Source organism: Petaurus breviceps, unplaced genomic scaffold (assembly GCF_028583685.1).
Source record: "Petaurus breviceps papuanus isolate PSGF00001 unplaced genomic scaffold, PetGlider_PUasm1.0 187, whole genome shotgun sequence".
Classification (NCBI taxonomy): Eukaryota; Metazoa; Chordata; class Mammalia; order Diprotodontia; family Petauridae; genus Petaurus; species Petaurus breviceps.
Window position 1 is genome coordinate 1,862,242 of NW_027185799.1, and position 122,335 is coordinate 1,984,576.

Sequence of the window (122,335 nt, forward strand, 5' to 3'; positions counted from 1 at the left end):
TATATATATATAATTTTTTTTAAAAGCAATTGGGGTTAAGTAACTTGCTCAAGGTTACACGGCCAGTTATTATTTCTGGGTGTGGTGCTGAGTATCTAAGCCCGGATTTGAGCCAGGTCGTCCCAACACTGGAACCGGTGCTCTTACTCGCTGAGCCACCTGGCCACCCCTAAGCAATTGGGGTTAAGTAACTTGCTCAAGGTTACACGGCCAGGTGTTTCTGGGTGGGTGCCAAGTGTCCGAGCCTGGGATTCGATCTCCAGGGCTTCTCAACACTGGAGCCGGTGCTCCCACTCGCTGTGCTACCTGGCCTCCCCTTGGAGAGAATATATTGAACCTATGGAAGCTGATGGTTATCATTGAGTGAAAGAGCAAAGAAGAAAAGGGGAAGCAGCAGGTTAGTTTCAGGTCAGTTATATGTCCTCAGTCTGAACTGCCATTTCAGACATGGGAGTGGGAACTAGACTAGAGAATGAGCTTTTTCCATATTTCTAGGCTACCTTGGTCATTGATGAGGTGGCTGGGCCTGTGTGCTCGGACCCTAATTTCAAAAGCATCTTTCTCTCTACCCTCAGAGCACAATCTCTACCCATCTCACCCCACCCACAACACTATGCCTAGCAATCATTTATGACTAGGCCCCAGACAAAAGCTTATCTCCCCTTGTTACAATAATAAGCTCCATCTTCGAAAACTTCACTAGATTATCTACAAGTAACTCCTTAGCTCATTATATACATCCCAAATCCCTCCCTATATGTGCCTTAGGCTTGGGATATATGTATACTCCCAACATCCATCTTGTCAAACATGACATTGATGGGTGGAAGGAAGCTTGGTCAGCCCTGACCTCTAACTGACTTAGTGATGTCTAAAACCACACCTCTATGTAGCCCTGCCTTGGGCTATTTCCCAGTGAATTCTGGTCAATATGCCTGGGCAGTAGATATTAAAAGTGCATGTTCCTTTAAGAACTGACCACTCCTTAACCACTCCCTAATCCCACCATGACTCACCTACTTAGCACATTTGGCACATGTTACACTATAGTTTACCCTACATAAATTTTAACTGTATCCCCTTTAAGGTTGAAGGTTCCCTAAGAACTCTTGCCCGCTGTATAGCCTAACAATAAATCTTTGTCACCTTGACTTAGAGAACACTTGAGTCCATGATTTCATTCCAGGTTGCTTTCCAGGGACTCTGGTTATTGGGGTTCCTGGACTCCCTGAACCCCACCGTCAGTAATAAGCTTCCACTGGAGCCTGGAAACTTTGTTTCTCAGTGTGACAAAGTAACCCAAGGGATCATTAACAGGAAAGTGACTGCTCTAGCTCCAGAATGGTTCATATCAGCCAAATATTTGGGACTTGGCTAAAAACAGGGTATGATCCAAAGAACGTCTCATGCTGAATCCTGATGACACTGAGAATATCATTACTCACCTATATGCTTGAAGAGAGAGATAAGCCCACCAAAAAGAGAAGAAATTAGATTGAGAATGAATGAACAAGAACGGCTCATTCAATACTCACCTGGTGGAAGAAAGAGAATTCCTCGAATTTGACCTTTCCTTATCGGGATTCGTTGTACTTCAGGTGCTGAGTACCATCGTTCCACAGTCTCACTGGCCTTAAGAGATTCAGGTGATTCACTGAAAACTATGTCTGAATCATGTACAGACAGTTGAACTAGAAAGGGACTGTTTATCACATCCCGTTTCAGTAGCCTAGATAAAATCTTCTTAGGTTTCAAGGACCAGAAGAGGCCCATGGGATGAATGCCCACATAGTCCCCTCCAAGTGCTGCTGCACGCTCCAGGTCTATCTCTCCACCTTTATCAGCCCTATAGAAAACTTGAGAAAAAAAGAGCTCTCCTTTTTCATCTGTCAGTTTTGCCTGCAGCGCTACCAGCTGGTAAGGGAGCAGGCCAGTTACTCGGATGGACAGCGGCTCATCAACAAGTGCTGTTTTCGGGTGGACTATTATCTGGATCATTGTTGGAATCACAAACTAGAGAAGTTCCTACTGGACAGTTTTTAATCAAAACTGAAGGTCTAAAAAAAGAAAAATAAATAAAGTGATTCAGCAAGAAAGACATTAGATCGGGACACAAGACCTGGCTATGAGTCTTTTTCCTTTTTTTCCAAATGCTTTATTAACTTCTGATTTACATCATTCATTTCCACCAGATTTTGAGTTATAAATTTTCCACTGGAAAAGTTGAAAGGTATATGGGAGAGAGCAGATTGGAGGAAGGGATATTCTGTGGGACTGCCATTTTGGGGGGGTGGGTAGGGGAAAAACAGGGAGAAAATGGATGGACTTGTTGATGTGAAAAGAGAGTCCTGAACTGGGAGGAGCTGGTGACGTAGATTTGGAGAGACTCAAGAGAGAGGCAGAAGAACTTTTTGGAAGCAGCATCTCGTGGAGGCAGAGAGAGAGACTGATAGAATTGCTGAGGGCCACTTTGAATTGCCCTGGACTTTTGAGACCTGCCCCCGGAGCTGCCAAGGACTGAGGAGACATGGCTGTTTTGCTGGTACTTTGTCTGTCTGTTTTGATGTTGTTTTGCCAGATTTGTCCACTGGTGAAAGACAGTCCTTTTGTTGAAGAAGTCCTGGAACTTGGCTTTTGGTTAAGAAGCCCTGAGACTGTCCTGCAGACAGAGAGTGAATACTGTCCACTGGTGAAGGACAGTGCTGTTGTTGCAGGGGTCTGGGAACCTTTCTGTTGGTTCAGAAGCCCTGAAGAAGGATTCTCTTGTTGTGTGTTTACAGAAATCCTGGGAGAGGGTTTTGCTAATGTTTTCAGGGGTTCTAGGACTGTTCTACAGACAGAGGATGAATTAATGAAGGGACTGGCAATGTATCTTGTGGCCTTGCTAAGCCTTGTCTCCCCAGGAACTAAGATTGCTGAGAACTTGCCTCCTGTCAAGATGAAGAAAAGACCTCCATTTGGGTATTAAGTGCTGTGTTTAAACTTGATGTAACTCTGGGGTAGATTCAATTGTGATCCAGGGGTGGGGAACTTTTGACCTTTCTGTGTTCTATGATTGACAAATGAATGTACTTTACTTAGATTGGAAACTAATCTCCATTTGAGAAGAGGGGCTTTGTGGTGGACTAAATGAAGGTACAGCTTAGGGGTAAAGTAGTATTTAGAACCAGGACTTTGTAATTGATTGAATGATTGGAAGGTCCTGGGGTGGGGTAGTACTTGGAGATTATTTAATCACCCTTAGTCAATGCTGTATTTTGAATGATGTCATGTTTTGACCTTCTCTGTTCTTGGTTTGTCACTGAATAAAATGGAGAGCACCTATGCTGGTATTTTGAACCTTGGGAAGTTGCCTTTCCTTGGCATTACATTACAATCACCCACATCCATATTAAATTATTTCCAGGTACCTAAGGTAGTACATGAAATGTCAACCCCTGTGGTCCCTACCTGTAGGGATTCACAATCTGAGAGAGAACTGGAGAAAACCATCACTGTCAATAATCATTTTCAAAGTTAAGCTCTAAAGACACAGATAAAACTTTGTGCCAGATTAGGAGGAGGAGGAGGTATGGAGTGATTGCCATCTACACTGGTGGAGGGGGGCCCAGTGAAACCATAGGTAGGCTCTATTAAAATGGTAGCAGATCCAGGGCAGGAATTCAAGTCTCCTTACCATTTCTGTTATAATGTGCATTAGATAGACAGATAGACAGACAGACAGAATTTCTAGGGAGGTTTGCAATTCATTTCATATGTGGAAGATTGAGGGACTCCAAGGGCTGCCACAGTGGAAACCGAGTCCTCAAACTATGCAAAAAGTGGTACCATCTCACTATGCTTTCCAGACTGCAGGAGGAAGCCACATAAAAGGTTGGAAACAGGGCGAGACACAGTGGGAGGTTCAGCTCTCTCCTGCACCCTTTATCTGTTTCTTGGATTCCTCCCTGGAGAGAGACTTTCATAATTTTTTCCATGCTGTTTGGAATAACTACGCTTTCTTTGTGGTTGAGGTAGCAGCCTGTAGTCTGTTTGTGGTTTTGGCCACAGCTGAGCCCCTGAGGCTACAACCCAGGTTGGGTGCCATTAACTAATTAGCTAGACAGATCCTGAACATCTGTGGTAGTCACAAAGGAAATCTGTAGTGGAAACAAAGTTCAAAGTATAGAGATACATGACAAAGTAATAAAAATGGAATGAGGCTGGACCAGCTAATGACACTCTTGCTGCAATGAAATAGACTAGTCTGTAAACCCCAGATTTTTCTCCTTTTCTCTGATTTCTTAATGAAATGATCTTGACAAAGTTTGAAATGCACAACTCCTTCCCTTAGTCTTTCCCACATCTAGGGTGAAAGGAGACAATGAGAAAGAGAGACACAAAGAAAGACAGATAGAAACAGAGACATGTTGCAACCTTCTGTGACTTCTCTGTGATTCTTTTCCATATGATCAAAAGGTACACTGGAAGTAGCGTCAACTGTTAAATTTTCAGTGTGAACATTTACACTTTGGATATCAAGCTACGAGCAGTGCTTGATAGAATGTTTTGTTGATTTCTAGACTTAAGAAAGTGATGAAGCGAATGTTAATAATGTTAATTAATAATAAGTGTATTATGAGGAATTTTTCTTTTTTGGAAGAGCCTGTTGTTAAACATTTATCAGCACACTAATTTATTCTTCCACAAACACTCTGCAGAGGATCTACCCAATGCATTCAAGGTCTTTAGAGTTTTGACGATTTCATGGATATCCATGCAGCACTTGGGCTGTCTGTCTAGTAAAGAATAGTTGAAAGAGTGATGAATTTAGAGAACAGAAGACCTAGGTTTGAATCCTGACTCTGCCTGTGTGACCACGGGTCAGTTATATACCCTATCTTATTTAAAGTTTCCTCATCTGTAAAATGAGGGAGATTGGCCTAGATAAATCCTAGCACACTTCATTTGGCCTTCAGCTAGACCTGTGTAATGCAACTCAAGTGAACTCAACAACTTTTTATTTAGTATCTGCTACCTACAAGGCACTATTCTAGGAAGCTGCAAGAAATAAATCTACTCGACCGCAAAGAGTTCACAGACTAATTGGTGGGCCTATAGATGCCAACCAGAGCAGAGCGAGATTTTTTTTCACATCATGTTAATTTCAAGTCAACTATCTGCAGACAGAGAAAGAACTGATCCAGGAATCAGGCTGGTCCTTCATCATTAGCTCTGGATTTTCTCAGTGTTATTGCCATTCCATATGGCCAGCACAGGTTTTCCCATTGAAGCCTGTCTGATATCCTGAGATCCAGGGCTGTGCCCTGTTCTGGGATTCTGGCCAGAAGATGTTAGCTGCCTTTCATGATTTTTATACATTCTTAGATGCTATTCATATGGCTTGGAAATCATCAAGGCCATGATTATCGTCAAGGCCTAACTTGACATTACCGTCTGGCATCTTGAAATTGAATAAAGCAGTATTAGAAAACTAAGAGACCTATAATTACCTTCTTTGTTTCATTACTCTTATAAAAATCTTGCTCATGGTATCAATAAACGGATTGCATTGATGATCTCACCTGGACCACGATTACACATCACACTTTCTCAGGCTAGTGTGTCAGTTTAGAGCTGGCTTAAGAAACCACTCAAGTTATCTCTACATAGAAATATGTATAGAACAATTTTACATAGATGTACACCAATTTGTGTCTAATGGTAACCATGGGGGAAGAGAGGGAGAGAAGGGAAAAAAAGAAGAAAAAAAAATTTACATGACAATTTTGTTACATATTTAAAAGGAATAGCAAGTTGTGCCCAATAGATTTGCAGTTTCATGCACAATCATCTTTTTTATGGTACTGTGTTATGGAAATGCTTGTTTTATTCCATAAATTAAAAACAATAAGTAAATAAATATTTCAATCCAGAAGCTGTGCAGATTATTATGTCTTCGGTCCTACCCATGAGGGCTGGCATCAATACTTACCTGGTCGCCTCTACCACCCTCCGGATGTTTCCGGGTTGGACAGAACAGTCAGACACCAAAGTAGAGTGCACAGCTACATTTATTCACCTCCTTCTCTCTCTCCCCTGGCCTCTCCTCCTCTGCCCTTTTTATCCTCCACCAGACCTGCTTCCTCCTGTGCCTCAGCAACAGGCTCATCATAGTCGGGGAGAACTATCCTGTTCATGGTGCTCACTCAATATCCCAGGCCCCAGTCTCCCAGTTCCTTATCTATAGTCACATCAGAGCCAAGAAAAAGAACATACAGGATGTGGCCTCTTACACCCAGGTGCCTTAAGCCACCAGAGTTGTGCTATCAGCAAAAGAAAACTCTGAGTGCGCAGCTCGGTCAAGATCTTAAAGGGCCCTTACAATTATCCACCTCCAGAATAAGGCTTTTTATAAAACAATCTTTAAAGAAAAAAAAATTAGCCTGGAAGTGTGAAACCCTCTTTTACTCTTCCCTTCAGTAATGGCTACCTTTCTCACTAAGTTATAAGAAAAAAAAATGTGTCATTCTCAATGAGAATATCATCACCTGCCTGAGCTGAAATAGTACCTTCACATTCTCTCCATAGATTATAAGACATATTTCCTCCCTCTGAACTTCCATAATTCAGATATATGTGACCATGCATTTTTGTATAGAAAATGCACTTAAATTAGGGCATGCCAGCAGAATAGGATGAATAAGTTCCTTTCAAAACAAAGTGGAAAGTGTTATGTAAATGCCTAAGTTCTAGGTAAACATGGACATTGAACTGAAAAATTGTTTTCAATTCCTAGCTGCTCCAGGACAGATTTTCAAGTCAGTTTAAAAGTACCTGGTCTGAAGCTCTCGAAACTCCAGTTGATTCCTGAAAAATCCAGTAGCTGGATTTTCCCACTGTCTCCTCTCCTGTAGCTGATGGGAAAATAAGGAAAAAAAATTGGTTCTCAGTCCTGACTTCAGACATTCAAAGGTGTGCTCTCCAGTACTAAAAAGAGAGAGCCTTCTCTCAAGTTGCCTTCCTTTACTGGAACCTCTTCTAGTTGACTGTCAACCATTCCTAATCTAGCTGTGACTTGGACTGTTCTCCTCCTTTCCCTTCAAAGTTTTAAATTCTGCTCCTTTTGTAACCCCAGTTCCAAAGAGGATTGGTACAGGACTCCCTTCTCATAGGTGGAGATGATTGTCCTTGCCCTTTGTGAAGGGTGTGGCAGAGTTGGCCTGAGGAAGAGAACTTCCCTCTCTTAAATTTTCTGGTGTTATTGTCCCTTAGGTGCTTCTGGCTTCCAGCTTCAAGAAGGAAGATAGAAGGGACTGACCTCAATTTCAAGTCCTGAGGAAAAAAGACTCCAGGAAAACAGGGTAAAACCAGACAGTTTCTATTTCCAGTGTTTCACTAGAAACTACAGAAACTCTCTCTTGGTTGAACTGAGTTACCTTTCCCCCAATGGGGGAACGCCTTCACTCTCTATTGTCTGGTATAGATTCTCCTATGTTTACTTTTTCTGATTTCTATCTTATAACCAATTTTGATAAATGGGTTTTCTGGCTGAGTATGTATGTTAATCATGGAACTGGCATTTTTGTGAGAAGGGAGTCATGTCTTGGGCATAGAGAGTTTACTGTCCTCCTTTCCCCCACTAATAAAAAAAAAACCCAGAAGTTAGCTCTATCCTGAAAATAACATTCCCTAGATTAATAATATTTAAGGGAAAATATACATATATGTCTATCTTGGTATCCTGTCCTTGGATGGAGAACAGAGTGGCCAAGTTTCTGTTGGCTCGAACCTCTTTTTATCTTTCAGGCAGGAATTAAAGTCTCCTTTGGAGACAGGGAGGAGGAAAAGAGGTTAGAGATGTCTATTCTGCCTCCCTTCAAGTCACCCAATGACACCCTCACCCCCCTCCTATAGGGGAGGAATAGCTCTAATCACACTTTATTTTCCTTTATTCCTCTCAGGCCAGACTATGTATGCGATTTGCCAATTTGGTTAAATTAACTAATCCAGTCTTATAAAGAAATTTTTTTAAGAAGTTTACCATTTGTAAGTTTACCTTTTTTCAAGTCAGAAAATTTTTACTTGACAAAAATGTTCAGATAGTCTCAAAGGGCCACAACTCAACCATGCCCTGCTTGGGATACTGTAATGCCAAGCAAAGGCAACTCCCCAAGGTTCAAAATACCAGCATAGGTGCTCTCCATTTTATTCAGTGACAAATTAAGAACAGAGGGAATCGACATTATTCAAAATGCAGCATTTACCAAGTATAATTCAATAATCTCCAAGTACTACCCCACCCCTGGACTTTACATTCATTTAATCAATCACAAAGTCCCTTTTCTAAATACTACTCCACCCCTAGGCTGCACATTCATTTAGTCCATCACAAAGCCCCTCTCCTCAAATGGAGATTAGTTTCCAATCATAAGTAAAGTACATTCATTTGTTTAATCACAGAGCACAAAAAAGTCAAAAGTTCCCCACCCTTGGATTACAATTGAATCTACCCCAGAGTTACAACAAGCTTAAGCACAGCATTTAATACCCAAAGAGAGGTCTTTTCTTCATCTTGACCCGAGGCAAGGTCTCAGCAATTTTTGTTCCTGAGACAAAGCTTAGCAAGGCCACAAGATACATTGCCAGTGTCTTCATTAATCATTCTGTCTGCAGAACAGGACCCCTGAAAACATTAGCAAAACCCCTTTCCAGGATTTCTGTAAACATACAACAAGAAAATCCTTCTTCGGGGCTTCTGAACCAACAGCAAGGTTCCAAGACCTCTGCAACAACAGGACTGTCCTTCACCAGTGGACAGATCTGGCAAAACAACATCAAAACAGACAGACAAAATACCAGCAAAACAGCCATGTCTCCTCAGTCCTTGGCAACTCTGGGTGGCAGCTCTCAAAAGTCCTGGGCAATTCAAACTGGCCCTCAGCAATACTCTCAGTCTCTCTCTGCCTCCAAGATGCTGCTTCTTTAAAAAGTTCTTCTGCCTCTCTCTTTTCTTGTGTCTCTCTAAATTTACGTCACCAGCTCCTCCCAGTTCAGCTCTCTCTTTTCATGTCAACAAGACCATTCCACAAGTGGGATTCACAAGCTCTGGGTTTTAGCACAATCAAACCAAAAACCAAGCCAATACAGAGGGATCTTTAAATTCAATTACTATTACAGATACTTCTCCAGCTGGGCTTTGAGATATTATAAAGGCTATAAGGTGGATTGGCCTTGCTCTGAATGCAAGAGGGTCAGTACAAACTATCTCCCACCCCATATAATGCATGGGACACACTAGAATGGCAGAATCACAGAATTTAAGAGTTTGGAGGGACCACAGCAGCCATCCTGTCCAATCCATACTCCAAAGGAATCTCCACTATATACCAGACAACTGGACATCCAATTTCTGATTGAAGACTTCCAAAGAAGAGGAGCCCACCATTTCTTGTAACAGGCCATTCAACTTTTAAACAACTCTAATTGTTAAAAAGTTTTCCTTGACATTAAGCCTAGATTGGTCTCTTGAGAACTTATACCCGTTTCTCCTAATTCTGCCCTTTGGGATGAAACAAATCATAGGACCATAGATTTAGAGCTGGAAGAGGTTTAGCGGACATCAAATCTAACTCCTTCTGTACATGAAGCCTTTCAGGTACTTTACCACATATATTAGGTGTCTCCACCATGAATTTTCTTTTCTCCAAGCCAAACATGCTCAGTTCCTTCAACAATACTCATATGTTTTAGACTTATAACACAATCAATGGAATCATCAATAGGTGTAGATATGCCACACCACAGTGTGTGGGATACAAGACTCTTAGCCAAATAAAAAAAACCAGAGATTTCTCAAGGCAAAAACAGAAGCTCTTTATTTCCCTAGTCAAGTCTCGAGAGAGTTGGGCATCACCTACCCCAGAGTAAGCTGGTATAGGGAGGCACTGCACAGAGATCAAGCAGATGGTTATATGCCCCTATGCAAACAATTCTAAGAAAAGCCTCAAATAATTCTATGAATACCCACAAACCCCTCCCCAACATCTGGACCTCCATTGCCATTGGTGGGATGTATGTCCTCATATTCTAAGTACCCAAAGCAAACACATATTTCAGCTACTCTGCTTATTCATCAAAGGCAGGTGGTTAAAAGAGCATCTAGGAGGGAGAAGGGGGGGGCACCATCTGTTCCCTGAAATCAGGTGATTTGCAGGAAAACTAAACTCAGGCCTAGAGGGGGTTAGGACATAGCTCAATTCTGGTGACTGTTGCTCCCATTTTATGAGAATACTTTCACCCATTTCACTCAACAGTGAACTTAAAATGTAATGGGAAGTGTGGTGGCAGTACAGGGTGAAGTGATATATATATATAATAGCTATCTATATTTTGTAAGAATATATATTTTAAGGGGCGGCCAAGTAGCACAGCGAGTAAGAGCACCAGCTCCAGTGTCAGGATGACCTGAGGATCGAATCTGGGCTCAGACACTTAGCACCCACCAAGAAACACCTGGCCGTGTAACCTTGAGCAAGTTACTTAACCCCAATTGCTCAGGGGTGGCCAGGTGGCTCAGCGAGTAAGAGCACCGGCTCCAGTGTTGAGATGACCTGGGGATCAAATCAGGGCTCAGATACTTAGCACCACACCCAGAAATAACTGGCCGTGTAACCTTGAGCAAGTTACTTAACCCCGATTCCTTAAAAAAATAAATTAATTAAATTAAATTTAAAAAAAATAAAAGAATATATATTTTACCCTTTGCATGGGGCATATTGACACCCATCCAATCTCTGGATCGTTTCATTCAATACAACCTGCCCTCACCATGGTAGGTCTAAATTTACAGAGATGGACTACCACTACATTATCCTCAAACTCTCTAAGAATCTTAGGAGTAACCCTTGAGTGTTGAACAGTTCCCCTAATCACTTCTCCTAACTCTGAAGATCCCATAAATCAGTTTTTTACCTACACAACCAGCCACTCACGAGGTAACACGTTGGATGATATTTATACAGTTAGTCTCTAACAATACTGTAAAACACCTCAAAATGTCTATATCTCTGGGCTACTTAGACTCGACTTGCCAGTTATTCCTTCACCCAAGTTTAGTGTTGACCATTCAAAACAGAGCTCCCAACAATATGTCTCAGTTTGATTCTTTAAAATAAGCAAACAAACCTAACCAGGATACAAAATCAGTTACCAAACCCCTTTTGGCTTTTTATCTTCAAGATAAAGGTGGAAACTAAGAGTAAAAACTGTGTCATTGAAAGGAAATAGTTGTCACTCAAGTTCATGGACAGTAGAGTCAGTTCTCTCTCCCACAAGTCAAGAATCACTCAGAAGAAGTTATCTCATAACTGATTGCTTCTAATTTCGATAGGTTCAACAGCTTTTCATTTCCCAATCGTGTCTTCAGTTCTTCTCCTCAAGTTCCTACATCAAGTTGTTCTCTCAAGCTGCTGTATTGGGGACCTATATCTGGTTTCTATATACTTCAATGGCTTAAATGGGAGCCTCCATAGAATATGACTCACTTTTCACATGAAAAGTCATTGTTCCTCAAATTGCCTCTATCAAATTGAGTCTTTTAAAAATCACATACCTGGGGCAGCTAGATGGTGCAGTGAATACAGCACTGGCCCTGGAGTCAGGAGGACCAAATCCAGCCTCAGACACTTAACATTTACTAGCCATGTGAACTTGGGCAAGTCACTTAACCCCAATTGACCTGCCTTCCCCTCTCCAAAAAAAGCAACAAAAAAAAAATCACACACCAGACCTCAAATGTTTATAGGAATCCTACTTTTTTTTTTTAGTTTTACCCCTCTTTAGTCACAACACAAATGAACTTAACTACCAGAAAGCTCTGCAGCATTGTCACCAACACAGTGCTTCAATTCCTTTGGTGTTTTTGATGTTCTGTTTCTTTACCATCATAATTCTCTAGTTTTTAAAATAAATAAAAGACATTTCTTGGTCTCTTTAAAATATGAAAGTATTCACACATAAGTAAGGCATTATTGTTCTTAGTTCACAAGGTGATTTGAGTCTTTCTATTTATAACACAATTCATTTTCTGTCCCAAACTGCTCAAATTCTATCTAAACACAATGTTTCTTCACACAGACACACCTTAACAGTTCATATAAATATTTTCTTTTGAACAAATAATTCTTTTGTCTCTTTTAACAACAAACTGCTCCGTTTGTCTTAATGGGACAGTGTACCTTATATATTCAAGTTCTTTCACCCTCTTGATGGCCATCCTCTAGACCAAGGGTGGAGAATCTGGCTTTGAGGTCACATTGTGGCCCTCTAGGTCCTCAAGTGTGGCCCTTTGACTGAATGCAAACTTTACAAAACAAATCTCCTTCATAAACAGATTTGTTCTGTCAAACTTGGACTCAGTCAAAAGGCTGTACCCAAGGACCTAGAAGGCCACATGTGGCCTCGAGGTTCTCCACCCTGCTCTAGACATTCTCCAGCTTATCAATATCCTTTCTAAATGAGAACTGAACACAATACTCCAAATGAAGTTCCTAGAACACACTGCTCCTCTGTTCCTAGAACCTATGCTTCTTTTAATGCAAACCATGATCACATTAGCTTTATTGAGCTTGCAGTTCACCCACCCTCCATGTCACACTTGTGATATTTTTTGTCTCCGAGTGTAAGACTTGACATTTATCACTACTGAATTTCATCTTGCTTCCATCTTGAGTTGGTGACTTCATGATAAACACTATTCATATCTAGGATACATCCAGGTGAGCTTAAAATACCCATGAAAATTGTTGGTGTTGTTGTACCGTAAACAGACAAGACCTAAGTAACCAATTTAGAAGTGGACTCTTTATTGGCTCCACGTGACTACTCAGGGCCAGACCCCAAATCAAAAAGCAGCCAGCAAGGGCAAAAGCATCAGCATATGTAGGCAAGCCATGCACTCAATGGTCAGGGATTGCATAAGCAGGAACTTACAGAAGCCAAAATCAACAATTGGTCAGTACACACTTTGATTTTCGCTGCCAGTGAGTTTCCCTAGGCAGGGCTAAGCCTGGAAGTTTGCTTACTTACATGAAGGAGAGAAAGGATGCTGGTTAGGGGAGGGGGAAAGGATCAGGGGAGCTAGAATGAGGCCATGTACAACAGTGTCAATAGAAAAGAGGACACTCTTGTCTGCATTGTCTGGTCCCTTCAATACTCACTGGAGTGTCAGTACTAACTGTAACTAATTCTAGTCATTTCAAAATTCTAGTAGGATACTGAAAGCAATAAGCTAGGACCCAATATCTTCCTACTTTGACCATCCATTTGCCTTCACAACAGACGTTTATGGAAAGATAGAAGCAAGAGATTCCAGTAAACATCACAGGAATCCCAACTGTTCATCCTTTATGCCAAATCCTGAAGTATTTTTAATTTGGGGGCTTCCTAATACTACAAGAGTGTATCAGCTAGATGGAACCAGCCTTTAATCTGTGGATGGTCAGAGACAGGAAAGTCAGGAATCAAACAGAAGTTTAATTTCAAAGTGAGGGAAATGGCTTGCAAACAATGAGCCATATTAGACACATATGCCAGGGCCCCACTCCTTGTTAGGGAGAACTTGTGCCAGTGGAGCTGAACCTTGATTTATTTAATTGTGGGTAGACAGAGAATAAAACAGTGTAGTGTAGCAATAGTGAGGCAAGGTTGTCTACTGACAAAAAGCCTGTTTATAGCAGGGCTTCATGTCTGGGTCTGTTGGTGTTTGCCTGAGCTCAGGGACCATCAGTTCCAGAAGGTGAGCACAAATGACTGTTGATAAGCCAAGCCCAGCTTGCTTGCTGGGCCTTAGCTCTGGAAAATAGCACGTCTCCTAATATCTTGATAAGTGGGAGGATTTGCATGAGTGGGATGTGGAACATCCTCAAGCTGCATTTCATCAGCTCACCAATTCCAGTCCATGCAGAGAAAGATCTAAGAGTATTCCTTTGTTTGTGATGGAAGATCTCAGAAACCATCTCAAAAGAAATGCTGGTTGAAGAGGAGCCAACTAAGGTAATAGGATCAGGATCTCACGTGAACTCTCCCCAATTCCCCTCCAAACAACTTTCAAATAGCACCTCAAATCAAATTAGGAGCAGTGGAACCAACAAGAGGTCAGGAAAAACTGATTTCCAGACCAAGACAGTTGTGGAGATCTGCTAGAAAGATCTGTCTCACCCGGTGCTGGTTGGCTTGGAGTACAATGCAGGCTCCCCCCCTCCATGGGCACCAGGAGCAGGCCTTGGAGGTGCCTGCAATAGTTTTGGGAGCTCTCAGCCCACAGAAGGTAAGGGAATCCTCTCATTACAGGGGACTTTTTGATTCCAGGTTCAGGAGTCTATTGTGTTGCCCACGTGCAGTTTTGGATTGAAGTCCCAGGGTGAAAAGGAGTTCTAGAGCTTGCAGCAGCAGAGGAACAGGAGCCATGGTCACAGTTCCAGGGTGGAGAAGAACGTTTGTAGTCATTTCATGAGGTAGATGAGGTTCGGAGTCAAGTTGTCCAGGAAGAATTCAGGAGGCAGATGTTCTCCTAGTCAAGAGGGTTTTATTGAGGCAAAAGTGGTGGGCTTGTCCTGAGGGATACTAGCAGTTTGGGAAAGGACAGGGACTTGCTTTTATACACAAATCTTGAGCACTCAGCCAGGAGTGGAGGTATGCTCCTACCCCACAGGGAAGGGGAGGCAGGAAAGGGGAGCATGTGTGTTGGTACATTTCCAAACAGTTCAAGGCTGTGATCACAAAACAGGGAACTTAGCTTGCAACATTCAAGGATAAGATTACAAACCACAGGGGTTAGTCCTATACGCAGAGTGTTGGCTAAAATAAGTTATCAAGTAGAAGTCCTGTTCCTGGGCAGATTTTGATTGAGGCAAGCTCTCATTGTTGCTGGGCAGAAGTCAGCCTCATCACACTCACTTAATAAAAATAAGTTTTCTTAATAAAAAGGAGATTTGTTAAGGATAGAGTACTTATAAAAGTAGATGCAAGTTCCCTCTGCCTTTACATTTGTCATTGTAACAATGTGAACAGAAGATATATTAACTTTGAAAGAAATTAATATTATATTATTATATTAATAACTAGGGTTAGTGCTGGAATTAGGGTTAGTTCTGGAACTTTAAAATTCCTGTCAACAACTGCAACCTTCTACCTACTGTTCCCATTTTTCTGATCAATAGATCTTTGCTAATCTTTGCTCTTAGAGTGACCTTCAGTCTTTTGACACCAATGTATTTACCTAGGTTTCCTATTTTTCTGGGCTTCAGTTGTCCAGGTCTGACCCTTCTTTCCTCCTCTCCCTTTTCCTCTTTAACGTTTCACTAGTACTGTATATTGTATTTCTTCTACCTTTACCTTCTGATAAGGTTGGCTTCTATCATTCTACAGTTCCTCTATAAGATCCTATAATGGGAGTGGGAATTTGAAGATCTTCCCTGCCCCTTAACAGACCTAGAGGGGGAGTTTGAAGACCTTGCCTGCTTTGAAAGTAAACTCTTCCCCCTAATAGGCTGAATGTAGTCACATGGAGCCAGTGGTGGGAAGAGTTTGCTGAAGGGAAGCAGAGACCACAGGGAGCTGGTAGTCAGAGCTAGTGAGATGGTGGGAGAGATGGTCAGATAAGGAGTCAGATAGGCTCATGAGTAGATATTGATCTTGTTTTGGTTTGTGGGAAGGCTGAAGGATGCTGTGGCTCTCAGCATTATTATGGCTTCTGAATATCTTTGGTGCTATGATGGAATTGGCTTACTGGTTTTGGGATTCAGTTTTCTGGTATCTAAATAGATGCTTCAGTTCTGTCCTCTACCTGGTGAATCTGGTATATTTTGCAATTGAATATCATACAATATTTATAATCACGGTCTTTATTGTGATCATAGGTGCTGTCTACATTGCATTGGCACTACAGATCCCAGTGACACCATTAACTGCCTCTTCCTACGCCATCATCTTCTGAAACATTTTACTCTTGTTTCTGAAATTCCAAGTCATTCTCAGTAGGGTCAACACTAAGTGGTTTCTTGTGCTAGCTGTAGTATGACAAACACAACCGAGAAAGTGACTTGAATGACATAGGCCAGGTGAGATTGATCATTGCAATCCATTTATTGATACCATGAGCAAGGTTTTTATAGAGTAATGAAACAAACAGGGGAATTATAGGTCACTTAGTTTTCTAATACTGCTTTGTTTAATTTCAAGATGTCAAAAAGTGATATCAATTTAGGCCTTGAATTCCAATACCCAAAGAATAGCATCTAAAAATATATGGGAGAGCTAACACCTTCTGGCTAGAATCCCAGAACAGGGCACAGCCCTGGATCTCAGGATATCAGGCAGGCTCTAATTTACAGCTGTTTCAACAGGAAAACCAGGACTGGACACTTAGGACTGGCCTCTGGAAAGCCCAGAGCTAACTTGTCTAGGACCAGCCTGATTCCTGGATCAGATGTTTTGACTCACTTCAATTCTCCATCACCTCCCTTTGCTTCTCATTCTTGTTACATATCTCTCTAGGTAGGCATTTCACAAGGTGTTTTGGTCCTCTTTTTCTCTTTAGCATGACACTCTTCCTTTTTAATCTTAGTTACTCCTACAGCTGAAGGTGAGATAAGAATAATAGCTAGCATTTAAGCAATGCTTTAAAGTCTTCAAAATCTTTATGCATATTTCATTCAGTCCCCACAACAACCCTGTAAGGTGGCATTATCCCCATTTTACACATTAGAAAACTGTGGCTGAGAACTGTAATGAATGGTAATGAAATTTGAAGGTCCCTTTGTATTGCTAAGTTGATAGGCACTTAGCACCTAGTTTCAAATTAAGCCTCTGTTAAAGAAACAGAAGGTATGAACTCCTGTTGCTGATGTAACAGGAAGGGGATGAACAGGGAGGAGCAATACCATATATAAGGAAAAACCCCAGCTAGGAAAGTCAGAATTTCCTGGGAACTTGTGGTGGTAGAGATTCTTCTGAGGGCCAGCCAAGCTGCTGAGGACTTCTGAAGGCCAGTGGGAGCTGCTTTATTTGTGGCTTTGTTAAGCCTTGACTTCCCTGGAATAGAGGCTGTGAAGGATTTAAGGTGGACTGGACACTGTGAGCTTCAGTGTGGAACAGGAACTACATGGAGAGCTGGACAAGGAGATGGGAGCTGTCTGCCTTTGAATCCAGGTGACAGTTTGGTGAATTCAGGTAGGAGATGGGACCATGGAAGGGAACCAGGGAAGCTAAGAGCCAGCCTCGAATCAAGTTGAAAGAAGACTTTACTCGGATACTGTGTACTGACTGAAAAAATTACGATTTACTGTGACTTACGGGTGAAGAACTTTGACTTTTGTACTTTGTGATTGAATTAAGGATTTTGTTATTGACTAAATGAATATGCTTTGTTTATGATTGGAAACTAATCTCCAATTGAGACTACTCCAGGGGTGGAGTACTTTGACTTTTGTATTTTGTGTCCCTTACCTCCTTAAGGACGATTGAATGATTGAGTTACTAAATGATTGTACTTTGTTGAAAATTGTTGTGACTACTTTGGTGAAAAATATGTGGCCATTTTAGTGATAAGTCATTGTGAATGCTGTATTTTGTTTTTCTGTGATAAGTTGTAACATTGTGAATGCTGTACCTTGGTTTTCTGTGAATAGTTTTGCTCTGTTATTGAATCAATAGAGTTCGATATACTATGTAATCAGAACCTTGAAAGCTATTCACAGGAGCATTCTTCTGGAAAGCTGCTTGTGTGTGGCTTTACAAGAACTTGGGTGACTTCCCCAGTGTCATTTGTTATTTATCCTTCATTTTCACAGGACCAATGATGTCATGGGATGATGTCTTAACTTACCTGTGAATTGGATTTGAGTGAGGCAGAGTTTGCACAAAGTCATCAGCCTCACTTTTCCAGAGCCATCAAAATCCAGTGGCAAGACAAAAGTCAGGATGACTGACAATGGCCCAGGTTGCCGCAGATGACCTTGATGTCTTTGATGCCTGACTAAGTTCTCAGCACTCTATAGAGCCTGCTTCAGTCACCTTCATGGCCACTGAAATTAATTGTTCTCATTTGTTCATTCCACCAGGAATGAGCATGTCTTCATGAAGCAGGTCTTTAAAGCATGTCTTCATATGCTTTGGTAGACACCTAACTCTAATGGGTTTGAGGCCTTTTGGTTACTTTCAACCTGGTTTAGCCAATCTGCCAAGATGGTTTTACCAAGGATGCTACAGGCTCTTAAAGCCACAGGTGAGAGAATTAGGTGACAGGTATACATCAAAGGTATATGAGTAGCCCTACAAAGGGCTTGACAAGCCCTCACACCAAAGGTGCTAGTCTCCCTGAACACTCTATATACCCCCCAGGGTCACAAAGCTAGTAAGTGTCTGAATCAAAATTTGAAATCAGGTCTTCCTGAATACAAGTCCAGTACTCTGTAACTAATGAGTGTCTGAGTCCAGATTTGAACTCAGGTCTTCCTAAGTTCAGTATTCTGTCTTCTGTGCCACCTAGCTGACTGTCACAATATAGCTAGTGCGTGAGGCTAGATTTTAACTCAAGTCTGACTTCACATTCGATGTTTTACCCACTGTACTGCCTAGCTGCCTCCATTCCAGCAAGTTCAGATCTGAATCAAGGTTAAAAGAAAATTTCCCCAAAGCAGTAGACTCCAAACTGGTCTGCACTGCTCTCTAGAATGACAATACCAAGTTGGTCAGCTATCTAACTGCGACTTCTGCAACTTAATGGAAGGCTTCTAGGTCCTGTCTAAAGCAGATGCTATGCTGCAAAATACCCCAGTGTATGCAGGAATCTGGGGAGCAGAAGTGACTACAGGTTCAGCACACGTGTTCTGTTATATAGCCTTGTCCATGAGAGGCTTTGATTACCTAAGTGGTGAATATGAATTCCTTCTTTGGCTTAAAACCCAGAAAAGGGGGGAGGGAGGGGAGAGAGAAAGAGAACTTATTTTTTCCAAATTTTCCCAACACATCCCCTCTAAACAACTTTTAAAAAATGAGTCAAATGGAATTCTGAACAGGATTACCAACAAAAAGTCAGTGAGTCATTTTTTTTCCCCAGTCCAGGGAAGATTAGGAAAATAGAAAGAGTAGTATGTAGACACCGGGCAGGTGGGAGGTGGGGTGGGTGGAGATTGAGAGGGGAAGGGACTGGTTGCTTTGACGAAGCAGCACTGGTTGTAAGTCTTGAAGGCAGTGACAGGAGTACCAGTTACAGTGGCACTAGTAACACCTAGTGCATAGGGACGTTAAAGGGAACACCCAATCAGAAAGAGATTCTAGGCACCCTTGTGCTAGTACTGAGCACAAGATTGGGTACTATTTGTCAGCTCTTATAGCCCATTATCCAGTTCTAGGCCACAATTCCAGGAGGAGAAGAGCAGCTATAATCACAAGGAAACTGAGACCCTACCTGTATGTGGACCAGAACACAGACCAAGAGGGTAGTGAACAGACCTCTCCCTGACCACACCACTTTGGAGGCACTAAAAACTTATAGGTGTTTATATATATATAAACTTATACTGAGCTTCAAAAGCAGCAGAATCTCATAAAAGACGGAAACTCAAGTCATACATCCTTCTACCACCAGAAGTGAGCAGAGTTCAAAGTCTAAAGTCAAGGATCAGGTTGTAAAAATGAGCAAACAAGAACCTGACCATAAAAAGTTACGGTGGTGACAGGGGTGCTCAAGACACAAACTCAAAAGAAAATATGACTTGAAAACATCTGCAAGTAAAGCATCGAAGAAAAAGTGCAAATTGGAAGAATTCTTGGGAAAACTAAAGAGAAAAAAAAATTGAAAAATCAAGTAAGAACAGTGAATGACAGCTTTTCTTAGCAATACAATGATCCAAGACAATCCTAAAGGACTTGTGATGAAAAACGTTATTTGCTTTCAGAGAAAGAGCTGATGTTATCTGAATATAGACTGAGTATACTATTTTTTTCTTTCTTTTCTTCCTTCCTTTCCTTTTTCTCTGTCTTCTTGTACAAAATGACTACTATGGAAAGGTTTTACCTATATCAGATTGCTTTCCATCAAAGAAAGTGGGAAGGGAAGGGAGGGAGAAAGAGAATTTGGAACTCAAAACTTAAAAAAAAAGTTAAAAATTGATTTTTATATATAATTGGGGAGAAAAATAAAATATTATTTTAAACATTAAGTAAGAGCAAAGAAGTAAAATTGGAAAAAGAATCAAGAGCAAAATTATGAAAAGACAGTTAACAGCTTGGTAAAAGAGGCGCCAAAAATATCAGAGAAAATAATTCCATAAAAATGAGATATGGTCACATGGTAAAAGCGGTTCAAAACTTCACTGAAGAAAAGAACTTTTTAAAAAGTATAATTGGTTAAATAGAAGTTGAACTCAATGAAACATCAAGAAAAATAAAGTCAAAATACTGAAAAAATTGGGGAAAAAAAGTGAAATAGGAAAAACAACAGACCTGGAAAATAGATCAAGGAGAGATTATTTAAGAATTATTGAACTACCTGAAAGCCATGATCCAAAAAAGAGTCCAGATACCATATTTCAAGAAATTATAAAGGAAAATTGCCCAGGTATCTTTAAAGAAGAGGCCAACATAGAAATGGAAAGAATTGACTGTTAACCAGAAAATCACAAGTTCATGAAACATGCACTGAATATGGTTTTATTACAAGAGAAATGAACATTCATGTGAAACTCCTATACCAAGTGTGAAGGAGTTCACAATCCGGGCAGAAGCTTGAATATTTATGAGTTTTAAAGGGGGGGGGAGGGAAGTTTCATGGGAGGAATGGAGGGCAATCCCTTCCCAAATGGGAGCAGCAGGGGAGGAGAAAGGGAGCCATAGGAAAAAGAGAGGGAGCAGGAGGGCTTGGAAATGTTGTATCATCAAAGGAGAATATTCTGCTTATCTGAAAGGGTCCCCGATGCACATACAGATAATCAGCTTGATGCAGACTTAACTGGCATTTATGTTGTAACTGATTCAACTCTGAAAGACTCTCTGAGAGTCCAGGTCCATAAAATATAATAACTCAAGAAGAAAGGTTAAATTGGTTTCAGGGCAACACTACTGATCACTTCATCAAAAAAAGGGAATAGAGATGGGGGAAGGACCTATTTGTACAAAAGTATTTCTAGCAGCTCTTTTTGTGGTGGCAAAGAACTAGAAATCTAAGGGATGCCCACCAATTGGGAACAATCTGTGGTATATGATTGTGATTGAATATTTTTGTGCTATAAGAAATGACAAGTGGGATGATTTCAGAAAAACCTGGAAAGACTTGCATGAACTGATGCAAAGTAAAGTAAGCATAACCAGGGGAACATTGTACACAGTAACAGTAATACTGTTATATGATGAAGAACTGTGAATGACTTAGCTATTCCCAGCAATACAATGATCCAAGACAATCCCAAAGGACTCATGATAAAGCATTCTATCTCCCTTTAGAGAAAAACTTACACTGTCTGAATACAGACTGAAGCATGATGCTTTTCACTTTCTTTTCTCTCTTTCTCCCTTCCTTCCTTCCTTTCTTCCTTCAATTCTAATATGGAAATGTTTTACATTTGCACATGTATAACCTATATCTGATTGTTTAACATCTCAGGGAGGGTAGAGGAGAGGAGGGAAGGAGGGACAGATTTCGGAATTCAAAACTTTAAAAAAATGTTGAAAAATTGTTTTAACATATAATTGGGGGAAAATAAAATATTATTTAAAAAAATGCTACTGATCACTTCCCAAAAGAAATTCCAAAATAAAAACTACCAGGAATATTAGAGCCAAATTCTAAAGATCCCAGTTCAAGGAGAAAATACTGCACCAGTCAGAGAAGACAGAAATAATTAAAATACTATGGAGGTACAATCAGGATCATTACAGCAGCTACCACTACAAAAGAATGGAAGGCTTGAAATATCATATTCCAGAAGGCAAAAGAGCTAGGATTATGACCAAGAATAATCTACCCAGTAAAACTGAGCATAATCCTACAGGAGGAAAAAAGTGGATATTTAATGAAATAAAGGATCTTTAAGTATTTCCAGTAAAAAGACCAGAGCTGAACAGAAAATTTAACATTCAAGCTCAAGACTCAAGAGAAGCATAAAAAGCTAAACATGAGTGAGAAATCATAATTAATAAGGTTTAACTGTTTACTTTCCTATATAAGAAGATGATACATATGGGGCAGCCAGGCAGCTCATCCAGTAAGAGCACTGGTCCCAGTGTCGGGATGACCTGGGGATCGAATCCTGGGCTCAGATACTTAGCACCACACCCAGAAATAACTGGCTGTGTAACCTTGAGCAAGTTACTTAACCCCAATTGCTTTTTTTAAAAAAAAAGATGATACATATAACCCCCAAGAACTTTATTATCATTGTGGAAGACATGAAGGCATGAGTAGGTCCATTATGTTGAGATGATTTTGAAAGAATGGAAGGCTGAGAAGAGGGATATACTGGGGAAAGAGGGTAGGGAGGAGGATGGGGAAAATTATCTCACATAAGAGAGGCAGAGAAAGAATTTTTGCATTGGAAGGGGAAGTGGGGGGGCAGGGAGTGGGCAATGTTTGAACCTCGCTTTTATCTGAAGTACTTCAACAAGGATAGAAAAAAATATGTATGTATTTATGTATATATATAGTATATATGTGTGTATATACATTATATATATACATATATAGTACACTCTCATATAATTGGGTATAGAAATTCATCTTGCACAAGTAGAAGAAGGAGGAGCTAAAAGGAAAGGGAGAGGGGGAGGTGATAAGAGGGAGGGTAGGTTAAGGAAGGCAGCAGTCAGAAGCAAAACTGACTTTTAAGTAAGAGACAAGACAAAAAAGGATAGATAGGAGAGAATAGGGTGGAGGGAAATATACAGCAATCATAACTATGAATATGAATAACATGACTCATTCATATAACAGAAGAGGATAGCAAAATGGATTAGAAATGTTTACAAAATGTTTACAAAAGGCACACTTAAAACAGAAAAACACATAGAGTTAAAATGAAAGGTGGGAACAGAATACACTATGCTTCAGTTGAAATAAAATAGGTAGGGGTAGCCATGATGATCTCAGACAAAGCAAAAGTCAAAACAGACTCAATTGGAACTACATTTTGCTAAAAGCTACCATAGACAATGAATTAATATCAATACTGAACATATATGCACCAAAGATTATAGCATCCAAATTCTTGAGGGAAAAGTTAAATGAGTTACAGAAGGAAATAGTTGACAAACTACTAGTGCTGACCTTAATCTGTCCTTCTCAGACCTAGATAAGTCTAACAAGAAAATAAATATGAAAGAAGTTAAGGAGATGGATAGAATTTTGGAAAAGTTAGATATGACAGATCTCTGGAGAAGATTGAATGGGAATAGAAAGGACTATACCTATTTTTCAACTATGCAGGTCACCTTCAAAAACTGCCCATATATTAAGGTTTAAAAACCTGACAAAAATGCAGAAAAGCAGAAATATTAAATGCAATCTTTTCAGGCCATGATGCAATAAATATTATGTTCAACAAAGGGCCTTTGAAGCATAGATTAAAAATTAATTGAACACTAAATCATTTAATCCTAAAGAATGAGTGGGTCAAAGAACAAATCATAGAGATATTCAATAATTTCATTAAAGCTAATGACAACAATGAGAAAATATAATAAAATTTGAGTGTATTTAGGGGGCAGTATATCTCTAAAAACTTACATCAATAAAGGAGAAAAAGAAAAGATCAATTAATTAGGCAAGCAACTAAAAAGACCAGAAAAAGAACAAATTAAAAACTCCCAATTAAGCACCAATATGGAAATCCTTAAAATCAAAAGAGAGCTTAATAAGATTCAAAGTAAAAAGAATTAACCAATAAGTAAAACTTTTATCTAATTATGAAAAAAACAGTAAAATAGATAAATCATTGCTTAATTTGATTTAAAAAAAAGAAAGAAAATTAAATTACCAATATAAAAAATGAAGTGTGAATTCACACCCATGGAGATGAAATTAAAGCAATTATTAAAAGTTATTTTACCCAACTATGTGCCAAATAAGACTGACAATCTAAATGAAATGAATATTTATAAAAACATGAATTGCCCAGATTAACAGAAAAGAAATTGATTACTTAAATAATCATATCTTAGAAAAAGAACTTAAACAAACCATAAATGAGCTCCCTAAGAAAAAATTCCCAGGACTGGATGGATTTACAATCAAATTCTATCAAACATTTAAAGAAAAAAATAAGTCCAATATTATATAAACTTTGATAATAAAAAAGAAGGGGGTGGCTAGGTGGGTAAAGTGAGTAAAGCGACAGCCAGGAGTCAGGAGGCCCGGCGTCAGGAGGACCTGAGTTTGGTTCAGGCCTCAGACACTTAATACCCACTTAATACTAAAAAACACTAGCCATGTAACCTTGGTCAAGTTACTTAACCACAACTGCCCTCCAAAAGGCAAAAAATGAAATAAAATAAAAAAGAAGGAATTATGTCAAATTCCTTCTATTACACAAATATGGTTTTAATACCTAAATCAGGGAAAGAGAGAAAGAAAAAAGAATGAGAAATATAAGTCAATTTTCCTAATAAATACTGATGCAGGGGTGGCAAGGTGGCACCGTGAATAGAGCATTGGCCCTGGAGTCAGGAGGACCCAAGTTCAAATTCAGCCTCAGATGCCTAGCACACTTACTAGCCATGTGACCTTGGGCAAGTCACTTAACCCCAAATGCCCTCCAAAAAGCTAAATAAATAAATGAATGAATGAATAATAAATAAATAAATGATGATGATGATGCAAAAATTTTAAATAAAATACTAGCAAGAAGATCACAGCAATATATCACAAAGATCATACACTATAACCACACCAAATTTATGCAATATTAGCAAAACTATGAACATAACTGTCTATATCAACAACAAAAATTATGTGACTGTATCAATATATGCAGAAAAAATTTTGACAAAATACAACACCCATTCCTTTTAAAAACACTAGAAAGCATAGGAATAAATGAAGCTTTTTCTTAAAATGATAATATAGTATCTACCTAAAACCAAGAGCAAGCATTATCTGTAATGAGAATAAAATAGAAGTCTTTCCAGTAAAATTAGGGGTGACGCAAGGATTTCCATTCACACCATTAGTATTCAATATTGTACTGGAAATGCTAGCTATAGCAATAAGAGAAGAAAAAGAATTTGAAGAGATTAGCATAGACAATGAGGAAACAAACTATCACTTCTTACAGATGACAATGACAGAATACTTAGAGAACCCTAGAGAGTCAACTAAAAAACTAGTTCAAACAATTAAAATTTTAGTAAAGTTGCAAGATAAAACAAATCTGCACAAATCATCAGCATTTCTATATATTGCCGATAAAATCCAGCAAAAAAAAAAAAGCGAGAAAGAGAAATTCCATATAAAATAACTGCAGATAGTATAAAATGCTGAAGAACCTATTTGCCAAAAGACACAGGAACCATATGAACATGAAGTGCCCATCAGAAATTATACACCAAAACCCCCTAAAACCTGCCAGAAGGGGCCCCTACCAGGGTCCCTGGAAACCACCTGATAGGCCATAATAGTGAAGGAATGTTTCCCCTGTGTTGCTAGAAACATACCCCAGATACAAGTCTGTTCTTGTTAGTCCAGATACAAGTCTTTTCTTGTTAGGTACCCAAGACTTTACTAGAAATAGTATCCCGCCTTGGAACCACATTTTGTTGATTAGCAATATCTAGCTCTATAAAAGTATATCTTTCAGAAAACTTGATGCTGTCTTCCCTATTGGGGAGGCAGTCACCAGCTGGTTAATAAACACTCCTATCAAATTATAATTGGCCTTGCTGTCCTGTTTCTCGGATGTCCATTACAAACACAATTACAAAACACTCTAAACAAACACCCTAAAACAGATCTAAACAAATGAAGAAATGCTAACTGCTCATGGCTAGGCTGAGCTAAAATAATAAAAATTACAATGCTACCTAAATTAATTTACTTATTCAGTGCCTTATAACACTACCCAAAAAATTACCTTATAGAACTAGAAAAAAATACTAAAATTCATCTGAAGAAACAAAAGGTCAAAACTCTCAAAGGAATCATTAATTTTAAAAAGGTGGGGGAGTAAGGAAAAGGGACCTAGCAGTACCAAATTTCAAACTATATAACAAAGCAAGTGGATAAGAAATGAGAGCAGTTGATCTATGGAATAGAGTATACAACATACAAAAGCCAATGAGCACAGTAGTCTAGTGCTACATAAACCCAAAGATCCCAGCAATTGGGGCAAGAACTCAGTATTTGACAAAAATTGCTCAGAAAACTGGAAAGCAGGCTGGCAGAAACTAAGAATAAACTAACATCTCTGATTGTATACCAAGATAATCTCAAAATGGGCACATGACTTATACACAAAGAGTGATATCATGAGTAAATTAGGTGAGCATGGAAGAAATTACCAGTCAGATCTTTGGTTAAGGGAAGAGTTCATGACCAAAGAGACAGGGCTAAAAATGGATTTTGATTACATAAAATTAAAGTTTTTACACAAACAAAACCAAAGAAGCCAAAATTAGAAGGAAAAAAAGGAGGAAATGTGAGGAGGGAATTTTTGCAGTTTCTCTGATAAAGATCTAATTTCTCAAATATATAGGGAACTGAGCCAAATTTGTAAAAAACAAGAACAATTCCCCAATTTCAGAGGAAGAAATCAAAACTATTTAGACACATAAAAATGCTCTAAATTGCTAATAATTAGAGAAATGCAAATTAAAATAACTCTAATGTATCACCTTGTACCCATCAATCAGATTGGCTAAAAAAATGACAGAAGAAAATAACAAATGCTAGGATGGATATAAGAAAATAGGTACACTAATGTTGTGTAGTACATTAGTTGGTAGAGATATGAACTAGTCCAACCATTCTGGAAAATAATTCAGAACTCAAAGGACTATAAAATAGCAAATACCTTTTGACCCAGCTATACCGCTACTACTAGGTTTATACACCAAGGTATATCACCAATGTGATACCTATAGCAGCTGCTATGAATATGCATGTGTATTTCCAGGGTAAGCTTCCAAAATATAAATAACTCTCTTCCTCAAGTGTAAAAGCAAAATATTAAAATATTTATTCAGATACCAGAAATCCAATCCACCATGGTAACTATAAAACCAATCATGAGCAGCTCTCCTGAGGACTGCTACTTGTGAATAACTTTAAGGATCTAATCACATAGTATAGTGAATTGTCTATTTATTCAGCAATAAATTAAAGCAAAGCATTAAAGAAATTAAAGCACAACATTCACAATATAACATAACTTATTACTAAGGTGGCCACATAGTCTTAAACAAAACATTATCATTCAGCAAGTCACAATCTCCTCAATCAATATAAAGTACCCATCTAAAGTCCTTTTTCACCTTGACTTGGAGACTGATTTCCAATTATCCTTAAGCCAATCATCCTTAAGAGGTAAGCAGAAAGTACAAACACCATCCACCCTTAGGTCACAATAAGTTACAATACCATCAGTCAGCACTGAATATCCAAGTAAAGTAAATCCTCTTTCATCTTAAGGCTGACTTCCAAACCCCAGCTCTTCTTCCATAGGTTGACCACTCCCAGCTCTTACCTGGGCTCACAGGTAGGCAGCTCTCCACTCCTGTTTCACCCCTCAGCTTACAGGGACTGCTCTTCGAAGTTTCTGTTTCTAAGGAAGACAAAGCTTAACAGAACTACAATATTTATACATATTGCCAGCACTATCATCTCAATTCACTTTCTGTCTGACAAAAGTACAGGACTTGTGTAAACAGCAGTAAAGTGCTCTTCCAGGACTTGTCTAATAACAACAGACAAGGCTTTTGTCTGATAGGCCAACAGATAAGCGTGCTACAGAATGCCAAAATCACAAAGTTTCCCTCTCAGTTCTGCTTGGTCCCCACTCATTCTCCAGCTTTTATCTGCTCTGCTCCTTCCTGTTCCACTCTTTTGACAAGCTCCTTCTACCATGGGTTCCATGTGATGACATCAGGCCTATTAAGGGCAGGGAAGTTTTCCCAACTCCCTTAGGCCTAATAAAGGCAACACAAATGTATGCTGTTTCCAACAAAGATTTGACACAATCAAAGGAAAGGCTCAAAGGCACTTGAATAGCTGAAACAAGTAGCAAAGTACTACTTTGCTTGCCATTACAATAACAAAGAAGTTTATACACATCACTCAACCAGAGAGCACTGACATCCCCAAGCCTTCCCTCCATTAGGCCTCCCCACAAATAAGCTCCCCTAAGTAAAATTCCTCCCTCACTCATGTCAGCTGCTCTGCCCCAGCTCTGCTTTGCTATAGCACCAACACAATATTCACAGCACCAACTGCAACTATGAATATGCCAGCATAGTTCTGAATCATAAAATATAACAGACTTTCCATATATAAAACAGAAGAAAAACATTTATTCAGATACCAGAAAGCCAAATTCCAATACCAGAAAACTGAATCAATCATAGCAACAAAGAAGTTAATACATCATAACACAGCAGGGAGCCATACCATACCTAGTTATCTCCTTGCCTGCGTTCTCTCCTCCCTCCAGCTCTAACTACTCTGACTCCCAGCTTCCTCTGCGCTCTGTTTCAATTGTTCAGCAAACTCCTCCCACCAAGGGCTCCATGTGATTTAAACTCCTTGTGACTCAGGCTCCATCCATCACAGTAGTCAACTGGACCTAAGTTCAGGTCACATAGAATTAATGGGCAGGGAGATCTTCCTATTTCATTAACATTACAAGGAGACAAAAAAAGAGGGGGGGGGCTATGAGGGGTGGGGAAAGGACCCATATGTAGAAAAACATTCATAACAGCTCTTCTTATGGAGAAAGAATTGGAAACTGAGGTAATGCCCATCAACTGGAAAATGGGTGAACAAGTTGTGTCATATGATTGTGATGGAATACTATTGTGATATAAAAAATGATGAGAATGGTTTCAGAAAAACCTGAACTTATATGAACTGATGGAAGTAAAACCAGAACACTTCACACAGTAACAACAATATTGTAATAATAATCAACTGTGAAATATGCCAATTATGGAAAAAAAGCATACACAATTAAAAGGCTAGTCCAATAAATTAGTACATTGGGGTACGTGCACAATGAATTGGGTCTAGAATTAAAAGAAGAGAGTACTGAATTACACTGGGAAATTGTTCACTGCTTTCTGTAATTCCAAGTTATTTCACATTAAAAAACAAAATCTTTTTAATACCAGTGTTCTCCCAGCGACACTATATGGCTATGAATCCCAGAATACCACAATCTGTAAATAATCCAAGTTGCAATGAAGATAGACATGGTAAGTACAAGTAAGTTGCAAGGGTGACTTACATAAAGAGTAGTACAAGCAGTACAAATAAGGAAATTCTTCTCAGAAAACACAGGCTAATCATGTAACAAGAATACAGGTTGTCTCCTGCATGTTGCATAGATTTCCTTTAGATGATCTATGGAAGAACATGGATAAGTTACTTACACAAGATTGAGGGGATACAGATGAGTTGTAGTCTTCATCAAAGGAGGGAATACTCACATTGAGGAGATAACAGGTTCAATTAAGTACTGAAATACCAAATAGTGAAAGAAGTATTTGAAGCTTGTATGGATTGCAAGGTATTATAATTTCTATTCCTTTTACAAAAAAAATACTGAGCAAAGACAAATTTGCCTTACACTCCATAATAATAAGCTTAAAGTTTACAAAACGCTTTACAATTATCTCATTTTATCCTCACAATTCTGGGAGGTAGATACTCCCCCATTTTACAGATGAAAAAACTGAGGCAGACAGTGGTTAGGTAGTTTGTCGAGGGTCAAAACAGCTCATAGTGTATGAAGCCAGATTTTTTTTCTCTTTTTGATATTTATATAGCACTTACTACATGCCAGGTTCTATGTTAAATGCTTTACAATTATAGTCTAATTTACAACCTAGCACTGTTTTAGAGTTGAGTAGTTGGTTTTGCTCTAAATTGCACACTAATTTGGACTGCCCAATTAATATTTTCTTGTGCTCACAGAGATAAATAGAATATAATATATAAGAGAATCCAGAGAGAAAAATAGAACTGAAATTATTACTGTTTCAAGGCCAGACAACTTTCAAGTAAATACTATTCCTCTCTGAGAATAGAAAGACACCAACCAATTAAAATCAATTCAATTCAACAAGTATTTATTAAACAAACACATATACTGGGTAGAGCATAAATCATCTGATACTATAAAGAACAGGAGAGAAAATTCCAGGAGGAAAGAAAATACAAATCCCTGTCTTTCCCCTTTCTTAACACATGAGGTCACTAGTAAATCAAAAATACATTCTTCGTGGGAATAAGAGCTCTAGCAGAACAATTTTATAAGACATTAAGTTTTAAAAAGGTTGATGAGAAATTACTCTCCTTCAGGAGAAAAATAAAATTCAAGTTCAATTTGCCTCAGTAATCCCAGGTGATTTTCAAGTTGGAAGGCAGCTGCCTGGAGCTAATTTCATCAAATTTAGTTCCATCCTGCACAGGTATGCTATAGAAATGAACCACATCCCTGACACTGCGCATCTCATGAAGTCTAGAGTTGGGTACCACGTGGCCAAATTCTTCAGCCAGCTGTGCCAAGAGAAAAAACTTCAGCCGACTCTCTTCCAGGCTGGTTTCTTGCCAATTATTATTAGTGCATGTACCAAAAACTCCCTTGACATGGGATTCTACACGACTCTGGAGATCCTCAGGAGGAACGTACTTTCGACTTCGTGGTGGTGGACATTCCAGAATAGGCTCTTCTTTAATCTCTACTGCCCTCTCAGGCACCTTTACTTCTTCCTCCTTCTTTCTAAAATAAGAAATAAACAATGATATTAATTATTATCATTCCTACTAATAATAACTTTATGGTTACAAAGCACTTTTAATGCCTAGATCATGGCATTACTGAAATTAAGACACTCATGATTAAAAAAAAAAAACCCAACAACCTAACTCCATCTAGTCAGGAGGAAGCTGAGTGTTAGATCTGGTGAAATAAGATACTCTGAGAAAGCACAGTTGGGAGGAGTAACCTGAAGGGCCAGAACACCAAAGATTTATTCAGTCATTCATTTAACATAGAGCTGAGTACCTAAAACCAAATCCTTAGATTCTCATAGTGATTTGCAATTTTCAAGATGTTTTAGTCACTGTGTCATTTGGTCCGCCCAATAGCTGTCAGTGGGGCATGGTATTCTTCTGACTTTATAAGGGGAAAACTGATGTTTGGAAATATAGAAATTCAATTCAATAACAAATAAAAAATTTGTCAAACAACTCACTGTGCAAATTCATTGTGACAGGCACTGAAAATAAAGATAACAGGTATTAATCAAGAAGTATGGAGTCTAGTAAGGGAAGGAGACACATGCACACAACTATGAGTTTGCATATGATTAAGTGTATAAAAATCAGAGTAGCATGAGAGGTTCAAGAAGGAAGTGGTGAAAATTAAGTGGCAATGATAAGGGAAGGCTTTATAGAAGAGATGGAACCTGAGCTGAGCGTTGAAGAAAGAGAAGCTTGGTCTATCCCAGGCTGAGATGAGTGTGTGAAGATGCATTGTGGAACGAAGAGCTAGAAGAAAGAAGGGAACAAAGAACTGTCCAGTCTGGCTGGGGGAAATAAGAGTGTGAAAGGCAGGTTACAGCCAGAGAGTGGGGGCTCTAAGGTTATGACAAAGAAATGTCTGTTTTATTTGATAGGGAGGGGGGAGTCATCTAAACAGGGGAGGGCAAGTCAGAATTGTTCATTAAGAAGATTACATTTAGGGGCAGCTAGGTGGCACAGTGAATAGAGCACTGGTCCCAGAGTCAGGAGGACCTGGGTTCAAATCCAGCTCAAACACTTGTGTGATCATAGGCAAGTCACTTAACTCCAACTACCTTGCCTCCCCCCCCCCTAAAAAAAAAAGAGAGAGAAGATTACATTGGTAGCAATCAGAAGGATGGTATGGAGGCAAGAAGACCAGGTAGAAGGCTACTGCTGCTAAGTCTTAGTATAAGGAAGTCCCAAACTAGTGTGGGAGCAGCTGGAATGGAAAAAAAAAACAATCAGAAAGACAATTGTTCATCTAGAACTAATTATATCCTTCCTCTGCCAACATCCTCAATAGCTCCCTAATGCCTAAAGGGCATTATTATGAGATATCAATTCCTCAGCCTGGCATTTAGGGCCTTCACACTGTTTCTCCTCATTCCACTGCTCCCACCTCTTCACTCTCTATCCCAGAGAACCGAACTACCAGCTGTCTTGGAACTTAGTCCTGATCTTTCCTGTTTCTGCACATTTACCAGAGTGTCCTCCTTGTCTGAAATATGTTCTCCCCTCAGCTTCACCTGTTAAAATCCTTTTCTTCCTTCAAGCCCACCTCAGGTGCTTTCCCTTCCATTAAGCTTCCAGTTGCTCTCAGCTGAAAGCAACCTGTCTCCCTCCTCAAATTTTCCTTAGAGCTTTTTGTATGGTCCTCTCCTTTTCCTATCATATTTATTCTTGTATATGTGAGGATGTCTTGGACCATCTATAGACCATCAAACTTCTTGTGGACAAAGACTGTGCATTTTTTAAACCTTATATCCCCAGGGTTGGACACAATGCATCATATAGAAATGCTTTAAAAATCTTTGCTGAATTGAATATATCTAGCATTTTATAGCTTCTTCACAACTCCAGGAGATCATCGATTATGGATTCAGAGCTAGAGGGACTTTAGAGGTCCCTACAAATCTATACAAGCCCCTCATTTTACAGATAAGGAAATGAGGCCTAGAGAGGTGAAGTAAGAAAAGTAACACAAGTATTGCAAAATGACTTACCCAGGATAACAGAGTTAATGAGTAGTGAGCCAAGATACCTATTTCAACTATATCACAAGCAATTACTAAGTGGCAAGGCATTGTACTAGGCACAGTGGGGGGTGTATGAGAAACAGTCCCAGTCCTCTACAAAGCTTGCAATACAGTTGGGAAAATAAACACAAGAAAAGTTAACTATTGGTTTAAGACATCATAGGACAAAGATGGTACATGGTAACAAGTGATACTGAATCCTTTGGACCCTCAGTCCCAAAAGCAGCATGGTGGAAGCTGGGGAAAGAGGTAAGGCAAGTTTATGGAGACATACACATCTCACAATCTAATTGGAACTTAGGGGCTACGAACTCCTCAATGACAAATCTGCCTACTCAGCAACATTCACCCTGCCCATCAAAACACATAGGTCATCCCTCCCGACCCCCTGCAGCCTTCATCCTTGCTATCCTCACTTTAGGCATCTGCCCCTGTAACTCTTTTTCATAACCAAGCAGCCTAATCCTTCCCCACTGTACCCCTACCCGTGTCCCTTCCACTGGGGGCTGGCAGAGGCAAGATCCCCTGTATCTTCCACCTTTTGCACAATCCATCCTTTTACTTGCTGCTGGAGACCTTTCAGAAAATAATTTTCAGGTGAGGAACGCAGATAGAAGCCGGCATGAAAGGAGGCGTGGGTGGGTTAGACCGGAGGAGCTCACGGTTGTGGGAGGGCTGAGTATCCCTGAAGGCCCAGGTAGCTGAGAGAAGGAGCTGTCCTTGCCGAGGGGAACACCCCTAAATGACACCTCGTACAAGGCAACGGCTGTCTGTCTGATGACCCCGATCAGTCACCACCGAAGAGAAGGCATGAGGCAGCGGAAAGAGCCTTGGCTTGGCTGCGGGGGGGGACGGGGTGTCAAAAGACCTCGGCTCTAGTCCTGACTTTGTCAACGACTCTCCGGGTGACCCTGGATACGTGAATTCCCCTCTGTGCCTCAACTTCCTCGTCAGTAAAAATTAAATTGGGCTGGATGACGTCCAAGGACCCTTCTGACTGGGGCAATCCACGGGGTTTGCGATGTGGGCAGGGCGCACTTCACAGCTCGGCAGCCCGAGGCTGGGGAGGATGGGCAGGGGAAGGGGGGGAGGGGGTGTCGGCATGTCGGTGACAGCACTATTCCCTACAGAACCTAAGACTGTGGAGCTAGACATGACCTTGGGGAACCCCTAACCCCGGCCCTCATTAACGAATGGGGAAACCGAGGCCCAGAGACAGGGAGCGACTTGCCTAAGGTCACACAGCACGGATTCCGAACCCCGTCTCTCCCTCCCCCCCCCCCCCAACGTCCCTCTCGGCCAGCTCCGAGCTTCCGGTTCCCTCCAGTAGGAGGTCGGGGACCGCCCGGATGTGGCTTCTACCTGTTCTGGGACCACAGGGCCCGGCGTGGGGTCCTCAGGATTGTCCTCGCAAGCCATCCACAAGATGAGTGGAGTCCACTGAACGCCGCCATGACAGCCGAGACGCGCGAAGGCGAAGAGCGAGCTCCGCCCCCGCCGCGCACCGCCCCAGAGCCCAACTGCATGCCGGGAAGTGTAGTCTAAGACCCTGGTGGGCGGGGGGTGGGTGTGGAATGCCGGAGCATGATAGGAGTTGTAGTCCCAAACCAAGCAAGTCTACGGGGCCCTGGCCCGTAGTGCAGAATGGCCTATCACTGTTCCAGCGGCTGGGGCAGAATGCCCTGGGAGAAATCAGAGAGAAGTTCCGTAATGATCCTATTAAATTTATACTTATTCTGGAAGGAAGTAAAGCTTTCTCCCTTCTTCCCCATTCTGTTCTAGAGGTGGAGTCTGGAAAGGTCCCATTCCTCTTCCAAACTCCAGTTCGACAGAACCTGGTGTCCTGGTTTCAAGCTTTGACAGAACAGATGTGGTTTCAGAGTCCCCTGGATCTGGGAAGGGAGATAATGACGTTGGGAAAACGCTGGCAGATAGAGGACCCAGAAACCTCTATTAAGTCCTTATTCCAAGCTTGTTTTACTAGAGACACAGGGAATCTCCCTTTAGGGGAAATTTGAGACCTTGTGTTTTGGTTGCGCTGAGTTATCTCATTTATCTAGACAGACTCACAGAGACAGTAACCTTTGTAACCTACGGGCAAAACAGCATAGCATGCTCCCACGTATCTCTGCATCTCAGAGTTGTTTGTCTTTACATTTTATTATTACATTATTACAAAAATTACATTTCATTTTACATTACAATAATGTGCATTTTTCCTGGTTCTGATTACTTCATTTTGCATCAATCAATAAACATCATGTCAAGTTTTTCTGAAATTTTACTCTTCATCATTTCATATAGCACAATAGTATTCCATTACTTCATACATTATAAATTGTTCAGCCATTATCCATTTGAGGGGTAGTCTCTCTATTTATTATTCTTTGCCACCCCCCAAAAGAACTATTATAGATACTTTTGTTCATATCGTCCTTTTCCTCTTTTTTAAAATATCTTTTGGACACAGACCTAATATTGGCATTGCTGGGTTGAAGTTTAATAACTTTTAGAGCATAAATCCAAATTGTTTTCCAGAATGACTGGACCAGTTTGAAGTTCCACCAATAGTATATTAAGGTACTATACCTGTTTACCCATGGCTCTTCCAGCATTTGTCTTTTCCTTTCTGTTAACTTTGCCAATCTGTTGAGCATGAAATGGAATCTCAGAGTTTTAAAAACTTGCATTTCTCTAATTATTAGTGATTTAAAGCATTTTTCATATGGTTATTGATAGTTTGTATTTCTTCCTCTGAAAACTACCTTGTCATATCTTTCAACCACTTATCAGTTGGGGGGATGGTTCTTATTTCTGTAAATTTGAATCTTTCCTAATATAGCTTAGAAATGAGATGTATCAGAAAAACTCATGGCAAAGATTTTTTCCATTGTAGTAGATCTTAAAAAGTCCTTCCCTGAATCCCAAAGGCCTGAGATTGATTGGGAGCCAAGTTTTATCGTTTTTCCTCAGCTTAGTCTCTCCTCTCCAGAGGCACATTCTCAAAGCAGAATCCTAAAAATATTAGATGATGACAGCACTGGGTTTCAGGTCAGGATCCCAGGTAAGCCACATTGATTCACTAAGACTGGAGTGCTACTGCCTGATGTTAGCCCTATTTCATCCTCTCCTTTTCCAGCTTTGTCAGGAACCTCAGTCAACAAAATCTTATTTCCAGGTCCTAAAGGCCCAAAATGACTTATACTAGAGACTAATTGGGGCAGCTGGGTGGTTTAGTGGATAGACTGCCATATGCCTAGAGGCAGGAAGATTCATCTTTCTGAGTTCAAACCTGGCCTCAGACACTTACTAGCTGTGTGACCATGGGCAAGTCCCTTAATGCTGTTTGCCTCAGTTTCCTTATCTATAAAATGATTTGGAGAAGGAAAGGGCATGCTACTCCAATATCTCAGCCAAAAAAAACCCAACCCAAACGGGGTCACCAAGAGTCTAAAACAACTGAACAGCAATATAGACTAATGGGCTTCTGTCTTTTCTCTTTACTAATGACAGGACATATTTCTTCTACAGAGCTGTAAGATTTAAAAAGCTCTTTTGTTACTACTGTGTGAGAAAACAGGCTCAGAGAGGTGATTACTCCTATCACAAGTATCAGACTATCGGAACCCAGGTTTCCTAATCTGAAGTCTACTGCTGTTTTTTGAGTAGCAAGCCACAGTTGTTATTTTTCTATCTAATCAAAGATACCTTTGTTTTGTTTTATATTCTGCCCTAACATAACAATTTCTGCAACATTCAAGCAGCAGAACTGATGTGAGAACTGTTAAAATTAATTATCTGAAATTAGAAAGGAAACTGAGGACAAAGTTACTGAGTGGTCTATGATTTAATTCACAAAGCAAATATTTGCATATCAAATCAGGTCACCTCACTCCTCAGATGTAAGAGATCAGGAATGATTTACAGAGCTGATTTTTGTAACAGAAAAGAGGAATTTTTTAAATGATAGCAAATAATTCAATCAGACAAAGCAGGTGATCTGACTAATCAGCTTCTCCAAGGCTTTCTTAATCCCATCCAGAAATCCTTTCCTTACCTGTGGTGCCTTTTCTAACCAGAAAGCATACTGGGAAAGAGGAATTTGTGGTCAGTGGTTAGCAATCGCCCCTCCACAAAAGATTCCATTACTCCACTTAGACTCTAGTTCAAGAAAAAAAAGGAACTTATCCACTGGGGAAAAAGTAACTTATGCTCTGACAAATCTTTCTCCAGCTTCCAGAAAGGGGAGCTTAGACTCTGGTTTGGGCTTTATGCTAAAAAGGGAATCCTAGCCTTAAAAAAAATAATAATAATCTTATGATTAGCTTATTCTTCTAAATTACCTGCTACTAAATAATAAAGCCTTATCAATCTATCTATTTACGAAATCTATAGGTAACTTAGACTTAAGAGACTATGTATGTTAGTCTGGCTTAGATGTTAGGGTTAGCTTTTTCCCAAAGAAGGAAGTTCAATCCTATAATTAAACTAAAAATAAATCAAAGTAATCAAAACTAATTGATTTTCTTTTCATAAGAAGAAGTAATTTGTTCATCTCTTTCTGAAGATATTGAAATGTGAGGATATTGCCAGAGCTTTTACTCCAAGATAAGGTCTTTGACTCTGTCCAGAAACACAAAGTAGAAATGCCTTGCCCCAGAGCCCAAGAGATTCGTTGTTATTCTGATGTTTCAGTCATGCCCAACTCTTCTTGATATCATTTGGGGTTTTCTTTTACCCCTGGAAAATCCCAGAGGCACTGATGTCCTTAAACCCTGTACCTAAACTGAACCATGAACTTCAACAACTATGAACTTTAAAGCTGAGAAACAAGAGATTTTTTACTCTGTTGGCCCAGATTCCCATAATCCTTCTGCATAACATTTTTGTAAAATCTTTATTGATGCCATTTACTTTTTACATCAGTTGTTCCTGGTGGACCTTCTCTTCCCCTGCTCTCACCCCACCCCACCCCCAATCAAATGTTTGATTATAATAAAGAAAAGCAATTAAGCAAGAATTCTTTATACAGTGACGGAGTGTAAAAATGTAGACAACATTCTGCCTTCAGAGGCCCTTGCCTCTCTGCCATATGCTCTTCATGACCACTTTTGAATTTTGTGATTTCTCAGAGTTGGGCTTCCTTTCAGTAATCTTTTTATTTACAGTGTTTTGGTCATTTTGCACGTAACATGTATTGCTCTAGTCCATGCTCTAAGGACCAAGCCCACTATATTTTACCTGCCTCAGGCTTCCTTGGTACCCTTAAAATAGATATATTTTCACTGTCATCAGCTATCCACAGTATGTGTTCCTCCCCTTTTAGGAACCCCAGTGACTAGCACCCCATTGAATTTAACTATTTAACATCAAATTAGCTTTCACAAAACTTTTTTTTCTGGATCATAATCTAGTGCTTAACACAGTGCTTGACACATAGTAGGTGCTTAATAAATGTTTATTGATCGATTAACTATTAATAATCCCTCCCACACATACCACCTTGGTCTCTGGGGAGGGGAGGATTTAGCTCACAGTATAGCTCAATTCCTACATAGTATTATTCCCACCAATATCAAGTCTAAACCCCAACTGGTCTAGAGTCCCTGGATATTGCTCCTCAGGGGTTCAATGCTGTACTGGCTGACCTGGATTCTTGTATCCTGATAGCTCACTCTCCCAGGCCAGATCAGAGACTCCACTCCCTAGCCCTAGAATGGAAAAGAACAAACAAGTCAAAAACCCAGGTCCATTTCCTGAGGCCACATGACCTTAGGAAGACCTTAGGGGGATAGGAAGCAGCCCTTACACCCTCCCCATTTACTGTAGATGTTAGTGGAGCCCTTCACCCTCAAATGAAAAGGGAGCAAAAGCCATTAAAGCATTTTAAAAAATTCAGGCCCTTCAGGTTACACAACAAAGAAAAATGTTGCTTTTAATGATGTGATAGGCCACTACAGAAGTCCAGCTGTCCAGGCTGCTAGAAACATGTCTCTAGCATCTGCCCCATGTCTGACACCATCTTCAGTGGTCTAGGCATACACTAAGCCTTCATTATACATATATTGCTATTTAGATTCTGCAATTCAGACTATGACACAGAGAAACTTGTACATATATATGCATATGAATATATATATATTTTTATACCTATTATGCAGATATTTTATATATATATGGCATTAGCAAGAAGGTTCATATGGCATGAGCTGCAAATGAGAGGTTGCTGAGTAATGATGTTAGCAAAGATATACAATAGTTTGGAAGTAGGAGTGAGGAACAGGGAGAATGGTCCCCTGGCTAAGGTCAAGTGTAGGAGATAAGAAGCACTCAGGAGGGGTAGAAAGTGAAACTGTAAAATTCTAAACAAAGGGGGAAAAATCAGCCCCATTCTTTTATATTCTAGACTCCTTGGATATTCAAAACCTCCCTGTATATTTCTATATGTAAGTACTTTAGTTGTCATATGTCAGTAAAAGACCATGGGCCATGTAAATGGAAGATGGTATTGAAACCTGCCACAAAATTCTTTCTCCACAAAGTTAGATGCAAATTAAAATTTCAATATGTATTCAAACCAAACACTTTTTCTTTTGTTTTTACCTCTTTTGGACTTTTTTACCTTCTGGCCTAGCTTTTATTGTTAAATTCATCAGTTATTCCCAATTTGTTGTTGGTGCTTAATAATGACACTGACAATGAGTCATATCATCTCTGGGCTTCATTTCCCCAAAGACCTATTAAGCTTAGTGCCAAATTTAATATGTCACTGCTGAATAGTTCTGCACAACTGTGTCATTTCATCTAGTGGATATTTATTGAGCAACTTTTAATAATAATACTTGCATTTTTATAGCTTTATTGTTTACATTCATTACAACAGACTATAGTGGAAAAATCACTGAAACTAAAAATCAAGATACCCTAATTCTAACACTTCATATTTATATAATCCTTTATAATTTATAGTTGTTTTTTCCTCACCAAAACACACACACACACACATACACAATACATACAGGCATACAACCTGAAAGATAAATAGTGTGCAATATTCCATCCTGCCTCCACTGCTCATTAATTTTATTCCCTTGCTAAACTTAATCCTCTTTGGGTCTTAATTTTATTCTCTCTGGAAATAACAATTCATATAGAGCTTTAAGGTTTACAAAGCATTTTGCTGACAGCAACCTTGTGAAATAGCTTGAATGGTCTTATCCTCATTTTATAAATGAAGAAACTGAAGTTTAGCAAGATTAAGTGATTTTCCTCAAGTCATACTAGGATTCAATGCAGGCGTCTAGGTGCCATTTTCATCATTAGATTGTTTCAGAGGTCATGGCCTCCTCTAAGATTCTGTGGGTTCTCATGATATCCCTGAGGAATAAGCTGGGCAGATATTGTGACACCTATTTCGGAGTTGAAGAAACAGCTCAGAGAGATATATGAGGTTTGCCTAAGTTATGGTTAGTAAGTGAAACTTTGCTCACCTACATTTACCTTACTGAATTATAGAATCTTGGTGTTCTCAAAGGCATTCTCAGACTAATACATAAGTGGCCAAAGGATACGGACAATTCCTCCCCCCTCTCCCTCGCAGTGTTTTCGCTCTCCCTCGGGGGAGAGTCAGGCTCTGCCAGCTTTTTTGTGCTCTACAGTCAGGCCCGGGGCAGGAGGCAGTGCGCCTGCTGACAGCCTTTCTCCACAGCCAGGACCCAACGGCCAGCCTAGGGATGAGCCTGGAGGCTGCACCGGCTCTCAGGTGGCCCAAGAGGGAGGAGCAGGGCAGGAAGAGGAGGTGCCGGTTGGGGGAGGGGGGGAAGGGGGGGGAGAGGAAGAGGAGGGAGGGGGTCTGGAGGAAGAATAGAGGAAAGAGGACTGCATGGTCCATCCAAGGAGGCAGCTGTCCTTGCGGGTGACTCCGAATGTGAGCGGCCACTCTGGGGCAGCCAGCCTGGCACAGGGGGCAGTGGTAAGGGGCTGCGGCCGTATGTCCTTAGGTGCTTGGCCATGGTAGAGAAGTCCCAGGAATGCTGGGGGCAGAGGTGGCAAGAGAAAGGCTTTTCCCTGTGTGGACTCTGTAGTGAGTCTCCATCTGGTGCTTGAGGGAGAACTTCTTTCCGCAGGCTGGTCCGGCATAGCGCGGAGACCCTGAGGGCAGTGGTCAGGAGGGCCGACGGGGGCCACCAGCTCTGCTGAGGCAGTTTCCATAGGGTGAGGGATGGCCTCCTCTGCTTCTCAGCTCAGGGATGCTCTTCTCATAAGAACTGGGCTGAGCTGTCCTCAACTGGAGGGATCCTGGGCAGGGGATGGAAGATTGGTGGCATCCCAAATTATTCGGGCTATGGCCACAGAGAGCAGCTGAGCGACTGGGAGAAAGCTGGCCCTAGGCCCTTGTCCTCTGCAGTCCCGCTGGCCTGACCTCGGCCTAACTTAAGCCCTTTGTTAATAACAATTTTCAAAAGAGGAGTTGCAAACTATTAACAACTGCCTGAAAGAATGTTTCAGATCTTTAATAACAATAGAAATGCAAAACAACACAACCCTTAGGTTTCACTAATACTCAGCAAATTAGCAAAGATGGGAAATGTTAAAAGAGCTGTGTACGGTAAAGACAGGCGCACTAATGCATCACTGGTGGAAGTGTGAATTGGCACTACTATTCTGGAAAACAATTCTGAATCATGCAAATCAAATAGTTAAAATGTGTGTTCCCTCTCACCCAGAGATTCCCTTGTTAGACCCAAAGAGATTATTGATAAAAAGAGAGGTTTCATAGTGCAAAATATTTGTAGCAACATTCTCTGGCTACTTCTCCCTGTCAAGGTGCTAGGGGCAATTCTCACCCCACTCTGAAGATTTGCTTCCTTTCAACTCCATGCTGGATGCCTCTTCTGGGAAAAACTGATGGCTTCTATTTTCCTCACTGTCCTACTAGCTCAGTTTTGGATTCTCTGATGTCTCAGCCTCTTCTCCCCTCTGACTGGCGAGCTGGAGAATAGATGACTAAATTCTTCCCTAAGAGGGAGGGCAGAAATGGTCTGCCAGCTCACTCCACTCTCCAGCTACAGATCTATTTGGTTACACCTCCACCAAACAAGATGGAACAAGACATCCCTGCATCAGGCATCCTGGCCCCCCTCACATTTCAAGTTTCTTTTTATGTTTTGTCTTCCTCTATTAGATTGTAGACTCCTTAAGAGCAGGAACCGTCTTCTTTTTTCTTATTTGTAAATGCTTATCTTAGCACAGGGCCTGGCACATAGTGGGTACTTAAAGGTTTATTGTGTAGTAAATCTGAGGATCTTAAGTGTCTTTCTCTTATAATAATGGCTCAAATCTCCACTCTTGTGTGTGTCCCCGACTGTAAACTGCCAGCCCAGTTCCATCTAACTAGTAACAGCAATATTGTTTTTATAAAGTGATGTTTACTTTGAAGTTATAGCAAAAACAGAAGTACATTTTCCCCCAATGTTGGGGGGCACACTCTCCCTAAGACTACATAGGCCCCTGGCAGAGTGGGCTCATACAAAGTAGTTTCTAGTCCCAGCATGGCAAGTTCACTTACAAATGTGGTACGGTAAATGGATACCTTTATTTTTACATAGTGATTGTGCTCTTGGCTTCAAGCTGGCTCAAGGAGAGGGATGTGCAGGGTATTCAGGGAGACCTCTGGTGTGAGTCCTTTTTTTCAGGGTTGCTTTCCACTGGTGTCCATCAGTGAATTAGGGAGGTATCTACCCCAAGCATGTGAAAACTTCCCCAGCGGAATAGGCAGATGTTATTCCAAATGTGTCATGAAGGTGGCAGGAACAGGCACTGTGTAGCACTTAGAGCTTGGTTAGACATTGAAGATGGCAAGGCCACACGCGCTGCATTCCAGGCCATGGCCAGTCATTCTGACTCTTGTCTTGCTACTAGACTTCAATGACTCTAGAAGAAAGAGTGAGGCCGCCAACTTTGTGCAACTGCCTCAACTAAAGCTAATTTATAATATAAAAGTCCAAAGACATTACTCATACCATTTTACCACTTTACATTTTACTATTTTATTATTTTACTCTTACTCGAAGTCCAGTGGCAAATGACAAGTGGTGAAACTGCAGATATGAATATACTGGGAGCTATAGTCACAACCCCCAACACAGGCAGCCCAGGTATGCGGTCATCTTCTCACCACACCAAAGCAGCAGTGGAATTCAGCAGCCCCTTGGACGTCTGAGCAGCCTTTTGGAAGGACCACATTGCTCACTTCCTAGCATGAGGAAGGGGCTAGAAAAGGTGCCCCCCAAAATTGTCTGCTTCACCTAACCTAACCACCCCAGAAAGTGGGGATACTACCTTGAGGTCAAAACACCAAAAAAATGTACAAAAAATACAAAAAGTTTTATGAAGATGATTCCCCTCATCATTGGTACGTGGAATATGTGCATGCTTATGAACAACATGAAATCCTGTAGACCTGAAAGATAAACAACTCTTATTGGGAGAGAACTCAGAAGGTATTGTATTTAAGTAGTAGCACTGAGTGAAATATGACTGGTAAATGAAGACCAGCTTACTAAAGTCAGAGCTAGATACACTTATTTGTGGAGTGGTTGCTGTGATGAGGAGTGCTAAGAAACTGATGTAAGTTTTGTAATAAAACCTAATTTAGTCAACAAGCTTCTATGCCTCCACAAAGGAGTGAATGACAAGTTCATGACAATGTAATTGCCACTTTCGTGGAAGTGCCATGCCACCATCATCACTGTATATACTCCCATCATGACAAAACCTGATAAGGTCAAAGAAAAATTTTGTGAGACCCTCATTATCATTGTGCTGAAAGAGGACAAGCTTGTAATTCTGGGTGACTTTAATGTCACAGTAGGCACAGACTGCCAGGCATGGCAGGAAGTCCTTGGGAGGAACAGAGTTGGGAACAGTACCAGCAACAGTCACTTACTACTGAAGACTTATGTATCTTATGACCTCATCACCAACTGTTTTCTGCTTACCTAAATGCAATAAAACTTCATGAATGTACCTTCACAGCACACATTGGCATTTAATATACTATGTCATTGTAAGGAGAAGGGACAGGCAGGATGTGAGAGTGATGAAAGAGATGTGTGGCACAGAGTGCTAGACTGATCATAGACTCATCCTCTCCAAGCTGAAAATTCACATTCAACAAAATCAGAGGCCCTAAGGCAAGATGACTACCAGAAGAATTAATGACAATAGATAAAGAGTGCTTCTCCATGTGGAAACAGTTTGCTGCTGACTTGGAGGGAAAGCTGAACCAATACCCAACTGGCAACAGTGGGACAGAAAAGGAGTGGGAAGCTTTCAGAGATTTGGTGTACAGCACCATATTTACTCATCTCAGCCAGAACACTTGCAAACATCAGGATTGCTACTGAGTGAAAAATGAGAACTCCACAGGGGTAGCCAGCAGGATAGTTCATCTGTCTCTCTAAGAAGGCAACGCTTAACACCATTAAAAGTAAAGTTCAAACCAAACTTAGAAAGATGCAGTGCCGTGGGCTGCTCAATGTCCAGCACTAAGCATGATCAGAGACGTGAATAAGAAATGACCAGACCATATGGGTAGTTCAAGGAAGAACCATGAACTCCATTTATTGATTCTTAGGATAAGGTTTTTATAGAGCAATGAAACAAAAAAGACTCAAGTTTTCTTATCATTATCTTAGTCTGTTATATCCTGGAAGTAGCACAGAATAGGTAATTTGATAAGGCTTTGTTCTTTAGGTGCCAGAAAGTCTTAGGAAGAGACAGTTAACTCCTTTCATATGCAGTCACATTACAAAGGATGCTCTGGAGAGCTGGCTTCAAGGCTGGAAACCAAAGCTGCATCATCAAGTACATCTGCATAGGAACTGACCACCTAAGAATTGAAATATTTTGGTTTTGAACAACTAAAGTCTTGAGGCAGAGCCTATAGGTCTCAGAACTCAAACAACATCCTTTTAAGTATAATCCATAACAAAGTACTCAGGAGCTAACTTAAGAAAAAAGTCACATCTCAAAGAGCTCTCATATTAAAGTCCAATATTAGGATTTAATATCTGAGTCCTGAATCAGGCTTCCTTGGCTCCCCAAAATGCAGGATTCTTGTTTCAGTAAGAAGCAGTTGAAATTCAGTTTTATGCTGATAGCAATAACCCAAAGCACTTCTATGATTCCCTTAAGGCTATTTAAGGACCAAAGACCAATAGTGCATCTGAACTACTCAGAGTTGATGGAGACACATTGATCAGTGATAAGGACATGATCCTGAAAAGATGAACTGAACACTTCCATAGTGTTTTTGTTTTTTGTTTGTTTGTTTTTTGTCTTTTTGGAGGGGGGAAGGCAGGGTAATTGGGGTCAAGTGACTTGCCCAAGGTCACACAGCTAGTAAGTGTTAAGTGTCTGAGTCTGGATTTGAACTCATGTCCTCCTGACTCCATGGTTGTGCTGTACTCACTGCACCACCTAGCTGCCCCCTTCCATAGTGTTTTCAACAGACTAGTTTTCTCATCAATCAATCCTGAAGTCATTGACCTCTGGTTGAAGTAAAATCCCTCTGTAGCCAAATTCTAATAGCAGAAGAGGTTTTGAATGCTATTAGGCTCCTTTCATATGGAAAAACACCTGATGCTGATTCCATTACAGCAGAGATTTACAAGGCAGGGGGTTCACTGCTCATACAAAAGCTGACTGGAAGGATGCCTGCATTGTCCATCTCTATAAAGGAAAAGGAAATAGGTTATTCCATAACAATTGCAGTGGGTGTTTCTCTTTTAGTCTGTCAAGATTCTGATTAGAGTCCTCCTTAATAAGCTGATCCTTCATCTGGACCTCCAAGTTCATTTCCCTTCTGAGGAGGAACTTACAGGGTATTTGAGTGTTTAATTATCTTGTCTCCACCAGAAATAAGTGACTGTGCTGAACCAATTGTGTCCTCATAATTTTTTCTTGTGATCCATGTTGTTGTTATTTTTTAAATGAACCAATGACATCATGCAGTGATCTCTTGACTTGTGGTGAATTGGATTTAAGTCAGGGATAGTTTCACAGAGTCATTGATCTCACTCTCTTCATTGAAGTCTAGTGTCAGAACAAAAGTCAAGATGACTGGTTATGGCCCAGGATGCAATGGATGACCTTAGCATCTTTGATGTCTGACCACGCTCTAAGTGATCCACAATGCCTGCTTTAGTTGTCTTCATGGCTATTGGAACAAATTGTTCTCATTCACCCATTCTGCCAGGGGAAGTCTTCACATGCTTGGGGTACACATCCCTCTAATTCACTGACAGATTGGAGGTCTGTTGGTTACTCTCAACCTGATTTAGTCCATCTGCTAAGACAGTTTACCAGTGTGTGGCCATTAAGCATACTACAGCTTCTTGGAGCCACAGGTGAAAGTTAGGTGACAGGTGGACATCAAAGGTGGATAAGGAACCCTGCCAAGGGCTTAGGAAAGCCTCACCCCAGAGGTGCAACTCCTCCGTGAACTAGGTAAGCTCCCATGAACTACAGTACTTGAGGCGGTCGGACCAGGAGGGATGGGAAATACTCAAGGATTAAATACTAAAGACAACAACAACAATAAAAAAGGCAAACAATGTCAATGAAAAGGAAAAATGGTATTTGTTTGGAGAAACCAATATAGATGTACAAGTAGTTCATAAACCAACTTAGACTTTAAAAATAAACGTAGAGCAGAAAGCCAGGCAAGGTCAAAGAATTTCCAGGACCTTCACCATGACCTCAATTCTAAAATAGCAGACCAGGGTTTAGAATACAGTCTCTAGCACTTGTACATAATTTTGTGGGAAGGTAGGTGAGCTATTTAAAGGGATTGAATTAAAAACTTTGGTCTTAGAATGGAAGTAAACATACAGTAGGGCACTGCATGTCATGAATGGACAATAATTTTTCAGCTAAATATTTCCAGTTCTGAAAAGGGACCTATGTGCCCAAGGTTCTAGCTCCAGGCTTCCCTAGCTTTGTGACCTTGGGAAGTCACTTCACATGTACAGATCTCATTTTCTTCATCTGTCAAATGAGATAGATAGATCAGAGGACCACAAATTTAGAGCTGGAAGTGACTTTAGAGGTCATCTCATACAACTGCCTCATTTTAAGGATAAAGTAACAGGCATATAGAGAAAAGTGATTTGTCCAAGGCCAGAATGAAGATCTGAATTCAGGTCCTCTGACTCAAAAGCTGGCACTCCTTCCCCTGTTACCACATTGCCTTAAGTCTCTTCTAATTTTGGGTGTGAATTACTTTAATTGAAAATTAAACTAACAAAACAAACACAAGTGCAAGCAAGGATAGTGTATGCAACTGAATCTACATTGGACATAAACAAATATAGTGAGCCATCTTGAAAATACCAAAAGACGACATGATACATACCAAGTGTTTATAAAATGTTTTATTTATTTTCCAATGCAAGTATTGTTCTGCAGATGGCCAGGATTACTTGATAAGAAATACTCATCAGTCCACAGCTTTTAAAAGGTGTTTCATTTGATGACTTATTCATGGCAGAAAAGTGGCTTTAAAAAAATCTAATTACTCTTAAGCTGCAGGGAAGGAGCATCACTGAGACAGGGTTGAAACTGTTATCCAACTTCCCCACCAGCAAAGAACAGCTTTGTGAAAATTGGTTTCAGGTCCTTGGGAAAAGGATTAGAGGAAGGGTGGGGAGATGTGTGAGTGAGTGAGTGAGTGTGTGTGTGTGTGTGTGTGTGTGTGTAGAAAACTAATGTTCACTCTGAATTTAAGGATTTAAAGTGCATTGTGTTGCCAGTAAGTCCAATCAGAATTTTTATACAATTTACAATCTGGATTTAAATATATTCACTTCTCAGTAGCTTCCTAATAACATGTGAAGAGGAACTGGGGCAACAGTCGGGGAGAGATTCCTACCACACTAGTAGGTGTAGCAGGGAGTGAAAAGGGACTGACTGGCAGCAGAACTAGATGATCCTGTGTGAACATACTGCCCTTTGGCTGCCTGGCAGTTTGCCTGAAACACAAGAAGAAAGAGGATCTTGGTTAATTAAAAAACAAACAAACCCAGTAGTTTCTCCATGTTTATTTATCATTGTCTGTCCTGAACAATCAATATGATACTGTCTCTTTTTTCTCCTCTTTTAGAATTCATAACTTTGGTTTGTACTGCATGATAATAATAACTAGCATTTGTATATCACTTGAAAGTTTGCAAAGCACCTGACATATATTATCTCATTTAATCCTCAAAACAAACCTGTGAGGTAGGTGCTCTATTATTATCTCCATTTTACAGATGAGGAAACTGAGGCTGAAGAGTTAAATGACTTGTCCAAGGTCACATGATGTCAGGGTCAAGATTTGTACTCAGATTTTCCTGACTCCAAATCCGAAATTCTATCCATTGCATCACTTAGTTGCTTCATTACTATTATTTGCTGCCCCTCTACGAGCCACTTTGTGTTCCTCTTTCCCTTAACACTGGACTCGTGTTCTATCTCATGACCCTCTGCCATCCTCCTATGTAACTTCCACATTCTGGTTGATGATGCATCATACCTTTAGCCCGCATCCTCCCTGTCCTTGAATCTCTAAACCTCCCTCTGTACTTCATCTATCAGTCATATATCACTGGACTCACTCCCTGGACCTTACTGTCACAGGACACTGCTGCCCTTTAGATTTCTCCAACTTGGAACTCCCTCTGGCCAATCACAGCCATTTTATCTTCTGCCTCTCTAATTCACTGAACCTAAAGTGCTGAACTAGCACTCTGAGCTCACTATGACTTCCCTCTGGGTTCTCATTCCCTCCTAATTCAGATTAGAAAGAATAATGGATTTGAGGTCAGAGAACATGAGTTTAAATCCCACCTCTTCTATTTACTACCTATGTGACTTTAAGCAAGAACTTTTGGGCCTCCGTTTTTTCATATATAAAATAAGGGCTGAACTAGATGGTGTATAAGGTCCTTTCCAGATCTAAATGTAAAGTTCCTATGACTCCTCAGTCCATTAACCTCCTTCTGCCTTTACTTGACTACCTATCTAGTCTAGACTCTAGTGACCTTAATGAAGTCTTCACTAACATTCCAGACTCTCTTGCTCTCCTTAACCTTTCACCATGTCTGTTGTGTCAATCCCCCAAATCACTCCACTGTCCACTTTGCCTTTATGTTCATTCACAATGCAAGGCATTGCTAAGAATATCAAGAGCCATTCTGATTTGCTACAAATCAAATTGTAAATTGCAGTTGGAAAGCAGAAGAAACAGTCTGTCCGGGAAGAGAAGAGAGCTGGGTTCCTTACCTGAGCCCGCTTCAAAAATGCCTCCTGGGTTGCCTTCTTGTTTGCAGCTTTACCCCCCCAGGCAGCAAGTGCACTGGCCTGCAGGGCCCGCCCATAGGAGAAACTTAGCTTCCAGGGCTTAGGCAGTTGGCAAAGGTTGATGGCATTTAGATTAAGAGTTGCATCTTCTTCACTCATCCCTCCAGATAGAAAGCAGATGCCTGGAAAAAGGGAAAACCCTTGAAAATGAGAGCTAAATACAACTAGCCATCATCATCTATAGGGTTTGGTGGAACTTGGGGAGTGCTACACACCATGCAAAAGTGAATGCAAACTGTCTCTCATTTCCTTTTTTTGCTTGATTTATGTGTGAAACTGATTTTGTTGAAGGAGGATGTATGTATTGTGTTGGCTTGGAAAATGAAGAAATGCAGAATTTGGGGATAACTGGGATAGAAATAGATTTAGCTCATCTTCATATTTCCCACAGCACCTAAAGTTTGGGGGCTCTATACTCAGTAGATATAATAAATGTTAGTTGAACTGAACAATATTTGAATGGAATAGAATATTATGGAATATCATTACTTCATAAGAAATGGAAAAGGGTATGGTTTCAGAGAAACCTGGGAGGACTCATATGAACTGACAGAAAGGGAAATGAGTAGAACCCAGAGAACAATTTATTCAATATCAACATTATAAAGAAAACAATGTTGAAAGACTTCAGAATTACGATCAATGAACTGACCAACCATGATTCCACAGACCTGTCTGTGTATGACACATGGTGCCTACCTTTTGACAGAGAGCTGATGTTCTCAGAGTTCAGAATGAGACATACATTTTGGGACATGGCCACTGTGGGTAATTGCTTTGCTTGACTATGCACATCTGTTACAAGCGTTTTGCTTTTTTTTTTTCTCCATTTGTGAGATGTATGGCTTGAGATATCGTTGCTAACTATTTAAGAAACAATTGTGAAGGAAGTACTCTAAAACCCTTTCAGAAGCAGGAACAAAAAGGCTGAAAAGAAGCCAAGCTCAGGGGCGGCCAGGTAGCACAGCGAGTAAGAGCACTGGCTCCAGTGTTGAGAACACCTGGAGATCGAACCCCGGGCTCAGACGCTTAGCACCCACCCAGAAACACCTGGCCGTGTAACCTTGAGCAAGTTACTTAACCCCAATTGCTTAAAAAAAAAAAAAAGAAAAGAAAAGAAGCCAGGCTCACAGACATCTGGGGCACATGGGATAGAAAAAAAGCATTACCTGGAACAGCAGCAGGGACTGTTCGGTGGAGAGCTGTGACAGTGGCCAGAGCCACCTGTTCAGGGGTATACTTCTTGGTGCAGGCATGTCCAGCTGTCACCATGTTGGGCTTCAGGAGTGTTCCCTCCAAGTAGACATGGTGGTCATTCAGGGCCTTGTAGACAGCGGCCAGGACCTAATGAAGGTAAAAGGTCAAGGGGAAAGATCAAACAGTGTTTTGTTTTGTCTTGGGCACTCCCCTTACATTATTCTAATCATAGCCCTATATGTTCTCCTCTACAGCAAACATGTCCTGTAACAACTGGGCCATGAATTCCCCAGTAACTTTTAGTTCCAGTCAGCTCAGAGATAATAATAGCTAACATTTATTAAATCATTTACTATGTGTCAGGCCCTGTGCTAAATCATTTATAATTATTATTACAATTATTATCTTGTTTTATCCTCACAATAACCCTGGGAGGTGGATGCTGTTTATTATCTTTATTTTACAAATTAGGAAACTGAGGCAAATAGAGGTTAAGGGACTTGCTCAGGGTCACATAGCTAGAGGTAGACTCAGGATTTGACTCCCAGCTCCTGACTGACTTACAAATATAATACTACTCACTACGCTTTACTTCCTTTATGAATTCTACCCCTACTCCCTATAACAATTGAGTGGTCAAAAAAATCATAGCATTCCAGAGCATAAAGTTGGCAGATAGCTTAGTTTACTCCCTTTCATTTTACAGATTGAGAAATTATAGCCTAGAGAGGGGATGTGACTTTTTCAAAGCTTCTACCTTTCTTTTGTCCTCTCTCTTTTTGCTCCCCCTTGTTTCCTCTCTCTCTATTATGGTTTTCAGACAAATTCCATTAAAAACTGCCTCTTCCTACACACTCATCTCTGTCTATGGGTTTAGGGTAGCTCCTGTTTCAGGTTAAGAAAGTTGGAAAGTTATACATTTGCCCTGAGATGGATAAATTTGGCAAGGGCAGCTTTAGTTTTTGCTGACTGTTCTCAAAACAAAAGAAGTCCTTTACTGGACTACCTAAATAATTTAAAGTGAGCCTGGATCGATTCTTATCCATTTGGGTTTTGACATCAGTGAGAACTCTTCTCTAACAGCCAGGAGTTACCTTCTCAGAGACGTACTGGCAATGCTCGAGGTCATGGTCTCCATCGGGGATGACTTCTGGCTCCACAATAGGCACCAGTCCGTTCTGAAGAGGGAACAGAAGAGATGGACATTAGATTGCCCTGCAGCCCTTTTAGGGAGTGGAGAACCAGGGAAACCAGTCAGTATAAAAGGAAGCCTCTTTGTGAAAACAAAACAGCTGGGTGTTTGTGGAACAGCAAACGAATGAAAAATTCAGCAAAGTAAAAATTATCTCTCCTTAAAATGAGTGAGGAGAAAATGAAACAGCTGCTAAGCACGAAATTTTCTTGTCTACCTACTTGCTACAGACCTCTAATGACAACTTTTGGAGGTTATTATAAACAATGCCCTCCAAGTAGGAGGGGGAAAATAAAAGTCTTCACTGAGTGCTTGTGAGCCTGACGGGAGAAGACCCTAGAAAGATGAGGCCTTACAGCCTCAGTCACTACTGGGCAGTGTCCAGAAGCAAATGAGGAGTCCAGTAGGAGTCCAGACAACCTCTCATCCACACCAGTAGCCTCCAAAGGGATTCTGACACTAACCTACTCCCAGGTGACACACACTGACATCCCATCTCCCCTCGTTTGATTGTAAGCTACCTGACAGCAAGGTCCATGTTGCACCTATATTTCTATCTTCAGTGCCAAACATAGGATCTTAATAATAATAGCCAGCATTTATATAAGGCTTAAGTTTCGCAAACGACTTTACAAATATTTAGTTTTAGCCTCATTAACAACCCTTGGGGTATATGCTATTGTTATCTCCACTTTACAGATGAGGAAACTGAGGTAAACAGGTTAAATTATCTGCTCAAGATCACACAGCTAGTGTCATAGACCAGATTTAAACTCAGGACATCTTGACTACAAGTCCACATTCTATGCACTGCTTCTTGCACATAGTTGGCACTCAATACATGTATAATGTATGTGACTTAGTCTGGGCTCAAAACACCCATCAGGAGCTGGGAAGGATTTGGCACAGCCAAAGACTCTGTGAGCTGGAGGGGAGGACCCCCTCACAGTTTAGTGGCCTTCATGCTAGGCCGCAGGTCTCAATCAGCTCCTATCACTCTTGCTTGGAGCAAACATCATGGTGAAATCTGAAAAGCAGTTGGATATTGATTGTTTCTGGCATTGGGAAAAGAGTGCCAAAGTGTGGTGAAATGGTATTAAAAATGAAAAAGGAGCCAGGTGTGTTGATGCATGGCAGTTGTCCCTGCTCCTGGGGAAACTGAGGCAGGCAGATCACTTAGGTTAAAGATTTCCAAGCTACAGCAGGGTTAAAGTCTACTGGAGGGCCACCAGGATGAGGGGTGACCTGACTTAACCTAGATCAACAGAGCAGGTCAAAGATTCCATGCCAATCAGTATTGGAATCAGGTCTGTGAGTGGCCCCTGTACTTCTAGCCTAGGCTAGAGAGGAGACCCAACCTCAAAAGAAAGAAGGCACATTTTTAAGTGAGTTTCTTAGCCAGACAGAAAGAAAAAATTCCACATAAATTTCTAGAGCAAATGTTGAGGGAAAGTACCCATACAAACAAAAATGTTTGTAGCAACTTTGTGTGTGTTTGTGTGTTAGTGAAAACTAAAATGGTTCCTAGTAATTGGGGAGTGGATGAATGACTTAAAGAATATAAAGGTAATAGAATACTATTGTGCCATAAGAAATGAAGAAAGACATGGCTTCATAGAAACCTGGAAAAATTTTTATGGACTGATATAGAGTGAAGTGAGAAGAACCAGATCAATTTATATAATAACAACCATGATGTAAAGACAACTTTGAAAGACTTTAAGAGCTCTGATCAATGCAATGAATAGCCATGATTCCAGAGGACCAAAGAGGAAGCATTGCACCCATTTAATAATATATGTATATATGTACATGCATACATATACACACATATACATGTATGTGTATCTATGAATCTACGTATCTATGTATTTGGAAATGTCTGGCCAATGTGGGAATTTGTTTTCCTTGACTATGTATATTTGCTATAAGGGTTTTCTCATTGTTATTATTTTTCAATAGTAGGGGCAGAAAGAGAAATGGGAGAGAGAAAAAAATAGATTTTTTGCTAGATGAAAAAAAATAAAATTTAAGAAAAGTATGTTGAAAATGGAGGAAGAAGGGGCCTTATAAACTCCATCATTCAAACTGAAGGACACTAACATTCCTCTGGAGAGGCAGGACTCTAGATGGCTCCTTCTCCTAAATCCAGTGTGTCTATTGTCATGCCCATGAATGAGGGATCCATCTAGTTCAACTGTCATTATGGTTTACCATGAGTTGTCCAGCAACAACGAGGTTGTCATTCTCCCTTAAACCTTTACGATTCTTCAGAATGAGGGACGTGAAAGCTGTCATGGGACACCAGAGTATCTATGGGAGGCCTAGAGCAATACCTGCTGGCAGATGCTAGCATAGCGGGCCAGTGCATTGGCATTCTCCTGGATGGCCAGGCTGGAGGGACACTGGTCAGCAATCTTCAGAACAGCCCGCCACTTTCCAAAGTCAACACCATCCTTCTTGTACTGGGCACAACGCTGAGAAAGTCCATCCAAACCTGCAAACCACAAAAAGTGGGAGAAAAGGCTTCTCTGAGAACCTGCTATATAGTGCATGGAGCCTCTAATTGGAAGGCCTAGGGACTGGAAGTAACCATTTGGCACCTCACCCTCTCTTGCTAGCTCCTTGGCTTCTCTGAACTCAGGATACATTCCCCTCTCTCTGTTCTTGAAGCTCAGCCTTCCCTCTGTGACTCATTTATGTGCTGAAAAGCCTAAGCAATTAAGTTGCATGTGACACGACACAGATGGGATTGTCCATGCTCTCAGTAAGTCTTTAGCCAAGCTTTCAAGAGTTTTAAGGGCAGGTATAAAAATAGTCATTTTGAGTTACACATTCACCAAAAAGAAGAAATGACCTCTTGACCCCAGTTACTGAGGAACTGTGTTTTGGAATGGTACAGGAATGCAGGAATAGGCCACGATTTTCAGGTAAACCATACATCTAAGCCACCAGCCTGGGGTCAAGTCCAAGCCCTATCATGTATTAGCTATTTGACATTAGACAAATCACTTTGCCTTCTCTGTGACTCAGTTTTCTCATTTGCAAAATAAGCACCTGTTCTTCCCATCTCACAGGGTGGCTGTCAGGATCAAATGTGAGACTTCACGTGACTTTAACAGATGAGGAAACTGAGATCAAGAAAGATGAAGTGACTTTCCAAAGTCCATATAGGTAGTAAGTGGAAGAGCTAGGATTCAATAACAGTCCTAGGCTTGCTATCAGGTTCAAAGGAGACTTTATATATAAACATACACAGAGATACACACATGCATATATGTATATCTGTATGTATATGGAGATACATATATAGACCTCCACATATTATACATTGTAAATGTGGATCATCACATATATACTTATATCTGTATATATGCATATTAAATAATAGCTCAAAATTGGTAACTCAAAAGTTAAGTAACAGCACAAACTAAAATCACACTCATATTATGCACACATCTGTATGTTGTATATACATATTCATACATAAAGTTTACAAATTTATGTTATATGTGCATATACATGTATGTACATATATACACTGATATGTATATATATAATTCACATGTGTGATATGCATTACATTTCATAAACTTTAAAGTACTACATAAAAGTTATTTTACCTAACTTTTAATGGTGTTATATCTTGTCTCCCCTATTTGAATGTTTTTATGGGCAGTTGTATGTTATTCATCTTTTACAAAGCTTAGCACAGGGCTTTGTCCCTAGTGGTGCTCAGTAAGTGTTTGTTGTTTGAATATTTGCTGGTACATGCACACTCATAAAATCTTTTGTAAATTTTAGCTGCTTTCCTTTCTACCGTTTGCTCTCATTCTTCCTCTTGCATGTCCAACACATGCAGGGATGCCCTATCACAGGAAGCAGTATTCTCACCTTGAATGGTGGTTTCTTCATTTGTTCCTGCCAGGGGAGCACCACCTTGGTCCAGCTATGAAAAAGAGATTATGAACATTCAGTAGATGCCAGAGAATGAAGATGGCAATGATCGAGACTTTCTTAATTCAGTTACTCTCATTGCAAGACTCTGCCCAACCAAAGGCACTGCATTATGAGATGGTGTTTGTATAAGAAAGAAGACTATGGAAATTAAGTACAGGGGTACCGGCTGTAGGGAGTATATAGGAGTCTTTTGCTAAAGAAAGTATTCCATCTTAGGTGGTGACCAAGATACAAGCCTGGGATATGGAGATATTGAAAAAGTTTAGGATAGCTTTGGAGAAAAGAACCGGAAGGGCAAGGCAGGGGTGGGGAACCTGCAACCTTAAGGTCACATGTGGCCTCTCTAGGTCCTTGAGTGTAGCCTTTTGATTGAGTCCAAGTTTTACAGAACAAATTCTTTTATTAAGGGGATTTGTCCTGTGAAGTTTGGATTCAATCAAAGGGCTGCACTTGAGGGCTTAAAGGGCCACATGTAGCCTCAAGGCCACAGGTTCCCCACCCCTGGGCTAGGGAAGGGACAGATTTGGTGGGAATGTAGGATAATGTATGGTAGGAGAAGAAACCGTATTTGAAGGGTTTGCTTGACTTCAGTTTTACCCCAGTATTTCATATAGGGAGAGAGACACAAACATTTTGGATTCTAGTGTAAGTGATGCGTTTACTGAGTGCACTGACCTTGATCCCCACCACGATCCCTTTTTCCTTGAGGATGTCTCTGAACCACTTTCCTTGGCTATCCTTCTGATAGAGAGTCTCATGGAAAAGGATCACACCCCCAATGCTCTGGTTGATGGATTTGTCCACAGAGAAGAGAATTTCTCGGAACTGACGGCGGTTTTCTTCCGTGTTTTCTACCTTGATCCTCTGCAGGCGGTTGCCCATGGTACCTAAAACAGGCAGCAAGATATGGAAGACAGGGAGAGGAATGGATCAATATGATGTCTGAGAACAATCCCCTCTAGCTTCATTAATGTGGTACAGCATAATAGATAAAGTTCTGGACTTGGAATCAAAAAGACCTCGGTTTGAATTCCACTTCAGACATTTTCTAGCTATGTGACCCTGAGCAAGTCACTTGACCACTCATTTTTCTCCTTTGTAAATTAGGGATGCTGATATCTATGGCACTTGACTTCTTGTTCTGAGATCATATATATAAAGTACTTTGCAAACATTAAAGCACTATATAAATGCCAAAGATCTTTTTGACCTAGAAATCTTAAAAACTTCAAACACTCTATGGAAAGGACACACCAATGGATCTCAGTCAAAACCCAGTAGGGGAGCAGGTAGGCTGGGCCCATCTAGTGGAACCTGCCAGCCAGGGTCAGGTGAGTCATTATTTATACTAACTACAACCAGGTATTTAAGACCTTCACCACTCAGTACTGGGTGGACAAATTGACTCTGGGTAGGCCCAAATTCGGCCTCTGTGATAAGAGGATTCCTGATTTCGGTTCAGTGATTTGACCTGAATCTCACTTTCTGTTTGCTGCATTTTTGCCTCTGCTCCTGTTTCAGATTTTTGTACTTCTGACCCCAGTTTGGTAATCTGGTCCTAACTCCAAATTGCTCACTTGCTTAACAATTTGCCAGTGAACTATACTCTAGTAGATTAGGAAGGAAGGAAGTAAAGAAATTTTAAGGAATTTGTTAGCCCAACAGAGAAGGCGGTATATGAACCCGGTAGTTTCTGTTCAAAGGGATAGAGTACTTGGAGAGAGGAAGGGGAAAATGGAGGACAAAAAACATTCACAAAACTATATAGTGCTTAGGATTGGTGGAGGTGGAAAGACATGGACAGGGCTTCATCCAAGTCAAGTCACAAGACCGTGGGGAAGGTGGAAGGATGAGTATTCCTGGTGGTCTTTCTCTTTCTGACCATTAGTGTTTCACTTGTCCCATGGGTTTCCTTCTGTTAAGCAAAGGGATGGATTCTGTGTGCCTGACTGTGCTACCAATCTGCCTGAAGTACTAAGGAATGATCTGTGATCAAGTGTGTGGCCCAGAGTCAACAGATGCTGCTTCTTTGGTTCATACCTTCTGAGATCACTCCCCCTCTGCCCTGCACAGTGCGTGCTTAAGAAGGTCTAGGAGCCTGATAGTCAGGCTAGGCTATAGATGGGAGGGTCAAGGAATCTGATGGAGACCAGCCTTCTTACTTGATAAAACAATGGAGTCTGGGCTCCTTCACTCTAAAGTTTCCCATAAGCATTTATATGCATAATTTTACTCTGAGAGTCTACCCTATTTGTGAAGAAGGATGAAGAATCAAACATTAAGATTTCTTTTGCTAAGGATAGTGACTTTTTAGAAGTTTGTTATGGAATATAGCACAATATCCTTTGTACTCACCTACAGACTCATCTGCAGCCAGGATCCCCTTGCCATCAGCAACAATGCGTTTGGCAATGGCTGAGAGCTCCTTCTTCTGCTCTGCAGTGAGTGCTGGGTAACGGTGGGCCATGGTGGTGGGTCTAGAAGAGAAAGAGAAAGAAAAAAGAAAAATGATAATATTTGGAAAATTGAGTTATAGGAATCAGAGTCTCAGAACTGGAAGAGATCTCAGAGACCATCTATTCCAACTCATAATGGAAGTCACACAGACATGTACACATGTACCCATCATTTATATCATTATCATCATCAACAAATGTTTACTAAGGGGACCACTCTATTCATGAATCTGTACTAGGTGCTGCAAAAGAGAATGAAATTTTAAGTGAGACATAGTGGTTCGTGTACTCTGTACAACTCAGTTTTGTATTTCTGCAGGGCCTCTCCTGGGAGGAGGTAGGCCAAGCCTTGGAATCAAGTGTCAACTACCTAGAAGATTCTTTATTTTGAGCAGTTGTCATTTTGCTCCCTTAGGGGCTGCACCCTTGGGATGACCAGAACTACCTTCTCTCAGGTTTAATGAATAAAATTGTTTCTGTCAGTGTTGTACAAAGACCATTGGATCTGGAGTCAGAAGACCTTCATTTAAAAGTTTTGTGAATCTCTTGAGGGCTATAAGAGAACAGACTATTTCTAAATCTGGTGCAGCAAAGGTGTCCCAGGTGAAGGGGACTGGATTTGATGAATTTAGGGATCCTTCTTACTTCTAAAATTCTGCAAGTACATTATTAGAAAGTGATATGGGCAGGATCCTTAACTTTATGGACTAGATAGGTAAAGGAATTTCTATATCTTCAATGCCCACTTGCCATGGAGTGATTTGCAGACCACACCCTTCCCAAGACCCTTTGGAAACTTGCATCACTGTAGACATGGTGACCATTTCCCCCCCATATTTTCCAAGACAGTCGCAATTTTGAAAAAAAAAACAAGTACACTTTAATGAGACTTTTCAAAAAGCATACTCTTTGTTGGACCACATGTCCCAATTTTTGGTTTGGAAATTAGATACAGAAGTACTGTGACAGCTTGAGGATGTTAGAGAATAAAGTAGTCAGGACATTAATTCAATGAGCATTTATTAAGTGCCTACTACTGCCAGGCACTGTGCTGAATGCTTGGGATACAAAGACAAAAAGAAAATCAATTCCTCTCCTAAAGAAGCTCACTACCAACTCAAACAACATTCAAGGATGTTATAAAAATCTACTACAGCTCCTGAAACTTTAAGAGGGAGAGATTTTAGAGGGGGCTAGGTGGTGCAGTGAATAGAGAGCCGGTCCTGGAGTCAGGACTTGAGTTCAAATTCGGCCTCATATACTTAACACTTACTAGCCATGTGACCTTGGGCAAGTTACTTAACCCCAATTGCCCTACCTTCCCCCTTCCAAAAAGCAAAAAAAAAAAAAACCCAAAACAAAAAAAAAAAACCTAAATGGGGTTTGAAATGATTCAACAACAACAAAGAGGGAGAGATTTTGGTTGGATACAAAGAAAATCAATCAATCAACAAGCATCTATTGAGTGCTTATACAAAGAAAAAAGTGATACAATTCCTGCTCTCAGTGAACTTACATTCTCATACAGACATACATGTATATATATATATATATATGTATATATATATATATATACACACACAAGTATATAGAAAACATTCAAAACAAATTTAAGAATATTGGGGGAGGGATGTTATAGCAGCTGGCGGAATCAGAAAAGGCCTTATATAAAAGGTAGTGATTGAATTGAGTTTTTAAGGAAACTAGGTTTAAGGAAACTTGATTGGCTGATAATAGGCACAAATGATAGCCAGTGTAAAGACAGAGATGGAGAGAGGGAAAGCTAATTTGGCTGGCCTATAGAAAGGGAGTAACATACAATTAAAGTAGGAGAAAAAAAAAGGTAGGGGACTGGGTTCCTAAGGAAAATTATATAGTCTCTATTCCTGGAGAACTTAAAGAGGATGGACAGTCATGCATCTTGTATGGTCGAGATATTTACCTGTGTAAAGGTGGAGAACTGGGGCAGATTTACCTCAGGGCATTTTGAATTTAGTGATGTGAGGTTAATATTTAGGAATATTCAGGCGAAAAGTTGTCTGCATACTAAACAGACAAACACCAGGACTATGAATATGCCTACTGAGTAACCTTTAACCACAGAGAAAGTACTGAAAGAATCTGAAATAAAAACTGGATAGCCAGTAAAGAAAACATGATTTTCTGGTGGGCATGGGTTATTTCCATGGATTGCTTTTGTTTTGTGTTTTTATTTTTCCTCCTGATGATTTCATGGCACTACTAAAAGCAAATTGATCCACTGAATAGAGCACCAGCCCTGGAGTCAGGAGGACCTGAATTCAAATCTGACCTCAGACACTTAACACTTACTAGCTGTTGTGACTTTGGGCAAGTCACTTAACCCCAATTGCCCAGCCTTCCCCTCTCCAAAAAGCAAAAAAAAAAAAACCAAAACAAAAAACCCCACAAAAACCTGATTTTTTTTTTCCAGTTTATCTTGCAGGTTTATAGCTAGCATTAAAAAAAAAAAACTGGACACAAAGAATTAATACAGTCCAAAGGAAGATAAAGGGGCTAAAGGTCTATACCAACATCAGCACAAATATTACTCTCTGTTAATCATATAACAGAGACTCAGGCTAAAGTTCAGTCCCGGAAGAGAGGAGGCCCGATAAGGAGAGGTGAGGTTTCCAAAGAAAAATTTCTGAAGCCTCCATCAACAGCCATGGGACATTTGCGTCTGGCATCTCAGGGTGTCATTTCTTTGAAAATGAGGATGTATGAAATTTGTGTGAGTTAGTCAACATTTACATTTATACCTACTTTGTGCCAGGCTCTGTCCTAAGTGCTGTGAATAAAAAGAAAGAAGGGGGGAGAGGAGTAGGGACCCACTTGTAGCAGGGAGACCAACTAGGAGATGGGAGGTAATGGGGGTCTGCTCCATAGTGATTGCAATATGAATGGAGAGAAGAGAATTTGGCTGGAGTTAAGAAGTCGTGATGGTGGGGAGGGGAGGGAGAAAGAGAGGATAGGGGGTTGAAGATGACACATAAGGTCTTGGGGGGCGAAATATAACAAGTTTGGAATTTAAGATGTCTGCATGAGTTCCAGGTGTCAATTAAGCTGCTGGAGATGAGAGACTGCAATTTAGGAGAGATGTTAGGATTGGGAAAACAGATCTGAGAATCATCAGCTTAGAGATGACAATTTCATCCATTATTGAATCCACTGTAGCTGATGAGATCACCAATCAAAATAGTATAGAGGAAGAAAAAGACCCTGGACAGAGGCACACTGGTATGTGGCTTTGTGTAGAGGTGTTGGAATGCAGAGGAAGGTGCCCTGACCTCTGTTATTCCATTCATTTTAGAGATGTTCAGGGAAAATAAAAGGGCGATCAACGCAGACCCTTGATTTTTATAGTAAAAATATAATCTAGGATCACACACATTTGTTAGAAGCTGCAAACCAAAATATGGTGGGAAGAGGAAGAGAATTTAAACAAGCCCCCCATTTGCAAATGATAAGAAACCACAACTCACAAACTCATAAGTCTCAGGCTTGTTTTTGTAATTAACTTTATATTGTATTATTATTAATATTATTGATACTGTTAAAAAAAACTTGGCTTGGAAGGCAGCTTTGGCAAAAGAGTTGAATAATAGACTTTCAGAACTCTTTAAGATTTAAATGTTAAATTACAGAATGGATGTGGCTTGACTACTTAATTCACAGAGTTCCTATTGGTAAGGCACTTTGTAAAAAGCTTCAGAAATATGACCTAATATCACAGTGGATTGAGCATTGAGGAGGAAGACTCATCTTTCTGAGTTCAAATCTGACCTCAGACACTAACTGTGTGACTCTGGACAAGTCACTTCACCCTGTTTGCCTCAGTTTCCTCATCTATAAAAGGAGCTGGAGAAGGAAATAGCAAACCACTCCAGTATCTTTGCCAAGAAAACTCCAGAAGGGGTCACGAAGAGTCAGACACAAATGAGAACGACAAAACAACAACATTATCTTGTTCGATGCTCTCATTTTACAGATGAGGAAACTGAGGCCCAGAGAGCCAAAGTGATATACCCAAGGTCACAAAGCTATTCAGCCAAGTAACAGATCTGGAACTAGAACCCTAGGTCCTGGATATAACAGTGGTTTTCCACCTATGTCACTCATCCCAGCCTAGACTAAAGACCAGGAATGTTAGGCTGCTTTTTTCTAATCTACCTATGGCCCATAAAAAACAAAACAAAACAAAACAAACTTCTCTTGGTATTTCAATAGCTTATCCATGGAACGGATACTTGTGGGATGGATAAAATTGTTCCCTCATCCCAAGCCTCCTCCTCACAGGGTTACTACAAATATGTCAGTAATTGGCAAAGATGTATAGTAGAGAAGGAAGGAAAAAAACTAGATTTATCAGGAGGCTAAAATACGATCAGAAGAAGAAACTTTTCTTTATGTTGGATCTCTTTAGTCTGAAATTCTGAACCTTCTTCACATTGCTGACTTTTTATATGTACCTTGTATATTAACTTTTTGCATTTAGTAAGACCTCACAAAGCACACGTTTTCATAGGATTCAAATATAGGGAGGGGAAAATAAAATGAATGGGCTGTGGGACCATCTGGTCCTGTTAAGATAAAGTCATTTTAGCCTGGCTGGTCATCCCAATAATATTCAGCAAAATGGCTCAAAGTATTATTGCTAGAAGCAATACCCAGTCCTATTCCTTTGGATTAATTATCTCTAATACACCCCTGGTCCCCACAGTTTGAAAGCCAGTAATACACAGGAATTTGTACTTACTATCTGGGGGAGAGAGTCTTTGAGTGATGTTAGAAGTTCCTGATGAGGAGGCAGCTGCCAAATAGGACGACTCTAGGAGTGTGCAAACTTTTTATAGTGCTCCAAACAAGGTGCCTTTTGTGTTTTGTTTTGTGTTTTTTTTTTTAACTTTTGCCCTTTCCTCCCTCCCTCGATAAGGTGGGGAGGGAGGTGTCTTACTCAACACTTCCAATTGGCTCATCAACAACCATTCCTGCCAACCATATTAGCATGAGCCTCACTTAGAATCCTCAGATGTTTGAGTTGGACCTCAGAGGTCACTTAGTGCAAAATCCTCATTTTACAGAGGAGGAAACTGAGACCCACAGAAAGTAAACGATTTGTTCAAGATCATTGCTAGTTAGGGGTCAGTTCTCCTGAATCTCTATCCCTTGGTCTTTCATACACACCTCTATTATCATTCTTACTTCTTTTGCATTTTAATTTCTTTTTCTCCTGAACTGGGGCAACCCCAAAAAAACAAACCAAAAAAGCCCTGGGAATTCTAAATTATGGTCTAGTCCTCTGTGCCTCTTGAATGGTGCCACTTTCCCAGACCTTGTGCAGTGGCTCTTTCTATTGGCTTTGCCAAAATTAGTTTGAAGAAAATTTGTTTTGTTAGAACCTTCCATACTTCCTAGGACAAGAGGAAGAAGGTGGGTGCAATGCTATCTTCTGTGCAAGGTGTTTTCTGATCTGTTGCCTCCATGATTTTGTATTTACTCTATGTGTGTGCATATGCATGTATATGTATATATATATATATATATATACATATACATGTGTGTATTGTGCAATTAAATGTAAACACATTGTCATTTCCCCTCCCCAACAGAATGTAAACTTTGAAGTCAGTTATTTTTGTCTTTGGTATGACCAGTGTATGGGGATACCAAATATACAGTGTCTGGTACATAAATTCTCATTGAAAGGAATTAATTTGAATTGAATTAGAAAAAGTACTGAATTTGCCATCAGGCACCAAACAAAAGAATTTACAAACTCCCTAGGAAGATTCATTTAAAATTGCTTCTATGAAACTGATGGATATCTCTCCAATGAAAAGGGGAATAAATGGACATGACAAGCTATAACTTTGGAGATTATGTGGTCTAATAAGCTATTCATGTTAACAAAAGGAAAAGGAAGACTTCAGCGCAATGGCTTGCAATTTGGAGAGAATTTTCTTGTACAGAGCATTGTTAGATTCTGAAATAGTTTTTTCGGGAGTTAATAAAATCTTATTCTTTGGAGGGCTCATATTGATTCTGAATTGTCTGGCTGGGACAACTTAAGTATGGTTTCATCTGAAGGCAAGGGGAAAATTAGCTGCCTTCTAATGTCCCTCCCAAGGTTCCTCTTACCTATTATCTTTAGGTAAGTCTTAGCCTCTTTCTTCCCTGTCAATGACCCACACAATCCAACAAATATCTGCTGAGTGGGGGCTTTATGTAGCATGGCCTGATGGGTAAAGAACCTGTGAGATTCTGTAGTTTGGTTGGAAGATCACATGGTGTAGTGGAAAGAACATGGGATTGAGGTTCAGAGAAGCTGTTCTTAGCTCTGCCATTTACTACCCATACAGGAAATTCATTTTGTTTCTCTTTATCTCTGTTTCCTCTGTAAAGTGAAGGGATGAGATGAAATTATCTAAGGTCCCTCTTTGGCTTTCAATCATATGAACTCCTTTGATTAAAGGGGGAGTTTTGGGTAGTAATAAGAGGTGGAGTATGGTGGTGACTGGAGAATCAATCAGTCAATAAGCAATTGTTAAATGCTCCTTATGTGCCAGGCATTGTGCTAAATGCTAGGATTGGGGACTGGTGATAAGAACATTTGTCTAGAGCCTACTAACCTCACAAGGAAATGCTTTGCAAGAAGACTGTGGCTGTTCCTTTATTAAGCTTTACTAGATGCATTAAGACCGACCCAGCAACTGTCATTCCCCTACAGTTTATAACCTTGGACTGGATTAATGAAGAAAGAACTCTGTGCCCATGCAGACTTATCTCTTCCTTCTTTCCAGGAGGGCATTTTTTCACGTGAACAGCAGCTATGCCACGCATGTCAGAAGAATGTAAAACTTCCTGCTAGGGCAGTGGCCAGTTCCAAGCCCATCCCCAACAGCTCAAGAGCTGTTTGGTGGCATCAGCATTTGAAGAGGTGCCCAAGGTTTGATAGGTAACTAAAACTCAAAGGTCAGGAGAATGATGCTATTTACTCACTGGACCTTATAGGGCAACACATCCTGGGCAGACACAGCAGAAAGAGAGAGTATGTGAATGTAATGGAATATTACTGTGCTATAAGAAAATATGTGTACAATGAATGCAGAGAAGTATGGGAAGATCTACATGAAATGATGCAGAGTGAAGTGAACAGAACCAAGAAGACAACATATACAATGACTACAACAACATAAACAGAAAAGACAACCACACACCAAAAAACAAAGTAAATATAACAAAATTATAAGGATTTAGCAGGACTCACATGAAGAGATATAAGAAGACACTCCCTAACCCAGCCTCATATAGAAGTGAGAGGTCCATAGGGGTTACACATTGCATGTGTTTTCAGACTTTTTCTTTTTTTGTTTTGCTTTAATTTTTTCAGACTTTTTCTATGTATTGTTTGGTTGTGCTGACTTTTTTTTCCCCTTCCTAAACAATACTATTTGTGATATGGGAAGGCTTTTTGGGAGAGGGAGGGATACTTGGGATAACTGTGATGATATAAGAAAAGAAGATATCAATAAAAATTTATTTTAAAAAATGGAGGGGGGTGGCTAGGTGGCACAGTGAATAGAGCACTGGCCCTGGAGTCAGGAGGACCTGAGTTCAAATCAGACCTCAGACACTTAACACAAAAACTAGCCATGTGACCTTGACTTAACCCCAATTGCCCTCCAAAAAGCAAAAAAAAAAATGGAGGGGGAAGAGAGTGAGTGAGAGAGAGAGAGAGTTTTTTTTAACAAAGAAAGTTCTAAAATGAGCAACTATAAATTCAAAAGACAGCTTTAATCCAGAGATTCTGAATATTTTTTTTGTTTCAAAGTCAACTGACTTTAGCAGTTTGTTAAAGCCCAAGGACACCTTCTCAAAATAATTCCTTGTTGTCTACATTAATAATTTAATGAAGTGCTCAATTTTAGTTAGAGGTTAATGAAAATAAAGGTGTATTTTTTCCCTCATCTAAGATCAAGGACTACTTGAAATCTACCCACAGACACCACCCCCACCCCCTTAAAGAACTTATGCTTTAGAACCTTCCATTTCCAAAGGTAAATTCATAAGATTATACACATCCATTACTTCTCTAGCCTCTTTGCCAATATCCCTATCTTAAACCCACCCTGTACCCTAGGAAGCCAGACTTCATGATTCTAACTATTGTTTATATCGACTAAGAAGACAAGATCTACATTTTAATAACCATTATTGGGTCCAACCCACATATCTCAATACACATGAGTCTTTTTGAGCACAAGCTCAAAAGTAACGAGAAAGGAACAAGTATGTAAAAAGAGGCCATCACTACAATGATTTTCGATGCTGAGATTCCATTTTTCTGTGACTGACTCAGCTATGGAAGTTAAATTGATGTTTTCCAATTCATCATCAACTGGGTAGGAATTGTTTGAATCAGTCATGTGACAAAGAAGCTAGACTAATACCTGGCACATAGCTGGAACTGAATGAATGCTTGTTCAATTCAACTGAATTTGATCATAAAAATCTTAAAGCTAGAAAGTACTTCTCAGAGGCCATTTAGTCCAACACATACCTGAAAATGAATCCCTTCTACAAGACATCAGGCAAGAGGTTATATCATCTTTGCTTGAAAGCCTTCAAAGAAGGGACCCCACTATGATGCAGCCCATGCCATGAAGGGATAGCTCAAACTGTTAAGAAATTTTTCATTTTATCAGGTATAAATTTACCTCTTTGTAAATTCTACCTATTGGTACTAGCTCTGTGCCCTTTTTCATATGACAACCAGCTCTTCAGTACTTGAAGGGAGCTTTTAACCAGCAGTGTGCCAGAGCCAGCTCATACTGGCTCTTGGTAGAGGCAGTTATTAAATTTTCAGTGCTAACATTTACACCTAGGAAATTTGTAGCAAAATCAGAACTTGACTTATTGTTTTGTTGATTGTATAGTCTTAAGAAAGTTATAGAGAAAATGTTAATAATGCATATTAAACTTAAAAGTGTTTATTTTTATTTTTCTTACAGGGTGGCTAAGTGGTGCAGTGAATTGAGCACTGGCCCTGGAGTCAGGAGGACCTGAGTTCAAATTCGGACACTTAACACAAAAACTAGCTGTGTGACCTTGGGCAAGTCACTTAACCCCAACTGCCCTCCAAAAAGCAAAAAAAAAAAAAAGATTAGACTTCCTAAATAGCCTGAGTGTTATGATGGTGCTTTTATAAAACTTTTGTTAAAAGATTCCATTGTTTCAAATAATATGTAGTTAGAAATTATAATAGCTAATCCATGATGATGCATTTGAGCTTTAACATATCTTAAAATGAAATTATCTCTAACAGATTATAAAGGAATATTTTGGGAAGGTAGATTTCACATTGCACCCATACTTGTTACAAAGAAAAATAATTATGCATCCCATATGTATCCCATATAATGACCATATCTGACAATGTGTACAATATTCTGACCTAATAATCCTTTGCCCTCTTGTCATCTGTGGAGAGATATGTTTAAATTTCTATTTGTTGTGACCTTCACTAGTTTTTCAGTTATTCAGCATTTAACTTGTCTTTTCATTTACATTATTGCAGTCATGTATATGTTATTATTTTAGTTCTGTTAATTTCACTTTCCATTAATTTATTATATAAATCTAATATTTCTCTGTTTTCCTTAGAGTTTTCATTTACTACTATACAAGAATATCTCATTACATTCTTGTACCATATTTCTTTTCCAGCCATTCTTTAAGAGAAGCCAGCCTAAGAAGAATCAGATACACTGAAAAATGAAAATTTGAAGATGCACATTATTCCATTGAGGGATGGCACAGGGGTCAAAGGAGAGGAGCCATATGCTTTTGAGTGTGCTATACACTAAATACACCAATCCTATTAAGAACTACATTTCATATAAGGCCTTATGTCCCAAAGATCACAGACTATCAGAGTTAGAAGTGGTTATCTGGTCCAACCTATACCCCCAAAAGAATCCCTACTGCATCTTATCCAACCAATGGCCATTCAGTCTTTGCTTATAGATCTTTAATGAAGGTGAACCTACTATGTCCTGAGGCAGCCCATTCTGTTTTGTTTTGTTTTTTGAGGAGGGAAGGTAGGGCAATTGGGGTTAAGTGACTTGCTCAAGGTCACATGGCTAGTAAGTGTTAAGTGTCTGAGGCTGGATTTGAACTAAGGTCCTCCTGACTCCAGGGCTGGTGTTCTATTCACGCACCACCTAGTCGCTTCAGCCCATTCTGTTTTTAGAGAGATCTAATCGTTCTGAAGTTTTTCTTGACATCCAGCCCAAACTTGCTTCTTTACTTCTTCTACCAATTGCTCTGCCCTCTGGGGCCAAACTTAACTGAACTAATTACTCTTTCACAATATTACCATCCAAATATCTGAAGACTCTTATCATGCTTCCCCCTCAATCTCTTCTTCTCCTCAATATCCTCAGTTCCCTCAACCAACATATAGCATGGAATCAAGGCCCTTTTCCATTTTGGTTGCCATCCTCAGGACATTCCCCAGCTTATCACTGCTTCTCCTTAACTGTGACTAAACACAGTGCTCCATGCATGGTCTGACCAGGGCAGAGTTCAGTGGGACCATCACCTCCTTGTGACTAGAAGCAATGTATCTCTTAATGCAGCTCAATATTAAATTAGTTTTTGGATGCCAGGTCATAGCATTTTATATTAAGTATGTCAGCCACTAAAAACCTTAGATCTTTTGTCAGGCAAACTGTTTTCTTGAGCCCAAATGTAAAACATTACATCTGCCTCTATTAAATTTTATCTTATTAGATTCAGTCCAAGATTCTAGCCTGTCAGGATATTTTTAGATCCTACTTTACCATCTAGTATACATTAGCTATCCCTTTCAATTTTTTGTCAGCTGAAAATTTGATAAGAATAACATTACACTTTTACCCAAGCCATTGATTAAAATGTTAAGTATAAGACAAAGGATTTATCCCTAGACTACTCTAATAGAAATTTCCTTTCCAGTTTGGCATCAAAATATTAATGATCCTTTGAGTCTTGTCATTCAATCAGTTCCAAATTCACCTGACTGTATTATTTTTTAGTCCACACCTTTCATGCTTTCTGGCAGGGGGCCAAGGCTTCAAATTTCCAAGTCATTAAGCTGGCTTTGAACGAATGTCAAGACAACAAAGGGACAGGTGGGTAGAGAAAATAGAAGTCAGGTCATGTGATAGAGGTATCACTGAGTTATGGTGTCATGGATGGGTTAAATGATCAGGTTGCTGCATAGGCTCAAAGCTAGTAAGCCAATAAAGTAGAGGAAATCACCAGTTTCTGCTAGGTAACAGAGAGTTGCAAAGAGGAATTGAAGTGACAAATGGGAGATATGAGCAGCAGATGTTCAAGGTTACTGAGACTTTGCCCTGTTCCTCAGTTTTCCTAGTAGGAAACTGGAGAAGATATGGAACAAACTTCTTCTCTAGCTGATCCTGGGGAAGAGAAGAGTGAGAATGCACTCCTTTGGGGAGTGGTTGCTAAGAGTATCTCTGAGGTTTTGTTTGCTTGCTTTCTCCCCCTTTTGGCCACTGTCAAATGCTTTTTTGCTAGGTCCATGCTATGACCAAAAAGGAAATGGAATTCCTTGGCAAAGAGTTGGTTCCCTTTCATGGGAGGAACATTTGCCTCAAGAAGAGGTTGGATGAACTCTCATCAGGGATGCTATTAGGATTCCTGTTCAGTTGTGAATTGCTCTGACCAGCTGATTTCTTAGGTCTCTCCTAACTCTGATAGTCTTGAGCACATTACCTTCTTTGGGGACCCTCACTATGTGAAATGAGGGGAGAGGGGCAGAAATGGGAAAATAGGTATGCTCAATCACAACATAAATTCCACTTGAGAAACCAAGAAAAAAATTAAGTGTCTTTATAGCTCTCTAATTATCCTAATAAAAAGGAATGTTTGAACAAAATCATATGTGAAGATCATAAAATTACAACAATTCCAGCTTTGAGTCATATTATACTCTCTTTCCTATGAAGGAAAATCAGCCCCCACCTAGCCTAGGCACTTTACAAAAAGAAAAATACACTTTTAAACCAGTTATTTGTAAGTCATTTGTAAAACAGAGAGCACATAAATACAAAGTACATTATTATTGTCCAGAATGAGTGAAGAGTAATGAAAAAAGTGCTGGCCCTAAAATCAGAAGGCCTGAGTTCAAATCCCAGACTGTTATTTGCTTAATATATATACTTAGGTAAGTCACATCAAGTCCCTGAGCCTCAGTTTCTTCCTTAGTGAAGTGTAAATGATAATGATTGTCCTCCCAATTGGCCTTCTTTGGGGCTCATCATTTTAATAGGATCATGTTTCTAGGGATGCTATATGGCTGAGAATCATGGAATATCACCATCTCTGAAAAACTCAAGTCAAAAGTCAGTCAAAGAGAAATGGTGAGGGTAGAGCCAAGATGGCAGAGTAAAACCAGGGACCGGCTAGAGCTCCCCCCCAAACCCTCAAAATACCTGTAAAAAATGACTCTAAACAAATTCTAGAGCAGCAGAAGTCACAAAATGACAGACTGAAACAAAATTCCAGCCCAAGACTATCTGGAAGGCCAAGACTATCACACAGGGCTAAGAGCAGAGCACAGCTTCTAGAGCTCTTGACCTACAGAGATAGGAGAATCGAGTGGCTGCTCAGAGAGGGATTATGAAGATCTCATTGCTGGCTATGAGACAGGATTCTCTTGCTTTGTCTAAGCTTGGCTCTGGGTCACAGTCCTGGGGTGAGGACAAACACTGGTGTAGTGAAGCTGGCAACAGTAGTGGAGAGGGAATCCTCCTCACAGCTCCAAGGCAGAAAAGAGTGCTTGTGGTTGCTCACAGACCAGAGTACAAGCCAGGAAAGGAATAAATACCTCTCCTTTGGTCATACCACTTTGGAAGAACTGACAATTTACAAGTCCCTAGAAATATCTCTGAAAACATCTGCACAAAACTCCTGAAGCTTGGGGAAATATATCCTCCACTTAACAAAGAGCCCAATAGTCAAGTAATTGACTGGGAAAATGAGCAAAGAGGAGAAAAAAATCAGATTGTAGAAGCTTACTTTCTTGGTGAAAAGGTATTTTCTTATGTCCTTGGTGACAAGGATGATCAAAACACACAACCAGAAGAAAACAACAAAGTCAAAGCTCCTACAACCAAAACCTCCAAGAAAAATATGAATTTGTCTCAGGCCATGGAAGAGCTCAAAAAGGATTTTGAAAATCAGGTAAGAGAAGTAGAGGAAAAATTGGGAAGAGAAATGAGAGTGATGCAAGAAAATCATGAAAAACGAGTCAATAGCTTGCTAAAGGAGACCCAAAAAATGCTGAATAAAATAACATCTTAAAAAATAGACTAACCCAAACGACAAAAGAGGTCCAAAAAGTCAATGAGAAGAATGCCTTAAAAAGCAGAATGAGACAAATGGAAAAGGAAGTCCAAAAGCTCACTGAAGAAAGTCATTCCTTAAGAATTAGAATGGAGTAAATGGAAGTGAATGAATTTATGAGAAATCAAGAAATTATTAAACAAAATTAAAAGAATGAAAAAATAGGAGACAATGTGAAATATCTTATTGGAAAAACAACTGACCTGGAAAACAGATTCAGGAGAAGTAATTTAGAAATTATTGGTCTACCTGAGAGCCATGATCAAAAAAAGAACCTAGACATCATCTTTCAAGAAATTATCAAGGAAAAACTGCCCTGATATTCTAGAACCAAAGGGTAAAAGAGAAATTAGAAGAATTCACCAATCACCTCTTGAAAAAGGATCACAAAAAGAAAACTCCTAGTAATATTATAGCCAAATCCCAGAATTCCCAGGTCAAGTAGAAAATATTACAAGCAGTTAGGAAGAAGCAATTTGAGTATTGTGGAAACACAATCAGGATAACACAAGATCTAGCAGCTTCTAATTTAAGGGGTTGAAGGGCTTGGAATATGATATTCCAGAGGTCAAAGGAGTTAGGATTAAAACCAAGAATCAACTACCCAAAAAACTGAGTATAATACTTTGGGGGGAAAATGCATATTCAAGGAAATAGAGGTCTTTCAAGTATTCTTGATGAAAAGTTCAGAGATGAATAGAAAATTTGACTTTCAAATACAAGAATCAAGAGAAACATGAAAAGGTAAACAGGAATGAGAAACCATAAAGGACTTATTAAAGTTGAACTGTTTACATTTCTACATGGAAAGATGACATTTGTAACTCATGAAACCTTTCTCAGTATTAGGGTAGTTAGAGGAAATACATATATACAAACATAGATACATATATACACACACAAATCATATAAATCATCTCACATAAGAGAGAAAAGAAAGAGCTTTTACAATGGAAGGGAAGAGGGGGAAGATGAGAGGGAATGAGTGAACTATACTGTTGTCAGATTTGACTTAAGGAGGGAATAACATACAACTCAATTGGGTATGGAAATCTATCTTGCCCTATAGGAAAGCAGGGGGGAAGGGGATAAGAGAGAGGGAATAATAGAAGGGACAGCATTTGGGGAAGAGGTAATCAGAAGCAAACACTTTTGAGGAGACAGTCAAAGGAGAGAATAAACGGAGGGTGGGACAGGACGGAGGGAAATATAGTTAGTCTTTCACAACATGACTATTATGGAAGTGTTTTTCATGACTGCACATGTATAACCTGTATTGAATTGCTTGTTTTCCCAGTGAGGGTGGGTGAGGAGGAAGGAAGGGAGAAAATGGGGAACTCAAAGCTTTAAAAATGAATGTTAAAAATTGTTTTAACATGCAACTGGGAAATAAGATATACAGGCAAAATCTATCTTGCCCTGCAGGAAAATAGAAGGGAAAGGGATTAGAGAAGGGGTGGGAGGGATAAAAAGGAGAGCAGCTTGGAGGAAGGGGTAATCAAAATACATGCTGTCCTGGGGTGGGGGGAGAGAACAAATGGGGGGAAATTTGGGGATTCAAAATCTTGTGGAAGTAAATGTTGAAAACCGAAAATAAATTTGAGAGAGAGGGATTGAGAGATGGCGAGTATTGTCACCAAGAATAGGGTGACAACATCCCCAAGGAAGTATATAGCTCAGGAGTGTGTGTATGTCAGATCTAGAACACATGAGCTCTTTGCTTTTGGTGTGTGCATTTCATGTGCTGAATATATTAGTGCAGCTGCCATTTTTGATGCACTTCAGAACCCAAATGTATGAGTGCTGTGGACTCGGTGTGCACCTGTCAGCCCCAAACATGAAACCCTGAATCTTGCTTTATGTGCTGGTGCATTTCAGACTGAGAATCCTAAGGGTTGCAGCTTGTATGTGCGTGTATAGGATCTCAAATGTAGGAGTGCTATCATCTGTGATTGTGCATGTCAGACCCAGGATTCAAGAGTGAACAGAGTGGATATGGCAGAAAAGGTTAAAGGGCAGTCTGAAAAAGAGCTGTTATTTCTCTGAGCTAGCCACCCACTTTTAAAATTCTCCCCCGTCTGCCTGTTTACTGCCTTGTCAGTGCATTTACTCTTTGCCTTTTGCTCAATAATCTCAAAGTCCAGCTTTTCCCTCACTATCTAATCGGAGTTGTTGTTTACTAATCTCATTTATGACCCCATCCTGATGTTTCTTTTTGTGTTTAGAACAGATTTTACTCCCTCCTTCCTATTTTAGGTCAATTTATTGTACACCATGTTAGAAAGATAACTAGTATAATGGAGGAAGCCCTTTAACAGAAATCAGAGGATCTAGGTTCTCATTCTCAACACTCCTTTATTAGCTGTATGGCTCAGTTTTCCTCATCTGTCAACTTAGAATAATAGTCACTGCCCAGCTTACTATTTCATAGGACTAGTATAAGGATCACATGAGATAATGTAGGCAAAAGTGCTTTGAAAGTTAGTCATATGTTTCATTTTCTCCATATAGTTATGTTATTTCAACTCAATTCAACAAGCATTTATTAAGGGCCAATTATGAGTAACAGGATATTGCCTTAACAAACAATAGCAATATTGTGTCCAGGCAGGATTAGAATGAACATTACATTTGGAGACAGATGATCTAAATTTGTACCCCAGCTCCATTACTTACTACTTTTTCTGACCTTGGACAAATAAATTCATCTCTCTGGGCCTCAGTTTCTTCATCTCTAAAATGAGGTGAGGTAAATGAGATGATACCAACTCTCCTTTCCAACTCTGAGATCAAGATTAAAATAGTTCCTGCCCTCAAGAGGCAAAGATTTCACAAACTGGTCCCCTCAAGCAAGAGGAAATGGATTTGAACTCAAGCAAAGGAATTTAGAGTATACAATACAAATATTCTCAGAACTTCCTCACAGACTTTGGAATGGGTCACTGATTGAAGGGCCAGGCCTGAAGTCAGGAAGGCTCATCTTTCTAAGTTTAAATCAGGTCTCAGACACTTATTAGCAGAGTGACCCTGGGTGAGTCACTTAACTCTGTTTGCCTCAGTTTCCTCATCTATAAAATGAGCTGGAGAAGGAAATGGCAAAGCACTCCAGTATCTTTTCCCAAGAAAACCCAAAATGGGGACATGTAGAGTTGGAAACAACTAAACAACAGCAACAATAGACTGAGGAAGGCTGAAGGCTTGAGAGGTTTTAAATCTTACAACGTCTAGGATGGTTTAGTTTCTTGCAGTCATGAAAGATTTCCTGAGCAAACTCCAGGCAATATAGATTGACCTTTGAAGCCTCTTACCTCAGGATATTCAGTATCATAGGATCACAGATTAAGAACTGGGAAGTTCCTTCAAAGTCACCTAGAACAGACCACTAATTTTACAGATCTGAGGCCTAGAGAATTTAAGTGATTAGCTTAAGGTCCCATGTCTTTTTCCTAAGGACAAGACCCCATCTTCCTTACTCCACCTTCCCCTGCAAAGGGCTGGAGCTGAGCAGATTCCATGGGTCCAGTTGAAGCCTCCTTGGCTGGAGGGTGGGGGAAAAAGAGCCATTAGTGAGGACTTCCTGTACAAGGATGTGCCAGAAATATGCTACAGGTTAGTCAGTAACTAAGTGAAAAGCTGATCTGGAGGTTCAGAGAAAGAAAGCAGCGTCCCAAAGGGAAGCAGAGACAGTTTATGGGGAGGCGAGATGAAAAAAATAATTGTCCAGGTTCACCCTGCAGAGTCCAATTACTATAGAAGTCTGGATGTCATACAGTTTGCTCAATTTGTGGCACTCAGATTTTGGTGGAGTTATAAAGTTTTTATCTAGGACTTCCAGGTCCCTCTATGATCACTGCAACTAGAGACTCCCACTGCTACCACTGTCTACATATTACTCTTCATAAATAGCCCATCTTTAAGCAGTGGAAAAATTGTATGAGGTCCAGGCTGACCAGAAGCAGCCTGGAAGCTTGGTTTACTTATAGAATCCCTCAGGATTGCCCTCTTTCCAGCAAATTAGATGATGAATTAAAGCCTTTTTTCTTTTAGGTAATAAGTGTGATCATGAACCCAAAATAACTAAAAATATCTTTGCTATTATAACTTTTCTTCTTTATCTCTTTGGAAACTAATAGTGACCTCTATGTGGTACCTTCCTGTCCAATGTAAGTCAGTCATAACAAGGAATTCATGGTCAGGACCATCCTAGATTCATAGATATACTATGAGCTTGAAAGTTGGTGCTGAAGTTGCCTCTCCTTGGGAGTCCCTTCCATCCCCTCTACCCCCATCTTATCTGGTCTTTCCATTAGCACCACTTGAGCTGCTGAGAGGAACCTGGGAAAAGGAATGGTGTCAGGCTGCAAGTGGGACCAGATCTTCTACATTGGGAAAGGACTCGTTCATATCTCAACAGAACACAGACAAACCAGGCAAGCCCCCAGTCTAATTGGAGAACACTTCTCAATCTTCTGTGACAGATGTAGCTGAGGACTACTCCTGGGCTTGGTTTACTTATCTGTAAAATGAGGAGGTCAGACTGAATTAATTAATGAACAGGTTATGTTAAGTGATTTCTCTATGCCAGAGCACTGGGGATACAAAGAGAAAAATTTAAAAAAAAAGCCCCTGCCCTCATGGAGCTTACATTCTAAGGTAGGAAACAACATATACAAATCAACGAATCAACGTGTGCAAGTTAAATACAGAGGAGATGGAAGATCATCATGGAGAAGGATAGTTTTAGCAGCCCTAGATGACCTTTGAGGTACTTTCTAGTTTTAGGTCCGTGATCCTATGTTCTTCTAGAAAATCAGAGTTGATTCTGGACCAGTCTACTATGACTGGCAATAATGCTAAACTCACATTGGTGTAGCGTGAATGTGAGGCTGGTACTGCTGCATGTATTATCTCCAGTTTACACATAAGGAAAATAAGGCTCAGAGAAGCTGAATTACTTGCCAGGGTCACACAACTAAAAAAAAAAGAAAAGGTCAGTTCTAGGACTTTGCTCCCAAGTCATCTGGATCAGAGGCCTCTTTTCTGTAGCACCTCTGCCTGTCTGTAAGAAGAGAAGGCTCCCTCCGGGGACAAGACTGGAATAAAACATCTCAGCTTTCACAGAACCTTGGCTGGCAGAACAACCTTCCCGAGTGCTTCTGGGGAATCTGTCATTCTCAGTGACATTGTACCAGCCAGTCTGACCTTGGACCCCTGACCCTTTCTTGGTTTGTGCCTTTTGGACAGGATTGGATCAGTATACCCCACAATACCACTGCTCCATGTTTGACTCAACTTGCTAGTATAAATCAAACAACTCTGTATGGTAGCCCAGAGTAGGTCATATCCAAGACAGCTCAAGGAGGAGAAAGAGCAGGAGAATGTGGTGCCTCTGAAGACAAGGGAGGAGAGACTTCCAGAAGGAAGGAATGTTATATGTTGTAAATGGTCAAGGAGGATGAGAACCATGGAAACAAAGGCCATTGGATTGTATTTGACATTTAGGAGGCTACTAGCAACCTCTGAGAATACAGCTCAGTAGCATGGAGGATGGCAGAAGCCAGATTCCAAGCCATTAAAGTGAGCCAGCAACATGAAATAGCAAGGGGCCTTGAACATTAATCCTAGAAATCTGGCAGTAAAAGCAAGGAGACAAATAGGAAGGAAAGTGGAGAGGACAGCTTTACTGCTGTTGTTCAGTCATTTTCAGTTGTGGCAGATTTTTTTGTGACCCTGTTTGGGGTTTGCTTGGCAGGAGCAGTTTGTCATTTCCTTCTCCCAGTTATTTTGTTATTACTGTTGAGTCTTTTTTTCAGTTATGTCTGACTCTTTGTGATTCTTTTTAGGGTTCCTTGGAAAAGATACTGGAGTGGTTTGCTGTTTTATTCTCCAACTCATTTTATAGATGGGGAAACGGAGGTAAACAGGGTTAAGTGACTTGCCCAGGGTCATATAGCTAGTAAGTGTCTAAGAACATATTTAAACTCAGGAAAATGAGTCTTCCTGACTCCAGGTCAAGAGTTCTATCCACTACACCACCTAGCAAAAGAGGTTAAGTGACTTGCCCAGGGTCACACAGCTAATATGTATCTGAGGTCACATTTGAACTTAGGTCTTCCTGATTCTAGGCCCACTACTCTTGTTATACACTGAACAGGAGGGAATAATCAAAGGAACACAACTGGGTCTCTAAGGAGGCAGATGCAGGTGCAAAGGGGAGGAGACCTCCTCAGAAAGGTGGAAGGACAGGCACTTCCTTCTCTGAGACCGGAGGAAGGACCCAAAGGATGAAAGCTGAAATCGAAATTTTGATGTGGAGAGTAGAAAAGAAGAGGGAGCTCACAACTGGCGGTCTAGATTTTCTCAGTAAAGTAGTTCTAGAGGTCATTTTCTGAAATTGAACTAGAACAGGATGAAATTTAAGAGACTGGGGTCCTGAGGAAGGTAGAAAGGGTTTTAAATAGTTATGATAGGGAGTATATGAGAGAATAAAAAAGAGGAATGAAGGTCTGATCACAAAAAAGGAAAAAACCAAACACCCAAAACTGTTTCTTGAGTGAGATACAGGGCTCTTGGGGGAGCTTGGTGCCCACTTTCTCTTGGTGCCCTTGTTTATTCATAGTGAATGATCTCCTACCTGCTTCTGGTTATGCAACTGCCCTGTGACATAACTAACTTTTAGACCTCTCACCCAGAGAGAGACACGGACGAGACGTGAGTAGTGATTTTATCTCTGGCACACAGCGCAAGAGAGTTTAGACTGCAGATAGTTGAAGCACTAACAGTAAGCATGTATAGTGAGTGATCTCCAAATAAACAGATGCCAAGTGTTTCCAGAACACACTAACTATTTAACTAAGCTCATGGGAAAAGTGTGTCTGGGTCCTGCTCTGTTTCTCTTTTGATTGCTTTTCTATGAGCTGTTTGCCAGGGTGGGTGTGCATTGGCTCACTCTTTTCTTTTAGGTCTGTTTATTATCTTTAATAAATATCACTATCATTGTTGTTAGTACGTTATTATAATGAAATAATGCATAATTAAAAATTAATTATGAAATTATTATATTGTTAATAATAATGAAACCAATAATAAAAATTAATAATTACATTAATAATAATTAGGTAGTAATAAGTGCTATTCACAAGATTAGGATAGCTGATGCTTATATAGTTTTACAAGGTGATTTACATATATTATCTCATTTATTTAGAGCCAAAAGGGACCTTTTTGTTGTTTTTTAGTCATATCTTACTCTTTGTGACCCCATTTGGGATTTTCTTGGCAGAAACACTAGAGTGGTTTGCCATTTCCTTCTCCAGTCCATTTTATAGATGAGGAAACTGAGGTAAACATGGTTAAGTGACTTATCCTGGGTCACGCAGCTAGTAAGTATCTGAGGCCAGATTTGAACTCAGGAAGAAGAGTCTTCTTGACTGCAGGCCCTGTACTCTATCCACTACACCACCTAGCTGTCCTTCAGATGTGAGGTACCTTAGAGATGATCTAATCTAACTTGTTCATGTACAGAGGAAACTGAGACCCAGAGAGGTCAAAGGTCCAAGGCCACACATCTTACAGGTAATAAGCTTCTCCTGACTCTTACCTTAATAGAAAAATACACAATGGCAAGCTTTTCCTTGGAGACAGAGGTTGTCTTATTCATCTCTGACTACTCTCAGTACCTTACATATGGCAGGCACCCAACAAATATTCATTAAATTGAATCAAAACCACCACTGTTAAATTTCTTTTCTGAAAATAAGGTGAATATTAATCTCCTAATTCACTTTCCCATACCACACGCTCACTGTCCCCCTCCAAATGGATTTCAGATGTATGAAGTCTCCCTTCTTGGAAAATATATCCCCAGATATAATCTGGAATATCTATTCCACTGTAGGAATAGAACAGACATTTCTTCTCAATTCCAGTTTCCCTTCTCTACAGACAATATGTTGGAAGGAAGCCTTAGCTGGACATCATTCATGCTCCTACCCCAAGCCTCAGCCCAGCCCCAGAATACCCTGAAACTCCATTAGAGGAGTTACAATATAGGGGTGTCTTCTGATTCTAAGCCAGGAGAACAGGGATGAGGAACATGAAAGATGGGGAGGGGAAGGGAAATATGTTCCTTACTTCCTAGTAGGAGACTTTCAAAATTGGTCTCATACATTCTTCAACCTTCCCACACTGCCCTTGGCTTTCCATGGGGTTATTGAAACAATGACAATGTTTTGTACCATTAGGCCTAAAACTGACTGAAGTCTGAATTTCTCTGTGGACAGCCTGAAAATGAAGCAGACCACGCCTACTCTACAAGAGCTACACATGCATATAATTTTTATATTCTTGGTTTACTGTTATTTAGCCTAGTCTAACAAACTCTTGGTTTACCGTTACTTAGCCTAATGCAAGTCAACAAAAATATCTTGCACTGGCCATGAAATAGCATTTCCTTTAGTTGTCTCTTCTGAGAATCTTAATAGGAGGCTTTTGAAATTTGAAATAAATCATACCCCCTGTCTCACTTTCATCTGCTGTGATTTTTAAAGTAATAGTCAATAAGCTTTTAATTACTAAATCATTGGCAAAAACAAAGTATAAAAAATGACAATTATGAAGGGAAAAAGCCCCATAAGGACGTCAGGTTAAGGAAGAGGAGAGGCAAAGGGGAGTAGTAGAGCCATGGTAGCTTTAGAGTCAGCAGGTCCTGGGTTCTAATTCTGCCTCTGATATAAAAAGGGCATGGGCAATGGAAAGAATGCTGGATTTAGAGTCAGAGGAAGAGCCTGGCTTCATATCCCAGGTCTGCCATTTACTACCTGTTGTGTCCTTGGGCAAACTGGTTAACCTTTCTGGGTCTCAGTTCCTTAATCCACATAAAGAAAGTTGGAGTAGTTAAGCTCAATGGTCTCTTCCAACTCTAAACCTATGACCCTAAGTTATCTTAAATCCTCCAAGTCTCAGTTTCTTCACCTGTGAAATGGGGATAACAATTCCTACAGACCTTTGAAGGGCTGATGTGAGGCTGAAAGGAGATGTTTGCAAAGGCACTTATGCAAGTATCAATTATATTAAGGAAGCAGCCACTTGAACAGAAATCAGGTAGGTCAGATCTGACTGCAACATATAAAAATGGAATTAAAAACGCTTTTTACCAACCTATCAATCAACATCATGATTAATTCCTTTCTTCAAAGGCATAAAATAAGTATTTTTTTAGTGGCCTTAAATAGAAATTAATTGACTTGTGCAGTTCAGAGGATGATTAATATTTTATTTTTAAATTTAATTTATTATTTTCCTTTTCAGATTGTTGTTATTACAGCTAAAAGGACCCTATAATCCATCTCTAGACCAACACTCTTATTTTACAGACAAATTGAGGAAGAGACTTGCTAAGGGCACCCAAATGAACAGACCTTAATTTGCCTCTGAGAGTCATCAAAAAAAAATACACTGGGAGACCCTAGTCTCTAATAATTAATTAATTTAATTGACCTATTCTATAAAGACTATATAGAGACAGTGAGGGTAGTAAAAATAAAGCACTGGAGCAAAGGGATTTTTCTATTAATGGATATGTATAATAATGAATCATAGATCTAGAGATGGGAAAGACTTCCCCTTGTGTACCTACTCTCCCCTCTGATGGTTTGAGTACTTGAGGAGAGTGTGTCCTATGTTGCTGTTTGGTTTTTTGGAGGTGGAAGGTCCTATTACAACTTTTCCTAATCTGCTAACTTGTTAAAGGCTTTTGTCTGAACTAATTGTATCCCCTGACTGACTAGAGAAAAACAAATCAAGTAGTAAGGCCTTATAAATTATGGTTGTGAGTTGAGGTGGAACCATAAAATACCTTGAAGGGGTTGTGGTGGGGAGGAGGGTGTGCTATTTTAGGGATCCTAGACGAAATATGGTAGTACTTCAAGTGCTACATGAGTTCCTGTATTTTAAAATTTGGGAGTGTTTCCAAAGTTCCCCACTCATTTTCTTTTGACAAAGAAAACCCTTGCCATATTTAACGATAATAAACGATGCCAAAATGCTATTGTTCTCTGCTCTGTTCCATACTATTAAGAGAGGACAGTATTTTATTCACTGGCTTATTGTGACCAGATTTAGCTATATTAAATCAAATTTTATCCTCTGAAATGTGATAATCATAAACTATCAAGGCCCCTTATAATATGACCAGATTATATGATGTAGGAATTGTTTTATAATTATACTCTCTGACGTAAGATATGATGAAAGGTATGATTTCAGTGAAACCTAGGAAAACTTTTTTGAACTGATCCAGGGTGAACGGAGGAGAACAATTTACACAATGACTTTAACACCATTAAAGAAAACAAATTTTTAAAGACTTAAAAACTCCGGTGCAGCCAGGTGGCTCAGTGAGTAAGAGCACTGGCCCCAGAGTCGAGATGACCTGGGATCGAATCTGGGCTCTGATACTTAGCACCACACCCAGAAATAACTGGCCGTGCAACCTTGAATAAGTTACTTAACCCTGATTGCTTAAAAAAAAAAAGACTTAAAAACTCTGATCAATGCAAAAACCAATCCCAACATGAGAAGACTGAGGACAGATCATGCTTGGCACAGAGGTGGTAGAATAAAAATGTTGGAATAAGATATATTCTTTCAGACACAACCCATGTATGGATTTCTTTTGCTTGACTATACTTATTGATTATAATAATTATGATAGCTAGAATTTGTATAGCATTGGAAGGTTTGTGATTTTTGTTGCTTTTTATTTAGTTGTTTTTCAATTTCTCTGTGATCCTATTTTTGAGGTTTTCTTGGCAAAGATAATAGAACAGTTTGCCATTCCCTTCTCCAGCTCATTTTACAGTTGAAGAAACTATGGCAAACAAAAGTTATAAGTGACTTGCTCAGAGTCATAGAACTAATACATGTCTAAGGTCAAATTTTAACTCATGAAGATGAGTCTTCCTGATTCTAGAGCCAGTGATCTATGCACTGTATCAACTAGCTGCCCCACGGTTTGCAAAGCACATTACTATCTTTTTATCCTCACAACAACCTTAGAAGGCAGGTGCTATTATTATTCCCCATTTTACATTTGAGGAACCTGAGGCAGACAAATTATGCGACTTGGCCAGGGTCATACAACTAGTACTTATTTGAATTAGGATTTGGACTCAGGTTTTCCTGACTCCAGATCCAGCAATCCATCCATTTTACCATCTAGCTCTGTGAAATAATTTTGACAACCCTACTCAATGTAATTAGTATTTGCTCAATTCATTGTGATTTAATGAGTACCAGTTATTGTATTAGTGAGTTAAGTATAATAGAGTTAAGTTTGATTCAGTTAATTCTGTAAGAATAAGAGTCATGTAGGTTATAATTAATTAACCCCACCATGTTCTGATGATAATGTTACTTTTATTTGATTTGTGGGATAGATCAATATGTTATTGGGTAGATTTATATTGTATTGATTAGGCCTGATATAAAGACTTATATTAACTTGTGTTAGGAATTTGCTATGTTATTACTCCCCTCCCCCTCCAACTCCTATGAAAAGACTATACTTGAAAAACCAGTTGTATTGTCATAAACATTCCTCTATGCTGTAGCTTTAGAATATCATTGGCAAGTGGAAGGCCCCAAGACATTGCTGACAAGATCTTAAGGCCTAAATCCTGCTGACAACGCACTGATGATCAATGGATGCCTCCCTTAGCCAATCATAGAGGTTCTCCCACTTCTGCAGATAACCAATCATGGACCTGAAATGCCTTTGATTGCCCTCCTAAGGTCTTTAAAAATCCCAGCTTCGAGCAGAGGGATCTTGGACTGCTGAGGAAAGTCTTAGATCCAATTGCTTAGGGACCACAAGTCTCCCGAATAAACTGATTGTGTTTGGAATGCTGATTCACTTGTCTTTTGCTGCAGATTGGATTCTTGCTGTCTATAGCTGCCTCTATTAGAATGAAGGATTTTTATTTTTCCTAGCAAGGGAAACTTGCTAGGAAACTGGAGGGTACTCCCCACCCCCCAAAAAAGAAAAGAAAGAAAAAAGTGAAACATTTACAAAATATACAGACAAGAGCAAAAGGAAGATCAGAAAGCAACACAATCAGGGTAGTGTTGGTATTACAATGTCAAATTAAATATATGTTAAGTAAGTTTACATGCTCAATTTATTATATACTTAATAAGAAAATGAAGCTATATATAACATATTTTAAGACATATACTTTTTTTCTGTTCTAATGTATATATGGAAGTGTTCATTTTAGCTGTAGTGTAAATATAATTGCCATAAAATAAAAAAAAGGAATGAAACCATATATAATGAAGGTTCACCATTTCATCCAAAATCCTTTATTCTGTTTTCCTTTGGATGTTTTCATTTGTTGGTGTTGGTCAAGTGAATAATTTAAAGTAATTAAAAAAATATTATCCATAAATGTCTCCCTAGCTGAGCAAAATCCATGGATATACACGTAGGTTGACATGAGTAGGTAGCCATGACATGGACAGATGACTGAATGGTTATTTACGAAAGTAATGGAATATAATTGTACCATAAAAATGAAAAAAATGAAAAATTCATAGAAATTTGAAGCTTATGAGAACTGAAAGAATTAAGTAAGCAGAACCAAGAGATCTGTATACATTGTCATCATGGTAATATAAAGGAAAACAATTCAACAACACATGAATTCAATGACCAATACTGATTTCAGACGATTGATGACAAAACACTCCTCTTAGTACTATCTTCCTAGATCTCTCCTCCTTTTTCATCCAAGTTCCTTGCCACCCAAGACCAGGTCTTCATCACCTCCCCTGATGATGGCTATTGCAATAGTTTCCTAATTGATCTCTCTGCTTCAATTTCTTTTCATTCCAATCCATCTTCCAAAGAGCCACGATGTCACCTCCTTTTCAATAATCATTAATGGGTCCCTATTACCTCTAGGATCAAATGTAAACTCTATACTTTTAAAGCTCTTTACAATCTAGTCCTTTCCTATTAGTCTTCTTTGGTGTTCCCCATTTACATGAACTGATACAAAGGAAAATAATTAGAACCAAGGAAACAATATACACAATGACTAAAACAATGTAAACAGAACAACCACCATAAAACAATAAAAAAAAATTGCAAAATGACAAAGAAAAACTTTGGTCCCAAAAAAAAGAGAAAAAAGGGGATACCTGCCTCCACTCTTTTTTAAAAAATATTTTATTTTCCCCAATTATATGTTAAAACAATTTTTTTTACATTTTAAAAAAGTTTTAAGTTCCAAATTCCATTCCTCCCTCCTTCCCCTCATCTTTCCTGAGACAGTAAGAACTCCGATATAGGTTATACATGTGCAATCATGTAAAACATTTCCACATTAGTCATTTTATACAAGATTTAAACAAAAAAGAAGAGACAGAAAGAGAAAATAGTATGTTTCAATCTGTATTCAGACAGTATCAGTTCTTTCTCTGCAGGTGGATAGCATATTTCATCATGATCCTTTAGGATTGTCTTGGACCATTGTTACTGAGAATAGCTAAGTCATTCACAATTCTTCATTGTACAGTATTGCTATTACTCTATACAACGTTCTTCTGGTTCTGCTCACTTCATTTTCCATCAGTTCATGTAAGCCTTTCCACGTTTTTCTCTGCCCCCACTTCAGAATTGTGAATGGGGCTCACAGGTATGGAACATTGCATATGTCAGATTTCTCCAGTGTTTGATTTATTTTGCTCTTTTCCCCCCTCTTTCCCCCCCCCTTTCTTTAAAAAAAAAATTCATTGTTGTAAAGGATGGCTCTCTGGGAGAGGAAGGCATACAGGTAGAAATTTAGGTGATGTAAAACCAAAAGATTTATTTTAAAAGTATGTCAAGGATAGATACCACTTTACTTTTGTTTTTGAATTCAGAGCAATTAGCCTAGTGCTTGGTACACATGAGGCACTTCCTAAATTCTTTTTGATTGGTTGGTTGGTGGTCTACAGGAGAAGAATGAGACAAATGTCAGGCAGTGTGACAGTTCATTTTGTTTTACTGTTCTCTAAGGAAAGGTTCAGATGGCATTGAGTAGGGGTATTGGGAGATAAAAACAATGTTCATAAAGCTTCAATGAAACATCTATTAAAAGTGATATGGAGGTAAGTTGCAGAAGATGGACTGGTATGCACAGATTGCATTCTGGAGGACATACCTACATCAATGGGATCCCAGTGAGGTCCACTGGGATATTAGAGAATGTGAAGTTTGAAAAATTACATTTCTTTCTGTCTTCTTAAGGGATTCTCAGGGACATAGCTTTCACATGTTCAAAAATGATAGCAGCATTATGCAGGGATTTGCAGTGAGTCATTTGGTCGTTATTTTTATCCTATTTGGGAAAATCTATGTGCCAATTCTTATCTATTTCTGTTATAACAATTTTCAAAGCAAGCAAAGACACAGAAAGGGCAAGGATTAGAGTACTAGCGATACTTCACAGGCCTTCTCCAATGCCTGCATCATATTAGATTTCATATTATACCACAGCAGGAATTCTCAAAATAGCCCATGGGGACCCAAGGAGGAAACAGCTCACATATTATCCCTCTGTGATTTATAAAGTTTATATGCAGCCATTATCTCCTCGAACAACCTCACAACAACAATCTTGTGAGGTGGGAGAGGACAAGGATTATCCCTGTTTTGTAAATGAAGAAACTGAGGCTCAAAAGTATGACAATGACAAGTCATCAGTAAATAGTTTCAAACCCAGTGTCTCCAAAGGCTTGTTTTCTTTCCATCAAGAAGTGCTTCCTGAGGGTCATCTATAAAATGATTATCTTATTACATTAATGTTTATAATACAAAATTGTCTTTTAATTCCTGGAAATAATTACTTGTGTAATCCAATTGAACATGTGCTCCTTGAGAACATTTTGTATTTTCAGTGCCTAACATAGTGCTTGACACATGGGAGCTTAATAAATGCTTGCTTTCTTGCTCCCTCCTTTATATCTCATCAGAAACATTGCTATTCCCATTGGTACTAAGATTTTGATTATTTACAACTCACCTTTCTAGTATTTTAAGTTTTACAAAGCATCTGCTGGACCTTGTTTTCTCTCTCTACATTAAAGGTGATCTCATCCACTCTCATGATTCCAGTTCTCTAAGACATTCACCTAAATGTCCTACAAGTATTTCAATGACTCCAAATGGAATGATCTTCTTTAACAATTTCTTTCCTCCAAATTCAGGTATTTGTTAGAGGTAACACCATCTTGGAGTTATATGTGACTTTTCCTCTCTCCTTCATACCCACATCCAACCAATGGCTAAGCCTCGTCAGTTCTACCTCTAGGACATCTTTTGTACTTACCTGTTCTTTCTGCTTTCACATGTGAAAACTCCTTGTTCAGGATCTCATCACTATTTGTCTAGACTATTATAGAACTCAACTAGTCAAACTGCCTCTAGCTTCTCCTTCTTCTGGTGGGGGCAATTTCTTCACTTCCACCTCTCATCTCCACTCAAGTTGAGCTTGTTTTTCCTTAGAAGGTATTGAAACTATCATTGACTGGAACAGGAAACTAAGGCTTGGACAATTGATGCGGTTTCCTGGTCATATAAGCACCTAAAAGTCTGAATATAGGAGGCTGGAGCCCTTTTGTGAGGAACAAGAAATTGTGCACAATTGAATCTGGGCTTCTGGTTCTGTATTTTTCCCTTTCCATGGCTAAGTAAACCTCCACTTGTTAACTGTTAGGTGGATTATGAGTATCTCATTTTATTCTAATTGCAGACCTAAATTGCCAGGAGAATCAGCCTGGGTCAGGACCAGTCTATTACAATTGCATCCTTCCATTGCAGCTGTCAAAATAATCTTTTTAAGGTATGAGTCTGAATATGTCACTCTGCTGTTCAAAAACACTGTGGGCCCCGATTCTCTCTAGGATAAAATGCAAACTCTCTCGTCTGGCATTTAAGGCTTTCCACGAGCTTGCTCCATCCTGTCTTTTTTGTCTTACTTCATGTTACTCCTCTCCCTGAGGTCTATAGTTCTGCTCAACTGGTTCTATTAGCAATTTCATTAATTCAGTACTCTGCTTTGCAAATGCCATTATAATCTCCATGCCTGAAAAATACACACTCATTATTTCATCAAGGTTCAACCCATGTTTTACATCCTACAGAAAGCTTTTCATGATTCCTCTTCATCCCTCACCTCAAGTCATCTGTAATTGTTCCCTCTCAAAATTATTATATAACTATCCTTATCTGTGTATATACTATTTGTCAATTGATTAGATTTCAATTCACAAGCCTTAGATCAAGTGCTGATATGTTTCTTTGTGTATGTGCTATCTCCCTTTTTCTCCTCCCTAGTACTAAGATCCTTAATAACAGGAATTATTGCTTTCTTTTTCTACTTAGCACCCAGCACTGTCATGAGCATATAGTAAGGATATGGCAAATGTTTGTTGAATTGAAGATTTTTTCCTTACAACAATCTTGTAAGACAGGAAGTTATCATTGCCATTTTGTAGATGAGGAAACAGGCTCAGAGCTTAAGTGACTTGCCCAATAGACATCAGGGGCAAAATCTGAACCCAGATTTCCTGACTTGATTTCCCATGCTCTTTTCAAAGGGAGACGGAGCATGACATTAACATTTTCTATCCACCTGATATATTCCTTGCATCAAAAAAGTCTAATACCCACTTATATAGGACAAAGAAATAGCACCAGTTTCATCTTATGTCCCCTTGCCACTATTTTTTTTTACCTCTTTCAAGTAGAAGTTATATTAGTATAAATTGTGATCAGTTTCAACGTAAGATTACAGGCATTTTTCCCTTTAGTGATCTCAATAGCTTTTCCCATACACATATCTGCCTAGGTCCTGAAGATTTATACTATTTAGGCATGGGGTGACTGTTGAGGTGTTTATGCTAGATTTGCTGATATATCATACATACATATAAACATCATAAACTGCCAATCCTAGGTCAGATATACACTGGTTCCTTTGCTACTCTCTGTCCCAGCTCTTCCATCTGCTAGATAAAAGTGTCCTAACTCTACATGTTGTAGAGCTATGTTATATCCATTTATTAAAAAACCCAATTAAGTTTGAAATTCTATTAGAAATACAATAGCAAAACAAAACAAAAAACCTCTGAGCCTAGGCAGATTTTTGCTTTTTGGTTTAGGCTTGTGACTAGCTTGGGTATCTTTTGGTGTGGAAACTCTATTTCATAGATGCAGATTGACAGTCTGTAATTTATTAAATTTAGGAAGCTGTGACCTGTACCCAGGTCCTGCTGGTTTCAAGGCCAGTCTTCAATCCACTATGCCATGCTGTCTTTCTTAAGCAGAAACTGCTTTAGCTAAAAAGCAACTGAGCAGCTCTTGATCTGTACCCAGATGGTGGCAACAGAGAACCATTATTTTGAAGACCAATGTCCAACTCTATCTAATGTATTATGAGTCATATGCATACTATAAAAACTTGGCTACACATAGTTCTTTAACATATTAAATGTAACTTTTGCTGCCATCATAAGCAAAGCAATTGACTTTCCCAGAAAAAAACATTTTCCCCTCAGTAGAAATCTGACATCTTTCTTATGTTATTGGTAAAAGGAAACTCAACAGGTAGCAGGAAAGATACATATTATTAGTACATTGTGAAAAATATGAAAGAGACTGGCCACTGAAAAAATCCAAATTGTCATTGTTATGTGCGTGTTAGTTGAGCTGTTCTTTGAAGATGAAACCCCACACCATTCACAAATGACAGAATTCCTTCTTTTATTTGAAAGGGAATTTTTTTGGTTATAAGGCATCAAGGGAAGGAAACCCTTGGCCAGGTCTGATGCTCAATAAGGGTGCGTGTATGTGTTTTTGTGTGTGTGTAGGTGTGCACATCCATTATATTGAATGACAATTTGTGTTCCCTGTTCCCAGTTACAATTAGATGGCTGAATGTTGATATTTCAAAAACCTACAAAATCAAAGGGCTTTTTAAAAAGTCAACCTGGATTTCTATTTTCCTGTGGGCATGTTGTATTCCTTACTGTGTATATCCTTCCTTCTTTACTAAACTACTAGGCTCTATGAAGGCATTAGAACAGAAAGCTAATGTGATCTCAGCCTTTGTCTAATATCCATACTGAGCAATGTGATAGCTCTATGTACTCTGCTCTGTTTGGACAACACCTGGAGTGTTGGGTTCCAGTATGGATACTACATTTTAGGATAGACAATTCATAAGCTGAAGAGCAACCAGAGGAGAGGAGCTAGGATGAAAAAGGACCTTGTGATCATGCATGTAAGGATCCTTTGAAAGAACTGGAGATATTTATCCTAAAGAACATGATATCCACCTAAAAAATATCAGACGGCTGTCATAGGGAAGAGAGATCAGACTTGTTGGACTCTGGTTTAGAAGGTTGAAATGGGAAAAATGCACTGAAGTTACAAAGAGACTTAATGGAAGGAAAAACTTCCTAACAATCAGAGCTATCAAAAAGTAGATTGCATCACCTTGGGAAATGGTAGGTTTTCTTTCCGTTGCAGTTTTCAGGCAAAGACAGGATGAACACTTGTCAGGTACATGGCAGAAGGGATTTTGTTCAGTTATGGATTGGACTAGAATAGATGGCATCTGAGGGCCCTTCCAATGCTAAGATTTTGTGATCTCTGATCTATCTTTGTATTCCTCTCAATGCCTAGTACAAATGCCTTGCACATAGTAGGATCAATGCTTGCTGAATGAACAAATGTGGATGATGCATGTAAAATTTTGCCTTCAATTTCCCTATAACCTCTCATGGAGGTGGAAAGCATCCACGCATACAGTAGGAGAAAGGAAATAAGCAGTCCACCACAAGACTAGCAGCCTCAATCATTACTGGCAAGGCAAATGATTCCCAATTCTGGTGCTCCAGGCTAGAAAGAAGTGAAAGACATTTAAAATTGGAGACTTCAAATAGGTTATGCCTTCAGACTTATTTGTGGGTGGGTGGAGAGAAAAGGGTCGACAACCCTAGAACCTTAAAGTTGGAAGTTTTTAAACCCTTGGAAAATGTACCCCAAACTCCCACAGGTATATAACCTGTCTCTTTTTTGTATGTATTCTCTCTGTGTATGAATGTTTTACCAGGATCTTATTAGATCTAAACTCCCATACAAAGACACTAAGAGGCAGACTGTTATTTCACAGCAAATTTTCCCAAAGGCACACTTATTTTAATCTTGAGTGTTTCCCCTTTTTTGGTGGAAAGTGACTTAAGTGCATGAGAAAGTGAGAGAGAGAGAGAGAGAGAGAGAGAGAGAGAGAGAGAGAGAGAGAGAGAGAGAGAGAGAGAGAGAGAGTGTGTGTGTGTGTGTGTGTGTGTATAAGAGAGATTTATTGGGCCTGATCTGCTAAGAAGTTCTAATGGCAAAGTCAAAATATCCAGAATTCACAAGACATTTATGGATAAGACACATATCTAGTTCTGGTGCAGAATACAGAAGAAACTTGGTTTTCAAATAGTATCCTGCCTGCCACTCGTCTGCAGGTTAGGAATTGTTAAGGCACTTGACCCCTTAAAGCCCCTCACTTCCCTGATGAACACTTCTCTACCCAACATTAAACAAACAAACAAACAAAAAAAGGTAAATCCAAAGTATATGGCTAAGTGTATCCATCCCTAAGAAATGGCTCTGACAATAGCCAGAAAGGCTTTTCTCAGGATTTTATAATAATTTGGGCTTATAGTTAAACCGGAGGCTGGAGAAGAGCCCAATGTGCCTCACTAAGTTAGGCTCCACAACATAGGCCCTCTCATTCTTGTCCTGCAGAAATGAGTAGAGGGCCATGTCCTTGGCAAAGCCACCACGGCAGGATATTTCAGCTAGATAGCTCACCGTCCTCTGGGCTGAAGAGGCAGGGAAAAGCATGGCAGGAGTACAGCACTGTGTAGTAGGGACCACATTGTAGAGGGCAGGGGCCAGCCGCCGTAGCTCCAGCAAGTAATGCCGGCCCACCAGCTCCACCAGCCCCATGCTATACAAGGCGAAGAAAAGAACAATGCGGTAGCTCAGTCGTGGGAGCCTGGCAATCTTGACATATGCCCAGCCGAGCAAGGGCCCCAAGAACATCCCTACACCAAACCACTCCAGGATCCTCATGGGCTCTGGGTTGAAGTAGCACTGCAGTCTCTCAGGATGATAAAGCTTCAGGTAAAGGGCATTTCTGAGGTGTGGTTCAGACAATCTAGTTTCTAGGAGGTGCCGTAAGACACTAAAGATCTGCTCTTCAGGAATGGCATCATCTTCCACCATCAGGATGTATTCTGGGTCGTAGGTCTGCAGGGATTTCTCCAGGCAATAGGCATAATCCTGCTTCTCTTTCTCAAATGTATTCCTGAAGACACTTCTGCTAATGTTCATCCCCTTGGTGCTTGCGAATCGGCTGGTCACAGGCATAAAACTGGCCAGCAGATTGGCATCCTGGTGTCTGGAGCTCCAGTCCACATTACACACAAAGAGCTGGTGACGCAAGCACGGCTGGCCACACTGCTGAAGGAGGCGGTGGAACTGAGAGGCCACCTGTAAGACATAGTGGAACTCAGCCTGTCGGGACACTGTGATGATGGTGATCAAGAGCCCAGGACGTGAGGGGACCTGCCTGCCCCTGGGCAGGGTGGCATTGAGGGCCTGGAGTTTCTGAAAGTAGCGGAGTGCGGCCTCGCCCTCCTTCAAGCTCTGCTCTAGGAAGGTCTTGCTCATCTGGTTCAGGTGCCAGTGGCGTACATAGAAGTAGGAGTGCAGGAGGTGGTGGCAGGTCAGAGGGGCCAAAATGCCAAATGTTGTGACTGTTAGGAAGAAGAAATGGAGAGCAGGGCTGGAACAGGAGAGCAGCCGCAGCTTACAGAAAAGCATCGTGGGGAAGGTGTGGTTGCTCTGATTTAGTCAATGCTTCTGGGTCCAAAAGTATCTGATCATGGAAAAGAGGCCATCATAACTAAAGAAGAAGAAGGCAGAGAATGGCAGAATAAGGTAAAAAAGTAACAGGCTTTTAGGAAAAGTATGGATTAAACTCAGAACATACCGTTATACAAAAGAAGGGAATTTCTGTCCAAATTTCAAGGTGGGTGGTTACCACTCTTTAGTACATGGAAAGCTATAACTTAAGTGAGTACATGATTAAATTGGGAGTAAATTACTATATGAGAATAATTCAGCTTTGCCAGACAGCAAAGGGTGGTGTGGGGGTGGGGAGAGGAAAGGATGGCTTCAGAAGGAAACAAATTAATCCAAATGAAAGATATGATGCCAGGATTTCAACAGAAATGGGAAAGAAGACCATCTGCACTAACACAGGACATCTTTAATTAATGTTGGTACCTGCTGTAATCCTGAATACTGAATTTTTTCTTTTATGGGATGTTTACAGTATTTTATTGTAAAATTTGGATTACGTATTTGGTCATAGGTTCTGTGTCATCTGATGGCCTTCTGTGTGTTGTCTGTGACTTTCACAAAATTCGCCCAAAATTTCCATTTAATTTCTTATGCAGACCCTCTGTATATCAAAACCTCTATGGGGAAAGTCATGATGTGGAAGGGACAACCATATTGTTTTTGGGTGGGGGGTGATAATTCCAGGTCCCAAGATGGGTCCTTGTTAAGTACTAAGCATGCAGTACCTCTGATAAATTGTAAAATGCTTTTATTTGCTTAATCTGCAAAATTCTCTATATGGGGTCAATTATGATTTCCAGCTGTACAAGTTGTTGCTACTGCAGAATATCTGCACCGCATTAATTGTCTAAAATTTTTTCCTATGTAGCACAAGAGAAACTGTGAAAGAACAATGTTTATGTCTCCCTGGTAACCCAGGTATCATTCTGGCTTGGAGATATGGACAATGAACTGCAAAATGCAATCCAGGTGATTTACTGGGGATAGAAAAATTTTCATTTGAAGAGATGTGATGAGGAAAATCTTTAGAACATGCAGAGGGGGTGGCTAGGTGGTGCAGTGAATATAGCACTGGCCCTGGAGTCAGGAGGACCTGAGTTCAAATCTGCACTCAGACACTTAACATTTACTAGCGGTGTGACCTTGGGCAAGTCACTTAACCCCAAATGCCCTGCCCTCCCCCTCCAAAAATCCGAAACAAACATGTAGAAATAATGGATTCTAGCGTCTCCTAAAACAATGAGGAGAAACATTAGAAGATTTCCATAAGCTGATACAGAGCACAGTTGTTAAAACCAGAATAAATTATTCAATGACTATAAAATACAAAGAAAACAGCTAATAAAAGGCAGCTGAATTCAGGTTACCTGTAATAATAAATATCATTCCTAGAGAACTGAAGATGAAACATATCTTCCTTTTTTTTTCCAGTAGAGAGTTGAGAGACTACAGATACAGAATACAATATACACTGTCAGAAATAGTCATTGTGTCAGCTGATTTGTCTAAAATAGTTTTGTTACATGGGAACATTTAAGGCAAGGTCAGGGACTTTAAGAAGGAATAACTACATTTATAAAAAATTTTTTTTAAAGAAAAACTTTTAAAAGAATAAAAATAAAACACAGAGACCTCACCACAAACAAGTAATTTAGTCACCTTCCCTTTCATATTCTTCCTATATGAAATGGAATGGGATCTGCCCCAATCATTTACACAATCAGTTTAGAACATGAGATATAAACTCTGCATTTGGCTAGAACAGAGGTAGTAAGGCTAGGTAGAGGCAAGCACAAGGACTATACTTGTGATCTCACTGGCATAGGGAACTCTCAGAGGAGGAAACACCCTTTAGTAATAGAGGTTGGAATAATCTATAATTTATAATTCTGAGAGCTGCCTAGAGGTCATTTGTCCCAGGGTCACATAGACACTATGTGTCAGATGTGAGATTCGAGCTGAGGTCCTCCTGGCTTTTCACTGTTCTCTCATCTATAAATACTTGCAATATTACTAATATTCACATTAATTTAAACTTTACATACACGAGGCCCTTTCTCCTCACAGTAACCTTGGGAAGTAAGTAGGTCTTACAAATATTCTTATCTCCTTTTTGCAGATGAAGAACCCAAGACCTGAGAAATTAAGTGAGCTGCTCATGATCATGAAGGCTAGTGGATGGCAACACTGGCAAACCTACATCTTCCGACTCCAACTCCTTCACCCTGCTGCTCCTGGACATGTGACTAACTTAGGGTACAGTGTCAACGAACAGCAGCCATCATTCCCAAAGCAAAGGAAAAACAACATAGAACCTAAAAAAAAAAAAAAGACTGATGCGAGAATTCTGGGTCCCTTCAAGATCAAATGGACTTTGAAAATACCGAAGGTACAGAGAAGCAATGAGCTACAAGGAGCCAGGGTAACTGGGCTTCCCAGGAGGGATGTCTGACCTGCTGAAGAACACAACTGCAGGGCAGTAACATGAATCCCAAAGCTAAGAACTCACCTGCTGACAAAGTCCAGTGGTAACTGATCTCTAAACCAGGGCTTCTCTCACTTTTTAGTTTTGGGACCCTTTAACACTCTAACACTTTAACAATAATTTAACAATTACTAAGGGTCCCAAAATACTTTTGTTTTTATGGGAAGATACACACACATATTTATGTGGGATATATATGTACTATGGTATTACTATAAGTAATACATATATATCTCACATAAATATGTGTGTATATATACACGTGTGTTTGTATATATACACACACATTATGGTAAACACACACATATATGTGTATATATACATATATGTATGTGTGTGTTTACCATAGCAGAAATTACAATCTAAAACTACCGTGTAAATAGTTTTTACCTTGTAGACTCTGAAAGAGCCTCCAGGACCTCTAGGGGTCCTAGGACTACACTTTGAGTACCCCTCTTCTAAGCTGCTGTGAATGACAGATAGAAATGAACTGCTCTGGTCAAGGAGATAAGTAGACACAGCAGATTGTGTTTCTGAAATGCAATGATGAAACAGCTGGAAGACAGTCATCTATTTGTGCCTAATGGTTGTCATGACTAGGGCCAGGCCACTTAAGAAATCTACACAATAATTTTGTTGTATATTTAAAAGGAACTCCAAGTTGTACACAGTAGATTTGCCGTTTCATGTGCAATCATCTTTTCTATTATACTGTGTTATAGAAATGCCTGTTTTACTCCATAAATTAAAAATGAAATTTTAAAAAATAGGGAATGCACCTTATTTAACTTCTGCATCTCTCTCAACAGCTATCACAGCAGTGATAAGGTAAGTACAAATAAAATACTATGTTGGGTGTGAGGCATGAAAGATTGTTTCCCATTAGAAGGTTCATAAAAGAATTAATGCAGAAGGCTCTGAACTGAATTTTAAAGGAAGGATTCAATTTCAACAGATGGAGATAGTAGTGGACTGTATGGGCATACTGGCATTCAATAAAACATCACTGAAGTTGCAGTATATACAATATGAAAAAAATCAAGGAAAAACTCTACATTATATTTACTTCCACTGTTCACTTTCTTATAGTTTTCTCTCCATCAATGTTGGCCTTTGGGTCCGCTTCAAGACAGCCAATCCAGAGGGGCAGAAAAACTAATTTTTCTTTTAATAAAACCTATGAACCCAAGCATTTACTGCAATTCCCTTTCCTGCACTTTTATTACAGTTGAACAATTACTAGTACTAGTACCACTACTACTGCTAGCTACTCCCCTATCCCATCCTGTACTCACCCACCTCCAAATAAGTCATTCTCTATATCTGGAACAGATTCCCTTTACGTTCTCCCTCTTGAAATCCCTCCTTTGGTACCTTCTCACCTCCATGCTTTGTAGAGATGTTTCTGACACAGACAGACAGACAGAATACCCCACCCCCATCTCCATCGGTTGAAACCCAATCCTTCCTTCAAACTCAGCTCAGAGCCTTCTGTATTAACTCTTAAACAAGCCTTCCAATTGAAAACAACTTTTCCTGCCTCACAACCAACACAGAATTTTTTGGCCTTGTCTCACACAACAATCATATTTTAATTTGAATTAATGTGTCTACATATCACATATAAACTCAAAGCTCTACTTACTGCAGACTTGGTTATAAATTCTATGAAACTGGTCAATCAGGCAACAAGTATATTTATGAAATACTTAATATGTGCCAGGTATTGTGCGAAGAACTGGAGATATTAAGAAATGCAAAAAGGGGCAGCTACATGTTGCAGTGAATAGAGTACCGGCGCTGGAGTAAGGAGGACCTGAGTTCAAATGTGACCTCAGACACTAACACTTACCAACTGTGTGACCTTGGCTAAATCACTTAACCCCAATGTCCCCTCTCCAAAAAGCAAGAAATGCAAAAATAAGGACCCTGCCCTCAAGGAGCTTCACATTCTAATAAGGGAGATAACATGCAAACAAGCTATAATATACAGTGCAAATGGAAGGCAATGTCAGAGGAAGGGATTAGCAGTGGGGGGGGGGGGCTGAGAAAGGCCTTTTGCAGAAGATAAGATTTGAGTTGAGTCTCCAAGGAAGCCAGGAGGCAGAGGTGGGAGCAGGGGGAGGGGAAGATACGATATTCCAGGCAATGGACAGTGGGTACCAAAGCACAGTGCCAAGAGTCTCATATGTGATGAAAAACAAGAGCTTCATTGTTTGTGGATTATAGAGTATGTGGAGGAGAGCCAAGTATGAGGAGACTGGAAAGTTATAAGGGGTCAGGCTGCAAGGGGCTTTGGATGCCAAACAGAGCATTTCCTATCTGATCCTAAAGGAGTCAGTGAAGTTTCTGAATAGGCCATAACAGTAATACCTGAACTTCAGGATAATAGCCTTGACAGCTGAGCTGAGGATGGAGTGGTGAGACTTGAGGTGGGCAGACGGATTAGCCTACTGAAATAGACCAAGTGTGAGAGGATGAGGGCCTTCACCAAGGTAGCAGTTGTTTCAGAGAAGGGAATGTATATGAGAGATGCTATGGATGCAGAAATACCCAGACCTGTCAATAGACTGGCTATGTGGGGAGAGTGTCAGAGAGTCACAAGGACAGCATCATGCTTGCCCCAGCAGGGCATTAGGGGCACAGGGGAAGAGTGTGCAATGATAATCTATGCAACACCATACAAATTTCAAGTTATTATTATTATTACACCTATATATCAGGATCACTGTCACTCGATCTGAAGAAGGGTTGGATACATGCTTGGGGAGGTCTGGGCCTTGGGTGAGATGATATTGAGGCCCTGCAAGAAGCACCATCCTCTTGCCCTGGTTCTCGGCATTCCTCCATTTCTTTGGTGTGGGGCCATCCCACACAATATGGTCATGCCTCAGTGCAGAAGAGGACTGTCCAGGGCTGACCAGGTGTTTTATAGGCAGGGTCTTGCTCAGGCCTGTCTAATTGGTTTCCAGACTCCAAAGTGAGAGGAAGGCAGGTGCCAACTGGCTAGGAAGTTCTTTTCACAATCACAAAGGTGTCTATTCCACTTTTGTAAAAGGGCTAGTTGTGGTAGTTCTGTGTCATACAAGTATAGAGACTGCAGCTGTGATTCAATGGTATAGAGAACTCCCAGGTGAGGAAACTCCCTCTGTTAAGGCAGGTCAGCACTTTCTCTCTTACTTCTAGTCTAGAGCACCGAGAGGTGAAGTGATTTATCCAGGGTCACACAACCAGTATGTCAGAGTAGGACTTGAACTCATGTCTTGTTAGCTTCAAAGTCCGTTTTCCATCCACTACTCCATGCTGTCCCTTTTTTTTTTCTGTTTGATATTGACCAGAAACATCTGCCTCGCTTTAAGAACTCACTGGTTCTAATTCTGTCTTTTGGAGCATCTCAAAGCAATTCTATTCTGTCCTACAAGAGTGGTCAAGTAAGGTATGCATACCCCCCAGTATATAAAAGACCATTCACTGGGGCATTCAAAGAAAATATCAGAACTGAGGATAGCAGCACATTTATTCAGTTAATCAATAAACATTTATTAAGAGCTTGTTATGTGCCATACATTGTGCGAAGGGCTGGATTCAGCACGCTTGGAGCTGCTGCCTCCTTCTCTCTTGGCCGGTACCCAGTGCAGGTCGGGCTGGGATAGAGTCAGCCAAGCACACCTTTCTCCAGCAGGCAATTAGTCCCACCCAACCTGGCCTTCAGGCTCTTTCCACCCTCACCACTCCCAGCAGCAACAGCACACACCTAGTCTGGCGCCTTTTATGAGATCCTGCCTGGGATCTTCTCTTCCTCTGCCCTTGGAAGAATAAAGGAGCCTAAAGCAAGGCGTGGGAAAAGGGACAGGCGAGAGAGCAGGAGAAGCCCAGGCAGAGCACTGTAAGCAAACAGCAGCTGTGACTGCCAATAGGCCTGAGGATCAAATAACCGAGCACACAACTCTCAGATCTGCAGTTCTCCTCCAAGAAACCCCCAACCACACACCACTGGACCACTTGTTAGCAAAGCGAGGACACCTTGTTGTTCAGTCGTGTCTGACTCTTCGTGACCCAATGGACCACAGCACAACAATGCTGTCCATCGTGTTTTCTTGGCAAAGATACTGGAGTGTTTTGCTCTTTCCTTCTCCAGCGGAGTAAGGTAAAGAAAGGTTAAGTGACTCGACCAGGGTCACACAGCATCTAAAGCTGAATTTGAACTCAGATCTTCCTGAGTCCAGGCTCAACATTCTGTCCACTGAGTCATTTAACTGCCCCTTCAACTAGATGAAGGACATCTACCATCAGAAAACAAGGCCTACCTGAGTATTTTATCATCTGTCCAGCCCCTGCCCTCCATACCTAAATGAACCACCCTCTACCTTTGGGCCTTGACCTCCAGATACCACGTCCCTCCTCCCTGACAATGGGGACGATGGGAAGTCACTAATGTAATTTCAACAAAAGACTTTGCACAAATAGTTGCTGGAATAGGAAAATAAGTTTTATGATTTAAGTGCAGGCCATCAGGCACTTCTTCTGTTTGACTCTATCTATCCCCATGAGGCATTTTATCCAGCTATGACAATCATAAAAACCAAGTATTGAAAAAAAAAATGACTTAAAGCAAAACCACTGAATCTGTGTATCACTAAGTGTTAAATCAAAATTTCCAAAAATAACGAAGCATATGTAGTTGCATTGATTTCACAATTTTTTTTTACTGAGAGCAAAAAAGGTTTTTTGTATGAGTAATAAAAAATTGTTCCATGTTCATCTCGTACTTTAAACTGTCTACTTTTGTATATGCTTTATAACATGTATAATGTTAGTCATCAGTACATGTATGTAATTTATAAATTGGAGATGTCCAAACTTTTTTTTACTGATGGGGTAGTGTGATCAGAAAAAGTTTGGAGATCACCATTTTACAAGCCAGATATTCAAACTCTCAAAAGCAGGTAAGAATTTTTCTCTAAGTCTCTTATTTCTTTCACTTTTACAAATCAAGGACCTGAGACAGAGCAAGGTTAAGTACCTGCACATGTCTTCCACAGTCAGACAGTAAGACTAGACCCTAGCTCTTCAGACTCCAGTTCTAGATGCTACACCTCAGATCTCCAGACTTCATCCAGAATATACTAATATATATATATATATATGTATATTCTAAGGATCATTACCACCCTATGGTGCATTAAACCAAAAAAGAATCAGTAGGTTTTTGGTGGCAGAGTCAAGATGGCAGAGTAGAAGCAGGTCGTCCCCACAACTCCGGCTTCCACCTTCCCCAATTCATGTAAAAGGGAACTTTAAACAAACTTTGGAGCTGCGGAACCCACAAAATGACACAGAGAAGCTAATCACCCCCTGAGGACAGCCTGGCAGGTCGGCAGGAGTCAACCAGCACAGCGCTCTGGAAGCCGAAGCCCAGCCCAGGCCCGTGTGGGCTGGAGGTTTTAGCCCCAGGGCGGGTCTGACCAGAAGCTGTGGCAGTTTCCAGATTCATCAACACTTAGATGCTAAGGACAAAGTGAGAGGTCAGTGCACAGTGGATTTTGGGACCCAGTAGTTGGAAGTGCCTCGGCTTTTGCCCCCAGGGTGAGAAGCCACTGAGGAGCTGTGGCATGCAGCCGCTCCCACCACGTGGCAGCTTCAGCTCCTGGCCTGCAGACTGTAGGGGGACCAAGAGACCAGTCTGAGGGGTAATCACTCTTGCTTTAACCTGCTTGGATCTGGATTGCAGTCTAGGGTGGAGGTCCTGACGTATGTGTCCAGCTTGCCAGAGCATGTGGAGGCTTCAGAGAGAGCACCCAACTAATACCTCTGGCAGCTGAGAAAACCCCAGCATTTGGTACAAAGCTCCCCTGTCTGGTAGCAGAGTCCTACTGTGGCAAAAAGCCCAAAAGCCAAGTAATTGAGTGGCAACATGACCAGGCAAAGGAAGTAGAAGAACCCAACATTAGACTCCTATTTTGGGTACAAAAACGATCAAAGCACAGAACAGGAGGAAGACAGTAAAGTCAGAACTCCTGGACCAAAAGCTTCAAAGGAAAATATGAGCTGGTTACAGGCCATAGAGGACCTTAAGAAACAGATAAGAGAAGTGGAGGAAAAATTGGGAAGAGAAATGAGAACGATGCAAGAAAATTACGAAATGAGAGTCAACAGCCTGACTAAGGAAAATCACATCTTAAAAAACAGACTAACTCAAATGACAAAAGAGGCTCAAAAAGGCAATGAGGAGAATGCCTTAAAAAGCCTAATTTGCCAGATGGAAAAAGAATCTCAAAAGCTTACTGAGGAGAATCATTCCTTCAGAATTAGATTGCAGCAAATGGAAGCTAATGATTTTATGAGAAATCAAGATGCTGTTAAACAGATCCAAACAAATGAAGGAATAGAAGGCAATGTGAAATATCTCATTGGAAAAACCACTGACCTGGAAAATAGATCTGGGAGAGATAATTTAGAAATTATTGGACTACCTGAAAACCATGATCAAAGAAATAACCTAGAAATCATCCTCCAAGAAATCCTCAAGGAAAACTACCCTGATGTTTTAGAACCAGAGGGCAAAATAGAGGTTGAAAGAATCCACTGATTACCTCCTGAAAAAGATCCCAAAAAGGAAACTCCTAGGAATATTATAGCCAGGTTCCAGAATTCCCAGATCAAGGAGAGAATATTACAAGCAGCCAGGAAGAAACAATTTGGATAGTGTGGAAACACAATCAGGACAACCCAGGATCTGGCAGCTTCTACGCTGAGGGATTGAAGGGCTTGGAATATGATATTCCGGAGGGCAAAGGAGCTGGGATTAAAACCAAGAGTCGCCTACCCAGCAAAACTGAGTATCATGTTTCAGGGGAAAATATGGTCATTCAGTGGAATAGAGGACTTTCAAGCATTCTTGCTGAAAAAACCAGAGTTGAATAGAAAATGACATTCAGATACAAGAAATAAGAGAAGCATGAGAAGGTAAACAGGGAAAAGAAATCATAAGGAACTTATCAAAGTTGAACTATTAACATTCCTACATGGAAAAACAATAATTGTAACTGATGAAACTTTTCTCAGCATGAAAATAGTTGAAGGGAATAGAAATATATATATATATATATATATATATATATATACATACATGTTTATATAGGAGGGTATATGGGCATATGAAAACATATGTGAATGTGTGTATATATGTTTACAGGTATACATAGGCAGAGGGCACAGCATCAATTTAATAGGAAGGGATGATACTTAAAAGGTGAAATTAAGAGGTGAGAGAGGAATATAATGAGAGGAGATGGGGAGAGACAGAATGGGGTACACTATCTCATATAGAAGAGTCAAGGGGAAATGGTTACAATGGAAGGGAAGAATAGGAAGGCAAAAGGGAATGGGTCAACCTTATTCCCACTGAATTTGGCTTGGGGAGGGAATGAAATACACACTAAATGGGGTATCTCTCCTTACAGGAGAGTAGGGGGGAAGGGGATGAGAGGGGGGATGATGGAAGGGAGGGCAGGATGGGGGGTAGGGAAGTTGGAAGCACCCACTTTTGAAAAGGTATGATCGTGTGATTTTTTCCCAGTGATCTCTGTATCTTGTTGGTAGAGGAAATCTATGAAGCAATTGCTGCAACTACATACTAATCTCTCTTATGTAGAAACTGCAACTTTTTCAATGGATGTCGTGCATTGTTTTACTTGTTTTTTGTGTTAAATAAATATGATCTGGGTGGCTAGGTGGCATAGTGAATAGAGCGCCGGCCTTGGAGTCAGGAGGACCTGAGTTCAAATCTGGCCTCAGACACTTAACACCTCCAGCTGTGTGACTGTGGGCAAGTCACAGCCCCAATTGCCCTCCAAAAGGCAAAATAAATAAATAAATATGATCAGAATAATTGAAAATAAAGGTTTGGGGTACAGTTATTCACATTCTCAGGGGTTCTGTGCCCTTAACCTCTGGGAATACTGAGGGATGACTTTGTGTGTGTATACATGTATGTGAGTATGTATCTAAATACACACATATATACATATATATATGCATATGTATTACATGTGTGTATACATACACATTGCCTATGTGGTAGGTGCTTTACAACTATTATCTCATTTGATCCTCACAACAACCTGGGAGCTAGGTGCTATTATTATCCCCATTTTACAGATGAGGAAACTGAAGCAAAGAGGTTAACTGATTGCCCAGGCTCACACAGCTAGTAAGTATCTAAGGCCACATCTGAATTCAGGTCTTATGATTCCAGACCCGGCATGCTTATCCTTTGTGCCACCAGCTGCTTCAGCTACCTTGGTTAGATGGCCTTTAATGTCTCTTCAGAGTCGGGGATTTTACATTTCTAACTGGGTCTCCCTTCCTTAAATCTCTCCCCACAGATGCCAAAGTTTTCCTTAAATCTACATCTGACCATATCACTCTTCTACTCAACAAACCACAATAGCTTTCTATTGGCTCACATATAAAACATAAACTCCTCAATTTGGCTTTTGAAGTTGAACACTCTGGCTTCCATTTAGTATTCTATGCTAATAAAGAACAGGAATAGAGATGGATTTCGAGTTGGGATAATGAATCTGCAGTTGGGGGTCTTCTGTCCTAATTGGAAAGGACACATGCATTACTAGAACTGTCTCAGAAAACTCCCTATCACTGAGATTTATAGCTCTCTTGACAACTAGTTGTCTTACTTTAAGAACTAATGTTATCAGGGAAGGAAAAAACCATTTTGGGGGAACATTTCATGTGATCAGTAAAACTAACCATGCAGCATGGATGAATCACTGGACCCAAATTCAGTGCAGACCTATTACTGCTGGAGAATTCAGAACTATAAGAATTATTATATAGAAGATATTTTTTAATCACAAGATTTAGTAAAGGGACAGGAGTTCCATACTCTTGTATTTTGGAGGAAAGTAGAAAGGAACAAAAAGATTTCAACCAGACAAAAAAGTTTCAGCCTAAACCAGAAGTCTAAACAAACTTAATTGAGAAAATATAAAGGGTTTTTTGTTTTATTTTTCTTTCCAATGACACATTGATGAAATGCTAGTTTCAGCCAAAAAGTTAATATATTTACCTGATTAATTCTCTTGGGCACAGCATATTGATGACATAATGGAACTAGACTCAAGACTGCTAAAACTGCCTGCCAATCCAGATTAAAGTTATTTTGTCCTGTCAGAAAAACAGAAATTTAAAATGCATACCATCAATCTTGATTACATTATATTTTTCAGAAAAATGAATCTTCAGAGTTATTTGGTCTCCAAATTGGGTCATATCTACATTAGAGGAATTACTCATACAGCACAGGAACCACTCCCTTCCCACTCTGATTCCCTGTATAATGCACCATAAAACATCTGTTAAACATTGGTATTTGTTCTCAGGACTACTTTAAATTCATCCCAAAGCAAAACTTTTCTTTCAGTTATTTTAAACTGTCTTTTTGTCTATTTGTTTTCCTCTTACGTCTCTGCATTTCATTTCAGGATACTTTACAAGGGAAGTTACCTTTCTCAGTTTATCTATGATATAGTATAGTAAATAGTTCTGAGCTTTGTTTCAGCTGAATCTTCATTATTTGATCTAAAGGTAAAATATTTGACTATTTTAAGTTACTTCCCCTAATTTTAAAACATGTGTGCCTACCCTGAACCTTGGCTTCCACCATTAAATATATCTGATTAAACCTCAATAAGCTAGAAAACATCCAGAGGAAAGCAATCAGGAATGGGAAAAACTACAAATTCATGACACATGAGAAAAGGATGAAAGAAAGTCAGCATATTTGACTTGGAGAAGAGAATACTTTACGGCATATATGATCATTGTTTTCAAGTATTTAAAAGCTATCACATGAAGGACGTATCAGACTTATTTTACTTAGTCTTGAAGAGGAGAACAAGGAACAATGGGTAAATTTTGCAAAGAGATAAATTCAGGATTAAAGGGCAAAACTTCTTAAAGATTAGAGCTAGCTAAGAATGAGGCTACCTCAGGAGGTAGGTCTCCCCCTCCCTGGAAGATCTTTAAGCAAAGGGTCACTTGCCTGGTACATGAAGAAAGGATGCTTGATCAAGTATGAGTTAGGCTAGATGGCCTCTGAGGTCCCTTCCAGCTGAAATTCTGTGATAACTGATCAAAAATATATAAATAAAGACACTGAGAATATCTTCTGAAGAAAGCAAAGAATCATTGTACGATCAACTGAATATTTATTAAGCACTTACTATATGCCGGGAACTGAGCTAGGCACAGACAATACAAGTACAAAGAATGAAACAATCCCTAACCTGCAAAGAGCTGTGATACAATAATCTCGAGATGATTTTTTCTATTATTTTATAATCCATATCTTAAGATTGTTAATATGTTTGAAATTCTGGCTTTTTTGAAGTCTTATTAATTGAATATTAATGCACAAAGATAATCAAGTTGTGTCAAAGACAAACCATTGTAAAATGTGTACCCATCTCTGACATGTTATTAGTTCTTGTTATGATCGATATCAGAAGACTACACAATCCAATCTTTCCTATACTCTGTTCTGAATACCAGGTAACAAAGGGAAGAAAAAAAGAATCATAAGTATGATAAGTTTGAGACTTTTCTGTCTTCAAGGGTCATAATTAATAAAATATAAGCAAACCCTGTCATACTCACCGTGATATGATTCAGCCACTCTCCCATTTACAATCTGAAAGAAAATTAGTTTCATTAAGGTTAGCAAAAGTCTGTCACAGATTATTTTAAAGCCTGTTAAATGACAGGTGCAATCCATTTTGCTTGTGGTTTCTGTTACTCTTGCTTATGATGTGTTTAAGGATACAGTTTATTTCTTAGAATTCTGGAACAAGTGCTATCCTTCCTCACTCTGGGGAGTTTAAGTGAATTGATATTGTTTTTTATAGAATACATGCATATACATATATATATTTATACTTAGCTATAATAGCTAACATTTAGCCCTTTAAGAGTTGCAAAGTAAATTAGATATATTTCTTATCTGATCCCCACAAGAACCTTGTGATGTAGCTACTACTGTTATTCCCATTTTACAGATAAAGAAACTGATACTAAATGACTTACCCAGCTAGTAAGAGTTTGAGGCAGGATTTGAACATAGTTCTTTATGACTCCAAGTACAATGGGTCACCTAGCTTTTCTCTCTTTGATGGGATGTGTATTAGGAGGCTATTTCATCTCTCCAAGGGAAAAAGAGAAGACAACCCCAAACCCACTTGCCAGATAAACAACCTAGGAAGATATGGATCGGCTAGTGTTGTGTGTTAACTGTTCTCTCTTTTGCTTTCATTCCTAAAACCAGGTGAAAAGGTCTCCCCCTCTATTCACAATAATAACTTCATACATAAATGTCTGTCTGGGTCTAAATGGTCCCACTGCAGCTGGCATCATTGATAAGATCTTCCATACCCTGCCTTCTTAGATAACCCTTTAGTAAAATGGAGAACATTTCATTCTTATACTCTCATTCACCTCAAACAATTACTGTCCTCAAAGATTGCAAAGTGTAACTAACATTGTACTTCCCACCAATCACCATCTTCAAATCTCTAAAGAGGGGCTAAGAACTTTTAACACTCATCAGAGATAGCACTCTTCCTATATAGTTGGAGTTAATCAACTTTTAAGAGTGTATAATGTGCCAGGAACAGTGCTAAACGCAGGATACAGAGAGGCATAGGCCAGTCCCTGCCCTCAGGGAGTTCACAATCTAATGAGAAACGTTGTCATTTTTCAGTACTATCCCACTCCATTTGGGGTTTTCCTTGGCAAAGATACTGGAATAGTTTGCCAATTCCTTCTCCAGCTCATTTTACAGAAGAGGAGATTGAGGCAAACAGGGTTAAGTGACTTACTCTGGGTCACACAGCTAGTTAAGTGTCTGAGGGAAGATTTGAACTCAGAAAGATGAGTTTTCCTGACTTCTGGCCAGACACTATCCACTGAGTCACCTAGCTACCCAAAGATAGTGAAATGGTTTCTGGTTTCATTTTTCAGTGAATTAAGGCAAACAGAAGTTAAGTAACTTGCCAGGGTCACACAGATGGATTTGAACTATGATGACGTCCTGCAGCTAGGGTGGGAAGCGATATGAAGAGGTATGAGTTACAAAGTTGATTTCATCTTGAGTTTCTGAATAGTAGTAAGTCCAGAAGAACAACTGGGTGGGAAATAATGAAGTGAAGGCCCTGAATGCCCTTCTGGGGAAAAAACAGATATCAAAATGGATCTTTTAAAAATGCAATGATAAAACATCTTCTATGTATTAGATTTTAGATTGTGAGCTCCATTAAAACAGGAAACACATATTTAATCTTTATATTTAATAGTACTCTGCATGCAGGGACTCAAAAGTTTGAAGTTGTGATTGTTAAAATATCAACAAAAAATAGAGACAGCCTTTTATAGAAAACCCCCTATTGCATGTAGGTTTGCCATTCAATTCTGTTTTCTTTCACATTTGTTGGTGGGTCTGTGTCCACTTCAAAAGGTAGAATCCAGGAGAGCAGAGGACATGTTATTTCTTTAAAAACAAATCAAAACAACAACAAAACCCCACTTGTTTCCAAGCATTTATTAGAAAGCTAACTCCAACTACTTTTCCATAATTCTATGTGATAACTAAACTAGACTATTAGTCATTTCCCATCCTGCATTAGAACATACTATCCTCATATGCCTGGACTGACAATCCTATGCACGGAAATCTCTCCCCATCAAAGCACAGCTGAAGGGCTCCAAGACACTTCCTGTATGAAGCCCTCTTAATTCTAGTACCTTTTCTCTGTTGATATCTCCAATTTAACCTGTCTATAGCTTGTCTGTATAATGTTTACATGCTGCCTCCTCCATTAGACCATAAGCTTCTTGAGAGCTGGTGTTGAAATAAATATTTGCTCAGGGTCTTGCCCTAGTTGATGAGGCAAAACTCAGGAATTAAGACAGAAGAGTTTATTGTAATGACCCAGGGAAAAAGCATCGACCATCTCCCGGCAAGGATTTTCAAACCATGCACTCTGCTTTTATGGAAGTTTTACGATAAAAGAAAAGGCAATTCTGCCATCTCAGCTCCTTCCATATGACCTCATTACAGGGAGATGGGATTGGTGCATATGGCCTTTCCTACAAGGCTTCTCTAAGTCTAACAAGGTTTTAAAATGAAGTCCCTTAGACTGACTAAGCACAAATTTCAACAGACTGTCTTTTACCTATATTTGTACCCCCAGCATTTAGTAGTGTGCCTACCACATAGCAGGCACTTACATGTTTATTGACTGACTGACTCAGGTTTTCTGGCTTCAAATCCAGTACTCATTCCCACCCTGTTTCTCGGCGTTTGTTTCTTCATTCAGTTGGTCTAAATATCTCTAAAGTCCTTTCCAATTTAACATCCTATGAGCCAGTGGCATTTATGAAAATAATCTTCACAGAATGCACTTGGGGAAGGCATAAAATAACAGCCAGATCACTGGACTATGGATCAGAATATCTGGGCTCCAAGCATGGCTCTGGGTATTTAAGTATCTTGTGATAAAACAATAATGCCAGGCTCAGCCTTCCCTAGAGTCCTTTAATTCAACAAGGATCAGTAGATAAAATAGTCCCCAAAGAGCTTGGAAACTCAACTTTAAAGTGCCAGGCAAATTTGGGCTTAAAGTCTTAACAAAGGTGGACCTTTATTTAACAAAAAGGAAATAATGCAATTCCACCAAAGAAATTCACAGGCTTTGTAATACTGTATATGAAAGGCAAGACTCAATAAATGCACCAAAGTCTATTTGAATGAAAGCTCTCATGGGTAGGAGGAGAGAAAGGATGTCAATTCACAATACATTATGAAGCCGGCAGTCTTACCCACCCAAAGAGGGAAGTAGGAGAAGTCTGCGGCCCAGGCCCTTCTGAGAGCTACAGAGCAGAGGTTATGTTGTGATAAGATAATTTCCTGCCTAACTGTATTACTCTCATTCATTTACATAACTGGCTAGGGTCTGCAAAATCTATCTAACATATTAAACTATAAATATTAACTGGTTAGTTTGCAAATTTCATCTTGAGATATCAGATATGAACCAGGTATTTCACAGACTCATTTTCTGTTTTACCTGATATGGATCTTCTCCTGCATGCTGTAAAAATCCATCATCCATTCTGCCTATGAAACCAAAACCTATATAATATTGTTTAAAACTGCTGCTCACAACTCACTGATTTTTTAATAAATTGGGTCTAGATCTGAAAGTAATAAACTGTTTTTTCCACATCTCTGTTTCATTGAGTAGCAGTAGTATCTTGTTAGCTAAGAAACTTAGGACAATTTCTGTCACATGGTTTTGAGGTTACTTCATCAGTTTCAGGGGCAGGAAGTTAGTGGTGAATTTCCACACCTCTAATTGGAAACCCTCAGAAGAAACCACTATCACTGGACAAATGGACATAGTCATACAGAGCTGCATTTATTATCACATATAAAACTATAAAAACAAGACAGCTAAAGATTCCCACCCCAACCCCTCCCCTCCCAGCCTCTCTCCAACTTCTTGATCTGTAAAATGATGGAAGTCAGATCATTTCTACAATCCCAGTCATTTGGCTAGGGGTGGCCTTAAGTTTTCCTGTCTCTCAAATGCACATTGGACAAAACGTACTGCAGCGATCCAAGAAAGAGATCGCACTCCTCCCCCAGTCTGCCTTCAATATCCCCTCTCTAGTCCTTACCAAGCTGAAGTCTTCCTGCCTTACCAGTTTCCTTCAAGTTCGGCTAAAATCCCACCTTTTACACAAGAAGCCTTCTTCAATCCCTCAGATTTACAGCCTTCATTCACTCGATTGGTTATTTCTTTTGTCTATAGCTTGTTTGTATACAGTTACTTGTATGCTGTTTCCCCCACTAAACTGTGAGCACTTTGGGAGCTTAAACTATCTTTTGTCTTTTTTTTTCGGGGCTGGGAGGTTCCCCACCTCTTAGCACCGGGCCTGATTCACAGTAGACGGTTAATTAATGTTTATTTATTGACCAACTAGAAAAGACTGCAGCAAGTCCACGCAGCCGGTGCAACACCTGCCCTACAACACAGGGACGCAGCTTAGCGGCTGCTCGTAGAGACCCCTAGGAGAAAACAAGCCGATTTGCCTCGAGAGAAGAGCCAGGGCCTTTCCCCACCGCTCAGATCAGACTGCACATCTCCAACTCCGCTTCCCTCTCTGCATCCAGACATCAAAGCCTTCCAGCGGCCGGACCTCTCCCTCAGGGGTCTGAGCCTGCCTTCTCCCTCCTCTTCTCCTTCCCTCTCCTCTCCCATCCAGGGGCTACTCCTTCCTACCCCTCCTCCCAGTCCGATCCCCCCCCTCCCATACGTGGAACCAGATGCCCCCCACCACTCCCCAGGCTTAGAGGTCAAGGTCTGAAAGCCCAGAAGCAAAGCGCGGGAGGGGAAGCCCCGGCTGCGGCAAGGAACCACTCGCGCTGGGAGCAGGGAATGGGAAAGTAGGGAGAGACCTGGGGTGCGGGACAGGAAAGGAGGTGGGGAACCCGGGGTGCAGTATCCCTACCTCGGCAGCAACAGTCAGAGATGGGACACGCCCTGCTCCCGGGGACGCTCATTTCCGCTCCAGAGGCGGCTCCTTCCCAGCCCAGGGGTCACATCACCAAGCCGGCGGGAGCGCTCTAGTGGCCGGCTCTCCCCCTCTTTCCCGCCGCCCCCTGCACCGCGCTGGTCCGCCTGCCTGTGGACAGGAAAGGGAAAAAGGAGAGGGGCGGGAGAGGCGAAGTCAAACCGGGTCACGTGAGCCAAGCCGGGTTTGCAGGCTGCTCCGGGCATGGTCCAGGTTTTCTTTTCTTTTTAAATTATTTTTACTTATTTCGTTAGATATTTCCTAATTACATGTAAAAAAATTTTTTTTAACAATAATTATTTAGAATTCCAAAATTCTACGCCTCCCTCTCTCCCCCACTTGAGAAGGCAATTTGATATCGATTATACATGTGAAGTCATGAGAAACGTATTTCCATATTAGCCATGTTGCAAAAACACAAGCAAAACAATAAAAATAAAGTGTTTAAAAAGTATGCTTCAACCTGCATTCAGAGTTCAACAGTTCTCTCTCTGGAAGTGGATAGCATTTTTATCACTTTGTCCAATTGTTTTAGTGGAGTAAGACCATTTGTGACCCCATTTGGAGTCTTCTTGGCAAAGCTTATGATTTGCCATCTCCTTCTCCAGCTCATTTTAGCGATGGGGAACAACAAAGCAAAAAAGGTTAAGTGACCTGCCCAGGGTCACACAGCTAGTAAGTCTAACATTCTATCCACTGTGCCATCTAGCTGTCCCACTTCATCATGGGTTTGTCTTGGATCACTGTCTTGATCAGAGTAGCTAAGTCTTTCACAGTTGATCATTCTTAAAATATTGCTTATTATAATATTGCATTCTTAAAATATTAATATGTACAATGTTCTCCTGGTTCTGCTCACTTCACTTTGCTTAAGTTCATATATGTCTTCCCAGGTTCTTCTGAAGCCATCCTGTTTGTCATTTCTTTTAGCACAATAGTATTCCATCACCATCATATACCATAACTTGTTCAGTCATTCCCCAAATGATGGGCATCCCCTTGATTTTGTCAGCTGGATGGGAACTGGTCTCTAACCTGTGTGTGGGCTGAGCTGAAGAAACAGAAGGCTAGAGGCAGAACAGTCATGACACAAAACAGAAGTTTAATTAATTTCAGAGTGAGGAAAATGACATATGCAGATAGAAGCCCTTCTCCCCCCCAAATCCTCCTCCCCAACTAGACTAAAGGCAGGTCTTATATAGATTCTGGGCTGAAATATGCCATAATCATTTTTAGGTCGAGTTATTGTTCCCACGGGCCTTGGGGGAACAGTATTGTCTCAAGTCTTGGGGGTTCTGCCAGGGTTCTGTGACAGGAACAGGGGTGTATTACCTATCAATGACAAGGAACAGGGATTGGGAATATGTGATATAAGTGGAACTAAATTCCCTCAGTGAACACCTGGTGCTGGTCCCAGCAATACTTTGCCAGAGGGGGATATCATCCTGAGCATAAAAGATTATTTTTAGGCCAAATTCATGACACAGTCTGCTTGCTAGGCCTTAGCTCTGGGAAACAGGGTATCTCCAAAATATTTTGACATTTCCCCTTTTTGGTCAAAGGGAAGAGGTCTGAAAAAATCCCTACCCTTATGGCCAATAAAGGAGAGGCAGTTATAAACCAAGATGCCATGGGATGTTGCCCAGGAGGTTAGTTCCTTAAGGGGACCTATCAGGGAAGTATGTCCCAGGTGTTATTACTAACCATTGTTTGAAGTGGGGAAGGGGGGAAACAACAAGAATGTCAGAGTGAGAAAATGCCAACACACGCTTGAATCAGGGCCTTGGTACTTGGGTACATGACAAAAGAGGAGAGAGAGAGAGAAAAAAAAACTAAGACAGTATTATTATATATTTTATTGTGTATTATATATATATAGACAGTATTTCCTCCTCAGGAATGTTGGGATAGATATCTCATCTGGATGTGAGCTTCTTCTGCATCCATCTAAGCAGGAGCTTGCTTCAAATGATGCAGGATTAAACAATGCAATGAAGTTTTTCTCACAATTCTCATAATAGCATAATTACGTTGTCAGGCACAGATCAAATTACTTAGAGGGCTCACAATGGACTAGTTCTGAGAAGGGAGATTTACATGTCACTTAGGTACCTAAGAAAACTTTAACATCTTTGTCTTATCACCTTAGACAAACAATTTTCCCCCTTTGGAGGATATCATCCTTATAAGTTGACTGTAAATAGAGATTAATATTGTGAGATGTTCATACTTGAATCCTATTATAACTCACAGATGTTCTGGTATCAATCTATTATTTAGTAAATTTAGTGTTGTATTTATAAAACTTTCTTGATTATCGAAATTTGCTACAAAAGGGAAAAGAGGATGTCATGACAGAGGGAAAAATTCTGTTGGGAAAAAATTCCCTTAGTTCTGTTTGGTTACAGGCATGAGTCATATCTAATAGCCACAGAGTGTTTGTTAAAAAGGCAAGCCTTGGGATTAGTCAGTTGGGGAATTTTCCTTTTCAGCAAGGAAATAGCACAATGGGAAAATAGTCAGTAGGCTCACAACCCAGGTTGTGTCCTAGGTCATCCCCACAACCTTTCCCAGGCACAAACATTCACCTTTCTTTCCTAAATAAGTAAACACACAAAGAAGTCCCAGAATATGGGTAGTTTTATTTTATAAGTAAAGAATTGATGAAATGTTAACTTTTAGGGACACATTAGGAAAGATATTCAAGTTCTAAGTTGTGGTTAGTGAAATTTTGCTATTTTTGGTAAAAATTCCTGGGATTGTAAATTTAATGTTGTCTTGAGCTTTGATTACCAGGATAGTTATATGAATTGTCATAAAGCCAACAGTAGAAAATGGCATGTGCAGTAGTCTAAGAATTGATTCAAGGTGGATATTTGTGCCTGGGAAAAGGTTGTGGGGACAACAGCCTGGGTAGGAGCCTCTTGACTCTATTTCCCCATTGTGCTATTTCCTTGCTGAAAAGAAAGACCTGATTAATCCCAAGCCTTGCCTGTGGCTATGATTGGCTGTTAGATATGACTCATGTGTGTGTGTGTGTGTGTGTGTGTGTGTGTACACACACACACACACACACACACACACACATATGCCAAGTGGCTGAGATCTCATCACTCTCCTAAACCTGGGGAAGTCTTCCCCTTGTCCTCCGGCCAGTTCTAGGCAGTGTAGTTCGAGTCCTCCCTTTAGTATGAAAAGGATACTTAATGCACACAATGATAGAATTACAGAATTTCAATGTTGGAAGGGACCTCAGTGGCCCTCTAGTCCAACTCATAGATGAAAGGAATCTCCACTACAATATACTCAACAAGTGGTCATTTAGCTTCTGTGAAGACTTACTAGGAGGGCGAGCCCCGGACTTCTTCAGGGAGTCCACTCTACTCTAGGACAACTCATTGTGAGGAAGTTTGTCTTGGCAAAAAGCCTAAATTTATCTCTCAGCAACTTCTACCTATTGCTCTTGGTTTTATTCTCTGGGATAGAAAAGAACAAGTCTGATCTTTTCTCTGCCCTTCAAACGCTTGGAGAGAGGTATAATGCGTCTTGTAAGTCTTCTCTTCTTCAAGCTAAAAATTCCAACTTTGTTCTATAGATTTTCTTAAGGGAGGATCTCCAGTCTGTTTACAATCCTGATTTCCCTTTTCTGGATGCAGTCCTGCTTATCAGTACCTTCTTAAAGTGAGGTCCTTAGAACTGAACACATGCCTTCCTTCTCCAGGTTTCATGGGGCTTCTCTTCTTCCCCACAGTCCTTTAGGATGTGAGGGGCTATCTTATCGATCCAAATCAGGCACTCTCCCAGGCCCAAGTTTGGAGGGAAAACTCCCCAAGAGACTGAGGAAGGGAACTGTGGGAGACCTCCGCCTGAAGCTATCTCTAGCCTTTTGATCTTGGTAATGGTTGACCAAGGCAGTGTTACCAAAGCCTCCATTTCCTCCCTTCCTATTCCACTTTTTGTAATCAGTAACACTCTGGTTTCCAAATCCAAACCACCACTCAGCTGAAACTGACTTTCTAAGGTTGCTAATATTCTTTTAACTGTTAAGTCCATTTACCTTAGTCCTAATTCTATTTGACCTCCCTGAAGTGTTTGACACTGCTGACTACAAATTTCTTCTGGATGCTCTTTCCTCCTTTAGCTTCTGAAACTGTTATCTCTTGATTCTTCTCCTTCCTTCCTATGTAATTGCTATTCACTATAATTGTTACCTAAGGGTATATCCTTGGCCCTACTATTAACTACAAACTCATTAGCTCCATTAAATATAATTTCTACACAGACAACTCCCAGATTTACATACCCAGTTCTCTTCTCTCTCCTGAGTTCCAGTCTATATATTGTTGATCTGTCTTCCATCCTCTTTGAGAACAAAGGACAAACAACAACAGCTCTGTCTTCCAGATCACCCAAATATTTACTGGAAGAGATTAAATATGTCACTTCAGTAAAGAATATCATTTTATAGGAGAAAGAATAATGACTGATGGGGTGCTTGGGATCTATGTTTGTAAAATCAATTTGCAACATCAATTTGTAATACCACTTTGTAACATCAGTCTGTAAAACCAGTTCGTAAAATCATACCCCCAGCCCAGTCTCAGAGCATTAACTCTGCCCCTTCCTCCCCCACTGCCCCCAGCTTCAGAGCAATAACTCTGCCCAGCAACAACTATCTCAGTTTGGAACAATAATAAACTATTCCTATGAATCCTTCACAAAAGTATCTATAAACATTCCAGCTTAGGCAACTATTATCTCCTCCTTGTATGGTGTCCCGCTGCCTCCATGAATCCTTTGGTGCCCTATCTCTAGGTTGACTCCTTGGCTGCCTCAATGAATCCTTCAGGACCCTATCTCTGGGTTAACTCCTTAGCCTATTATCCACTGAGTCTCCATTAGCCTTGGTTCCCAGACATCAATCTTGTCAAACATGACACTGATGGGTGGCAGACTGGGCACTTCTCCATCAGCCCTTGACCGCTAGCTGACTTAGTGATGTTTCAAGCCCACACCTCCAGGAAGGCCTCCCCCCGCCCTGGGCTTTTTCCCAGTGAATCATGGGCAATGCGCCTGAGCAGTTACATTAAAGATGTATGTTCCTTTAAACACTGTCCCAACCTTTACTCTTCCCTAACCTCACCCTTAATTACCTAGTTAGCATAATTGGCATAGGTTCTACTATGGATTACCCTATAAAAATCTTAATTCTAGGTTAAGGTTTGGTCCCCCTAAAGGACCCTTGCCTGCTGTAAAACGTATAATAAACTTTTACAACTCTGACTCCAATTTGGCTTGAGCTGAATTCTTTCAAGACTGAATCGAAGGTTTTCTGGTCTTAGATAAGATCAGAGTTCCTGCTGAACCTATTGTGAGCCATCCCTCATCAATGACCATTCATTCATTCAACAGGTAACTATTGAATATCTACTTTGTAGAGAGAATTACACTTAATGCAGCAGGACATGTTTCTCCAATGTGGAGGCCAGGTCCCACAGAAAGCTATGGAATGACCACACTGGGGTTATGGCTAGATGACAATCAATGGTGTGATAAACCAATCAGAAGACAGTAAGATAAGTTTCATTCCCACCTTTCCGTCCCATAGCCAACCCCAGCCTGTCTTCAGTGGGTCATAAAACTTGGCCCCTCAGAGCAGATACCAGACCCAGGTACACACAGCAGGTGAGCAGACCAGTTTTCACACACACACACACACACATACACACATGTCTTCACATCCTATTTCCCATCAACATAGGAGGGTGCTGTGCTCTGGGGACATAGTAAATGGGAAAGAAAATCCTATGTCTCATATTTCTAACATCTGAATAAATTTAAATTACATAATCTTTTCTCCCATCTCCTTTTCTGAACATACTTATTTCTGTGGAGGGCCACAGAAACCATTGTCCCAGCTTTTCAATCTTTATCCTTAATTGTCCTTGATGATTATCCTTGATGATTCAATCAAATCTTTCTATTTCAATTTACCAATGATCTCTTAATCTCACTTTTTATCCTTCTTGAACTATTTATAGCATTGACATTGTTGTCTACTTGTGAGCCATATTTAGATATGTGAATACATATAACCTATATGGGCAACATAACACACACCTCATCCCTTACAAGCTTTAAATACAACAATGCAAAGGCTTTAATATTAAATGGTATACAGCTAGTATTATAACTGAGTCTTCTTTGTTCTGATTTATTTCTCAATTCAGCTTTAATAAATGCTTGTTAATTGATTGCTTTAAAACTTAGACATTGATATTAAAAAGTGACTGTGAGGTAATAGAAACAATTTTGGTTCTACCTGGATTTGAACCTTGCTTCTGATGCCCACTAGCTGTGTGACTCTGGGCAAGTCACTAAAGTCATAGTTTCTAAGTTCAAAGGGCCCTCAGAAACTATTCAGTTCAACCCACACCTGACTAGTAATCCCCTCTACAACATTTCAGGTCTCTATTTGGAGACCTTAGGTAAGGGAGAACCCACCATCAAGAAAGTTCATACATTATTGTCCCACTTTAGGATAACTCTAATTGTTAGGGTAGCAATTCTTTAGGAACTTGGGTCCTCCCTCTCCCAATGATGGAACAGACAGACTTCATCCTATGGGTATGGAGTGAGAGAGAAAGTTTGCAAAGGAAATGACAGCACACTACAGAGAGGAAACTACCACCAGATAAGAGTATAGGATCATAACTGGAAAGAACCTTATAGGCTATAGATACTTTACAGACTGAGGCCCAGAAATGTTAAATGATTTGCCCAGGATTACACAGCTAGCAAGTGTCTAAGGTAGAATATGAACTCAGGACTTCTGACTCCAAGTCCAGTGACTTAGCTACTTTCTGTGTAGTCTAGGTCACTGGAATTGACCTGGGATCCTATAGTCAAGGTCAGGAAGAGACACCAGGGTGATATGGTAGTGGCAAACTTATGGCTGTGACTTGCTCCCTAAGCAGTAAGGTAGTAGAAGTAAGAAGTCAAAGGCAAGCAATAGTATATACAGAAAAGAGAAAAGCAGCCATTACTGAGAGTCCTTGTTCACAATGGATCCTGAAGAATCAATGGCCCATTTTAGGAGGACTCAGGTCCCCAAGTTTCTAAGGTTTTATCTAAAGACCGGTTCTTCTGGATGTGTGAATATACCAAGTTGCACTGTTTATCCTTCTTTGGAGCAGGGACTGTAGGGGCTAAGCAAATTGAACTGTGATTTTCCTCAAACTCAGAACAGCCTGTGTCCTATCTGGAAACTTCCTACAAGGTGCAAATGAAGGGTAGATGCTTTACTTTGTATTGTTTATTGCTTTTAGTGAATCTGTGCCAAGCATAAAATTCTGTATACATTATCTCAGCATGGACATTCTGTTCCTCTGGGGAGATGACTTTATGATGTCAAAGTCATATTACTAGGACTTTGTGAAATATAGCAAGTTCAGGGTGGGATTGGGAAAGGGCAGGATTAGAGGGGAGAGCTTGGGAGCTGATTTTGATTGGGTAAATACTCATCCTCAAGAAAGTAGGAGTCCATTGGTGATAATCGTTCTTTACAATTTGACTAATGTTTAATGTGAAGGTATTCGGAGATCCTATTTTTGATTGCATGCCGCCATGGGGGCAGGGGGGTGGGGGAGAAAATTTGAAACTCAAGGGGTTGTGGAACTGAATGTTGTAAACTAAAAGTAAATAAATAAATTTAAATTGAAAAAAAAAGTAGGAGTCCATGAGGGGGCAGAGGTGTATGTTGAATGGCTAGTTTTCTAGGTTACCTAAGAATTCAATGGAGGATTAATGTTTTATTAATGTTTTAGTATGTATGTGGAGGGGTGTGGTGGGATAAAGAGATACCTATGTTTGTTTCTAAATCACTTAATATTAGAGTATTCAAAATACTTAAAGATAGTTCAGTTACAAGATAGAGATTACAGCTATCAAATTACAGAAAACAAATTAATCCAATTTCTAGACTAGAGTATAAATTCTCTCTTGAGGTAAAAGTTCACTCAATAAAAGATAAATGGCTTATCTATCCTAGTTGAAAGTGCATCAACAATAGTTAATGAGGTGCCAGTTTCTACTGTCTTTAGGAAACAGCTTTGGTGAGATTTGGGGGTGGGTAGTAGGAGTGGGATTTAACAAATGAATGAATAAAAAAATGTTTATCAATGTCAGGATCCCTGTGCCAAGACCACTCCTCACTTTTTACTATTAGGAAATAGCCTGTTCTTTAGAGTTAAGGCCCAGAAAGCAAACTGTACCCTGAGCTTGGTATAACAACAATCCTTTGTGCTTATCCTCTGGAGGATCTCAGCCACAGCAAAATCCCAGAATTGTTTCAGACCTGCCTCGAGTGGTCTCTGAGCTTGGACAAGCACTTGTAGTACCCATGTCCTGGTCATGAAGTCCTGCTATGAATCATACTTGTCTCATTGTTGCTGTTTCCTCTCCAAAGTCAGGGCTCACTGCATAGCCATAGGTATATGTACTGAGATTTGTCCACACTAAAGCATGTCTCCTACTAGAGGGGTCCCAGCACATATGTGCTTAGTTTCCCTCCTTCAACAGAATAAAGAAAGCTTTTTGCTTATAACCACTGTTAGCTCTTTGGTTTTATTTTACTTTTAGAGTTAACTGTGGTTTTGATAATCTGTGTGAGCTCTGTTTTTTTGAGTTAACAGCAGTTCCATGACTGCTGTGCCTCTCTGGTGATGTGTTTCATCCTTCAGAGCTGGCAGCTGGAGCACTGCTTCTGTGAGCTCTCTTGAGTTTTGTTTTTTGTTGTTTAGAGTTTATAGGTGGCTTTGTGACCTCTGTTACTCTTTGATGATTTGGTCAGGGTTGACATTAAGCACTATATAACATCATTTTACTAAATACTGAGGATACAAATAGAAAAATAAGATCAAGAAATTTATACTTTAATTGGGGGAAAGACAATATAAGGCAGAATTCAGCTAAGGGTGAATAGAAAGGCCCAGAAGACCTCGAGTTGTAGCTAGTATGGATCTCAAGGCCTAGGGTTCTTAGGGTTTATCAGCAGGTTAGACAGCAGTGTTCAGAGGGCACAGAAATAGGGCACATAGTAAGGCCTAGAGGTTCTTCTTCTTACTGGAAGAAATGAATTTGGTGATTCCCTGCTCACCTAGGTAGTATGCCTGCTTCAAAAAGCAGGAGGTTTGGAGAGATAGACTTTATGTTCTGAGTAGAATGGGGTTTCTGGGCTCTCTTGGATAGGGGTGGAGATTTTGGGAAGGGAAGAGGAACTGCCTATAAAGTTGTAAGAGAAGAGCAGCTTGACCATCTGACATCCTTATAGATTGTCATAAGACCCTTCTATGGGTAAGGGTGGGGGCGGGGAGGAGGAAGTGAAAGAGAAGGAAAAGGTCACAAAGAGAAGTTAGAGATCTTTGTCCTTTGTCTCTCTGTGTCTCCCAAAAGATATTCCCTGACATAGCTTTCTTCCATAGTCATACTCTGACTTATGCCCTAACTCCTTTAAAGAAAGAGATAATAAAATGATATAGAAGGTCCAATTCCCCTATATCCCTTTCCTGAGATCACAGGTTCATATAACAAAGCCTGTTAGGTAGGATGATTTAAAGGTAAAGTGGGAAAAAATATATGGATCTAGAGTCATGAAATGTAAGTCTGAATTTTGGCTCTTCTGTTATTTGCCTGTAAGATCTGTGGCAAGGTTCTTAACTTCTCTGGGTCCCAGCTTCTTCTATAGAATGAAAGGTATGGTGATAAAAAAAAATTATTTCACCTACAATAAGAGAGATTGAAAGTCCAATTGTCCCCTCTAATAAAGTGGACCTCAGATCTTCTTCACAATCTGAGATGCCCTCACCTTCTAGGCCCTATTTTTATAGGAATAGATTAAGCATTCAAGAACAGCTGTTCCAAATACAGAACAATTCCAAGTATTGACATATGAGGCATAGGCTAAAATTGAACTGTCAGCAGGGTCATGAGTTGGGTGAAGCAAGGAATATCTCCACTGACTAGGTGGTCATAAGGTGGTTGTAAGATGGACACCTGATCATGCTGGACAAGAGAGAATGAATGGTCTGGAGACACAAAATAATTTTGGGGGACTTTCCATGTAGTTCAGTCATGGGCTTGGTCACCACAAGGGAAAAATGAGGTTGGAAGGCCCCTAGCCAGTTTCCTGTGATTATGCAAGTGACTTTACCATCTGCAGCTCACAGCTCTGGGGCCAAATATACAGAGTTTATCATCACTACCCCTATGAAATCATAATTAACTAATCCTTGTTGGAATAAAGTAGGGGTCCTCAATGAATGAACTTTCTCAAAGGATTGAACTTAATGAACTCTAAGTCTCCTTATAGATCTAAATCTATGAACCTATGAACTTAACCACTCTCCAAATAGTCATTTTACCTCCCTGACCATCAGTTTCCTCATGTGTAAAGTGAAGGAGAAAGCAAGATGCTGCTGCTCTCAGATGAACAGGTAGCTCAACATCCAAGTTGAAAGGATCTCATTTTAGGAGTGCAAACTATAGTTGTTTAGTTGTTTAAATTGTGTCGGACTCTTCATGACCCCATTTGGGATACTCTTGACAAAGGCACTACAGTGATTTTCCATTTCCTGTTTCATCTCATTTTACAGAGAAGGAAACTGAAACAAACGGGGTTAAGTGACTTTCCCAAAGTCATACAACTAGTGTCTGAGGCCACATTTGAACTCAGGAGATGAGTCTTCCTGACATCAGGCCTGGTACTCTATCCACTGTGCCAACTAGCTGGGGGAATCTATATTTAGATTATGGTTGTTCATGAATTCACTTGGATTTCAAGGAAAATTTGCTAGAATAATGTAAAATAAAAAAAGATAGTTCTTAGACAATTTTTCATAGTTTAGATTTTTATAGAAAGATGTTATGCCTTTTTTTTTCTTTCTTTATTGGCCTGAATGAAATAAAATGGTGCTTTCTGTTTTCCTGCTGATCAGTTTTATTGATCTCTTATTGATTTCTGACTACATGCTTTTTCCAGATAAGCTAAATTAATGGTCTTTACTAATAGCCAAACAGAAAAGGCCTAATTAGCATAATTGAATAAAAAACTGTTGGTCATATAACAAAATTATTGTTAATTAATTTTAAATCTAAAAGATTAGTATTGTATATAAATCCACAAATCCACAAGGTTTCCCCGTCCCCCTTACTACCAGGGCCTCCCCTCTACTGATTTTCTCTCATTTATGCTGCCTACGTATCTTGTTTGTGCATAGTCACTTGCCTGCTGTCTTCTCTATTAGCCTGTAAGTGCCTTGAGAGCAGGGACTATAGTTTGCCTTTCTTTGTGTTCCCAGCACTTAGCACAGTGAATAACACATTGGAAGTGCTTAATCAATGCTACTTTACTGTGCCTACCAGAGCCTGCTGTGATTTCATTCAACAGATAAGGGACATATGATTTCAACTAGTTCCTGTGTATCCTTGTGATAAACTTTTTCTTTCTTTCTCTCTCTTTCCTCCTTCCTTCCAGTTCCTTCCTTCCTTCCTTCCTTCCTTCCTTCCTTCCTTCC

General features: G+C 40.0%; 4 protein-coding genes across 6 annotated transcripts in view; all 4 read right to left on the reverse strand.

The window, feature by feature from the left end:
* The window catches only part of BAAT (bile acid-CoA:amino acid N-acyltransferase), a 19,572-nt gene extending 12,498 nt beyond the window's left edge, over positions 1-7,074 (reverse strand). Inside the window, exons 1-2 of the mRNA XM_069090560.1 lie at positions 6,817-7,074; positions 1,536-2,057 (exon numbers count right to left, since the gene is read on the reverse strand). Of these exons, the coding sequence (XP_068946661.1) occupies positions 1,536-1,998 (463 nt within the window). The 5' untranslated portion in view covers positions 1,999-2,057; positions 6,817-7,074. The remainder of the gene's footprint in view (positions 1-1,535; positions 2,058-6,816) is intronic.
* A 23,217-nt stretch (positions 7,075-30,291) lies between these two features.
* Positions 30,292-34,547, reverse strand: MRPL50 (mitochondrial ribosomal protein L50). Its single transcript, XM_069090620.1, has 2 exons — positions 34,369-34,547; positions 30,292-30,965 (listed from the first exon to the last, which is right to left on the reverse strand). The coding sequence occupies exons 1-2, from the start codon at positions 34,530-34,532 to the stop codon at positions 30,575-30,577; spliced, it is 555 nt and encodes a 184-aa protein (XP_068946721.1). The 5' UTR covers positions 34,533-34,547; the 3' UTR covers positions 30,292-30,574.
* A 12,882-nt stretch (positions 34,548-47,429) lies between these two features.
* On the reverse strand, positions 47,430-105,213 carry ALDOB (aldolase, fructose-bisphosphate B). Of its 2 annotated transcripts, XM_069090625.1 has the most exons (10): positions 105,175-105,213; positions 104,200-104,297; positions 58,118-58,239; positions 56,438-56,649; positions 55,697-55,751; positions 54,139-54,299; positions 51,705-51,788; positions 50,583-50,757; positions 49,336-49,535; positions 47,430-48,041 (listed from the first exon to the last, which is right to left on the reverse strand). In XM_069090625.1, exons 2-10 carry the CDS (start codon positions 104,223-104,225, stop codon positions 47,946-47,948), a joined length of 1,131 nt encoding a protein of 376 aa, XP_068946726.1. In that variant the 5' UTR covers positions 104,226-104,297; positions 105,175-105,213; the 3' UTR covers positions 47,430-47,945. The 2 variants fall into 2 exon arrangements, with proteins under 2 accessions (XP_068946726.1, XP_068946727.1); XM_069090626.1 differs by lacking the exons at positions 104,200-104,297; positions 105,175-105,213 and adding an exon at positions 62,996-63,069.
* PGAP4 (post-GPI attachment to proteins GalNAc transferase 4) lies at positions 91,044-110,785 on the reverse strand. Of its 2 annotated transcripts, none has more exons than XM_069090624.1 (3): positions 110,700-110,785; positions 105,789-105,822; positions 91,044-92,663 (listed from the first exon to the last, which is right to left on the reverse strand). In XM_069090624.1, the coding sequence occupies exon 3, from the start codon at positions 92,579-92,581 to the stop codon at positions 91,394-91,396; it is 1,188 nt and encodes a 395-aa protein (XP_068946725.1). In that variant the 5' UTR covers positions 92,582-92,663; positions 105,789-105,822; positions 110,700-110,785; the 3' UTR covers positions 91,044-91,393. The 2 variants fall into 2 exon arrangements, with proteins under 2 accessions (XP_068946725.1, XP_068946724.1); XM_069090623.1 differs by lacking the exons at positions 105,789-105,822; positions 110,700-110,785 and adding exons at positions 104,200-104,297; positions 105,175-105,213.
* Between the last annotated feature and the right edge of the window lie 11,550 nt (positions 110,786-122,335).

Coding starts and splice junctions, on each gene's coding strand:
- PGAP4 (XM_069090624.1), bottom strand. CDS start 92,581: ATGCTTTTCTGTAAGCTGCGGCTGCTCTCCTGTTCCAGCCCTGCTCTC.
- ALDOB (XM_069090625.1), bottom strand. CDS start 104,225: ATGCTGTGCCCAAGAGAATTAATCAG. Junction 54,300..55,696: donor TGAAGAAACCACCATTCAAG/GTGAGAATACTG, acceptor TGTGGTTTGCAG/GTTTGGATGGACTTTCTCAG. Junction 51,789..54,138: donor ATGCTAGCATCTGCCAGCAG/GTATTGCTCTAG, acceptor TTCCCTCTTCAG/AACGGACTGGTGCCTATTGT.
- MRPL50 (XM_069090620.1), bottom strand. CDS start 34,532: ATGCAGTTGGGCTCTGGGGCGGTGCGCGGCGGGGGCGGAGCTCGCTCT. Junction 30,966..34,368: donor GCCCTGTGGTCCCAGAACAG/GTAGAAGCCACA, acceptor TTCTTATTTTAG/AAAGAAGGAGGAAGAAGTAA.